Genomic DNA, 143,880 nt, shown 5'->3' on the forward strand with positions numbered 1-143,880 from the left:
CTCGGGCGATTATACGTTGCGCTCGTGCGAACGTAAATACGCCTACGCTCGTCTGCCCGCACCCTGAGGGTGAAGTCACATGAACGTATATCGGCTCGGTTTTCACGCCGAGCCGATATACGTTGTCCTCGTGTGCAGAGGGGGAGGATGGAAGAGCCAAGTGCAGAAACTGAGCTCCCGTCCCCCTCTCTGCCTCCTCTCCGCCTCTCTGCACTATTTGCAATGGGGAGAGGTGGGATGGGGGCGGGGCTAATTCTCGGCACTTAGCCACGCCACGCTCCGCCTCTTCCCATTACAAATAATGCAGAGGGGCGGAGAGGAGGCAGAGAGGGGGGGCGGGAGCTCAGTTTCTGCACTTGGCTCTTCCATCCTCCCCCCCCCCTGCACACGAGGACAACGTATATCGGCTCGGCGTGAAAACCGAGCCGATATACGTTCGTGTGACTTCACCCTGAGGATGTGGTGATGGCAAAATCCATTGAGCAGTTTAAGAGGGGACTAGATGTCTTTCTCGAGCGGAAGGATATTACAGGATATAGCCATTAGGGGACCAGCGGGTTTGTACTTCTGGGTCTTATATATAGGTAGGAACTATCAAAGGATGATCCAGGGATTATTCTGACTGCCATTATGGAGTCGGGAAGGAATTTTCCCCCAAATGGGCTAATTGGCTTCTGCCTCTTGGGGTTTTTGCCTTTCTCTGGATCAACTAGGGGTTGAAACAGGCTGAACTAGATGGACATTGTCTTCATTCAGCCTAACATATTATGTTATTATGTTGCTATGTTATACTACACACCTGAGCTGCTGCCGAACGTCTTACTACACTCATGCAGTGATTACATAAATGGAGGGGTGTGTAGTTGGCTGTAGAGTCACCATATTGGTTCCACAAAAGCTGCGGAGCTCACAGACGTCACTGATATTTCCTTTACGCAGGGGAGGGGCTAATGCGAGAGACCAATCACAGCCTTACTTTCATTTTCCTTCAAAAAGGGCTGCTGCATTCTGTTTGGTTACCATGACAACTGCTGGCCTGAGCTCATATGTTATAGCCCTGTCCCCTTCTGGTGACATAATTCCTGAGAGGTAGTCATAGCTCTGTCCCTTTCTGGTGATATCACTGATGTAATAACCTCTAGTCTAGCGCTGCTGGATGACAAGCATGAGCATTTGGCTCTGTGGTTGCACTGGCATAACTATAGGGGATGAAGAGGATGCGGTTGCACCCGGGCCCAGGAGCCTTAGGGGGCCCATAAGGCTTCTCTCTTCTATATAGGGAGCCCAGTACTATGATAAAGCATTATAGTTGGGGGCCCTGTTACAGGTTATGCATTGGGGTCCAGGAGCTTCAAGTTACGCCTCTGCGTTAAGGGGTTAAGAGAAGTTGGGAGGGTCCTGAAGATAAACTTTTGCACTTGGGTCCATGAGCCTTTAGCTACGTCCTTGGTGGTTGTCACTCAGGATGTTGTACATTGTCAGGACTTCAGTAGTCGGCAAGCTGGTGACAGTGTGGAGACAGGCGCTGTGGTGATAATGATGTGACAGTAAGGTGACAGACTCTGTGGTGATAATGATGTGACAGGCGCTGTGGTGACGGTGAGGTGACAGGGGCTGTGGTGATGGTGAGGTGACAGTAAGGTGACAGACGCTGTGGTGATAATGATGTGACAGGCGCTGTGGTGGCGGTGAGGTGACAGGCGCTGTGGTGATGGTGAGGTGACAGTAAGGTGACAGACTCTGTGGTGATAATGATGTGACAGGCGCTGTGGTGACGGTGAGGTGACAGGCGCTGTGGTGATGGTGAGGTGACAGTAAGGTGACAGACGCTGTGGTGATAATGATGTGACAGGCGCTGTGGTGGCGGTGAGGTGACAGGCGCTGTGGTGATGGTGAGGTGACAGTAAGGTGACAGACTCTGTGGTGATAATGATGTGACAGGCGCTGTGGTGACGGTGAGGTGACAGGCGCTGTGGTGATGGTGAGGTGACAGTAAGGTGACAGACTCTGTGGTGATAATGATGTGACAGGCGCTGTGGTGACGGTGAGGTGACAGTAAGGTGACAGACGCTGTGGTGATAATGATGTGACAGGCGCTGTGGTGGCGGTGAGATGACAGGTGCTTTGCTGACGGTGAGGTGACAGGCGCTGTGGTGATGGTGATGTGACAGGCGCTGTGGTGGCGGTGAGATGACAGGTGCTTTGCTGACGGTGAGGTGACAGGCGCTGTGATGATAATGATGTGACAGGCGCTGTGGTGGCGGTGAGATGACAGGTGCTTTGCTGACGGTGAGGTGACAGGCGCTGTGGTGATGGTGATGTGACAGGCGCTGTGGTGGCGGTGAGGTGACAGGCACTGTGGTGGCAGTGAGGTGATGGTAAGGTGATAGTGAGGTGACAGGCGCTGTGGTGATAGTGAGGTGACAGGCGCTGTGGTAATGGTGATGTGACAGGCGCTGTGGTGGCGGTGAGGTGACAGGTGCTTTGCTGACGGTGAGGTGACAGGCGCTGTGGTGATGGTGATGTGACAGGCGCTGTGGTGGCAGTGAGATGACAGGTGCTTTGCTGACGGTGAGGTGACAGGCGCTGTGGTGGCGGTGAGGTGACAGGCACTGTGGTGGCGGTGAGGTGATGGTAAGGTGATAGTGAGGTGACAGGCGCTGTGGTGATAGTGAGGTGACAGGCGCTGTGGTGGCGGTGAGGTGACAGGCGCTGTGGTGGTGGTGAGGTGACAGGCGCTGTGGTGGCGGTGAGGTGACAGGCGCTGTGGTGATAGTGAGGTGACAGGCGCTGTGGTAATGGTGATGTGACAGGCGCTGTGGTGGTGGTGAGGTGACAGGCACTGTGGTGGCGGTGAGGTGATGGTAAGGTGATAGTGAGGTGACAGGCACTGTGGTGATAGTGAGGCGACAGGCGCTGTGGTGATAGTGAGGTGACAGGCGCTGTGGTGGCGGTGAGGTGACAGGGGCTGTGGTGGCGGTGAGGTGACAGGCACTGTGGTGATAGTGAGGTGACAGGCGCTGTGGTGATAGTGAGGTGACAGGCGCTGTGGTGGCGGTGAGGTGACAGGCGCTGTGGTGGCGGTGAGGTGACAGGCACTGTGGTGATAGTGAGGTGACAGGCGCTGTGGTGATAGTGAGTTGACAGGTGCTGTGCTGACGGTGAGGTTGTTCTGGATTATAGTTTTCTCCAGTAGGTTTTGGGGTATTTTGTAGCTTCCGAATTGTATCGTGTGCACACATCGTGGAGCAAATTAGACACAAGCTATCAGCCTCATATCCAAAATGGCTCTCTGCCCAGAAACAGCCAGACAGGGCCTTTTATTGAGAAGGATAACACCTGCCCTTTATGGGCGTTTAACAGGTTACATCAGTAACATATATGATTCTCATTTGTCGGATCATATAGAATCCCCCCTCCTTCCTGCCCACCTTCTCTCAAGTCCAATGTATAAGCAAGTCTTTGTCTCACAAACGTGCTCAAAACTGAAACTGGAAGTACATATCTCTTTGTTCAAGAAGATTCTGTGTGGGGGATGGGGAGGACTGGGAAAACACTCAAGATGAACACATAAGCAATAACATAACACTGTGATTTAACTCTTTCCTTATGCAGCAGAGTTCCACATTAGGCTGAAGTCACAAAACACACATAATACGTCTAGTGCAAATCGATAGACATTTTACACCAACTAATCATCATGTCTATCACAATCCCCCCTTAAAATGTCTATCCTCTAACTCTCTATCTAATTTTCACAGTTCTCTGCGCGTGAGCCTATAACTGGAGCGCGTTGAAGATTCGTTTTAGAGTCTTCAAGGGGGTGTAGGACTTGTCCACTCCTTCTGGGAATTCATCCAGCAAACTCATGGTGGGAGCGGCTTTTCCAGTATCAGTTTCACAGGTCTCTCTGACACAGAGGATAACACAGCAGACTAGAACAGAAAAGATAACCATCAGTTCACATACAACAGCGACGCCCGTCTGTGCCAGGATCCTTTACCACCCGCTCATCCATGGCGAGTGCTGGTCCCAAAAGTTAGCTCTTTTTAGTTAGTGCGGTCAGCTTCTTAATGGCAACTGCGTCTTTACCTGCGGGTCACGTGTCGTCTAGGATGTAGGTACAACAAGTCTCCCCTATCATCTTACAGACACTCCCCTTTTTAGCTAAAGTCATATCTAAGGTCATTCTATTTTAAAAGTCATAGTCGAGGTAGGTCCTATTGGTCGACTCGTCCCTATAAGGCATCTCTAGTATAATTTAGAAACCACTGCCAATTATAATAAACATAATTAATCCAGTCAACGTTTATTTACCATAATGATCAGGAAAATGGACTCGAATCTAGTTTTAACTTGGTCTCTATTTTTTTTAAACTCGTCAGGTACCCCCCCCTTGGCTATCCTATGACGTCAATGTACACGTGTAGATCAAAACTACCACCAGGGGTCTCTCTTCTCGCTCTAGTATAATGTTACAATACTAGTAGCGTGCACAGGTACGCACGGCGTGGGACTCCCTAAACTTCACCCACACCAATGTCCCTCCAGGAGATAGTCCTAATGGTGAACACGTCCAGGTCGCCTCACCCTGACCCTACACTACCTAGTGACAAGACTGGAAGGAACCGCCGTACCTATGCGGAAAACAAGGATAGACCAACATGACAGGATAACCACAAAACACAGACTGAGTTGGATCGAGATAAAGTAACTATTGGGGGTAACCTCATTATCCTCAATGTTGTCCGAAAGGGTGTGGAGGAGCATAAGGGCTTTACTAAGGCACACTCCCCTGTCCAATTACCCTCCAGGCGAGTCCTCTACCTCATGTCACTACAAAGCCAGTAAACGTCTCCTAAGGACTGAACCTGATTCTGCATCCATTCCCCTCCTATCGTACTGTAGGAGGAGCAATACCCGTTGGTGAGTTTCCCAAAAATCTCCCTCCACCCTGCCTATTTGCCCGGCAGGTGTAGTTTCCAGGGTAGTCAGTAATACTCTCTCCGGTGCAAACACTTAAGTAGTTATAGAGTATTCCTTCTTCCATCTCTCACGGACAGTGTAATTAGTGGAAATGTTCGTGAAGAGACTAATAAACCACTCTTTAGCATCTACAGGGAGATTTAGGGGGACCATCCCCGAGTGTAGTCGGGCACTACCGCACACGCAACAGTTAGACTTGTTGCTCCTGTTAGCATTGTACCTCATCAACTCCAACCAGAGATTCTGGTCAGAGTAGCCAGTCGCTACTGTCAAGGTGTCCTCAAAAGGTAGGGTCGGCTATGATCATCATGTTCGTCAAGATCTTTATCTTACGGCGGAGGGGGTTAATTATGGGCACGGGACTAAGTGAAGGCTTCCATTCGGCTGCATCTACCATACCCCTTATTTTAAACTTCCCTAAGGGATCTGTCCTCCCGTACCGGTATGTCCCCAGACTATAAGTCCCTCCGTCCCCCGGGCTTGGATCTCCCATGGTTAATGTAAAAACCGCATTAAAACCAAGCAACATACTAAGTTCAGCCTTCCAATACCTGCTATCATTATTCTCAAGGAGGGTTATACGACTAATTAGGGATTTCCCGCTCCTATCTTTCTTATTTAAGGCACTTCGCGGTTTATAGGACCAGTCTATTCCTGTGTTACATCCCACTAATCCCCAATAACGGCAGTCTTCTCCCCAGACGTTATCAGTGGCGCAAACATATTGTATCCCCGGGTATGTAAGTCATATAACCAGCTGGACTGAGCTAAATCTGGCCTGCGGTGGGATCTTGCGCCTAGACACGGGACCACAATACAATAGTCGAAGGAATATGCGGCTACTTGAGCATTGGACGAGCTATACTAGAAGGTAACCATACCCTCATATTCTTCCGACTAAGGACTCCAGTTGCCACCCTCCTCTCTCACTAGCCCTAACCAGAATAATGTCCTCGGCACAACTAAGACTGGTCTCCCGGATCTGAAGCTTTCTTACAGTATGAAGCATGGATCCATGTAAGTCTTTCGGCTAGTTTCACAGCTGTGGCAGTAGTCAGAAGCACCTGGTAGGGGCCATCAAATCGGGGCTCAAGAGGGTGCTTCCTGGGGAACTTCTTGACGCACACCCAATCCCCAGGCTGCAAGATATGTGTCCCAGTGTCTGCCTCTGAGTCTGGAAGAGAACACCTGTGCATAGGCTTTGGTTAGTTCTTTAACAACGGAAATCACATACTCAGTCAACACATCAGATTGTAATTGTAACCACTGAGGATAGTAACGACCTAGCCTTGGGGCTAGTCCAAACAATCTCATAGGGAGATAATGTATAATCCCCCCTGGGTTCATATCTAACACTGTATAAGGCTATTGGATGACAGTCTTTCCAAAGTGGCGTCATTTTTAAGTATCTTACTTTTTAGCGTGCCACTAAGTCTCTCCACCTTTCCATTACTCTAAAGATGGTAGAGTATGTAAAAGGCCTGGGATACACCAGAGCAGACATGACATGTTACATTCACCTGCGAAGTTTATACCTCTGTCTGACTCTGAATCACTTCTGGTACCCCATATTCACAGTTTACCTCGTTCATGAGCTTCTTTGCGGTTACCTACTTGTTTGCCTTGGTGACAGGGTCGGCCTCCAACCTGCAAAGACATCAACAACAACAAGCACGTATTCATACTTCCCAACAAGTGGGAGCTGAACGTAGTCAATTTGCAATCCCTGAAATGGGTAGAGTGGTCTAGGCAAGTGTGATGTGGCAAATTTACTTCTGCCCTGTCTCACCCATGGCATAGATCATGCTAAACCGGACAAATGATGCAGCAGCTACAGAGAACCTAGAAGTCGCCCAACCTCTTTCAAGCGTCGTCGTCATTGCTGCTTTACTAGGTGGGTCTTTCCGTCCATCAGCTGGGCCATCATGGGATACAGGAACTGTGGTAGGCAAGTGCTGTTGACTGTTCACCACACACTGTCCTGTTTCTGCTGCTCCCATATTAGTCCATTTATTCTTTTCTTCCTTGCTGGCTTGTAACTGTAAAAGTCTTTAGCATATCAAAGTCCAAATTTTTGTCAATGTCCAAAGTTTTTGCCACTGACTCATGCCGTCAGTATCTTTCTTCTTTCTTCCACAGCTTGAGGGCCGCTGCCTTTGCTATGCTGTCAGCGAGGGTGTCGTCTCTCGCCTCTCCAGTGTAGGAATCGGTGCGAACTCTCAACTTTGTCAGGTAGAAGTAGGGCCTCCATGCGACTCTGTACCGCTGCACCATTCTCAATTGGTTGTCCTGCTAAGGTAAAAAAACTGTCTGGCCTTCCATATTGGGCCGTAATCATGAGCTATGCCAAATGCATACCAGGAGTCAGTGTAAAGGATTGCTGGTCTTACCTCTCGCCACTCTACACGCCTTAGTGATGGCCTTTAATTCCGCTTCTTGTACTGAGACATGCGGAGGCAGAACTTCTGCTTCTTGGACATCTTGTTGTGTGACCACTGCATATCCGATGTGGAGTCATCAATCCTCACCCTGGTACCATCTGCAAAAAGCTCAACATATGCATTATCAACAGAGGTTCTGATAACTGTTTGCATATCTGCAATTTCTTACTGTATTAGTACTAAATAATCGTGTTGATGTTCTATTTCACATGGCTCAGAATCTTGTTATCTTATTCCATTTATTTATTTATTTATTTATTTTTTTTCAAACCCAATCGCTGATCTACAACACCTAGATCATCTATGGCCCAGATCACCTCTGCCTCCCCCCTTTTGAACCGGAATACTCAATGTAAAAAAAAGAGTAATTGCGTTCAAACTAGTAAACCAAGAGGCACAAAAACAAGCACTTTGTAGGTCAAGGTGACATTGTATGCAGCGAAGTCTGAGCGAAAATCTCCTTACAAAAAATTTTTTTTTTTCCTTTCAGGTCGCAGTTAGCATTTTTTAACACAAGGGGGCGCAACACAAGTCAAATTTTACGTCACCCAGTGTAATAGTATTTCAGGGTATGGCCAGCGTTTAGCTTTTACTCTCCTGTCAGAATATAATTATAGCTTCAGTGTAGACTGACACTAGAATATACCAAAGACTTAAAGAAAAACTAAAGAATACGGATGAATTAACATCCTACTCTGGGCAATTCAGTCCCTCTTTCTTCACATAAAAAGTAAAATTACTTCACCAAATTGCATGAAAAAGTTTGCTGGGTGACTATAGGGAAATTATTCCATCTGTAGGAGCCTTCCATAACATCATCTGTCTGAGCATCCATTGGAGAAGCGGGCAGTGGAAAACAGAGCCCCTGGGAACATGAGAGAGCGTCCCCTGTCATGTATTCCTGGCCTCTGTCCCCCATGCATCAACTCCAATCTTCCATACACTATAAACCAGCTTAGTCATCTACTATGTCCCAAGCTGCATCTCCACAAAGGTTTGTTTCCCTGAACGTATCACACATCCAAAGTGGCCACATCTTGGAGTGTAACAAAGTCCGGTCAAACAAAACCTTACTTCAGACAATCATGATGTTAGCACTGGATACAGTGGCATTGGGGAATATAGGCCTCCCAAGTGCAGCAAAATGGCCGCCAGAGGCAGAAAGGGGCGGGGCTACAGATCTCCCAGGTGAGTCAAAATGGCCGCTGGAGGAAGGGGCGGGCCCAGGAGTAGCAGCACTTCCAGGTGAGGCAAGATGGCCGCTGGAGGAGGAAGGGGCGGGGCCAGGTCCTGTCCCGGATGGGGAGGGACCGGAAGTAACATCACACACCCTGAAAGTGAGCACATGGGGGGAAGTAACTTCAGGGTGGGGGCAGGCCTCACTACATTTACTGCAGAGTCACACTATGTTGGATTGTAAACATTGCAAGCACGGCTGCCATTACAGGGAGGGGCTGTAGTCAACACAAAGGCATTACATTGTTCATAAGCAATACACATACCCCCCTACATGCTTTCTCCTCTTCAATCTCTTAACTACGTTATACCTCCTCCTAGCAATCTAAAAACACCTTTCTTTCTGCTGGGCTTCCTGCTCATCTTCTGAAAACTTTCTACAGTCTATCTTACCTATCCATACTCATTTCTGCTTATCTGTCCATGACCTAACATTTCTTTCTGCAACTTTTCCTGGTCCTTTCCCATTATTCAGTAAATTCTGCTTTCTTCAAATCCTTCCAATATAACCTCTCTTTCCCACTCAGATTACAATGCACATTAATTCTACAAGACAAAAGGAACGGAAGGGTTAATTGGAAAAAGCTTTCAGTTCACTCTTATCAGCAGCCCTCCCCCTATAATAAACACTGCACATTCTTTCTATAATACCAAACAGACGGGATTACTGGAGAATACCCACAACGGCTCAGGGTATATATATATCTCATCCACCTTTATATCAACCCAAGGTCTACTAGCAATCCCGAAGAGCACTTCCTGTACACGTCCTAGACAGGACATTTTAGCTATACACAGAGACTGACGATTATTTTCAATGACCAAGAGTTTCTGGAGTCAGCCGTCACACCACGGCCATATTCCCATGTATATATACCTTTCCACATATGAGAACATAACACGCTCAATCATAAAGGTAAATATACGTATCATAAATCTTCCTACTAGTTTTACCTAGGAGTAAGTGTCTGGCGTGTTCCCTCAGACTTAAACAGCCGAGTCCGCCCTCCTGAAACATTAACCCTCACAGAATTTATCTCTTGGTCTTGTATACACAATTTTTAACCGTCTCAGACATAGCAGCCACAGCATACAAAATACCCCTTAAGCAGGTTAAAACGGTGGTCTTCTCCGAGTAAGAAAGAACTATATTACCTGCCTTTCATTGATTTATCACTCTGGATCAGGAACAGGCAGAAAAGCAGTCAGAACCCAGATCACATCGGTAGATTTACATAAAGCAATCTTACCGTGTTCTGTAGATTTTCAGGGCCCCTGAGTTCTGTGTGCCATCCGCCGATCTCTGTATTTTTCCAGAATGAAAGAAATCAAAATCTCTTAACTCGGTCCACCCAGAGACGCCACTGTTCTGGATTATAGTTTTCTCCAGTAGGTTTTGGGGTATTTTGTAGCTTCCGAATTGTATCGTGTGCACACATCGTGGAGCAAATTAGACACAAGCTATCAGCCTCATATCCAAAATGGCTCTCTGCCCAGAAACAGCCAGACAGGGCCTTTTATTGAGAAGGATAACACCTGCCCTTTATGGAAGCTGTATATTATAAAAATAGGACACCGCGCTCCTAGGAATATCCACCCTCCGAACAACCGTCTCTTTCTTTTACTCCGTTTATTAGAACAACGCGTTTCGTCGATTACGACTTCATCAGGTACAAGTTATTGCATAAAATCACCGCTATAGATATAGCGGTGATTTTATGCAATAACTTGTACCTGATGAAGTCGTAATCGACGAAACGCGTTGTTCTAATAAACGGAGTAAAAGAAAGAGACGGTTGTTCGGAGGGTGGATATTCCTAGGAGCGCGGTGTCCTATTTTTATAATATACAGCTTTCAACTTCAGCGGCTCTCGAGGCAGAGAGACGGAGGACCTGCAGATCTCTCCCCTGTCTAGCCCAGAGGGATTTTAAGGGACCCACCGACAACTCATTCTACAGGCTCTCCTGGATTAAGGGGTGTTGGTAAGGATCTTGGATAAGGTCTTTACCAAACACCGGGTGAGTGTGATTAATATATTTTGTTCACACATTGTCAATATATAGCCTATCCACTCAGGAGCGCTAACCTGGTTCATTTACTTTGACCTGCCCTTTATGGGCGTTTAACAGGTTACATCAGTAACATATATGATTCTCATTTGTCGGATCATATAGAATCCCCCCTCCTTCCTGCCCACCTTCTCTCAAGTCCAATGTATAAGCAAGTCTTTGTCTCACAAACGTGCTCAAAACTGAAACTGGAAGTACATATCTCTTTGTTCAAGAAGATTCTGTGTGGGGGATGGGGAGGACTGGGAAAACACTCAAGATGAACACATAAGCAATAACATAACACTGTGATTTAACTCTTTCCTTATGCAGCAGAGTTCCACATTAGGCTGAAGTCACAAAACACACATAATACGTCTAGTGCAAATCGATAGACATTTTACACCAACTAATCATCATGTCTATCACAAGGTGACAAGCGCTGTGGTGATGGTGATGTGACAGGCGCTGTGGTGGCGGTGAGGTGACAGGCACTGTGGTGGCAGTGAGGTGATGGTAAGGTGATAGTGAGGTGACAGGCGCTGTGGTGATAGTGAGGTGACAGGCGCTGTGGTAATGGTGATGTGACAGGCGCTGTGGTGGCGGTGAGGTGACAGGTGCTTTGCTGACGGTGAGGTGACAGGCGCTGTGGTGATGGTGATGTGACAGGCTCTGTGGTGGCGGTGAGATGACAGGTGCTTTGCTGACGGTGAGGTGACAGGCGCTGTGGTGGCGGTGAGGTGACAGGCACTGTGGTGGCGGTGAGGTGATGGTAAGGTGATAGTGAGGTGACAGGCGCTGTGGTGGCCGTGAGGTGACAGGCGCTGTGGTGGCCGTGAGGTGACAGGCGCTGTGGTGGCGGTGAGGGGACAGGCGCTGTGGTGGCGGTGAGGTGACAGGCGCTGTGGTGATAGTGAGGTGACAGGCGCTGTGGTAATGGTGATGTGACAGGCGCTGTGGTGGCGGTGAGGTGACAGGCACTGTGGTGGCGGTGAGGTGATGGTAAGGCGACAGGCGCTGTGGTGATAGTGAGGTGACAGGCGCTGTGGTGGCGGTGAGGTGACAGGCGCTGTGGTGGCGGTGAGGTGACAGGCACTGTGGTGATAGTGAGGTGACAGGCGCTGTGGTGATAGTGAGGTGACAGGCGCTGTGGTGGCGGTGAGGTGACAGGCGCTGTGGTGGCGGTGAGGTGACAGGCACTGTGGTGATAGTGAGGTGACAGGCGCTGTGGTGGCGGTGAGGTGACAGGCACTGTGGTAATGGTGATGTGACAGGCGCTGTGGTGGCGGTGAGGTGACAGGTGCTTTGCTGACGGTGAGGTGACAGGCGCTGTGGTGATGGTGATGTGACAGGCGCTGTGGTGGCGGTGAGATGACAGGTGCTTTGCTGACGGTGAGGTGACAGGCGCTGTGGTGGCGGTGAGGTGACAGGCACTGTGGTGGCGGTGAGGTGATGGTAAGGTGATAGTGAGGTGACAGGCGCTGTGGTGATAGTGAGGTGACAGGCGCTGTGGTGGCAGTGAGGTGACAGGCACTGTGGTGGCGGTGAGGTGATGGTAAGGCGACAGGCGCTGTGGTGATAGTGAGGTGACAGGCGCTGTGGTGGCGGTGAGGTGACAGGCGCTGTGGTGGCGGTGAGGTGACAGGCACTGTGGTGATAGTGAGGTGACAGGCGCTGTGGTGATAGTGAGGTGACAGGCGCTGTGGTGGCGGTGAGGTGACAGGCACTGTGGTGATAGTGAGGTGACAGGCGCTGTGGTGGCGGTGAGGTGACAGGCACTGTGGTGATAGTGAGGTGACAGGCGCTGTGGTGATAGTGAGTTGACAGGTGCTGTGCTGACGGTGAGGTGACAAGCGCTGTGGTGGCGGTGAGGTGACAGGCGCTGTGGTGGCGGTGAGGTGACAGGCACTATGGTGATAGTGAGTTGACAGGCGCTGTGCTGACTTTGAGGTGACAGGCCCTGTGCTGAGGGTGAGGTCTGGCCGGGGTTTCCCTGTGACTAGTACTGACTCCTCCCTCTGGGCGTCTCCCCTGTCAGAAGATGATGAGTCAGGAGTATAAAGGCGAGCCACAAGTGTGAGACAGACACTTTCCTTCAGGGGGACGAGGAGTGAATGCGCTCAGCTCTGCTGTGTCTACCACAGACTCCTCAGGAAGCTGCAGGTAAGGTGCGGGCTGCGAGTGCGCTCACACCAGGTGTGAATACTTCTGCAGCTGTGTGATGTCAGGTGTGCAGCACAGCCTTACTCTGACTGCGGGGCCTAGACTTTTCTTTTTGTACGGGCTCCTTGTAATAGAGGATGTGGAGGGACAGGTGTGTCAGCTAATGGAAGTGCCAAAAATCCAGGGCCTTTGAAAAAGTATTCACACCCTTTATTTATTTCTAATTCTAAGCCTGCATTCCTATGGGGGGCTGTAAATCTGAAACTTCCTCCTGTGATCATTGCTCTTGTCGATGGTGTCCTCTCCGCACATGTTCTGTGGATGGCCGGCGTCCCTCCAAGAACTCAATGACAGCCCCTTGCTGTTGCTTGGTGTCTATTATTCACCTGCAAGGATGAATAAGTAGTGATGGTGGGTAAAAGTATATGCAATAAGTTACTTTGTTTAGAAACCAGCAGCACTTTTGGTTTGCTTTCCATTTGTCACAAAACAGAATGTATAAAATGCAACAACAAAGGGGTGTGAATACTTATTCCTGGTTTTAGTGTTTCTATGACTCAAATCCTTTCTCAGAACAGGAGCGAATGTAGCAATATCTGCACTTCCTGCAAGGTGAAAGGCCGACAGTAACTCCCTCAGTGGCACTTCTTTACCTGACCCCCTCCCCTACCGCGCAGCAGAACTGAGCCTGAGAACAATCCATAACCACAAATATCCAATCTACTGAAGATCAGAATGCACCATCCCTCCTCTAGAAAGAATATATATCTCCGTAACATATCCCCTATAGGAGTACATATATACTCCCTGTCATTAACATCCCTCACATAAAGGTCCTAAGTGATACAGCCTGTTTTACACAGTCCGATCCATTATTCAGTTTTCATCATGTATTCTGGCCCAATGGTCCACAAGCAGATCTTATTTGCAATTTAAGCTGCCCATAAGGATGAACTATAGAACTGCTATTACCCCCCCCCCCCCCCCTCCCTATGTACAAGAATAGAACTACTATAATACTGCCCCCTGTTGGTGAATGATCACCTTTGTTTGGTCTCTCGGCAGCGATGGTGTCTGTGCAGGATGAAGCTCTGGACGAGGTTCCTCTCCAGGATGAGGACAGTATTGAGTTTCGGATGTTGATGGTTTATGCGCAGCGCACTTTGCCTGACAGTAAACTTCGCGACCTGATGAGGCGGACTCCCTTACAGAAGGGAGATGGCGGTGAGGACAGCTTCAGAGTTGTTGAGAGCCCGTCTACCCCCTCAAAAAAAGAGAAAAAGAGTCTACGCATGAGGTTAACCCCGAAGTGTTTGCGGCCTGTGAAAGCAGAGGAGGGAGAAGCTTTATACGCCCCCAAGGAAAGGTCTTCAGAATCCCCCTCCTCCAACCAAGGAGGTCAGTGTGATAGATGATGAATCCATTAGTCATGTGACATCACTGTATGTTGCTCCTGTTTCATTTGCTTGGTGTGGTACAAGAGGGGCGAGCTATGTAACCTGAAGAGGAGGAGCTTAAATCACTGGATTCTAAAAAACTTAATTCTACTGTCTATTTACAGAGGAGGATGATGTGCGGTTCAGAGGATTCGTCAAGAGACTAATGTCCATCGTCCGCAAATTGGAAAAACAAGACCAGGAGAGTGTGCAGTTCAGGGGACTGAAGAGGGAGTACAGCGTCCAGCACGACGCAGACGGTAAGATGAACCGATCACTGGATGTGGCTGGTCAGGCACTTTACTCATATCTAGCATGTCGTTTTCCTGCTGTGATTGAACTACAACTCTTTCTTTAAAGAGTAGGCACACAAGCTGCAAACTGTTACTTGATCTATAGACATGCGTAATTATCATATTATTGCCACTGTGCCTGCTCCATGTATATCCTCTACATGGTGATTAAATATTGCCTTCATAATATTACAGAAGAAAACATGCTACACCAGGGACAATATTATCAATGCTATCACTATAAAACTTCCAAATACCACCACACCATGAGCATTACCGCTACATAGTGACTGAACAAAACCACCATACCATTCTTAAATGGGAGTCGTTCGCTTTTCCATCTGACCCAGATACTATATTTCAGATATGACATAACTACAGCTACACCCCAACCCCTGCAAAAAGTAGCGCTGCACGGATGGTACTCCTAGAATTAATAGGGACAAATATATTGTGCCCCAGAGGTCAATGGTACAGCACAAAAGTGCCATCTTCTGTACCCCAGAGTAATAGTGATCTCAGCACCCCAATGACTGATACTGCCCACTACTGTGCCCTTAGAACATAATGCCCCATGTGCACCCTAAAAGTAAGGGTTCCCTCTAGTAATTAATGCTACTTGAAAGTGATAATGTTCTCTGTACCCGCTTAAAAAGTGATAATGCCTTGTATGCCCATATGAAGGCAATAATGCTGCCTGTGTGGTCCTATTTAGTAATGATACACACTTAATGCCCCTGGCTGCTTATGGTGCCCACTTGGTGTTCTTGAATCAGTGATGGTGACCCTTGCTGCCCTTGGTTAGTAATGCCCCCACACTGTTCTTTTTCAGGAAAAAATGCCCTTAGTGCACTTATTAACTGGGGGCACTAGGACCAAGTGGAAGCACTACTACTAATGGTGCTGTATCAATATTACCCTTAATATCCTTATTAATAGTGCCCCCTGGATAACTGTGAAATACCACTCACCTAGCCCTGTTCCATGATGAACACAGCTTGGCATCTGGTACTTGTAGCCTCTTCATTAATATGGTCATTCATGCCATACAGCAGTCACTGGTCAGCTGCACGTCTCCCTGTTCGCTCCCTGTAAACAGCCCTTAACGTTCCTATTAAACGGCTCGCTACAAGTGCCTTAAGTAAACAAAACTTAAAGGGCCTTCATACATGATAAAGCAGCGTAAAAATGATCCCCCTATATTGTCTGCATTACTAATTGCCCATCCATGTCGACAGCATATTGCTGTTAAGTAGGGAGAGCCGCTGCCAACGACTGACTTCAGGTGCCCCATAAAAGACAGTCACCCCGTAAGAAAGTGCTTGTATGCTGGTTGTCGCCTTGTGTGAGGGTGCCAGCAATCAGGTGGGACGGACATCATTCCCTTCTTAAACTCTTGGCAGGCCATTACCCGAACGCTAATGTTGTGCCATGTATAATAACGGCTGATATCAGGCACCTATGTATGTAAATGTCTCTGCTACATCTTCAATGCTGTGTATTCTAGAGGTGAGATTGTTGTTGAGCACGGCAGATGGTTGGCCTGTGGTCTCATCGCTGATTTTTATTTCAGGTGAAGATGATTTGATAGAAAATATTGTGGCGTTCCTGAGATCAGCAGGCGACAAAGTAAATAACGAGGTGATTATCGCTCCGATATTATATACAATAACCCTAGAAAAAGAAAGGAAATGGCATAATTGGTGAGGGGCAGTAACATCAGGTTGCCTGCAGGTGGTGCTGTCCTATGGTGTTCATATCACTGAGGTGCAGTAACATCAGGTAGCCTTCAGGGGGTGCTGTTATAAAAACCATTTTCTAAACCCTCCCCGCCAATCTCTGGTTTTCTCCGCCCAGATTGTCCAGGAGCAGAGCTTTCTACAGAGACTTCAAGCCTTCTGGTCTTATGGCTTCTATCAGAGACTTACAGAGACGTACGTGGCGCACATGGTCACCGAGTCAGAACCGGAGAACATACAGCAGAGCAGTAAGATCGCGCTGTGTGTCCACGCCACCACCAGACTCGCCACTTTAGACAATCACCCCATGAACAGGATGTTCGGGTTTGGAGCCAAATATCTCAAGGAAAACTACAGTCAGTGGATCAAGGAGCATGGAGGATGGGTGAGATGAATTGGGTCATGCCCTGCTACAGGGGGGATGCTGTGCAATGTCAGCAAATGGAGGCTTTGACTTTTTACATTCTTTGTTGGTCTACAATGCAGCCGGTGTCAGACAGTGCAGCATCTGTAGTCACTAATCATAGCTTTGACCTAGTGGAGCAGAGCTGTAATGTAAAGCATTGGGGAGGGACACAGGGAGTGGATTAAAGACCACTCCAATAGCCAGTGCAGCTGTGAAGGGGGCAGTAATGTGATGTCTCACCTCATGTTAACTCTTCTCCTTCCAGGAAACTGTTCTAGCAGTTGCCAATTCCCAGGAGGAGGAGTCAGGGGAGGACTAAGGTACAGAAGGTGGAGTTGGATACCACACCCACTGCTGCCATCTCAGGGATCAGAGTCCGGACTCTGTGGAATGAACTCATCTGTCACTCAGGCCGACGGCTCTTGTATTTATTTTAATGCCAGCATTTGATAATTGTCATGTTATAATAATATAATAAAGCTGTTTATTACAGAAGAGACTCTTGAAATGGTAGAGTCTGCGGGGTGGAGCTTCATTCAGTGAGGGAGGAGTACGGTCACATTTACAATAGGGTCACATGAGTGGCAAATCCACTATAAGCTAAAGCTGTGTGAGAATGGGGACCATGTCAGACTGGTGTACAGAGGGTCCCAACATGGAGTATAAGAGGGGACTGCTGGAGGGAAGACTGTAGTAGCAAAATATCACCGTAGACTGCAAAGTGCGTGCAAAATATATACTCCCCACCTCTGTAAACAGCAGTTCTTTCCCTCTTCCCCCCCCCCCCCCCCCCCCCCCCCCATTACACACATTTCCTGCAGATGGTACAGGATGGAGGCAGCCTTAAGAGGTTGTGACCATGACCACTGGTCCCAGCAATGTAGTGGGTGAACAGGAGGGTACAGAGCTGTAGAAGGTGGGTAAGAGGACACAAAGCAGTCAGAGGAAGAATAGAAGAGGGCACAGAGAACAGTAGGAGTAATCAGAAGAGTAGAGGGGTGGCAGAGTGGTCAGAGGAATAGTGTGTGGGAGGGGGGCGCAGACAGGAGCGAACAGCCAAGAAGAGGGGGAGGGGAGGCAGAGAGCGTGGTCAAGGGAGTAGTGGGGGAGCAGAGGACTATAGAAAGCAGTCAGTAGAGGGGCAGCAGGGAAAGCAGTCAGGAAGAGTAGGGGGGGGGGGCAGAGGACAGAATGGTAAGGGGAAAAACATGGGCACAAAGCAGTCAGAGGAAGTGGGCGCTGAGGAGAGGGGAAGCACAGGAAAGGTGAGCGTAGTCAGCGGAAGAGTAGAAAGAGGACAGAGGGGGGGGGACAGAGCGGTCAGGGGGAAGAGGAGAGGCAGCAGAGAAAGCAGTCGGGAAGAGTAGAGGGGGGGGGGGGGCGCGATGACAGAACTGTCAGAACAAAAGTAAATGGGGACAGGGAAAGTGTATAAAGTACAAAATGGCAGCATCCACAGCAATAGTTACTCGTAAAATGCCACTTTATTCCACAGGATCCATGTTTCGATCCCAACAGGGATTTTTGTCAAGCCCTGATAAAGGCTTTATAGGTGGATGGTGTCTGGATCCGAACCTAGAGTGTGCGCTACCCAGTGTCTGAGTAAATCTGCTAGGCCCAAGGGGCTTTACAAGCGAGTGCTGCTGGACTAATATTTTGGGGGACAGGAAGTGTTCAGAAGGAGTAGGGGGGCAGAGGACAGGATGGTTTAGTCAAATGAGTAGTAGAGGGGGAAGCAGCAGCCAGAGGAAGAGTACATATGAGAGGGTAGTCTGAGGAAGGGGGGGGGGCGCAGAGGACAGGTGAGTGCAGTCAAATGTGTAGTAGAGGGGGAAGCAGCAGACAGGAGAGCACAGCCAAAGGAAGAGTAGATGGGGATGGAGAGAGGGGGGGGGGGGGGTGGCGGCGGCACTGAGGACAGGAGAAGAGAGCGATTTAGAGTGAGCAGAGGAAAGGAGAGGAGTAGAAAGGGGGCAGCAGAGCGGTCAGGGGAAAGAGTGGAGGGGCAGCAGAGAAAGCAGTCAGGAAGAGTAGAGCGGACAGAATGCTCAGGGGGAAGAATAGAGGGGCAACAGAGAAAGCAGTCAGGAAGAGTAGAGGGTAGAGGGGACAGAACAGTACAGCCAAAGTAAATGGGGACAAAGTGGTCAGAAGAGTAGGGGGACGGGACAGGAGAGCACAGTCAAATGAACAGAGGGGGCAGAAAGAGTAGGAGAGGGGGACAGGAGAGAGCAGGCAGAATAGAAGAGGGTGCAGTGAATAGGAGGAGAGAGTGGTCAGGAAGCGTAGAAGGGAGAGCAGAGGATAGGAGAGCGCAATCAGTAGTGGGGGACAGAGGACAGGAGAAGAATAGAAGTGAATAGGGGAAGAGTACAAGGTGGGGGAGAGGACAGTAGGAGAGCGTGATCAGAGAGTAGAAGGTGCAGTGAACAGGAAGAGGGTAATCAGAGGAAGGCTCCCTGCACACGGGCGAAAATTCCCACAGGATTTCCGCTCCTCGCCCACCTGCATAGGATTGCATTAGATAACGCAATCCTGGGCAGACTGACGTGATTTGTCCGAATGAAAATACACACGGAAAACAAATCGCAGCATGTTCTATTACTGTGTGGGTCTCGCAGAGGCCCGCACAGAAACGTCAGTGCTGACGGGCCGGCTCAGAGAGAAGATGCCGGGAGCACGTAAGCCGCAGGGCTGTGCAGGGGCACAGGACCGCATCCCGCTGCGAGAATTCTTGTAGCCGGATTCAACCCGGTCATCTGCAGGCTGTCGAAGAGTAGGGGAGGCAGAGGACAGGAGCGAGCAGTCAAGGAAAGAGTAGAGGGAGGCAGAGAAAAGGAGAGCAAGGTCAGGAGACGAGGGGAGGGGCAGAGGAAAGGAGTGTGCAGACAAGGGAAAAGTAGATGGGGGACAGAGAGCAATCAGGGGGAAAAGTAGAGGGGGACAGACAGGAGAGAGCAGTCAGGAAAAATGTAGAGCGGGTGAGCCAGAGGAGAGGAGCGCGATCGGGAAGAGTAGAGGGGGCAGAGTACAGGAGCGTGCGGTCAGGAAAAGAGTAGATGGGGGGCCAGGAGGAGAACACAATCAGGGGAAGAGTAGAGGGGGACAAAGGACAGTAGGAGAGAGCGGTCAGAGGAAGAGTAGAAGGGGAGGTGGGAGAGGACAGTCGGAGGACCTGGTATAACACAGAGTTGAAATTCTGCCAGGGAAGCTTTGCGTTTTGGTGCAGTGTGTGGCGTTTTCATAACCTCTGCCATTACTACAGGTCTAGTCCTTAGTTATTATATACAGTCCATATAACTATACTGGCAGCATTCTGATATTCACTGTGGGTTTCCCTGATGGGATATAGAACAGGCCTCCTCCAACCCAGCATCTCTCCTGCAGCACATGCCTCTCTAGTCCTTGGCATGGGCAGGGAATTGTCTAATTCTACCTGGCTCTCCAGCTGAAGTGGCACTATTAGGCTGGGTTCATACAGGGTGGATTTGCTGTGGTTTTGCAGCGATTGCCGTTGCATATCCGCACTGCGGCAAAACCGCTGTGTTTGCAGTGCAATGCAGCACAAATGAGTTTTGCCAAAAAGCTGTTCTTACAGGGCAGATTTTCCCCACACACCTGCAGTGCGGAAATGCAACTGCGGCGCAGTTTTCAAAGATGCAGCATGTTCATTCTTCTGTCTTTTCCGTGGCGGTTTTTGTCCATAGACCTCTATGGATGTGGCAAAAAGTAAAAACGCTACGGAAAAAAAAATCCACAAGCCAAAATTAAAGGAGATGTCCCGCGCCGAAACGGGTTTTTTTTTTTTTTTAAACCCCCCCCCCCGTTCGGCGCGAGACAACCCCGATGCAGGGGTTAAAAAACCCACCCGCACAGCGCTTACCTGAATCCCGGCGGTTCCGGCGTCTTCATACTCACCTGCTGAAGATGGCCGCCGGGATCCTCTGTCTTCATGGACCGCAGGGCTTCTGTGCGGTCCATTGCCGATTCCAGCCTCCTGATTGGCTGGAATCGGCACGTGACGGGGCGGAGCTACACGGAGCCCCATTCAGAAAAGAAGAAGACCCGGACTGCGCAAGCGCGGCTAATTTGGCCATCGGAGGGCGAAAATTAGTCGGCACCATGGAGACGAGGACGCCAGCAACGGAGCAGGTAAGTATAAAACTTTTTATAACTTCTGTATGGCTCATAATTAATGCACAATGTACATTACAAAGTGCATTATTATGGCCATGCAGAAGTGTATAGACCCACTTGCTGCCTCGGGACAACCCCTTTAACCTTTGAAGCAGTTTTGCTGCAGAAGCATTTCTTCTGCGGCAAAACCGCAGCAAATCCGCCCTGTGTGAACCCAGCCTTAATGTGTGGAGCACAAAGTCACTTACATTACTGTTTTGGGAACTGTTACCATCTGGGGTATTAGCAGTTTCGCACTATAATTTTTGGCATAACCACAGCTCTTCCACCACTATTTCTAGAGTAGAGCATTTCAGGTATTTTACTAAATGGCAGGCATCGTCATGAAGAAAGCAGCAGGATGGGAAGTTTGTGTAGAAGTGGGCAGGGTACAAGAAGCCTAAGGAGCCAAATATGTCATCATGGTGCTCTGGATCAGATGGAGAAGCAGTGAAAAAGTGAATTGCAATCAGAACAGACACTGCAAAACATTACCTGCACTAATCAATTACACATCACTCACATGATAACTGCAGCCAATCGCTGGCCTCAGCCCTTGTGTGTTTCTTTAACACTTTAAGACACAATCACACCTGAGCCTTAACTAAGATTTCAAGGACATTACACTCCTCCAAACTCTGATGCCACATTCCTTTTAATAAAGCATTGTTGGCCCCTGTTGACTCAGTACCAGTATAACATGTTCTGCTATGATGCATTGTGGGAGATAAAAAACATATCAGGCACAGTGCAAAAAAAAAAAAATGCACACAAAACTACTACTGAAGAATAAAGGTGGCTGAACACACCGCTCTCTGCGGAACCAGGCTGACTGTCGTATGTGAATTAGGCCTTTTGAATTAGCGCACGTGTTTCTTTCATTCCAGTAGGACAGAGACCAGTGGAAGGGTCAGTCTGGAGCCACTCCACCACGGGTTTAAGGTGCAGCACAGCTGGCACAGTCAGAATCAGATGATGTATTGCACTTTCTTTACTCTCATTCTAGGTGGCGCTGTGATCATCCTCATGTCTCCACCTGGAAAAAGTTGAATGATACTTACTGTAACTATAACCAGATTCACTCCTCCTCATCCAGTTTGTTCTAAGTTTGGCGCTTTAGTAGACAGCGCTGCTTTTTACTCTCCTCGTATTCCAGGAGATATTCTGGGTAAATCTGATGCTTCTCAAATACCACAAAGATGGAGGGACTGGAGACATCATCCACACAGGAGTCGTAGTACTGCGTGCTGCTGCCGGGTCGCTGCGGCGGGCGCTTCATTTTGTAGTTGCCCACCACAAAGTCTCCCACCAGCACGCGAGCTACGAACATCATCCGTGCCCCACTAGGTGTCGGTGTGCAGTAGTCATGGGAGTACGAGGCGTCTCGAGCAAAATAACTTCCTGCGGGATGAATGGCGACAGGTTATAAGCCAATCATTGGCGAAATGTACGGTAAAATGCTAAATCTGATGGAATGCGAGGATGTCAGGCTATGCTGGAAGTTGTAGTTGTTGAACAGCTGGGGATTCACATCTTACAGATCGCTGAAATATGTATCATAACTGCAGCCTGTTACTAACCTGCAGTGTTGTGTGTGCCAATACAATGCATAATGTGATTGTTCTCAGCAAGAGAAACGACGTAATCTTGTAGATATGATACCTTTTAATGGCTAACAAAAATACATGATGTTATAATAGCGAGCTTTCGTACCAACGCAGGGTACTTCTTCCGGCTAAAATGGATTGGATCTGAAGAGGCATGCATATTTATACACACTTATAACATACATACTTATGACAAGGCACAGATATGGATGTGATTGGTTCGCACTTAAAAGGAGTTCTGCAAAACAGAAAACAAACTTTTTTTGTCTTCTGTTTTTGTTTTCTGTTTTGCAGAACTCCTTTTAAGTGCGAACCAATCACATCCATATCTGTGCCTTGTCATAAGTATGTATGTTATAAGTGTGTATAAATATGCATGCCTCTTCAGATCCAATCCATTTTAGCCGGAAGAAGTACCCTGCGTTGGTACGAAAGCTCGCTATTATTACATCATGTATTTTTGTTAGCCATTAAAAGGTATCATATCTACAAGATTACGTCGTTTCTCTTGCTGAGAACAATCACATTTTGCTCTACTGGCTAACACGGTACCAGATCTTTGTTTTCATAATACAATGCATCACATGCTTAAAGGGAACCCGACCCCATTTACATGAGAGCACTGCTATGATGTCAGAAAGCAGCAGATCAGATTAATCCGCTTAATTTTCCCTGAAGTTCCGTCCCGGGAGTCTTCCTATTTCTATGGCACCGCAGCTGTAGGGAGGAACTTGGATCTGTCTCAGCTTTGTGGAAGGGCTCAGATAATAGAGGGACGTGTTATATTTTGGCGATTGCTGTAGTAGGCGTGAGAGCGCCCTCTAGCTGGAGGAGAACGGCATTTAGAAGAGATATATATATATATATATAAATGAGCACTCATGTGACCACTATGCAAGTCACCGCATTCATCCAAGTCTACACCGGCAGCATCTGATTGGCTATGAGAATGAAGGTCACTTAGGGCCATCTACAGCCCACGTGGGAAAACAAAAAAAAACAAAAAGAGCCCTCTGATCAGTGGATGTCACCTCCCACCGAGGGGCTGGGGCTTACCTTGTCCATACACCGTGCCATGTGTGCCACAGATGCGCCAGTCAAAATTCTGATTGCAGATGGCGTCAACATGCAATTTTTCTGTACCGTGAAACAGCTGGACTTCCTTCACGTCTCGTCCCTGATTAGCTTTTTTCATCTGTTCCTTTTGCCTAAAAAAACAACAACAACAAAAAACACATTACAGAAGAGAAGCAGCTTTAAGAGGCCCCACCCATAGTGAGGAGAGATGGGACCACCATAGACTGCAGCGTCCTCTCTCTGTAGGGTCCCACCACCCATAGTAAGGAGGGATGGGGGCCACCATAGGCTGGAGCATCCGCTCTCTGTAGGGTCTGACCACTCATTTTGAGGAGAAATGGGTCAAAGCATCTTCACGCTGTAGGGTCACACAACCCATAGTAAAGAGTCACGGGGCCACCATCGGCTAGAGTGTCCTCTCTCTGTAGAGTCCCACCACCCAAGGTTCATGTGATCACTATGAGCTTGGGCTTCACCTTACAGGCTGCCCTCTTACATCTGCACCTCCTTTAATATGTATCCCATGCAACACCCCACGATGGGATGTTGAGGAGCTAACATACCACTGGAAGACCTGCCACAAGGATGGGTTCTGCAGACGCCACATCCTCTTCACCACGTGCCCGCTGACTGTCTTGGTGAAGCTGCTAACTATTTCGGAAAACTCACTGGAGGTGGCAGAGACCAGAACTTTCTGTGGGGGAAGAAGGGAAGAGAAGAAGAGAAGTTAGCAGCTCCAGTCCCAGCTCCTCTGCCACCTCTTAGGACTGCATGTTACCTGGCAGCCGATCTCCGGCATGGCCTCCGTCTGCCATGTCCTCGGGTAGAGGTCAGTCTTCAGGGGGGACTGCGCAGCCGCTGCTGATTTTGTACTACAAGGATAAAAAAGTAACATAGCGTCACCTTGTAGGAGATACAGCATAACAAAAGAGATGTCTTTACCTTCCTCTCAGACACTTCACATCTTCAAAACTATGAAACTTTGGTCTTCGGCACACATCTTTCTCCGTCTTGAACACGATGTTCTTCTGCTTCATTTCTAAAACAGACAACTGTTAAAAGGGGAAGCCAACATCTTAGAAAGGGTCGCAACAAAAACTTAATCTTCATGTCCCTGTAGGGCATTGAGGGCAAATGCCGAAGATGTTCAGGCCATTTACAGAACGCTAGGGCACCTCATAGACCCCGCATTGGTAGCTGTGGCATTACCGTACCCGTACCTTGGAATTTGATCTCATAGGTCTGCTTGCCAGCGGTGAAAGAAACTGCAGCAGTGGGATCGGAGAGGTAGACGTTCTCGAGGTCTGAAGAGGAGGCAGTGGAGCAAACTTGGGCCACGTTCTAAAAAGGACAGGAAAGAAGGTTTTATGCACCAGGAAGTTCTAGTTTCTGCTGAAACCTCCCAGATGTGACATCTATAACCGGTCCTATGTATCATCCGCCTCTGTGGGCCCCTCAGGCTCTAGGGTCCAGGTGTGACTACAACCTCTGTGCCCCCTATATCTACGCCCACGGAGATCCCCCATTATCAGGTGACCTGCGCTAACTTACAGAGTGTCCGTATTGTGTCCAAGTGCCGTATTCATCCCTCCAGTACCACAGCCACTCCGTGGTCAGAACGTATTCAGACGGCTTCTCTACTGACGACACTGTGGAGAGACGACGAATGCGGTGCGTGCCAGATCTCATAGTCAGAAAGTCAATCAATGGAATTCTGCAACCAAAAAGTGGGCGTGGTTACCTGCTAATTCTCTGCCCCAAAGATACACACTTGCAAAGAATAAGTAACACAGAATCACTTTGGGGTCCCGTTATGGCCACCACATCACTTAGGTGACTTTGAATGTGCCATACCTGTCCACCTTCGGGTCGCAGTATTGTCTCTCGATCTCTTCCATAGTGGAAAGGTCTTCCCATCCCGTCCCTTTGTTAATCTGCCAGCAGTACGGCAGGTAGTAGTGCAGATGTGGGCAAAGCTCTGCGGCAAAAAAGAACCCCAAGTTACCGACACGTCATCTGCTCTCCAAACCCAACCAGGGGGGGGGGGGGGGGGTGGAGTAAGGGCTGCTTCCTACAAACCCTCCCCAGGGGGCACTTACTTCCTAACTTGCAGTGTTTCCAAACATTAGAAAGACAGATCACCGGGGCAATGTCAGGCGTTACTAGAAAAAAAAAACATAAAAATCATCATTAAATTTAAACTTTTTTTCTTATGACGTCATCAACATTTCATATCAGAGATGTATTAAAGGGGTAGGTTCCCTTTAAATCTATTAGGGGGGGAGGGGGATGAAGAGGGTCTACATCAGACCTAACATTGGAAGATGCCCAATTATTTATGGGAGCCCCCTTCAAGTCTGACCCAAGCCTCATGTGCAAACAAATGAGGGGGACCACAACTGAACTGAGCATTAGTCTGATCTCCAGAAGGACGTACTAAACCTGAACTACTTGGCACCATTCTGCATATAAATCCCTTGGTGTACAGGTCTATAGCTTAGGATCAGAAATGACATCCAAAGCTGCAAAGGAGAAAAAAAACAAAAAACTACATCACCCACAATGACTAACACTTATAAGTTCCAAGTAGAGCCCGCTGCAGCCTGAAGGGGGCACAAACAGAGATTCTCTGGCATTGCAAACACAGCTTTGGATGTGACTAGAGTAGTAACACATTTGTCAATTCTCTTCACTGTTCTCTACTTGCAAAATAGTCTTTAATCCCTTAAAAAATGTGGGTAAACTAACAAACAGGGAAAAGTGAACAAAAAGGTTTTCTTCCATTACTATTTTTAAACATTTTATGTACCTATTAGGGGACTTGAACCTGCTTTGCTATAATCGCACTGATAATACACCGCAGTGTATTATCGCTATTCATAGCAACCACAGGCCACAGCAACCAATCAGCTCTTCATGATTACATGGTGGAGGGACAATGACATCATAGAAGAAGCATCTTCCCTCTGTAAACCCTTTACATGCTGCAATCAACTTTTGACATGTCCCTATGCTATGCCGAAAGTTTTTAGAAAGTACAGTTACACTTTAAAGGTGGAGCTACCAGAATTGGACGTACCAGGAATATCATCCACAGGTAGAACTGGTGACTGCAGTGGTTTCTCCTGAGGAACAGATGTACCTTTCATAAAGGAGTCAACCAATCTACCCAGACTTGTTGGTGGAGCAGTGGATGGGTTCCCCTCTGGGTAGAGCACCGGCTTATAAGAGGCAGCAACTGATGGACCTCGTGTAGGACCATTAGCCAATCCTGTGGTGGTCACTGCTGTAGATGTTGGAGAAGAAGCAGATAGATTTGGGGTTGAAGACAAGATGGCGGCTGGGATTTCTGTGGGTGACATCACTGATTTATTATGGGTCAAAAGCATACTTGGGATGAGGGGATACATTATGGGGAGCAGTACCTGGCCAGGCAGGAGGCGCTTTAGAAGAAGCCACCGGTAATGTGTGTTGGATGTTGGATCTATGGTCTTCTGGCACAGAAGACGTGAGCACAGCTGGTAACGCATGGCGCATACTGGATAGCAAGAAGCGATGGAAAGGTCTGTCCAAATACTCATCAACATCATCTTCGCTCTCGGCGCTCTCTGACATTTCTGGCTGAAATCAGACCCTAGAACAAGTAACAGTGCAGCTTATTACGTAAATGGAGTAAGGCGCCCCCCAAAAAGCTGTGCACACCTACATGTAGGGTAACTAATGTGCCCACGCTATGCGCCAATGTGGTACATGGTACCGCTACTAAGACAATTTCTGAGGGACCGGGTCCTGCACGTGCACAAAGCCTGAGACTGAATGCCCCCTTAATCAGTACATAGACATGGGCAGAATTTGGTACAAGCAGCGTGTATTGATGACCTCTTCCTGTCAGCCGGCCACAACATGTCAGCCCCTCCATCTAATCTGCAGCAAATACAAGAAGCTTCCTGTCCACAGGGGCCAATATTCCTGCAGAACGATTTCATCACCGAGTGGAATCTACGCCATGATGAATTACTGCGGTTCTGAAGGTTAAAAGGAATTCAACGCTACTAGATGGGGGCTAATAGGGGGCCATCAGTGTATACACACAAGCACATAACCAACCTCTCCAGTGTGCACCTACCTGCAGTCTTGCTGCAAGGGCTCCCACACGCCTTGTGGGCGGAGGTCCTCAACACCTGATCTTCCAGAGTGGTGGCAGGTGGGTTCTCTGTATGGACTGGAGCAGCGGATGGCGGATCCAGGGAGATGTTTCCTATCCTCTCCAGCTTGTAAGGTAGGCAGAGGGGAACATATGGAGAAAAGGTCGCTCATGTGGCGCCCCCTACATCTCAGATGAGTGCTGCACCCTGCACAGCCCTAAGGTCAGCCATTACAGATATTCTGAAAAAAGTTGTTAGATTGTCAAGACAAGAAGCGAACTGAAAGACACTTGTGAGGCAGAAATGTGCTCACAGCAGTTGTCGCTTACCCTCCCCCACGCCTTCCAGCCGTTGTCGGTTCCCCTCCCCCACGCCTTCCAGCCGTTGTCGGTTCCCCTCCCCCACACCTCCCAGCCGTTGTCGCTTCCCCTCCCCCACACCTCCCAGCCGTTGTCGCTTCCCCTCCCCCACACCTCCCAGCCATTGTCGCTTCCCCTCCCCCACACCTCCCAGCCGTTGTTGCTTCCCCTCCCAGCACCTCCCAGCCCTTGTCACTTCCCCTCCCCCCACACCTCCCAGCCGTTGTCGCTTCCCCTCCCCCACACCTCCCAGCAATTGTCGCTTCCCCTCTCACCCACGCCTCCTAGCAGTTGATGGCAGCACATTAGTCAACAGGAAGGACACATTGGGTACAGATGAGTTATATTGATCGGTTGTGGTGTACCGACCTTCAGCTGTATCTAATCTCATGTATGATACCATCTACTGAGCTGTTATATCTAATCCCATTGCGTGATACTAGCTGCTGGGCCACTGTATCTAATCCCATCATGTGATGCAATATTCTGAACTGGGTATCTAACCTTATCCTGTGTGGTACTATATCTAATTCTATCATGTGTGATACAGCCTGCTGAGCTGTGTATCTAAGCACAGTATGTGAGAGGCTTCGATCCATCCGTTCAGCCTGTCAGGTTGATCCAGAGGAAGCCGCTCATTTTCATTCTGTAAGGATCCCCCTTTCCTTTCCAACTCCTAATTTCGCTCCCTGGCTCTGGGCACCACTGGCAGCACTCTATAATGCCCTCATGGATGGAGACTGCCGGTTACATTCCAGGTTTCCATCTGGATGCCGTTTTCAGATAGTGAGATGGAAGAAACAGTGAAGAAGAAAATGAGATGTGAATAGGCACTTATGACAGTATACAGAGCTATAGGAGACCAGATAGTGCCCCCTTATGTTATATACTGGATCGGTATTTAGCGTTTACTGTATAATCCATCAACAAGGTTACTACATTAAAAAGTAGAGGGCCCAATATCAGCCCCCTGTAGCAACTCCCCCTCCTCGTAACCCCTTCAACACAAAGCTCTATGATGGTCCCCCACTAGTGATCACCTCCAATCCCAATGGCTCCTCACTAGTAACCTGTGACCCATTCTAAGGATGCAGCAGTAGAGGACTACTCTGGCAAGGATACAGTCTCTCTCACAGTCTCTCTCTCTCTCGGAGTGTAGCACCTGTCTGATCCTTAACCGCCATCTTCATGCTCAGCTTTCTCCCTCCTAACACGCACAAGATGCATCAGCACAGAACCAGCTTAAGTCTGTACCATCTGTGCCTGCGCAGGAGGACAGTGCCATTACCTTCTGTATTCACCTAAAGCAGCTACAGACTTGTACTGGGTGACCTTTTGAAAAGTTTGGTCTGTCAACTTTAATCAAAAAGTATAGTCCAAAGAGAACCAGAACTTTACCAAATACCCATAAAGCTGGTGTACAAGCATAAGAGCTGTAACAGCCCTGTATATACACTCAGAGGTCACCTAAGAGGGTAGCGAAGAACTGCTGAGCAGTTTTTAAGGCAAAGTTACTTTCGCAAGAAACTCACACCATTTGAACGCAGCCTTTAAAGGGATGTCCAGGTTTAGAAAAACACGGTTACCCCCTGTGATTAGACCTGTGTGGTGATCATCAGTAACTGGGTAGTAGGGTCCATCACACAGGAACTCTGACTCCTTGAGAACATAAAGCTAAGCAATTCCCAGGTGATTACAATACAATTAGAACCAGTAACGCAGACGACAGTCTCAGATTTGAGCTGGCTTTCACTTTTCTGCTTGATTTTGCCTGGATCGCCATGACTTCCTTCTTCCAGCCACATTACATCTTTGGAAAATTTAACCTACAGATGTATTTGGCTTCTCGCTTTTGCAGGATGAATGGATAGAGTGAGTACAGCTGTCGGGGTCAGGATGGATGGAGTGGAGCTGTGGGGATCAGGATAGATGTAGCGGAGCTGTGTGTGAGATGTCTGGGGTATCAGGATAGATGTAGCGGAGCTGTGTGTGATGTCTGGGGGATCAGTTTGGATGTAGTGGAGCTGTGTGTGATGTGGGGATCAGGATGGAGGAAGCGGAGCTGTGTGTGATATGTGGGGATCAGGATGGATGTAACGGAGCTGTGTGTGATATGTGGGGATCAGGATGGATGTAACGGAGCTGTGTTGATGTCTGGGGATCAGGATGGATGCAGCGCAGTTGTGTTTGCAATGTGTGAGGATCAGGATGGATGTCTGGCCTTGCAGTGACAGTGTCGGGACCCGAGGATGACAGCAGAGGAGCAGTAAACGCAGTACAAGGTTTGTACCATGTACTGCATGTAATCTTGTATGTTTAGGTGGTATACATTACCAGTTGTACATATAATTATGTACAGGACATATCCAGGTTACAACAGCATCACTGTATACAGGGGATATATATCTCCTGAATATAGTGATATGGAACATGCTGGGGAAACCTGGGTATCTCCTGTATATAATTATATATGTACAGCTGGTATAAGCTAGATATCCCCTGTATATAGTGATGCCCAGAGGTCAAATAATGTAATAAACCACGCCCCAAGCCATGCTGTAAAAAGTTTTTCCCAGGGGTGCCCCAAGGCTTAACCCTTTCCGAACCACTGGCTGACGTCTAAAGACATTCGGATTGAAGGCTGTAGAGCTCTGATGTCGACAGATGTCCGGTAGGGTATTCTTACTGTAGATTACTGGCCACTCTGTTATCGGAGGCCTCTCCAGCGTATCACATACTGCAGTACTGGCTCTAGCGAGCAGATGGCGCCATTATATAATGGCAGAAAGAGAAAGGGTTAAAAGGTTGGGAAACACTGAAATAGGGGGCCTAATGAAGTGTCCATTCAGTGTATGTACTGCTCTCGTTCGCAGAAGACAACTGCGGTCCTATTCACGGAGCGTGGAGATATTTTGCCCCTTTTAAATCACCCCATCTTGAAAGAAAAAAAAAAAACACAGACGCCGTTTCAGGTTTTGAGCTTTTGTTTTATTATAAAAATTAACTCTGTTACAGCTCGGTGTACAGTAATGGCGGCTCTTTATACAGGAGATGGTGATGTATTATACACAGCGTACAAACTCAAGCTCATATCTTACAAAAGATTTAAAAAAAAATTTGTATGAGCGCGCGGCGCCGACCAAATGTTGGTCAATATCATAGATCCTTCATACGTCCTTGTGCAGATCTGTCGTACCAGAAAGTAGTGTTATGGCTGGAAGAAGCTAATGTTACGAGGGGTGGGTCCATGGCCAACGACCCTGCACTCCACAGGGGTCACGCCCCTCCTCTTTACTGTCCCTTAGGGACCTTGGTCACTGCAAACCTGATTGCCTTGTGTCAGTATCATTAGGATCAGCTATCAACGTTACCAGGTTGGCAGCCATCACCCACAAGGACAGTTAACGCTTTGGTAAGAGCGCCAATTGCCCGGCTGCACATGTGCTTGCATGTTTAACCTGGTAATTGTTGGGAAACCGAGTGTGCTAATTGCTCATGCAACAGCACCGTAATAGGCTGGCGGCAGTCATATAGGGGGAAGGTCAGGGTTGCTTAGTCCCTCCACCCCCACAATAAAAATGGGTGTTAACATTCCATAGAAGAGATGCGGAAATGGTGCAACTGTCTCTTCAAAAGGGGTGGTCCAAACAAAAACATGACTTTCTAAAACAGCGCCACACCTGTTCACAGGTTGTGTGTGGTACTGCAGCTCAGCACTTCCTTCATCTCAATGGTGCTAAGCTGACACATTGATAGTTGTGGCGCTATAACTGTTAAATCGCAGCCATGTTTTTTCTGATGTTAAGACAACCCCTTCAAGGATTACACCTGCTCAGATCCTACATCGGTCCCTATAACAAGAATGAGTCTCTTCCGTCAGTGACCATCAGTGAACAAAATGTTAACGCTTCATTCCCCTCCACCGTTAGATCCCGTATTGTGCCGCCATATCATGCTCCAGACATGAGGCGAGAGATAACATTTGCTATCCTCCACTCCTGCCAAAGAAAACCATCTTGAAACCCCGCCTATAGTGGTGAGTGGACATCCTGCACGGACATATATTTCTATATACACAGGTAAACGGCATATAAACATGAGTATAAAAATGTTACATAGTTTATAAATACAGTACAGTATCTACATCGTACACGCTATAAAAACAGTTAAACATTCGCAGCTTGTGTAAAATAGAAACAAATACGTCTTGTAAATTCTCCAGCTGCCGGAAGAGGGGGGGGGGGGCATCTGTGACGGATCAGGGAGGGAGACAAACTTTGGCGATACACATTAAAAACAAATTGCAACATAAGCAACAAGTCCCCCCCTCCAAGTGGTTTTACCCAGTGCTCCGCTGTGGTATCAGATTAGTGGTATGGAAGCAACCCTCACAGAGCAGGGGGGCAAGGGGCAACTTGTACACATCCAATAGATACAGGCCAGGAGACAGTAAGATGTGTTATAAGATACTATTACAATTGTATTGATGACTGTACAGGAAATAAGCCCCACCCTCTGCTCTATTCCCTATGTGAGTGGTCTCTAACCTATGACTGTCAGGGAAGGCTAGGAGTTGTAGTTTCTCAACAAGCACAGGCTGGAGACCACTGGATAATTCCTATGTCGAAGAGTCTACAGTGGACACCTGATAGCTTACTTCAACCTTGTAGCCTGAAATGCAGCATAAGTGGTGTTCCCCTTTAAATCTTAAAGGTATAGCACATAAAGTTTTTCAATAAACATGATTAAAATGACTAGAGAGACGCTTCCAATTATACAGTACCCACCCAGTCGCAGTCCATTTAAAGGGTCTCTATAGCTTTAAAAAAAAAAAAACGGAAAAAAAAAAAGTTAGTTGTATGGTGAAGGTTTAGCCCTGCAGTGGCAGGACGTGCATATTTGCACACATAGTGATGCCCGCTGTACCATTGCAGCTCAGGCATTTGTCCTATGAGCAAAAAAATAAAACATTCTATCATGGGGGTTAATTCTTAAAGCGTCCCCAGACCCCGTACAGCACTGGAGGCACCTCCTCTTCGACACTTAGACCAGGTTTTTATTACTGCGCCTTCCTGGCAGCGGTTTAAGGCATCGTGTGTAATCCATTTGCAAAAATAGATAATTTCTATATATTTATATATTTGTACAATATACGGGGCAGAATGGGGATCCTTTATACAAAAGCTTAGACGTCTGATGAAGGGGGAGGAGCGCGCCCCGCGTTTATGAGGAGCGAGCTAAGAAAATATATAAATATCTTTCTGTATGTACAAGTCCGTCCGCGGGATGACTCTGCCTTCCCCCGTTTAATCAAAAAAAAAAAAATCTGTACATAGAATTGACAACATTGAGGCGCAAGAGGTTGTTATATATACAGGGCGGGGGTCTCACGAGGAGTCCGTACATGGGGAGGGGGGAGGCGGGTACAGATGATGAGAGTAGCTGCGCTCTGTGTATGGAGATGGAGGACAACTCTCCTCGGCGGACAGGTACTGGCTCCGCGGTGTCGGGGGAGGCGGCACCGGCTCAGAGTCGTAGTTCAGATCACTGGTGTAACCTTTGGCGTTGGCTGACATGAGGCGGTGGCTTGGAGTATAGTCGCTGTCGCACATGTCTGTGCTGCACGGCGTGGTCGGAGGAGCAAAGTGACGGTAGCTGTACGGCCTGTAACTGAAAGAACAGACACAGTAAATACGTGCAAGTTCTGCAACGCTCTAATAGACAACGCAGGGAATTAAGAGCGCAAGTGCGAGGTTTCTGGCGGCATCAAGAGTCACAAATTGAGTGTAAATGGGTGACCTCTATTGTACAGCATCAGCGATATTTAAAAAGTGGGCAGGTTTAGCAGATGGCACACAAACACGTAGTGAAAACGGTGCATATTTCACAGGGCATAACAGCATACGGCCGTGTGAACGAGGACTTAGACATTATGTGTTGCTTCATTGGCCAGCGTCCCTCATGTGTGCACTGCTGGCCAATCAGAGGAGAGAGTAGAGTCTTGCATTGCTAACGCATCAGTAGTTTATCGAGACATGGCGCGGACATCCTTGTTTGTCCGACACTAAAGGATTATTTTAAAGGGGTTATCCAAGGGTAGAAAACGATGGCTGCTTTCTTCCAGCACCCCCCTTGTTTGTGGTATTCCAGGTCTATTGAAGTAAAGAGCGGAGCTGCAGGGGTGGCATGGTGTTTTAAAGAAAGCAGACATGTTTTTCTGGACAACCGCTTTAATTACTAGGCTTAAAGTGACCCACCGGTCAAACTAAGATGGCAGCACCACTTCTGGCTACCCGATGCACGCTGCGCATTGGCGGTCTAAGGCGTTACAGGCTGCTGGACTGGCCAATCAGTAGTTTGTAGAGTCTTGCATTGGTAGCGCATTAGACGACAGACACGGTGCGGCCATCTTTGTCTAGAACCGGAGGGTCGTTTTAATACATCACACTCCAATGTGCAATTCTTCAGCATTTTCAACATCTCAGCTTGCTGTCTATAAAAGGGAACATTCTAGTTTAAATCTAGAGACAGAACTCATCATACTTCTCACAGTGGAGGATGTGTAGCCAATGTATCCAAGCTCAGCGGCCTGGACTCCAGGATTGTCTACACTGGATACATTGTAACAAAGCTTCAGCTAGGAGAAGCATTACGTTTCTTCACAGTGACTATCAATTTAAATTTTGGTCACTAACAGCAATCAGAGATCTTGATCTGTGCTCCGATATGTGGAACATACGGATACACTGCCATGCCATCACACGGGCCGAGCGCAGCGCTGTTAGGAGATGAGTGGCCTCACCAGACTATCTGATGTCATGTGACCTCCTTACCTGTATGAGCGGTGTGTGGAGGGGCTGTTGGAGGAATAACCGAACTCCATGGTGTAGTGCGAGCGCTCCGTCGCGGGAGAAGGTGGAGGATTCAGAATCTGAAAGGAAAAGACAAAAAGACATGATGACGGAAGACTTCACACGGAAATATGGCGGAAATTGCCAGGCAGATTGCGTCCATTAATTGGGCTAAACCTGTACGCAGACTGTGCCAGTGTTTTATAGTATGAACGTGGCCCAACGCTGCATGGGAAACTGTTGGGTATTGAAGTACTGCAGTGTATTATTAGAGCAATCATAGCATTGCAGGTTTACACAGACATTAAAAGAAAAATAAAACTTTAAAACTTAAACATTTTTTCTTTTTATAAATGTGCAGTTTTTGGCACCATTTTTTTTAACAAGCCAAAACACAGGTTTGATATTGTTGCATCCATACAATAAAGGCCCCTTTAGACAACGATTATCGCTCAAAATTGATTCAAAAGCCGTCTTTTGAGCAATAATCGTAACTGACGTTGTGCAGTTTTCGTTATCCCGTCGCTCATCGTTGTCTTTCAGCGTGCACACGAAAAAAAAAAAAAAAAGGAACAGGTCGACGAAAAAAAAAAAAGTTGTGGCTTTTCAAAAGAGGAGATGAAAATCCCCCCAAAATTGTTGCGTTCTTAGGTCAAAAATTGGTTGCGTCACCAAGATGTTAAATTTGGTGTACCCTGTGTCACCGCCTGCATGCCACTTTCTGAAATCTATGGCAGATAAACCCTGGTGTAAAGGATAAGGAATTGTAAAGCCCCGCCCACTCCCCTACCCCCAAACAAGAGGGGAAGCGAATGTAAAAAGCTGGAAAGTCACAATTTAGCACGCAAAAATGTGGACATTTTTAGTGCCAGAATTCTGGTGTAAAGAGCTTTATGAATTCTCCCTCCAAGTATATCAGAACGTTGTAGAACTTTTCATTACACAGCAGTTATAGGGCGACAAAGGAAGTGCCCCTCTAACCACTTAAATGCCGCGGTCCGTACTGATCATGACATCTAAAGCTTTTAAATGGCCAAGATCAGCCTTATCTCTGAACCCGGCTGTTGCAGCAGCGTCACCTCAAGCCCCGAGCCATCACAGTGCTGAACATCTATGGCGGACTGTGCAAGGCTGGTTTATCTTGCTTTGTGGTATACAAAGTGTTAAACAGAGATCTCCTTTAACAGCAGGACCACCGCAGCGTATTGCAGCCTCAGTCCTGCACAGTGGCAGCACCCGCAGTGTAGGAGCGCCGCTACAGTACACTGCGGACTCCTGAACCATTACGGAAGTACGAGGATGCTGATGACATCACATTTACAGGGAGACTCACCGGTGGGAAATAGGTTCCTTTGGTACTTGATGAGCTGCTGGAGGAGGCTCCGGTCACATGTGCGCGGTCATACGGGGGCCCGCTGCTTCCGCCCATGATGCTCAGGGAACTAATCACAGACTTGCCGCGTGACATCCCTGCAAATGAAAGAAACCATGAAGGGTGCAGGAAGGACACGATGACTGCAGGGGGCGGAGCGCTCGCACGTCTCACAAGGTGCTGCAGTTTCTGAAAGTTGGGCTTTTTACGTACTTGCGCTGCTGTGCACTAATAGCACTGCTCGAAGTGACGGGAACCCCAAAGCATCATAACCCCAAGTCACTAACGCTGCATTAACCCCTTCAAGACCAGAGATTGAACACTTATTTTTGTTTTTTCTCCTCTCCATCCAAGCGCTAACACTTTAATCTTTCCATTGAGATAGCGGTATGAGTGCTTGCTATTTACGGGACAAGTTGTATTTTTTACCTCTATCATTTACCATACTGTAGGATGTACAGAAAAAAAAATTGTACCACCATTTGGGGGTATTTAAGAGTTTAGGTTCTTTTTTTTTAATGGGAGTTTTTTTTTAAACTATTTAACTGTTAAAAAAAACCCAAAGACGTTATGCAATATATTTTGTGTTTTGCAGTATATAGTGATTTTTAATGTTGCTTGCCACAGGCAAGTCTTAATAGGCATCTATGTGTGGCATCCCTGGGAGCCTTTAGTAGCCTCTGGGTTGTCATGCTAACCTATTGGCAGCCGCCAATAGCATTGTGGGAGGGTGCAGAAACAGGTCCTCCCTCCCGCTAACTGAACCAGTTGATTGTCATGGTCAGAGCCAACTCTGATCGCGGCAGTTACTAGCGGCTGCCAGCTGCTGGGTATGGAGAGGACTTGGCTCGCAAAGCTACTCCATACACTCTTGAGGTCGGCAGGACATTTATAGTCCTGAAGTGGTTAAAGAATCAAATACAGCGTCACACTTCAGGGGAAGTCAGTCTGGGAGGAGTTACTGTAGTTTTCTGACTAGAAGATAATTTTCAGCAAGTAAATAAATAATCTAGCTAAAAAGTTCCTGCACTTTCTAATCCAGAGGCAGGTTGGGGGTCTGACAGTTCCAGGGACCCCTGACCCTTGCCTTAATGATCTGGCATTTTGAGGCTGATACACGCTGCGCTATCAGGAGAACTCTGCAGGCAAATATACCGCGCTTGCACAGTCCTCTCTGTGCCGGCCAGTGCATCAGGAGCGAGTCCTGTCCAGCTGATGAGGGCCGAGAAAGACTAAATGCATACATGACTGAATGAGCGAGCGATGAATTAGTTTGTTGGTCAGTTTCTGCATGCGGATCGACTGCTTGTTTACCGGGGAAGGGGAGTCAAATAGTCCAAAAAAAAATCTTGTAGTTCATATGCAGCTTATCACATGAGGTCACCATGATGAGAAGGGAGTGCTGCTGCAATCATGTGACCACAAATACAATCTAAGGACTGCAAACCACCTGGGAGTGAAGAGAGGAAACGGCGAGAGTTAAATAGTTAACACTGAAGAGACTGTTCCGAATTCCTGCGGAGAGTGTGCGTGCAAACACTGGCTGGAGCTACACACGGCCCAGCGATCGGGCAAACAAGTGTTCCTACAAGCGATCTCGTCCAAGCATAAAAGATCCTTTATAGCTGCACATAACCATCAGCGTTGCAGCACTTCCTTTCACAGGACAGTCCCGTCATACGCAGGACGAGCCCAATGGATGCAGTGTAGGAGTTAATACTTTTCAAGATGGCGATGCACCCACCTGGCAGGGAGCTGGTAAGAGAGCTTGGGTGCGGCACGTAGCCCAGGGGTACAGAGGCCGGTCCGTGCACCACATAGTCATTTGCCATAGTCTCGCCATCTCCCTTCATACGGGGGCACAACACCCTCTGGCAGACAAAGTAGACCCCGCCGACCACAAAGACGGTGAGGATGACGCCGATGATGGAGCCGATTGTGTTGGTTGAGGGTGGAGGCGGCTCCTCTGTGGGATCTGAAAGGGACGATATACAATGTTATGTGGGAGGGGGGTCACCATGAATGGGAGTGTGTGCAGCGTTTAGTCACAGACTTACAGCAGCCCAGTTCATCGGAGCTGTCGCTGCAGTCCCTGTTGTGGTCGCAGCGTCGGTGTTTCCCGATGCACTGCCCGCTGCCGCAGTGAAACTGGTCAGCCGTGCACATTTCTGAGGAGAGAGGAGGAACGGTTTAATGAGATCTAAGAAAAACTACAACTCACAGCATGCTCTGTGCATCTGAAAAGATGCCTACCGTTGCAGCTCTTCTCGTCAGACTTGTCCTGACAGTTGGCCTCACCGTTACACCTGAGAGAAGAGTCGATGCACTGCCCGCTGGCACACTGGTACTGAGTGCTGGAGCACTTGGGACAGTTATGTTCGTCGCTGTTGTCAACGCACTCCATGAAGCCATCGCAGCGCCACTCGGCGGGGATACAATCCACCTCCCCAGTGTAACAGGTGAACTGCTGCGGGGAGCAGGTGGGAGGCTCTGCAAAAACCAGAAAATAGGGGGGTTAATGCCCAGTGAAGGCAAGGGACAAGTTTATGCATACCAGGGGACACCCACCTCCGCAGGACAGCTCGTCTTGTAGGAGGACCAGGTGAATTGGGCATGAGCAGCGGGTCGTTCCGTCACCTTTCACAATGCAGATGTGTGAGCAGCCGCCGTTGTCCTGAGCGCATGGGTGCTCTTCTGCAAGAGAGGGAAACAGTCAACCCACACGCATCCGATACCAACAAGCCACCATATTGTCGGCGACTGCTGAACTCACTGTATTCCTTCACACTCAGCTCCGTCACCGCATGGATGTCAGTCAGGAAGGGGATCCGAGCTTGGATCTTTGTGCGCCCCTCACGTCCTGTTTTATCGATGCGTTCAATCATTTGCTGCTGTCGGTCGATCCAATACAGGTGGTTCCCGAAAACCGTGAGACCCACTGGCTGCAGCACGTTGGAATCCTCCAGCACAACGCGATTGCCACCTGTCAGTGAGAGGTCAAATGAAAGAACGAAACTTTACAGGTATGTCGGCAGATTAAATGTCCTCTTAACCCCTTAGTGACCAAGCCTGTTTGCGCCTTAATGACCAGGCCAAATTTTGCAAATCTGACACGTGTCATTTTAGCATGGAAAAACACCAGAAAGGTTTTGCATATCCAAGCGATTCTGGCATTGTTTTTTCGCCACATGTTGTACTTCATTTAGGTGGAAAAAAAGACCGATAGAATTTGTGTTTATTTATTAAAAGCACCAAAATTGGGAAAATTTTGAAAAAAAGCGTCATTTTTTCACATTTCCAACTGCAATATCTCAAATATGTGCAAACTTAATATAAAAATTTTTGCTAAGATTTAGATTTCCATCCGTTTACTTTATTTTGGGCGCACAGTGGAAAAACTTTCGTTTTTTTTTTTTACCATTTAGGAGACGTACAAATGTAACATTACTTTTCAGCATTTTGAGGAACACTTTGTTTTCCTACACCAAGCCAAGATTGGAAAGGCTCATAGGAGTCAAAATGATAGATACCCCCACAAGTGACCCCATTTTAAAAACTACACCCTTTAACGTATTCACTGAGGGGTGTCAGGAGTATTTTAACCCCACAGTTTTTTTTCAGGAGTCAATGCAATTTAGAAGAGAAAAAACTAAAATGTCATATTTTTGCAAATATGTCATTTTGAAGACAGGACTTTTTTCTATAGTACACATGAAAATTAGGATTTGCACCCCAGAATGGATACCCGTTTGTCCCGTGCTCAGAAATATACCCATTGTGGCCCTAATCGTATGTCTGGATGCACAATGGGGCCCAAAATGAAAGGAGCAACCGGTGGCTTTCGGAACAGAAATTTTGCTTGAAGGATATTTAGTCCCCATTGCCCACTTGTAGAGCCCTTGAGTGACCAAAACGATGGAGACCGCCCACAAGTGACCCCATTTTGAAAAGTAGACCCCTTAACGAATTTATCTAGGGGTACGATGACTTTTTTGACTTTGCAGTTTTTGAATGAATCTAAGCCAAGCCGAAAGAAAAAAAATACGATTTTCATTTTTTTGGTAATTCTGTCATTTCAAAAGCAGTTTTTTTTGTACCGCACATATATGAATGAAGACTTGCACCCCAAAATAGATACCCCTGTTTGTCCTGTGCTCAGAAACATACCCATTGTGGCCCTAGTATTACGTCTATATGCACAATGGGGCCCAAAATAAAAGGAGCAACCGGTGGCTTTCGGAACAGAAATTTTGCTTGAAGGAGATTTAGGCCCTATTGCCCACTTGTAGAGCCATTGAGTGACCAAAACGATGGAGAACCCCCACAAGTGACCCCATTTTGAAAAGTAGACCCCCTAACGAATTTATCTAGGGGTATGATGACATTTTTGACTTCACAGTTTTTAAATGAATCTAAGCCAAGCAGAAGGAAAAAATTATGATTTTCATTTTTTTGGCAATTGTGTCAATTTAAAAACTGGTTTTTTTTTTACAGTGTACATAGGAATGAAGACGGTCACCCCAAAATGGATACCCCCGTTTGTCCCGTGTTCAGAAACATACCCATTGTGGCCCTAATCTACTTACAGGACACATGGCTAGGCCCATAATGGAGGGAATGCCTGCTGGATTTCAGGGCAGAACTGAATAAATTCCAGGCCCCATTGCCCACTTATACAGAAAAAAAAAATTGACTTCCTAAAAATAATCCCTCCCCCCCCCCCCCGCCATCCCCATTTTTTTTGGCATTCCCTAAATATTAGATAAAGGTAATAATATAAACTGCGTTTTATGTCCGAAGACAGGGGTAATTACGGAGGCTGGTTGGGTTGGGCACATGGGGCAAGAAAAGCGGGTATCCCCCCCCCCCCCCTCCTTTCATGTATTTTGGGGGGTATTTCGTAACCTCAGCGGCGGGTATGGGGTGTAAAAAGTGGCGCTCTGTAAGGCTTTGTAATTTTGCTGCGGTGCGGCGGTCTCACAGACAAGGCGCACAACAAGCTGCTCTTGGAACTGCAGGAAGGCGAGCGTTCCCGGGGCTTCTTGTAAATTACGGATTACAGGTAGCGGTCTGAATAACGCCGGGCTCACACGGCCGTAGGTGGAATCCGCTTGCGGAGGCCCGCAGCGGATCCCAGCTGTGAGCCCGGCTGTGACCCTGCGTACGGCCGCGTAATGTACTGCGCATAACTGCCTACTCACACAGGCGTTTTTTTGTTTATATTTCCCGTGCCGTCGCTTAGAGATGACCCGGGTACCCGCAGCCCGTACACAATGTGTTTGCATAAGGGCTGCGGGTATATCCGTGGTCATAGAGCACAATGGGCTCTAGGTCGCGGATATCCGCGGTAAAATGTAGCATGTCGTGTTCTGTTTCTGCGAGTGGATTACGTAATTCCGACCCGCTAATTGGGGGGAATTGTGTAATCCAATGCATGCGATTGATCCGTGGATTACCGCTGATCAAGCGCATGCAGAACCCGTAATTCCTCTCCGGTCATGTGTGACCGGCCTAATGTTAGTTCGCTACTTTATCACGTGACCAGGGACCGCTCAACGAGGCCCCCGGTCACTGCTCCAAGCACTCAGCGACCGTTGGTCGCTGGGAGCAAGGAGATTTAAAATTTCCTGGGCTCCCCGGCTCCTGCGAATGTGTCCAGCATTTTGCTGGCGGGCGCATACCCAGAAGCTGGCAGGATCCATGGAGGATAATCGCATCTGGATTCAAATGCGGAAGCCTCCGAGATGTTTCATCTTCCCCCACCGATCGCATCGGTGAGGGGAGATGAAACTGCCACTTTTTAAAGAACTTTTACGTGATCGCCATTATGCATTGGATAACGGCGATCACGTGACCAGTAACCGCATACTGCGGCTCCCCGTGACATCTCCAGGCTCTTGGCGACCTTTGGTAGCCAGCATCAGGGAGATTTTACATTTCTTGGGCAATCTTTCACTTTTGCGCATGCGTCCGCCATCATGCTGACGGGCGCATGCGCAGAAGCTGGGGTAAGGTCCACGGATCAACATCCCACCAGGGAACAAATCCGGGACCTTGGGTACGTAATTTCATCCCCCCTTACGGATACGATCTGTAAGGGGAGATGAAACTTTAACTTTTCAAACTTAACTTTTTTTTTTTTTACTTTTTAACTTTATATGATCACCGTTATCCGATGCATAACGGTGATCATATGACTGGAAACCGCATACAGCGGTCCCCAGTCATATCTCCCTGCACTCGGCTATCTGTGACAGCCGGGTGCAGGGAGATTTTGAATTTGCCAGGCTCGCCGGCTTCTGCGCATGCGCGCCACATCGGCACATCGCAGAAGCCAGCGGGGAGTCCCGACACCGGCCGGAGGACATCGGCGGACCTGAGGTGAGTATTTTCACCTCCCCTCATGGATCCGATCCATGAGGGGAGGTGAAACTTTTCTTTTTTTTACACTTTTTTGCACTTTTCCGCGATCGCCGTTATCCATTGGATAACGACGATCGCGGTACCGGGGACCGCTCACTGCGGTCCCCGCTGACATCTCCTGTAGGTAGCCGGGAGCCACGAGATTTTAAATTTCCCACGTCGCCGGGCCTTCTGCGCATGCGGCTGACGTAATGCCGCCTGGCGCGCATGCGCAGAAGGACGGCTACGGGGCCCGAAGCATCGGGACAGCGGGGAGCCGTGCCGCGGACCTCGGTGAGTAATTTCAGCTGCTCCGATGGATCCGATCCATCAGGAGCAGCTGAATCTTTAACTTTTATTGCAGTTTTTATTTACTTTTTTGCGATCGGCGCTATCGATTGGATAGCGCCGATCGCAATCCCGGGGGAGGGGGGGGTCCGAACAGCCCGGGATGACAGCTCCATGCTGTCAGCTACCTGCGGACACCGACAGCATGGAGCTGTCACGTCCACAGCCCGAGGGGCTTTATTCTCTGCAGGACACGTTTTTACGTCCTCAGAAAATAAAGCCCACTTTGGGAGGACGTAAAAACACTATGGGCTGGTCGTTAAGGGGTTAAAAGGCGTTGTCTCTACGAGCTCCGGCATGTCATACTGCACCGCCAGCGGAGGGCGCTGCAGGAGTGTGTCTATCTGGCCCTTTAACCCCTTCCTGCCACAGAAAGTAAACTAGGGAGGGAAGCAGTACCTGCAAATGAATGCAAGCTGAGCCCAAACCATGCGCAGCAGCAGGGATCAGCAAGAATACAGATCTCCAACATTGATCGAGACATGTAAAGGGTTAATAGCGATCGTGACATGCGGAAGGTTCACAGAGGAAGGGCGCTGTCTCTCTCTGTGACTTCATCGGCCCTCTGCTATGTAATCACGGAAGCTATAGGGTTGCAACCGGATGCCAGACAAGGGTGTTCGGTTCTGGTATAACCTGAGGGCTATGAGAAGTGATAATAGCATCGCAGGTTCAAATCCCCTACAGAGAAGAAAAAAAACAATTTCCCAAAAAGAGGGGTTTTAGGGCGCCCACCCACTGGCGTTTGCGATTTTCGTGCGTGAAAAACGCAGCGTTTTCGCGGCTTTTCCATTAATTTCCATTGACTTTCATGGGTGCATTAGGAGAAAAATAAGGACACATATGCAACTGACAGTTCCTATGTTAAAAAACGCAACGCAAAAAAAAACGCCAGTGGACAGGAGTACATTCAATTCTAATTGCTCTTGAGAAAAAACTCAAAACGCAAAGAAAAAAAAAACAAAAAAAAAAAAATCGCCAGTGGGTGGGCGCCCTTATTGTGCAAAAGTGGAAAAACCTGAAAAATCTAATAAATGTTGGCATTGTTGTAATAGAACCACGGAAAAGAAATGTAATCAGGTTATTTACACCACAAGAAGAAAAAAAAATGGCAGAATTGATGTTTTCTCTTCCTGCCCTCCCAAAGTAAATATCAATTTCTATAATACATTATATGAACCCAAAACATGGTGCCAATAAAAACTACAGCTCGCCGCACAAAGAACAACCCTCATTGGGCCGATGGAAACAAAAAACAAAGTTCTGGCTTTTGAAAAGTGGAGATGAAGATCCCCCCCCCCCCCCCAAATTGCTGCGTCCTTAGGACCAAAACAGGCCGCGTCACTAAGTGGTTAAGGACAGTAAAACACAACGCTGCTCACCAGACAGGTCGCTGCTCTCGATCCGTCTCAAGTCTGAATCGGCCCAGAACAACTTGCCCATTTTATTATCCAGAGCGAGCGCGATGGGTTTACTGAGACCAGTGAAGAAAAGAACCTCACGCTCCGTCCCGTCCAGCGCGGCACGCTCAATTTTGGCGGAACGATCCTGTAAATTGGTGAAATACATATACCTGGAATGGCAAAACAGCAGCAGCGTTAGATCAGCAGAGCAGGACGTCAGAGATTTACCGCTCAGAGCGACCCGCCCACTCACCCCCTCTCTGGGTTCACCAAGATGGCTCTGGGTCGGTCCTGTTCTCCTCTCAGGACTATTCCAATAGCACGGCCGTCCATGCGGGTTACGTTGATGACGTTTGTCGCCTCGCAGGTCCAGTAGATGAAGCGGCTGTAGATGTCGATGCTCATGTCATAGGGCTGCATGTCTAGGTTCTGGTTGGGGTTTGTGTTGGAAACCACAGTCACATTCTGCAATGAAGTGGTTAAACCGGAAACAATGTCAAGACCTGCTGTGTGTCAAATTACGGTGTATTGTATATCATTATAATAATAATAAAAAAATTAACAGCATGACACACACACTAGCTAGGCCAAAAAAAAAAATTGCTGTTTTTCGTCTGTCAGGTTATTGGGGCTACGGATATGTTCGCCGTACAAGCCACAACCTTTTCTGCTGCGCAAACCCAACTTGATGTTGCCAGAATACCGCTTATCAACTATGCACTGGATCAAAAATTGCTAATATACTGCAACACTAGAGTATTGCAGTATATCGTCGCATTAATTTCATTGTTTGAAGTTAAAATCCCCCGTTAAAACTAAATAAGGGGTTATTCAGACGACCGTTTATCGGCCGGGTATTCACGCCGGCCGATATACGGCATTTCTCTCTGCAGGGGGAGGAGGCTGGAAGAGCCGGGAGCAGTGCTCTGAGTTCCGGCCCCCTCTCTGCCTCCTCTCCGCCCCTCTGCATTATTTGCCATGAGGGGAGGTGGGGCTAATTCCCGAACTTAGCCCTGCCTCCTCTCATTGCACATAGTACAGAGGGGCGGAGAGGAGGCAGAGAGGAGGCGGGAGCTCAGCACTGCTCCCGATTCTTCCAGCCTCCTCCCCCTGCAGAGAGAAATGCCGTATATCGGCCGGCGTGAATACCCGGCCGATATATGGTCGCCTGAATAAGCCCTAAGAGTGTAAAGAAATATTTAATAAAGTTTTCTTAATAGTAAAAAACAAAAAAAAAAGTAAAACAAAAAAACAAAAAAAAACCTACTTTTCCCTATTTAAAAAAAAACAAAACAAAAAACTATAAAACCCCACATATTTGGTATTACTATGTACGTAAAATGACATCAGAATTGCTTTTTTTTTTTTCTAGCTCCAAAAATTTTGATAAGTGATAAGAAACGTCAGTTTCCCAATATGGTACTAATAAAAACTAAAGCTCACCCCGCAAAAAAACGAGCCCTCACACCACCCAACTGACAAAAAACAAAAACACAGTTAGACATCAAAATATGGTGATGAGAAAAACACAAAAAAACCCACTTTAAAAATAGAACAAAAAACAAAAAAAAAAAACAAACAAACTACCACCACTTTGGTGTCCCCATGTGAACCCTTTACGTGCCGTGATCAACACTGAAAGTCCGTCGCAGCTTCTGAGCCGCACGTAGGATGCAGACGTATGTCCATTTGTGGGAGTTGCTTCCCAACCAGAAAATACATTTACTTCCTGGGGTGGCAAGTCGTTAAATAAGCGCCAATCAGCGTCCAGCTCATATACAGCGGAGTAATCGTGGTGATTAGCAGTCGGATAATTACTCGTGTACAAAAGATCTGCATCTCACCTGGCTGCCGTCTTCAAGGGCCCTGCGGATGCTCTGCCGGGAATCAATCCAGTACAGGTGCTTCTCCACGGGATCGTAGTCGATGGCGCGCACGTTGCGCAGGTTGTGAATGGGGAGGATGATATCTGGACTCTGCTGCTCGTCAATTACCATGCGGTTGATGGCGTTTTTCTGACTGAAGAGTAGGAAGGCACTGGGAGCTGAGGGGAGACGATCGGACATCATCATATATGGAAACTATACCCCCAATGCCACACATCGCCGCCATGTTCTCCCTGTACTCACCACTACACGTCTTGTTGTCAGTGTTCAGAGAATAGTGCACGGGGCAGCCGCAGGTGTAACCGGTCACCGGAGTGGCCAGGCAGAGGTGGGAGCAGTGGCCATTGCTGGATGCACACTCGTTCCATCCTGACTGACGGGAGGAATGAAACACCAAGATGTCCATGACATAGTCCAGGTGGCCCTGGATGATAGTTCGGTTCTGTCCGCTGGTCTTGTTGGCTCTCTCGATGCTCCGGCGGCTCCAGTCTGTCCAGTAGATGAAGTCCTGGTACTGGGTCAAACCAAAAGGGTGAGGCAAGTCGTCGGCTATGACTTCACGGTCTTGCCCTGTGGAGGAGAAGAATGATCAGGCCAAGGTGTCGGCAGCTATGAACTACAAGCACCAGGGCTGACATAGAAGATGGAGGGACACGTTTGGTCTAGTGATAGATCTGATCTGTAGGGGGCCGCCTGCTAAAACCACCACCGATCGCAAGATTGGAGGTCCTACATACCGTGAATGAATGGAGCAGCAGTCATGCATGTGCATTGATGGAGATGTAGCATTCATTTAGACCTTTAAACCCCCTCTTGGCAATCAACGGGGGTCCCAGAGGTCAGACCACCCACCAGATAGTCAATTCCTATCTTGTGCAGAATACCCCTTCAAGCTTACACTCAAACAGTTCAAATCCTAGCTGGGAAGAAATCAGACCTGGACTTCAACAAAAACTGTGGATCACATTTACAATACTGCAGCTGCACATGTGGAGCGGAGGGGGTTAATATCAGTATGTAAAACCCGGCGCGGAATCCATGCAAAGTAGTGAAGTAAAAAAAAAATCTGTGCTATGTAACCCCTTCCTGACCACCAATACACCTTTTTACCAGCACATGCATATTTTTTCGCAGTGGTTTAGCTGACTAGTGACAGCCAGGCTCCTGCTCTAACCGCCAGAAACCTTGGATCCTGGCAGTTTAACCCCTTACATGCCACAAACAATAGCAACTACAGCATCTAAACGGCTGACAGAGGAAGAGGGCACTTTGAGATCGCATCGCAGAGTGCCGATGGGTGACAAAGGCCTCCATGTCTGCTATGTAGCTCAGACTATTAGGCTGCTGTCATGGAGTTAGTAGAATGCACTACATAAGTAATGCAGTGTACTATCCTAGCGAATGAATGATCTTCAACGCTCCTTCAGGGAATTTAAAAAAAATTTTTAAAAAAAGCTTTTATTGAACTTTTGATGATGTTGTGTTTAACGGAAAGAAAAAATTTTTTTTTGGTGAGGAAAAAAAAAATAAAAGGATTTAAAGAATTGATAATCATTCACCAAATAAAAAAAAACCATATGGGATTACCATAATCATAACGACCCAGACAATGAAAATATTTTATCTCACGAGTGCCGTAAAAATAATTTTAAAAAACGCCAGAACTGCCATTTCCCTTTTGTTCGCCTCCTGAAAAAACGTAATAAATAGCAATCTAAAAGTCACATATACACAAATAAAACTGCAACTCTTCCCGCAAAATACCGCCGACTGAAAAATAAAAAAGCCCTGGATTCTCCGAATGCGGTCATGCAGAATAAACAAAACAAGCCCTCATATGGCTGCCGATGAGTTACAGCTCTTGCAATGAGATGAAAGTTGCTTGGCACAAAGTATGTCGGTCACTAAGGGGTTAATCTGTGGCACAGATTTCCATTCAAATGGATGGAAAACTTGGTGTAGAATCTGCTGCTAATAAATGGCGTGTGAACAGGGCCCAATGGCCCCTCAGCACCCGCTTAGTATCCCGCTGCGATGGAAATAAAAAGCAATTTGGGAAATAATCTGGAAGGAAAGTCCGATCGCTTCTGGCTGCCTGTCCACGGGCGTTTTTGCATTGCGTTCCCAGCAGCCCCCCTGTCCACAAGCAGAGAATAAGAGCAATTCTCAGCTCGCGAGCGGCAAATTACAGCATGCTGCGAATTGCCGCGATTCTCCGCGGTGAGCCCATCTGTCAGATAGGCTCACCGCAGAGATCCGTCTGCAGGCTCCTGCTCCCGGGCGGCGGCATATCGCAACGCCCGTGGACAGGCAGCCTAAGGCAGGGTTTCCTAACTCCGGTCCTCAAGGCATCCCAACAGGTTAGGATATCCTGAAAACATGACCTGTTGGGGTGCCTTGAGGACCGGAGTTGGGGGAACACTGGCTTAAGGTCTTCAGCCCTTCTGCAGAGCTATGCACCTCCACGGTGACAGACGTCCCGCAAGCCTCCTCCCCTTCCATCATTCTCTAATTCTTGTCATCACGTTTGGGCCGCTTTACATGCATAGGGACAATAACATTTTCTACTTTACAACCATCAGTTTCCAACAATGTTTCAACATCTCTGCTTGCCATCAGTAAATGACAGTTCTGTTCTCTGCTTGCTACAATGTATCAATCCTCCGCACCGCTACATTGCATTAAGCTGCCCCCCAAAATTATCAGAACATTCCTCTCCCGAAACTTCAGCAATTGGCCTCCTCACCAAGGGATGCTACAGATGCTACATGATGGTAGACGTGGCCCCACCCCAAATTTTGTGAGATGTGTTGCTGCCATCATTTTCTAAAGGAGTTAATTTCTTTTTGACCCCTTAACGACATGACATACAGTTACATCATGTACGCATGGGGATTTATATGGAACAGAATTGGGAGCCGATCCCGCTCCATACACTGCATGTTTCGGCTGTCTGACAGCTGCCACTCGCCTGCAACAGTCGCAATTAGCATGAATGCTGATCACGGTTGTTAACCCTTTAAATGTTGCCATTAGTTCTGAAAGTGGTATTAAAAATATCCCAATCCCTGTTCAAAGCAACGAATTATTTATCTCCCACATTGAACATCAGAAAATAAAAGCCGTAAAACACAAGAATTGCGCTTTATTGATCGCAGTCTCTAAGAAAAAGAATTGAATAGGAAGTGATCAAAACGTCGTATGAACTCCAAAATGGTACCAATAAAAACTACAGGATGTCCCGCAGAAAACGAGCCAGCGCGAAACTATGCTGACGGAAAAACAAGTTATAGCGGCCAGATTTTTTTTTTTTTTTTTAAATAGTACAAAACAAACAAAAAAACCCCCCACAAACTATATTCTGTGGGTTCCCACAAAAATAGCGCAATTATGTGTTTTTTTCCTTCCCCATCTCTCCATTTAGAAATTTTTAAAATCGTACATTAAAAAAAAAACAAAAAAAAAAAACACAACTCGCCCCACAAAAAGAAAAACAGCCACACCGCTGGAAAAATAAAAGTGTTAGAATTTTTTGAAAGCAAGGGGGGGGGGGGGGGGGGGGGGGGGGAGGGGGCGTGACCTTCAGTGGTTAAATGAAATTGAAGACAGTCTCCCCTCCCCCTCTGATCTCCAGACCATTGGACTTTCTCCACAGACTGTTCTGGTCACAAATTCGCTGCTGATTGCCTCAATTGCCAAAAATTTGAAGACTCCAAAAAAATAGGAATTACAAAATAAACAAAAACGGAATGAAGTACGGCTTCAGCAGGGACACAAAACTGTAACAGCGCGGCTGTCAGGACTCTGCTGGAGGGGAGGATTGTGGGCCGCAGGTTCAGGAAGAGGCTGATAGACGGGGAAGCTTTGTACAAAGAGGATCAGTTACTTAAAACACCGTGTTAAACATTTCCCCCGCAGATAAATCCTTTTTAATGCAAATTAACTTGGTGCATCGAGCGGAGTTTGGCGCCGATCCACCAGCCGCTCGCTTCCTGAAGAGAAACATCCGTGACGCAGGGAACAGACGGCACAGCTGGGAAGCCGTTCATTCACCTGCAAGAGCAGCGCTGGCTGCGGGCCCGGCACACGGCTCAGCGATGGCTGGTGGTATTAAATCTGCATACGTGGCTGAGTGACAATACATTACGTCTCCAGTCACATCAAAAGCGGCAGTTCGTGGATCTCTGACAGCAGGATGCTGCGCCGCACTCAGGACTACTCACCCAGCATGTTGGAGGACTCAATAAGATTGGTGTCGAGATCCGTCCAGTAAAGCCTCCTCTCCGCATAGTCAATAGTCAGCCCATTGGCACGACCCACGTTGGGCACCAGGGTGATGCGCTCACTTCCATCCATAGCTGCCCGGTCAATCTTAGGTTTTCCGCCCCACTCCGTCCAGTACATAAACCTACAGAGACAACACAGAGAGTGTTAGTGTTCACACAGTAGATCACTGCCACCCCCCGACCCTCCAGTCTCGGGCCAGAGCCGCCTTCCGCCTTCCGCCCCCCCCCCCCCCCCCCCCCCCCCCCCCCCACCGAGCCAGAGCCGCCCTACCCTCCAGTCCTGAGCCAGAACCACTGGCCCCCTCTCAACTCTGAACTGCTTCCCACTCCCCTTCAGTCCCAGCCAGGGCTGCATTCCCTATTCTAATTTGTCCGTCATTGAGATTGCAGCTCTGGCCATAACAGGACAGTCAAAACTGTGAATGCAGCTTTGGTTGTAATTGTATAGGCAGGCTAGATTTACATCAGAGCTAAGAATTTTCTGTTTGGCTCCTAGGACGGAGGTAAACAACAGGAAAACATAAGTTTTGGACCAGTCGTAGGATTGACCGACGATGTTGAACGGACGCCGATGATGTCCATCTGGCTTTAAAAATGTCGCCGCAAACTTTCTTGGACGAGATCACTCGCTACGCTACAGTACTCTGTCAAAGGTTTATTGCCCAATTTCTGCTGAAAATTCTGAGGGGGATCAATGGTGGATGAGGTTGAGGGGATCTGCAGAGAATGAGGTGGGCACCCAGACGTAAAGGGATTGGTGACAGATGAGGAGGGGAAGAGGGATTACAGACAGCACTTCTTGAGCCCCTAACTTGAAGGGGTTGTCTCCGGACACGTCGAGTCCAGCCGCAGCTCAGCCCTGAAGCGCATGGCCGTACCATGAGCGCCACCGCTCCGTTCATGTCTATGGGATTGCCGGAAACTCCCATTGATGTGAATGTGTGTACACCTCACGGCTGAGCCACGGCTGGACCCTCTGCATGACAGGACCACCATTTGTGTGACAGCCCCTATTCAGGATGATTTTTGCCCTGTCATGACTCATTCGGTTACAGAGCACCCAAGGCCGGGCTTGGAGTACTGCGTACGCGGCTTCTGTGATAACGCACCCATCTGCTGGGTCAAGGGCAAGTGCCCGGGGGCTGTCTAGGTCCTTCCACACCAGGATCTGCCGATGCAGCCCGTCCAGCTTAGACACTTCAATCCGATTAGTGCCGGTGTCTGCCCAGTAGAGGTTCTTCCCCAACCAGTCCACCGCCATGCCTTCTGGGTAATCCAACCCAAACTGAACCACATGCTCCAGAGCGCTGCCATTCATGAACGCGCGACTAATTGTCTGCAAGGAAAGAGGAGAAAAAAAACAAAAAAACATTACAAAAAAATATATGAGAGCGCTGCCTGTAACAAATCCCTGCTGATATTTATGTCTTACACTCCAGTCAGCTCCAGAGCTGCATTCATAATAATGAACGTCTGTTGGTTATTACCTGTACGGAGCAGCTCTACATCTCTCAGAACGCACTACAGCAGAGCTGCCGAAGAGTTTAGCCCATGTTTCCACCAGTACAGAGATGGAAATCTAGTGAATGCAGCTCAGGATGTGACTGGAGTACAAGACATTGTGTTACCCTTTACGTTCTACTTTTGGCCTTCAGGATCTCACATCCATGGAGGGTTGGGGGGTGGGGGGTGGGAAGTCCCGCACCTTTAAACTTATGTCCGTCCAATAAATCCGGTTGTCCGTGACATCGAAGTCCAGCGCGGACGCTTCCTTCACGCCGGTCAGCGGTATGGCCACGTTGTTATTGTTTGTCTCTAGGGAAATTCGCCGGATGTCCGCCCGGCGAGAGAAGAGAAGGAACGCCTCAGGCACAATGCAGGTCCTCATATCGCTGATGAGCTCCAGGCCGATGGGACAGGCGCAGCGTGGCCCCTGTGGGCGGTAGAGGCACAGGTGACTGCAGCCGCCATTGCTCTCCGCGCACGCGTTGGTCCCTTTAAGAAAGACATTGAAAGTCCATAGAAGGTAAAACAGGAACACCTAGCTATCCGGCGGTCGCAGTGTTTCCAGCTCACCTGATATCTGGTTAATGTTGGTGGCTTTCAGTCCCATCAGGTCAGGAAGCTGGTCTATGATGACCTCCCGCTCCCCCGTGTGCTTGTGAACCCGCTCGATGCTGCGCCGCTGCCAGTCTGTCCAGTAGACGTAATCGCCCAGCAGCGTGAAGCCGAAGATGTGCGGCAGCTTGTCCTCCACCAGCACCCGCCGACCGGTGCCATTCGTAGTCATAACCTGCAACAGATGCAAATGAGTATTACTTAACACCAACAAGCCGGCAAATGTACAAGGTGGTACACGAGCAGCAGACACCGCGATCAGAGGAGCGCAGGTTTACATCCTTGGCTGGGAAGGGGCTCCCACAAACGGCCGTAAACTTACGTCCTATGGATGGTGCGGGCTAAGGTTGGGACATCGAAAACCAATATAATCGCTAATGCTTTGGCGATACTAGTCATCGATATTGTTATGTCCGATATATCGGTAACATCGATCGTTTAAGGCGATAGAATATCGATTTTTGTAAAGAAGAGACGTGTCTTGTGGTCCAGTGACTATATATTCTCTCTTTACATTCCGCCCTTTCCTTTGTGTTGTACAGGATGTAGTTTTGCTCCTGGCACTAATGAGCTTATAAACAAGTTCTAGAAACTTTTGGAAAGTGTGGGCCGACTATCACCAATAAGGTTTGCTCCAGGTAAAACAACCCTCAGAAAAAGTGGGATCTTCGGCCCCTTTTCACACGCGTTTGTTCATGGCGTTAGATGCAGGCTCTGAGCGCTTGCGTCTAACGCGATGGCTGTGGGCAATGCTTTCTAAATGAAAGATGGAGGGCTGCGCTGAATGCACGAAGGTCGCGTCCAGAAAAGGAGACGCGACACGTTGTGCGTTTAGTGTCTAAAGTGAACGCAGTGCCCATAAAAAAGATAGAATACCCATCTAACGCAATTACAATTGCGTTCGGGGCACGGTGTTCGCGTTACCAGGCCCTGCATTGTTTACAGGTTGCCATGGAGACCGTTGGTCCCTCAGCGGCAACTTGAAAAAAATGCGGGGCACGCAGCCCGACAAACACACAGCATGCGAGCAAATTAATATTTCTTGGCTCATTAGACAACGATTATTGGGGCCAATGATAATAGTTGGAAGTTAATAAATTTAAGTTTAAAGTTTTTAAAGAAAACTATAATTTTTCGTTAATTGTGTTGCTTTATTAACCCTAGACCTGTTTTATTTTTATACAGCATTTTAAAAAGTCGATATATTGATCGTTTTCCACCGATATTTTACAATAATCGATAGTATCGACTATCGCTGAACAAACTATCGACTATCGATATTTTTGTGTTGATGTCCCAACCTTAGTGGGGGCTCAGAAGCCAAGCTCACATCATCCGCAGCGGGAGCTGGCTGTGGCTGACAAATGCCTCCTGTTCTAACAGCGGGTGTCCGTGAGAACACAGATCCCCGTTAACCCCTTACATACTGCAATCAATGTAGACTGTGGCATATAAAGGGCTTGAGGGAGTTCCCTCTATTATGTCATTGGCCCACTGCTATGTACTTGCGGAAGGCCGATGGGTTGACATGGCAATCGGACGCCAGACAATGGTGCCTGGGTCTGTAATGGCCTAAGATTAATGATAATGCATTGCAGTACAAGTATTGCAATGAATTACTAAAGCGATCTTAGCATTGCAGGTTCAAGTTCCCTACAGGGGCAAGCAAAAAATAAGAAATACAAATAGTCCCCAAAAAATTATGGAATAAACAAAAAAATATATAATTTTTTAAAAATTTTTTTACAGCTTTTCAAAAGTGGAAATAAAAATCTACTGAAGATTGTTGCATCTGTTGATCCAAAATAGGCCACATCGGTAAGGGGTTAACAAGCAGTATTCTGACCGCGACAAATGTTTAATCTATGGCACATATGCTCTGTATAAGATCAGGAGAAGCTGGACTGTATCCAAGAGGTGAGGATTTCGTCTGGTGTTCGCTCTCCACTCTGGCTGGCTGTCGCAGCACCAGGCGTTGCCGTCTGACCCTTGGAAACCGTGGAGGAATAACCGCCCAATAAAAAAAAACAACAACAAAAAAAAAAAAAACACAACACACAAGGCTCGATCCCACCGGTGGAGCCTGCCAAGAGCGCTGATTGGAAACAGATTGAGACGAGTTACTTCATATCACCCGGGACGCTATCGGCACTGAAACGCCGACTACAGGGCATCCGGCGCAAAAGACGGGAGCGAAGCTTCTGTAATGAGCCACGAGAGATGCGACATAAATCCTAAGTACGCGCACAGAAACACGTTAAGAAAACTCCCCCGCTGAGTCGCCACTGCTGCATCAGAGGTTAAGCATTTGACAAACCCCGTTTTTCGCCTCAGCGCAGGAAGTGAGATGTGTGGCGGCTGCAGGGAGGCGCGGAGCAGTGTGGAGTTTCACGTTATGGGTCAGAGTCTAAATATTAGGAGACCGCAGAGGGGAGAAAGTCGTCTACAGGAAACATATGAGGCTGCGACCGCATCAACCTAACTCCTCCGGGGGTGCGACCATCTGTGGAGCAAAGCGGATCTGCGGCTGCTCAGCCGGCCTCCTGTGCGTAAAGAGTAAAGTTATATAAATCAACAGATGTCTCAGTTCTCCCGTGTTCAAGATCTCTGCTTGCAGTCAGTGAAAGGGAACATTTCTCTGCATCCAGAGCCGAAAACAGCTTCTGGCCTCAAACGACTCCCAGCTGAGGGTTTGTTACAGTTTTATCTGGTCTAGATAACACGGATATCCAGGGAATACATGTTACCTGCACTGATACATTGTAACAAACTCGCAGGAGAGGAGATACATTGTGAGCAGCAGTGTGAATAAGTCCATTCACAAGAACGGATTTCATATTTGCGCAGGTTTTGTGCATCTCGCACCACATGGCGGAATCTGCCGCAGAGTCTTCTGCTTAAACTCTGCCTCTAAAAATCATGACAAAAGCCACGCCATTCGGCCACAGATCCGCATTCAGAATGCTCCTCCAACCAATACTGGAGAGCCTGAACCCAATGGCACGGAGCATTATCCTGCTGAAATATCCCATCATTGTGGGGGACAAAGTCCATCCAGGGCAGCGGTCACAGATGTGGCGGAGTGCCATGAGAACCCACCCCACACCAGTATGGAGTCCCCACTAGCCTGCTCTGTGCCTTTTTTGACCACTAGGGTCCGTGGCTTCATGGGATCTGTGTCACACACCAACCCTCCCATCAGCCCGAAACGTCACCAGACCAGGAGAGGCGCTGTGCCCCGTGCTGTGGCAAGAACCAAGACACTCTAGAGGGGAGTGGCGTCACCTGCTTCCAAGGAAGCTTAAGAACGCCGTACTGACCCACAGGATGTACGTGGCTCCTCTGGTGTCAATGTGGAGGAGATTTCTAGCCGGTCGCTGGGTGTCCAGCCAAAACGTTGTCTATGGAATATAATAAAGAGGCATCCTCTGTGCTCTTGAGGATGTGAATTTCTACTTCTGCACCAGTCCGCTGCTCCTTCTACTTTCTTTGGAAGTGTTTGAAGATTGGATCCATGGTGGGGATCTACTGGGAGCGTGCATCAGCTGTTCGCTTCCCACCAAGGTTGTGGTAAAAGTGTGTTATTGGGCATTCCTGGCACACACGTGGGGCTGTGGATGGAAAAATGTAAGACGCCCGGACAACTTTAGGAATAGTACAACCCGTCCGTCTGACACCCACTAACACGCTTCATCCGACAATTCATATCGCCTCACCGTCAGCACGCCGGTCAGTTTCAGCCTCACTCACAAGTTCTACGGGCGTGGGCGCTGCCAAGGCGGTGCGGAGGTAATGCCACCTCATCATCCCAGGACCTCCTAGCACTGGAGAAGGGGCCAAGCCCACTGCATACACTGTGCCAACCATCTCACAGCCACCTGCAGCAGCCACCATCAGTGTGAACACGGCTGTTAGAATTGACGGCTTTATTGCCAAGGTTAACAGCAGCATTTAAACACCCTGCAGTGCAATGGAAGACCCCAGTGAACGGAGTGGCAATCAAGTCTGTGCACCACCACTCCATGTACAGGGCGTTCAGGTTGGACCCCCAGTGATAACTTATCCCCCATTTTATGGACTAGGAATAAACACTTCTGATTATAAAACCTCTTTAAAGCGGTTGTTTTATCTCCGGATTTCTCCCCTGCTGCAGCGTGGGCCTCGCATGCGTGTCGCCGCTCTATGCATATTAATGGGACCACCAGAGATAGTTGAGCTCATGAACTTTGCTATTGCGGGGGTCCCATGAAGTGAATGGAGCAGCGTCGGCATGCAGCCATCTTTGCCAGAACTCCCTGAGGGTCCCAGCAGTCGGACCACCAGTGATTAGGCATGTAGCCCCCATCCTGTGTATGTAAGGGATAAATATATCTTTAATGGTAAAACCTCTTTAAGCCTTCAGTCCAGACTGATGAGATTGTAACAGACCCTCAGCTGTGAGAAGCATCAGGTCAGTAAGTCTTCAGTCAAGAATGTCTTTGTTCACCGACAGCAAGCATGGTTACTACTGGTTATACACTTCCAGGGATAAAAGTAGGAAGAGTAAAGAGACATGACAGGTGCTCAGCAGCCACAGGGTTAATCACGGTGTGCTTAAGATGCCCCTCCCACACCCCGCTGCTGCACTAAAATGAGCGGCGGCCATCTTTTCTGGGAGATTAATGTCACTGCTGTAGAGTCTCTGCTGCGAGCTGCCAGATAAAACGGCGAACAAAAGCTTTTCTTCTGAGCCCCCTGCTGGGATCTATTAACCGCTGCGCTCGGCTTATCGGCGTCTCGGGGACTGGCGGAGAACCCACAAAGCGACGGCAACGCTTAGAAGCTGAGGGGGAGAAAAAAATTAAAATGTATAGATACGTTGCGACTGACGAACGCAATTAACACACAGCAACCCGAAGGTCCCGCCCTCGCCATTATCACAGCGAGCACCTGAAGACGGGAAGGAGGAGACGGACGTTCGCTCTTCAGAACGGCGCAAACATGCACGACGGGGGAAGGGAAAGCCTCGTATTAATCCCTTAATGATTTTGCGCTCGTGGTGGTTTAACAACTCAACAGTTTGATTTGTGGGGCTGCCAGAGTTATTTTTGCGCAATTTTATTTTCGTATTTCCACTTGATAGTTCTTTATTAGTAAAGGAAGGGGTCAAACTAAAGAAGTTCATCGCTCACCCACAGGACAGAAGAGAAGTGTCTGACCACTAGGGATTCGGCTAACCCTCACGATGCCCCCCGAACGCACCATGTGAATGCAGCAGCGGCGGCAGGACGTGTGGCCACTGCGCTAATCCCTTCCGTCGAAGGGAGGAAGATTCTCAAGTGCATCGAACTCAACCTGTCCGATAAGAGAGAGAGTGGGGTACCACAGCGCCATTCACAAGGGGGCATTGCAGTTGCTCCAGCCTCATTGGGGGTGTCAGCAGCTGGACTGATAGAAACTTGTGCATTATCCTGCGGAGAGGGAATGAAGTGTCTTTAATGGCAGACAACCCCTTTAAGTTAGCAATTAAGTGTTAGGAAATGTTCACAGGGCGGATTATTGACCCCCGGCGATGGTATCTTACGCAGCTGTGGGGGTCGCAGATCCGCATATGGATTTCAAGAGTCGTCATGGCGTCATGCCGCATTTTGATGTGGGTTCTGCGCGGGTAAGTCAGCTAAACCTGCCTGCAGATCCCGGCCCTGCATTCTCATACCTGCGGCAGGAACCCGCAGCGCCGTCGTTTTAAGGGTATGTTCACATGTAACAGAAATTATTCAGATTTTCTGCTGCAAAACCTGTAGCATTTCCGCTACGTCTGCGCTTACCCTTAGAGTCGACATCCACATAGAAAAACCTGCGCCAGATTCCAACACCTCAACGCGCACTTAGGATGCCATTCCCATTTCCTTTTGGTTGTTGGGAGAAGTATAGTCTTGGGTGACCGGGTGGCGTTTGTGGCTTGGGTTGGCATGCATGCTGAGCCCTCTCTCCAACATATATACAGATGATATCAGTGGGAAGACTGGGACCCCAATGCAGACTGACTACAAGGCCTCGTTCACACAGATTAACCACCCCCAGCAGTTTAGGACAAGCTGGTGGAAGCGGAGCTGCAGGCGCTTAAAGTGGGTCAGAAATAGTGAATTTACAGCTTGTGGCCTTCAGTCAATGTGTGCAGAGGAGATCAGCGATTGTCCCAGGGGGAAGGGTAACATGGACTTTACTTAATGCCATCACCTCCCATCAGAGAGCAAATTTGCTCTCCGATTGTCACATACGGGAGGAGTTTGTTTTTCTCCCAAAAAAGGAGTGAAATAATGAGCTCTCGCATCTAAATCACTTTTCCAAACCGTTTAACCCGACAGATGCTGCAGTCATTGCTGACTGTGGCATCTAAACGTTTATACAGAAAACTAAATATTTTTCCCACTATACAAGGCTGTAAAATACTGAAAAAAATACAAATAAAACTACATACAGTTCTATTACATCCATAACAACCCACAGCATTAAAAAAAGTTACATTTATCCGGCACACAACAATTTGTTTAAAATATATAAAAAATAAAATAAACACAAATCAACACATAAAACAAACAAAGAAACACTTCCTGATCAGCTCGCCCCCGAAATAGCAATACAAAAAATAAATTTAGAAGGCCGCCTGCACACGGGCGGAAATCCCGCGGCGGGATTATCCGCAGGATTTCCGCCACTAAAAGCCTGCATAGGAGTGCATTACAATACGCACTCCTATGCAGACGGCCGCGCGAAATGTCGCGCGGCAAACAAACCGCGGCATGTCCTATTTCTGTGCGGGGCTCGCAGAGCCTCGCACAAAAACGTCACTCACCCGGCCGCCGGCTCCAGTCTGCGCATGCGTCGCCTGCCCGGCAGCCGGCACATGAAAGAGCCGGGGCCGCCAGGCGCGGGTGAGTACGCGCTGCTCCCTGCAGGCGCTGGGGTCGGGTCCCGCGGCGAGAATTCTTGCCGCCGGATCCGACCCGCCCGTCTGCAGACGGCCGAAGTCATATATCCTCCAAAAAAATGGTACCAACAACAACTACAAAGGAAATAAGCCCTCGTACGGCGATGGAAAAATACAAAGGTTCTGGTCCTGGAAGGGGTTTTTTAAAGCGCAAAAGAACATCTCTCTAAATTCGAGTGATCAAGAATACAAAAATTGGGAAACTCAGGATTTGACCCAGAAGCGGATATCCAGCATGCCGGGGAGGGGGGTGGCGGGGCAGGAACTGCAGAAGTCTTTAAATTAAAAAAAAAAAAAAAAGGTCAACACTAAATACGGCATCTTTGCCTAAACTTTATGTATTTGTCAATAAAGGTGTAACAACTTCAGGAACTCTTCTAATTGTACTTCAGACTGACAGAGCTGAGGCAGCAAAAACTGGGAAAACCAAAATTTAGTTCAGTCGAGCTTTTGGCCACAACTATAAACAATATCTCCATTCACTGAAGGCAAGCAGAGATCTTATGCAGAATGCCAAGAAAACAACAACATGCATTAAGAATGTAACTGCGGAGCCGCACCTCTATTTTATCCGTCTTGGCATCTCCCCAGTATATTTTCCCTTCTGTGTAATCCAGTGCCAGACCGTTCGGCCAGCCGAGAGACGTGTTCACCAACACAACCCGCTCGCATCCGTCCATCGCTGCTCGCTCAATTTTTGGCGTCTCTCCCCAGTCCGTCCAATACATATAACTGCGGGAATAAAGACATCAGAAGGTAAGTCACAAGATGGCACCATTTGATCCATTTACTCAAAACGGGGTGAGGCAGCAGCTGCAGGAAACTCCCGACACCCCTAGCAGATCTCCTGTGTTAGAAGCCCCTGGCAATGGATTTAGCTCTTTTGATCTACAGAGACGGAGAAGTCTGAGCAGATCCGTTTCTTTATAGAGCCCCAAGCCCGCAGCACAGAGCAAGTTGTACAGTAACATTCTGTCTGCAGTCACCACTAGAGGGAGCTCACTGCATTATTTATACACCGAGCCTGGTAACCATAGAAAGGAGGGCGTCCCAACTGGAGGATGGCGGTCCGGCTGCAGACCAGGGATGCCGCCGTCCGGACCCCGCTGATACCATTTTGGAGTCTATACGAATTTTTTTGGAAACTAAAAAGGTGCAATTCTAGCACGGCGTATATTTATTCTGACAGCATTCACTGCTTGAGATTAATAACTTGCAATTTATTAAACTAATAATAATCTATATTTGTATAGCGCCAACTTACTTCGCAGCGCTTTAACTGGACTTTTATGGAAGCAGTGATACCACTCTTTAACGTGATGACTGTGAATGGAGGATTTACACTTTCATATTTTTCTTTACTCCCCATAGGGACCTTGAGATTATGTGATCACTCACACAGTACAATGCAATACTATAGTATTGCATTATACTTTATGAGCGATACTTCCCCCCCCCCCCCCATTGGTGGCTGCAGGCACTATAATATTGTATTATGCTGTATGCTGTACAGCAATTTATCAAGCATGTCTTGAAAGGGAATCAAGGCATTTCCGAGAGCCTTGCAAAGGCCTTGGCTGCCATCACACTCAGACAACACCCCACGATTTCATTGCAGGGGTTCGTTTGCAACTCCTGAATGCAGATCGGGACATTTAAGAGTGTTAACAGATGCAAACAGCGTTAGTCCTGATCGCAGCTGTTGCAGCTCGATTTCAGCTCCAAACACTACTAACACTAGCTCAGCCCTCCAGCACACAGCCGACACCCTCTAAGGGTGGCCACGCGGCACCCAGAGACCAGCTTCCCCTAAGGGTAACCGCACAGCACCCAGAGCAGGCTTTGCAAGACGTTTGGTGCTCCGCCCCCATATTGAGGACGGCGGCTGTAGCAACTCCTCCCCTCATCCTTAGGTAAATAACGCACCCGTGAGTCGGATCCAGCACGATAGCTCTGGGCTCATCCAGGTCCTCCGATATCAGAATCTTACGCATGGTTCCGTTCAGCCGCGTCACCTCGATGCGGTCCGTTCCAGTGTCCGTCCAGTACAAGTTCCGCGCCACCCAGTCTACGGCGATGCCATCGGGATGAGACACTTGAGATACGACGATGAACTGGCTGGACGAGCCGTCTATCTGCGCCCGGCGGATGGCCCGCACCTCGTCATCCGTCCAGTAGATGTAGCCATCCACCGGGTCGTAATCTATAGCGATGGCGTGGCGGATGTCGTCCAGCGAAAGAACGATGTCTGTAAAGTCGGGGGTGTCCAGAGAGATTCTCCGAAGATCCGTCCGCCGAGCGAGAAGCAGCAGCTCTGTCGCGCCTGCAGAGAGTTAAGAGGGGGAAAGTAATACCACTGCAGGAAGTCCTCGTCACATTCAGTGAGGCGCAGGGATGGAGGGGGTGGGTCATCCAGCTTTCCCAAACTGCTGAATGGTACAGCTGGGGATGCATCAGTGCAGGACTAACAAGGTTAGCATTCAGGATTCCGGAAAAGCTGAGTGACAAGACCAAGTAATGCAGCAGTAGCCATATTACCATCATTCAGCTTTACTAAAGACCAAAACGGCACAACAGACTGGTAATACAAGAACTAAGGATGTATTACCAACTAAAGATATGCCATTCATAACTCTGGTAAAGCTGAGTAAAAAGGTTAAAAGGTTGGTGTAATAGGAGTCATCATTCGGTCACTCAGCTTTCCCAAACTGCTGATACAAAGACTGAGGATATATAATTATGTGGACTAGGGAAAGTTCTGTGACAAGACTAAAAAGCATGTAAAAAGCAGCCATATTTGTCACTCAGCTTTTCCAAACCCCAGAACAAGGGCCGGGGATGCATCGCTGCAGGACTAACAACATTTGCAATGCAGGATCCGAAGAAAGCAGAGTAACAAGACCAAAAGTAATTCGGTCATAGCCATCATATTTCTGTCACTCAGCTTTTACAAACTCCAGAATGGCAGAATAGACTAGCGATGAGGGCTGGAGATGTATCATTGCACAATTAGGCTGGGTTCTCACAGGGCGGATTCTCGGCGGAAATCTCGCGGTTTGGCCACAATGAAAAAACGTGAGATTTTCGCCAGGAGAACCGCTGCTGCAAAACCCGCGGCTGCTTTGAAGCGGCCGCAGCGGGGGGGGGGGGGGGGGGCTTCTGCCGGCTTAGCCGCAGCGGATTTGCCGTCCCGTGTGGACGAGATTTCTGGGAAATCTCGTCCACATGGCTGGCTAATGCACGGAATTTCCGCGGCAAATCCGCCCCGTGTGAACCCAGTCTTAAAATCTACCATTCAGTGTCATGGAAAAGCTGAGTAACAAAACAAATAAAGCTGTAAGAGCTATATGCCTTACTGAGCTTGTTGAAACTCCAACAAGGCTACACAACCCTGTTATATGAGGGTCGGGATGTGTCATCGCAAGATTAAGGCCTCATGTCCACGGGGAAAATCAGGCCCGCTACAGATTCTCCATGGAGAATCTGCAGCGGGTCCCTCCTGCCCCGCGGACATGAGCGCTTAAAATAGGAATTTAAAAGAATTAACTCACCTGCAGCGGGCCGGGAAGGTCTTCTCTTCCTCACGGCCGGATCTTCTTTTTCGGCCGGCGGATGAACTCGGCACGTCGCCGGCGTGCCGCGCGCATGCGCTGGGCACATCCGCCGAGCCGAAGCAAGAAAGATCCGGCCGTGAGTAAGAGAAGACCCTCCCGGCCCGCTGCGGGTGAGTTAATTCTTATTTTAGGTCTCCCGCACGAAAATGGAGCATGGCCCAGATTTTTTCATGCTCCATTTTTCTTAAAATCACTTTTATTGGCCATCCGCGGGTATTTATCTACCCCGCGGGTGGTCAATGCATCCCTATGGGGTGCGGATCCGCGTGCGGGAGAAGAGTTAAAATCCGCTGCGGATTTTAATTCTTCTTTTGCCCGTGGACATGAGGCCTTAGGCCTCATGTCCACGGGGAAAATCAGATCCGTTGCGGATTTGGGCTGCGGATGCACTGTAATTGTCTTTTATTTTTCATGCAGGAGATCAATTGAGCTATGTGCTCTATGAGCTCCCGCACGTGTGATCCGCACTAAAATGGAGCATGTCCATTTTTTTTTTCATGCTCCAGAAATTTTTTAATTACCATCCGCAGGTATTTATCTACCCCCAGGTGGTCAATGCATTCCTATGGGGCGCGGATCTGCGTGCGGGAAAAACGCTGCGGATTTTAACTCTTCTCCTGCCCGCGGATCCGCATCCCATAGGAATGCATTGACCACCCGTGGATAGATAAATACCCGCGGATGGTCAATAAAAGTGATTTTTTTTTTTTTTAAATGGAGCATGAAAAAATCTGGACCTCATAGAGCACATAGCTCAATTGATCTCCCGCACGAAAAATATAAGACAATTACAGTGCATCCGCAGCCCAAATTCGCGTTACAAATCCGCAGCGGATCTGATTTTCCCCGTGGATATGAGGCCTTAGAGTTGCCTTTCAGGATCCCAGATGACAAGACCAAAGGATGCTGTAATGCTGGCAACCATATTTCTGTCATTCAGCAAAGCACAAAATATCAGAGACCATCAGTGACTACTGATGCGAGAGCCGCACAGCTACGGCCTGCCCTCCAGGACCCTGGAAAAGCTGGGCAACTGTAAAAGTTACCATAACTGTCCTTAAGAACTTTTACTGCAGACAATCTGGACTTTCAACGCTCCAAAGACAGCGTAAAGCAATAAACTTCAGCTGCTGCAAAATTACAACTGACAGGCTGTCTGTGAATGATGGGAGTTGTAGTTCTGCAACAGCTGGAGTCTTGGGGTTTAAGGGTCAGCACCAAGTAAGATGTGTTTAGTCTGGTGACTCCGATGCAGCGGACGCCCCTCCCCCACAACACAAACACAAGACTAGCAGAATTCCTCAGTGTTGACTTAAGGGCCGGACCACATTCCAGACAAAGGAGGGAGTCAGCGCAGCGCCAACATACCGAAACCTGCGCCCGCTACCCCACAGGAACCTGCCGCTCTGATGGGTGTTCTGCTAACAGCGCCAGGAGATGGACAGTAGCCAGCTAGAATTCTGGTACCGATCCCTAGTTACATCCTGTATTATACTCCAGAGCTGCACTCACTATTCTGGTGGTGGAGTCACTGTATACATACATTACTTATCCTGTACTGATCCTGAGTTACATCCTGTATTATACTGCAGAGCTGCACTCACTATTCTGCTGGTGGAGTCACTGTGTACATACATTACTTATCCTGTACTGATCCTGAGTTACATCCTGTATTATACTCCAGAGCTGCACTCACCATTCTGCTGCAGTTGGAGACTCACCGTGTAAGCACGTTCTCCCATCATCCTGGAGTCGCACTCCGGTCGGACACGCACACTGGTAATACGGCTTGACTGGAGACATGAGGCACAGATGAGAGCAGCCACCATTGTGTCCGGCACAAGGATTTGTAGCTGTCCGGGGAAACAGAACAAAGCAAATGAACAGAGCTGAGCAGCATCAGAGATCCACTTCCTGCCCCATCACGAGCTCCGTCTACTGCTCCACTATTCACCCATGCTTTACACTGCATTTTTTCTCCATATTTAGTTGCATTGACTATAGAAATTGTATACTGCCTGAAATTGACTTCCCAAGTCAAAAGCTCAGTCTGCTGCTTAGCCTCTTCCCCATGCTTTATACTGCAGCCTTGCTAGTTCAGACAACAGAAGGAACTAAGCTGAAGCCCCTACTGACCGTTCGGCTGCCTCTGCTGGCTGAATGCGTGGATATCCATGGGGGAGAAGATGTTGCTGTCCACTTCTCTTCTGTCTTCCCCGGTGTATTTGTTGCATGCCAGTATGGATCGCGTGTTCCAGTCCGTCCAGTAGATGGTGTCCCCGAACAGCGTAAGGGCGAAGGGGTGCGGCAGTGAGCCCTTCACCACCGTTTGTCTGGAAGAGCAATGGAGCGGTCAGAGCGGTACAGAATACGGCGAAAACTTAAAACGCTGCACCATCGCCGTTTACGCTCTACAAGTAGGAACATCCCACAGGAAACGCAGACCCCTAAACATGAGGATACATACATAGGGCCACAAACCCGCAGGGGGCTCCTCTATTCACGGATGTTACAGAAGCATCATGGCGGCCACCACAGATCCCACGGGGGTTATCCAAGGTAGGTTTGCCATTTAGGAGTCGAGGGCTTGGATCTTACGGGGTTGGGTCTTAATCGTATGGCCCTCGGGTCTGAATAGAAAGGATCTTAGCCCTAGGGGTGTGGGGGGGATCCAAACTTCATGGGAGCCCATGGTCTCTATTTTAGAGGCTAGAACTTTAGGGGTCCCGAGTTTGAATTTTAGGGGGATAAAGAGCCTGTATCTAAAAGGTGCAAAATTTCAGGAGGTCCCGGGTGCAGATTCTAAAAGGCCTGAATTTCAGAGGTTGGGAGGGGTGTGGGGGATTTTAAAGGGTCCTAATCTTAAGAGATCTAGGATCCAAAAGATAGAAAGTTTGAATTTCAGGGGGTTCAAGGTATAAATAGAAAGGGTCCGGATTTTAAAGGACCCCGGATCTGAATTTAAAGGGTTTCAGGTTTAAGGAGTCTAGATTTTAGGCGTTCAAGTTTTAGAGGTTTGGGGATCTGAATTTTTAAGGGCGAACACAAGTGATAGATCCCCTCCCCTTACACACCGCCATCTTTGCCCCGGCAGTACTAGGCGGTGCCTTCTGTCCGTCACTCAGCCTTCCCAAAAAGCGATATAGGATCCAGCTGCATATTATTCTCGCCGTCCAAGAACTAATGGGCACTGCTGAGCCCTGGCAGACGTTATACCTCAACAATTGAGGGCCGGCGATTCCGTGTCGTGTCCTCAGTCACAAGGACCTCTTTATGCAATCAGCCAGCGAAAACAAAGGAGACTCTATGGAAAAAAATCATGGAAAGTACAAGTGCCACCCGCCGCCACTTCCTGACGGGGGAGGGGGGATTATCACCGGAGTAATCAGACACAGGGAGCAATGAGAAACACATCCACAGAGGTGAGCAGGCGGCTAAAGTAAACAGGTCGCCCCTCCGCTGCCACAGCTGGAACCGTTTGCTTCTTACAAATAGAACAAATTAAGGTTCAGCAACCCCCCCAGAAGAACAAAGAGGAGGACCGGACCTCGTTAACCGCTGCTGTGCTGGAAGACTCAGCAAGAAGTCCTAAAGAAATATGGCAGGTTTCATATGGCTGGGTCTCCAGCGCAGCAATAAGGGAGATTTCTGCTGCAGCAAGCCACCTCCCAGCCAGCTCTGCCCTAGGAATAGCAGCAGTGTTGATGAAGTGATTAACCATCAGGACCGTGAGGGCCAGAGAAGGATATAACGCACTACGGTGTCCAGCCTCTAGGGAGGAGCGCGAAAACCAGCAACATGGAGGAACGTGCCATTTTAATGGTTGCAACAAGCAGCGCGGTCCTCACAACTTACCAGTTGTACTCCGAATAAGGCAGCAGTTGCCCCCCACACTTTTGCGTTCTTCGTCCCCACGTTACAGGGTGTCGGAGGTACAGAAAATGGTTTCTCGTGCACGTCTACACCCTACGCACGTGACTATATAGGCCGCTTGCAATGCCGCCGACCGCTTCATACTTAGCAGCCCCAGAAAAGACATCCTGCAGTTTGCAAGCAGAGATCTAAAATAAGGCTTAATTTTTACAGTCAGTGAACACAAACATCCGGAGGCAGAAAACCTCCCCTGCTCCGGGGTGCAAGTGTACATCCAGGGTGGGATGGGGTTCCTGCGAACGGGCATATATGCACGCTGTATGGATGGTGCAGGCTCAGGAGCCGAGCCAGTGCCATCCGCAGCGACTGTGACCAAGGGTCCGTGTCACATTCGTTGTACAAGCGAGAAGGACTGAACGATCCATATTTAAGCGACAATTTAACGTTGGTCGCGTTTACACTGACTGATTAGTCTTCACTTTTGCTTGTTTGAATAGTAAATTGTTCTGTGTTAAAAGAGTGCTCCTACTGCAGCACTGATCCCCGCTGTTAAAGGGGTTGTCCTGCGCCGAAACGGGTTTGTTTTTTTTTTCCAATAGCCCCCCGTTCGGCGCGAGACAAACCCAATGCAGGGGTTTAAAAAAAACAAACGGATAGTACTTACCCGAATCCCCGCGCTCCAGTGACTTCTTACTTACCTTGCGAAGATGGCCGCCGGGATCTTCACCCTCGGTGGACCGCAGGTCTTCTGTGCGGTCCATTGCCGATTCCAGCCTCCTGATTGGCTGGAATCGGCACACGTGACGGGGCGGAGCTACGAGGAGCAGCTCTCTGGCACGAGCGGCCCCATTCAGAAGGGAGAAGACCGGACTGCGCAAGCGCGTCTAATCGGGCGATTAGACGCTGAAAATTAGACGGCACCATGGAGACGAGGACGCCAGCAACGGAACAGGTAAGTGAATAACTTCTGTATGGCTCATAATTAATGCACAATGTACATTACAAAGTGCATTAATATGGCCATACAGAAGTGTATACCCCAACTTTGTTTCGCGGGACAACCCCTTTAACCTCTTACATTGTGTGATCAATGTTCATAGATTGTTTGCATCGACCATGGCCGGTGATCGCGATGATAAGCGATAATGCACTGCAGTACAGAAGTACTGCAGTGTATTACCCGAGTGATCATAGCAATAACAGGGACATTAAAGCAAAAAAAAAAAAGCCAAGGTTTTTATTGCGCTAAAGTGGAAAAATAAAATCAAATAAATATAAGAAAAAAAAAATAAAAAATGATATATATATCTATGAAAGTTTGGGTATTGTCGTAAAGCGCACCACCCCGCAGAAGAAGAAAAAAAACAAACAAAACACTAGAACAAGCCACGTAAAATATGAGCTTTTCCTCCGTCCTCCAAAAAGGAAATAAAACGAAGTTATTTGTACACCAAAAAACCAGTGCAGACTCCAGCCCTCATGCGGCTAAGTCAACAGAAAAGTTTAGGGTATTTAGGAGACCCGGATTTATCACAGACTTGGGGAATGCACGGCAGATTGACAAAATTCATCGCCGGCGCAAGTCTCCTGACACAACAGTTTGTAACAAAGTAACATAGTATGTAAGGCCGAATGAAGACAATGTCCATCTAGTTCAGCCTATATGGCCATGGACTGATACATTGTAACAAACCCTCAGAAGGTATCCGGTTAGGACCAGTTTTCAAATATTGGATGTGAATATGATCACAGATCATGAAAACTGTTGAATTTAAGCAAAAAGTTGGTTAGAAAGTTGCCGAACTTAATGGAAAGCCTGCCAAAGAGTTAAGTTTCCGCCGCTAAGTGGTGGCGACGACGTGACGCACGGACCACGTGTGCGGCTGCCGAGCTGTCACTGCTCCACACATTGCGTTTCTATTAACTGGAGAGAAAACTGACACCCACGGGCGGCCGGACAGATGGCGAGCAGCCGCCGACACATTTGCTTTTGGTTACGTCTTGGAAGCTCCTCCTGGCGTTTAGCTGGCGAGGGAACTCATCATGCCAATGGAAAGTTCAAGAAAGCTGGCAGCGCTCGACACGCTGGCACGGCCCCCGCAGTGAGATGAGGCCGCTAGTGATGGGCTTGTAAAAGTCTCCGCTGGCACTGAGCCTCCAAAGTCACTTCACGCTGCCGGACACTAGCAGCACAGCTAAAGACGAGAGATGCCATACGCCCGGAGAGCAGTCGCGTAATCCGGCGGCGAAGGATTATCAGGAGGTTCATCATATAGAGGAACGCTCTGCTTTCAATGCACTTCGTGTTGCAGTTTCTCACCATTGCCAAGACCTCGGCTTGCTGGTCTGCACCGATACACTGTAACAAATCCTCAACTATACGGGAAGGACAAGGTGAGGTAAGGGATGCAATATCCAAGCAGCGTTATCTAACCTTGTCCTGCTCATAGAGCTGAGGGTTTGTCACAGTGCATCAGTACAGACCTTCCTCTGAGGACGCAGCAGCACAGGTCTCTGTACTGGACGCCACACTGATAAAAAGCGTGTTGCAGTGTATCAGTGTGGCGTCCAGGACAGAGACCTGTGCTGTTGCGTTATCACAGAGGAAGGTCTGTACTGATACACTGTGACAAACCCTCAGCTGTATGAAGGAGTCCGAGTTTAAGCCTCAGCACACTTGAGGACATTGAGAAGCAGCGGACTACAAAAGGCTCTATCAAGTCAACTCTACACACTTTTAGCGAATGTCTGACAATCCAGACGGTTTGATAATCCAGCATCTCTTACTGCCAAGGCCGGATGTGCGTTACAGATCAGCTGCAGCCACCCATTCACGTGACAACTGCAGCAGCGAAGAAACTTTGGACCGTGTGGTTGTACTCGATCCGTATTTTCATCTATGACTGAGAACGAGCCATGAATAGTTAAATTGTTCTGACAGGAAGGGAGAAACAAAAAAGCGCGATGCCGATAGCGGTGAGATATCCTGCAGCTGCATCAACACCGGCGGCACTTACTGCCCCGCTGATTCGTCACCCAGCGTCCCTCTGGACGCTGCGGGTTTACTGTGAACCGTCAGCCATCAGGCGGGATGCTGTGCAGCAGTGACCACCGACCACTGCAAGGATTAACCCCTTTGCTGCAGTTTTGGTATAGACTTACTGTTAACAGGATATACAGGGCAGGTAGTAGGCTCTGCTGCCCCTACAGCTAGGAGGCCGGTACTGCACTTACCTGAAGCTGCCATCCAGGTTGGACTTGTGGATGAAGTTGAGTTTGGCGTCCGCCCAATAAAGCTTCTGCTCCTCGTAATCCAACGTCAGCCCGTTCGGCCAGTAGATCTCAGAGTCGATGATGACGGAACGCAGCGAGCCGTCCATCCCGGCCCGTTCGATCTTCGGCACCTCGCCCCAGTCAGTCCAGTACATGTAACTAAAAAGAGAGGAGACAAGACTGTAAGCTCTAGGCGCCCACGAACCCATCAGTGTGACGCAGCGGACCGGCGCAATGCAATGGACTGAACGCCGCACAGACGTTATGTAGATAGATAAACGGCAACAACCCCTCAGCTGCAGGAAGCAGTAGGCCGTGTCCGCTCATCAGGAATACGGAATCTGCATGAGAGCTACGTAGATTCCTCATCCGCAGCTCACTGGACCAGGAATCCGGACTGCAGTCTATACGCCGTGGGACTTCTTGACACGGAACCCGCGCCTGGTTTACCGCGTGCAGAGGAGCCCCATTGAATAAAGCCAAGCAGTCCGTTCCTGGTGCCAATTCTGTTCCAAATTAGTGAGCAGATATACCATTTAACAAGGGCCAAATCCACCGGCAGATCTGCGGGACAATGGGGGGGCCAAACCGCGGTAGAAATATGAAATATAGCTACAGATATTTGCTGCAGAGGCGGAACGTGAGCGCAAAAATCCAGAGCGGTTTCCTCCGTGTTAACAAAGAAGCTCTCCATGGGACTTTAACCTCTTTCCACCCCAGAGTGTAAACGTACCCCCACCTGGCCGGGAAGCGGTTCCCATGAACGACCTACGAAGGAGTCCCCCTTATTCACGTCGGGAGCCGCTGTGACTGACCCCCACTGTTAACCCCTTACATAGTGCTAGGAATGCTCCCTCTGGAATATCATCAGCCCTCCACCAGGTAATTGTGGAGGACTGATGGATTCCCATGGCAACCGGACATCAGACAATTGTGTCCAGGTCCACCATGACCTATGGTTGCCATCAATAGCAATAATGCATTGCAGCACACAGGTACTGCAGTGTATTATCAATGTGATTATAGCATTGAAGGTTTGAGTACCCTACAAGGACATGAAAAAAAAATAAAATAAAAGTTTTGTATTTTGAAAAGTGGAGAATCCTCCACCCCCTCAATAATCACATCCTTATGTTAAAAATAGGCCGCCTCACTAAGGGGTTAAACTGTGGATGTACCCAAAAACATTCACAGCAAGCAGAGATCTTGAGAAAGTAAACAAAGTTTATTTAAGAATGATAGAATAGAAAGGCAAAAGGAGATTAAGCCGGGACCCCCAAAGTCACCGTCGGGGGTTCCTCCAAGACGCAAGACTGCAGCGAGCAGAAGAAGCGGATTATCGATCGTCCACACATCCTGCTTCACTCTGATGATAGATGGGGGTCCCAGCGATCAGACCCCCATCAATCTAGCAGTGGATAGGTGACTGGAGAACTGCTTTTTGCTATCAGCCAGGACACGCTGTGATAAACCGCCAACCGGTGCGCTATATTACAAGCCAGGCAGTGTAAGGGTTAACAGCCCAGGTACGAGGATTACATGGCAGACAATTAACCTTTGTAGTTGACACAGTTCAGCCAAGGAGACAAGTTTGAACAGACGATCGTGTCGCCGCCAATTAGTCAGTCATTATACGAAACCAGCGCAATTGTACTGCAAACCGCAAAACGTGTTTTCTGAAGGAAAATGCCACATGAAGCCTTTTTCTCACCCCGGGGTCCGACCACCTTGTACCGGGAGAACGGGCACTGCTCCCTCCCAATATGGGCACCATTACAGCCTCCTCAGGGACTGGCACAGGGGCAAATACCAAATATTGTGGGACCCAGTCCAGACATGCCCCATCCTGAACGCCCCTCCGGAAGGTGGGCAGCAAGGCACAGATGGATGGTAAGGGAAGGTAACTAAGTGCCATGCCTTAGTGATCTGAGATGGATTACAGGAGCCCACTGTTGCATTTACTCCTCTCCTCCATACCCACTAGGTTGGCACTGGATGCCTGCTCCTGCAGGACCAGCAGAGTCTGGCTATGAGCCCTGTGGACGTAGTAATGAGCAATTAGCGGTCACCCAGCTATCCCAGTCATTTCAATGACCCTTCTGTGCCCTGTGTGGGCATGAGATCAGAGAAGAAAAGATAAGGAATGCCCGCTCTCCTCTATACCGTGGCGATCACTATTTCACTTCTGGTACTGCTGCAACGCATTCCGACGAGAGACTTCTGCGCTTCATGTGGCTGTGTGATCAGCGGCCCGATGTCACAGGGGTACGCACAGAGCGGCGCAAGGAAGACAGAACAATAACGATGCGTAATCAATTAGACGCTTTAGGTTTTATTAACCCCTTAGATTGCGTAAAACGATGAGCAATTGGTGCAGATTCTGGAGACGGCGCCAAAGTGCTAAGCAGTTCCCGTTATTTTTCAGAAGAATACAGTAATACTGCAGCCACAAAATGTATGCTGCGATAAATCAGTGGTGAACGTACAGCGCATATTCGTAACAGTGGAGAAAAAAAATGCAAGCATGTATACAGGTTAACCCCCATTACGGTACATTCACAGGGAAATTTTCTGTATATTCTTGTACATAGGGGGCAGTATTATAGTAGGTATATTCTTGTACATAGGGGGCAGTATTATAGTAGTTATATTCTTGCACATAGGGGGCAGTATTATAGTAGTTATATTCTGGTACATAGGGGCAGTATTATAGTAGTTATATTCTTGTACATAGGGGGCAGTATTATAGTAGTTATATTCTTGTACATAGGGGGCAGTATTATAGTAGTTATATTCTTGTACATAGGGGGCAGTATTATAGTAGTTATATTCTTGTACATAGGGGGCAGTATTATAGTAGTTATATTCTTGTACATAGGGGGCAGTATTATAGTAGTTATATTCTTGTACATAGGGGGCAGTATTATAGTAGTTATATTCTTGTACATAGGGAGTAGTATTATAGTAGTTATATTCTTGTACATAGGGGGGCAGTATTATAGTAGTTATATTCTTGTACATAGGGGGAAGTATTATAGTAGTTATATTCTTGTACATAGGGGGAAGTATTATAGTAGTTATATTCTTGTACATAGGGGGAAGTATTATAGTAGTTATATTCTGGTACATAGGGGCAGTATTATAGTAGTTATATTCTTGTACATAGGGGGAAGTATTATAGTAGTTATATTCTTGTACATAGGGGGGCAGTATTATAGTAGTTATATTCTTGTACATAGGGGGAAGTATTATAGTAGTTATATTCTTGTACATAGGGGGAAGTATTATAGTAGTTATATTCTTGCACATAGGGGGGCAGTATTATAGTAGTTATATTCTTGTACATAGGGGGAAGTATTATAGTAGTTATATTCTTGTACATAGGGGGAAGTATTATAGTAGTTATATTCTTGTACATGGGGCAGTATTATAGTAGTTATATTCTTGTACATAGGGGGAAGTATTATAGTAGTTATATTCTTGTACATGGGGCAGTATTATAGTAGTTATATTCTTGTACATAGGGGGAAGTATTATAGTAGTTATATTCTTGTACATAGGGGGCAGTATTATAGTAGTTATATTATTGTACAAAGGGGGCAGTATTATAGTAGTTATATTATTGTACATAGGGGGCAGTATTATAGTAGTTATATTCTTGTACATAGGGGGAAGTATTATAGTAGGTATATTCTTGTACATAGGAAGGCAGTATTATAGTAGTTATATTCTTGTACATAGGGGGCAGTATTATAGTAGTTATATTCTTGTACATAGGGGGAAGTATTATAGTAGTTATATTCTTGTACATATGGGGCAGTATTATAGCAGTTATATTCTTGTACATATGGGGCAGTATTATAGTAGTTATATTCTTGTACATAGGGGGCAGTATTATAGTAGTTATATTCTTGTACATAGGGGGAAGTATTATAGTAGTTATATTCTTGTACATATGGGGCAGTATTATAGTAGTTATATTCTTGTACATATGGGGCAGTATTATAGTAGTTATATTCTTGTACATAGGGGACAGTATTATAGTAGTTATATTCTTGTACATAGGGGGCAGTATTATAGTAGTTATATTCTTGTACATAGGGGGAAGTATTATAGTAGTTATATTCTTGTACATAGGGGGAAGTATTATAGTAGTTATATTCTTGTACATATGGGGCAGTATTATAGCAGTTATATTCTTGTACATATGGGGCAGTATTATAGCAGTTATATTCTTGTACATAGGGGACAGTATTATAGTAGTTATATTCTTGTACATAGGGGGCAGTATTATAGTAGTTATATTCTTGTACATAGGGGGCAGTATTATAGTAGTTATATTCTTGTACATAGGGGGCAGTATTATAGCAGCTCTCCTTTGTAACATTGCATGATATGGATAATTCCGGATATTACATCCGCTCATCCCACAGTAGCAGAAGAAATAATATGGCACGTATTTATAGCTGATCTCGGACCAGGTGCCAGCAGTGTTTGTTAGTTGTAATTAAAACATGTCCCATTACAACCACATTTTAGAAGCACTTTACAGCTCAGCGGCTTCCCAGGGTCTGATGAGGAGATTCTCATTGACTTGCATGGGGTGGGGGAGGGGAGCATGCATTCAGGGAGACCACATGCAAGCAGCTGTGAGCGCAGACACGGAGACCCCCGACATACAGGCTTCTAATCAGTCCACTTCAGTAATTAGGGAGAGGTCCCACGGTCACCCTAACTCCCTCCGAACTTAAATAAGTTCCGCTTTGAAAAAGAACATTGCAGCTAGAGGGGTCCTCTGGAGAGACCCCCGTCCTCTGGTTCTACCTACAGGAGGAGCTTCTTATGCAGTTCATTAACTGCCTGCTGAGCTCACAGCATGGAACAGGAGCAATCAGCACAAATGGAGCCGCCCCCCCCCCTACAGCTGGGGAGCAACTGCAGTATGTGTGCAGGGCCAGGGAGCACGCTGCCGCCATAGGTAGCTGCGGGCGGCCAACCCGCCCCTCTCAGAGCTGCGCCACCACCTAGGATGCTGCATGCAGGAAGGGGAAGACAAAGCATCTAACCACCAACTTCCCTGGAGGCCGTGGGGGGGAGGGGACCCAATTAGTTAGTCAGTGGCTGATGAGGCTCGGAGGCGCTGGCATTTGATTGCCTGCTGCTGTGATCACATGGCCGCGCATCAAAGACAACAAATCAGCGAGTAAATAGAAAGCAGACCTCCGGGATCGGATGCCAACAATCTCCACTGCGCCGGAAGTTGACCGCAAATACAACGATCCCCCCGGAGCGCCGCTAACGTCAGAGCGGAGCGATCATTTTGTGTTAGGGAATAAACACATAGCAGCATTCAAAGAACGCACCCAGTGGCTCAGACGCCATTTTTGTACGCCGCTACGAGCCCTTGCCTTAACGTGCATGCGGGTTGGATACGATGCTGTAGCGTACTCGAGTAGCGGCGAGCAGCGATGGAAACAGTCTGCGAAGAATCCATGTGGAAATTGACGCGTGGAGCAAAGTTTTAATCCGCCAGTTTAAAGGCTCATTCACACAGGCGCAGAAGACAGCAGATAACCCCCCACCCCTCCCCCAGTTGGACAGGAGGGTCACTAACTCCCTTCCGCCCAAGTATGTAGGTTTACGTGTTGCCTGTGAAGGGGTTCCCGCCGATGGGCATAAAGGTCCGTCCTATGGATTGTGTGCGCTCAGAATCTGAGACAGCGCCATCTGCAGCCGGCTGAGAATAATAGTCCCTGCTGTTAAGCAGGAGAGCGCTCAGCCATGTAATCACAATAGCACTTGGGTCCGCTTTGGCCTGTGATTGTTATGAATAGTGATAATGTAGTGCAGTGCAGAAGTACTGCAGTTTATAATCGGTGTGATCACAGCATCGCAGGTTCAAGTCCCCTACAGGAACATTAAAAATATAGATACATATTTTAACAATAACTTTTCCCCTCTTTGTTTACTGACCAGACTATTTGGAATCAGCTTAAAAGTCTGAGAAAGAATAGCGAGCGATTTCTGCGTATTTACACGGCACAATTGTCGCTCAAATTGATTCATTTTAATGAATTTTGAGCGATAATCGTCCCGTGTAAATGGGCCATTAAGGACAAGTGATTTTCATTGTCGCATTGCAGGATTCATAACTCACCGACAGCCGTACGAGGGCTTGTCGTTTGTAGGAGGTCTTGTAATTTATACTAGTACTATTTGCAGCACATGTGACTTTTGGATTGTTTTTGTCAAACTTTTTTTTGGAGGCGAACAAAAAGGAAAAAAAAAAAAAAAAGCATCCGTTTAAAAAATTTTGTACAGTGTTCACGAAGCGAGTTAAAACATTCCTCATCGTGCAGCTCGTTATGAACGTGGTAATAGCTGTTACGTGCTGGTTTTTTTTGGACTTTCCCATTTTAAAAAGAGGTTTTTGCAGAGAAAAGGAGTATTTTTTTTTATTCCCCCCCCCCCAATAAGTTAAAGGGGTTTTCTGTGGAAATACTACTGATGACCTAGTCTCAGGATAGGTGATCAATAGTTGATCGGTCGTGGTCTTCTGCTCAGGCCTCGACCGATCAGCTGTGCGGGCGCATGCTCTGAGCACCGTAACAGAGGTCGGAGTGGAAGTCTCTGGCCGGCCGCCATGAAATCAATGAGAGCCGTGCCTGCAGTTACAAGCGCCAGCCACTACATGGGAGGTTGGCGCGGAGGCTTCCACTCCGACCTCTGGCATTACGGTGCTGAGAGCATGCGCCCGCACAGCTGATCGGTTGGGGGCCCGAACAGCAGACCCTGTCCGATCAACTATTGATAACCTATCCTGAGTTTAGGTCATCAGTAGTATTTCCACAAAAGACCTTTAAACCATTAAGGTGTTTTGTTTTTTTTTTACACGACCCTATCTTTGAGAGGACTTGACAACGTGATCATTAGAGCGCTAAGATAGTACACTGCATTACTTATGTAGTGCATTCTACTAAGCCTATGATAGCAGCCTATAAGGTTCAGCGGGAGGCGGGGCCCAATAGGCCGATTTACACCATTGTTACACGAGCAGATTCTCGTTTCGACAAGCGAATGATGTTACCGCTAGTTTGTTCAGACAGCAGATCATCACTGAGAACTGCTCACTTCTCGTTCAGTGCTTCACATTCCTATGTATACACGGGGAGGAGAGCGTTTACACGTAGCAAGTAGTGAGCGAACCACCGATGATGCTTATGCTAGGTGAAACTAAGCGCCAGATGAAAAGTGCACGATGACTCGCGTTTAGACGTAATAACTGTCGCGCACTTTTGTTCAATTGAGCGACAATTGTCACGTGTAAACGGGCCTTAACACAGCAGACATGGAGGCCTTCGTCCGGCTTCCATGGGAACTCATTGGTACCGTGTAATGGCATTACAGGGTGTCAATGTGCAACAGGAGGAGCCCCAGCCCCTGGCCTACTGTATTGACTGTGGCATGTCAGGGGTTAATCTGCCAGGATTTGAGGGTTCTAAATTCCCGGCGGTTAGAGCAGAAGCCGGGCTGTCCGTAACAGACTGCAGGACAAAAGAAACCAGTCAGCCACTACCCATCCCGTATGGGCCGATCACAGGGAGCAATAGATGGCAATCAAGCACACATTACATGACACTGAAGCCAGCAGGTGGCGCTGTGGACACGAACACTCACCCTCTGGCAGGATCCAGGGCGATCGCTCGAGGCTGATCCAGTTCTTGCCAGAATATGACTTTCCGTAAAGTCCCGTCCAGGTTAGAAACTTCTATTCTGTTGGTCTCGGAGTCAGTCCAGTAGAGCTTCTCTCCCAACCAATCACAGGCCAGTCCGTCTGGCGACACCAACCCAGCGATGACCACATCCTGCGAGTTTCCCGTCTTGTTGAAGTTTATCCGTTTAATGGATTCCTCGCTGACATCGCTCCAGTAAATATATCCATGGAAAAACACAAAGTCCACTGCGGCCGCGTCCTCCAGGCCCGTGACAAGGACGGTGGAGTTCCCCTTTACCCCGGCGCCATCCACCAGCCGCAGGTCTCGCCGGTTGGCGTAAAGCAGTAAGGGCGATGCTGCAAGGAAAAACAAGACAGAGAATGAGAGAGCATTGCAGAGGGCAGGGGTCACCGGAGGGGGAGGGGTGATGTACAAGAGGGGGGTAAATATATACTGATGGTAAAAAGTCACTTTGATATAAAGTTTGTTTCAATTTTACTTTTTTTTCTAGATGCAGCCTGCAGTGTAAAGCATGGGAGCTTTCATTCTGGCTGCTAGGGCTACTTCCAGGGTGATCCGTGTATCCACGTCTATACGACAGATGTATATATATCTCTACATAACGTTTAATAATCTGTATGTTACAGATTTATATGTAACCTCCATGCTTTACAGTGCAGGAAGAGAACCAGTGAGTGCAGCAAAACAAACAGATTAGAGACGGGAGCCAACAATCGTCGGCTACAACTCCTCCAAGCGGCAGCGGTGTAAGGAGAGGTCAGCACCAACTAAAGCAAAGGTAGCTAATCTGCAGCTACTGCAAAACTACAACTCCCAGCATGCACCAAGATCAGATGCTGCAACTTTACGTCTGTTAAGCCACAACTCCCAGCATGCCCCGAGCGGCGACCCTCTTCTGGTGGCTCTCCAGCACACCTGAGAAGCCATCCAAAACTTTAGAAAGTCACAATTCCCACTGTTCACAGAGCAGCGATCCCCAACCTGTAACTTGGCATGCTGGGAGTTGTAGTTTTGTAATAGTCCCTTTGCAGTGATCCTTAAAGGGGTTGTCCCGCGCCGAAACGTTTTTTTGGTTTTTTTTCAATAGCCCCCCCGTTCGGCGCGAGACAAACCCGATGCAGGGGTTAAAAAAAAAACAAAAACCCGGATAGTGCTTACCTGAATCCCCGCGCTCCGGTGACTTCTTACTTACCTTGCGAAGATGGCCGCCGGGATCTTCACCCTCGGTGGACCGCAGGTCTTCTGTGCGGTCCATTGCCGATTCCAGCCTCCTGATTGGCTGGAATCGGCACGTGACGGGGCGGAGCTACGAGGAGCCGCTCTCCGGCACGAGCGGCCCCATTCAGAAAAGAAGACCGGACTGCGCAAGCGCGTCTAATCGGGCGATTAGACGCTGAAAATTAGACGGCACCATGGAGACGAGGACGCTAGCAACGGAACAGGTAAGTGAATAACTTCTGATAACTTCTGTATGGCTCATAATTAATGCCCAATGTACATTACAAAGTGCATTAATATGGCCATACAGAAGTGTATAACCCCACTTTGTTTCGCGGGACAACCCCTTTAACTTGTGATTCTCTGGTCATTGCAACCACAACTCCCAGCATGCTCTGAGCAGCAGTGATCAACCTGCAGACCTCCAGCTACTGTAACATTACAACTGAGCCCAGCAGCGGTCCTTAACCTGGGATTTTGCACGCTGAGAGTTCTAGTTTTGCAACAGATGGAGTCATAGATTGAGGATCAGTGCCTGGTGCATGCTGGGAGTTGTAGTTTTGCAGTGATCCTCCCAGCATGCACCAGGCACTGATCCTCAATCTATGACTCCATTTGTTGCAAAACTACAACTCCCAGCATGCCCTTTGCAGTGGTCCTGTGACTCTTGGGTTGTTAAACTACAACTCCCAAAAACTGTACATTAGCATTAGTGTAGCAGACAGTCACTGCCGCTCTGAGCCCAAGAGCTTACAATCTGCAGGCCGGGGAGCTGCCGAGAATAAGGACTTCCAGGTGGAGCATCAGCTGCGGAAACCATATGGAGGAATCTCGGCTGTCCCAGGATGACCCCCGGCCGCCGGACCCCCAACTACTACAAACCCACAGCCATAGGCCCAGGATGGTTAGCGGGGACCACAAAGTGGCCGCCCAGGAGCATCGCGTTGGAGAGCAGCGGCGCCACCGAGAAGCACTCTCCTCCCTACAGGAATGCGGGAAGCTTTTATCGGTGGACTTAACCCCTCACTTGCTGCAGGGGCGGACAAAGGACAGGCGCTGGTCACATGACCACGGCCAAATGTTTCTGCCCCTCTCAAAAACGTCGCTTCAGTTTTTCTCTACTGTTAAAGACTCCGGCTGTCAGCGAATGGAAGCGTTTTCACGTCCTCAACTGCGGGCTTGTTCAGTCTACAGCGGAGATTGCCCACAACGATACATTGTAACAAGCCCTCAGCTGTGAGCAGGACGGGTTTATAAGCTTCAGCTGGGAAACATGGAGTGTTCTCACTCACTGACAGCAAGCAGAGGACTGGTACCGTCTACTAGCAGTCTCCAGCGAGTGACGGGGCTCCGGCCCTTTAAAGATCAGCGGCGCCTGCTAGGAAACGGTTTGGGGGGATTGATGGTTAGTTTGGAGGAAGGCACCCATTTCAGGGATTGGGGGGGCAGGGATCCATTACGACTAGTGGCGGGCACCGGATCAGGATCACCTGTTACCCAGCGCCAGCGGGCGGCTCTTCATGGACGTTGTCATGGCAGCTGATGTGAGTGGTCACCCAGGTGGGGGGGATAGGTGCACGGACCCCCTGCACCCGGGTGGACAAGTCATTAGCATCAAAATCTAAGAGGGGCGATTACACCGCCGTCCGATCACGGAGCCGAAAGGCGATACGACAGTCATGGCGGCTCCGGGACCCCAAAAGCGCAAATCCTGGAAGAAAACAGACACAAAACAACCACAGAAAGACGGCGGCAGACTACAACCCCCAGCATGTGCAGCAGGGGCCACCAGCACCCGTTTCCTGCTGGCCCGACCCCCCCTCCAGTCCTCAGGGCCCCCGTCAGCCCGGCTCTCACCCCTCAGCAGGCAGCCCAGGCTGCACACCAGCAGGCTCCTCAGCACGGCGCCCATGTCTGCGGCTGTCCGCTGCTCATCGCGGGGCCCCGGTCACGGCTCAGCTCTCCTCCCGCAGCCGCTTCCCCGCTCCGGACCCTCCATGCTGCGTGTGAAGCCGCCGCCGATTTTCTCCTCCCCCTCCTGCTCCGGCGGCGGATTGATCCCTCTCCGGTCACCGAGCTCCTCACTGCTTCCCCGGTGAGCCGGTAGCTGCCTGCCGCGTATTATCCCGGTGCTCGTCGCTCTGTGCCCGGGTCCCGAAAACGTCCGTTCAGCTGAGCTCACAGGCGAGCACGACGCGGAATTCCGCAGGGACTACTTCCTCTCCTCCCTTCCCCCTGCTCTGCCGCCGGAACTACATTGCCGGGGCCTGTGAGGGGAGACTGAGACCTCGGGCTGGAGTGAGGGGGCGGCCGGCGGGCGGTGTGTGCGGGACACCGAGGAATACATCGGAGACGTTACAATGTATACACTGTACACATTATATACACTCTGCAAATACCTTATATCACACGGTGTACATATTATATATACACTAAATGTACATATCACAAACTGTACACATATACACTGTATATATATATATATATATATATATATATATATATACACACACACACATCATATCACACGGTGTACATATTATATTATCACTAAATATACATATCACACACTATAAACATACACTATATATATATATATCATATCACATGGTGTACATATTATATATACACTAAATATACCGGTACATATCACACACTATAAACATATACACTATATATATATATATATATATATATATATACACTATATATACATCATATCACACGGTGTACATATTATATATACACTAAATATACATATCACACACTATAAACATATACACTATATATACACATCATACCACAAAGTGTACATATTATACTAGCTGATATACCCGGCTTCGCCCGAGTTATTTTGGTACTGGTGTTTATGTGGTGTTCACATGGAAAATCTTATGAAGTCGTGGTTACTTTAGAGATACTGAGGAAAAACATATGTTCACCATTTTGCATAGTTCTCTGCGTTACCCAGGAAACACCACGTGGAGGCAACCATGCGACGTTCCTTTATATAAAATGACATCAGGAAGTGAGAGAATTAGATTACATACATAAAATTTGGACACTAATTCTTTTGCGCTTAGAATTGAATAATCAAGTTGGGACCCATTAGCTTTTCATATTTATGACACAATCAATGCCCGTGCCAAATTTAAAGTTTCTATGGCATCGAAAAGTGAGAGATTTAGATTATGTACGCAAAATTTCGATGCCAATTCTTTTGCGCTAGAATTGAATAATCGAGTTGGGACCCAATTTATTTTCCTATTTTGGAGATAATCTATGCTTGCGCCAAAATTCATGTTTCTACGACATCGGGAAGTTGGAGAACTTTTGGCGAGTCAGTCAGTGAGTGAGTCAGTCAGTGAGTGAGTCAGTGAGGGCTTTCGTCTTTATATATATAGATATACACTAAATATACATATCACACACTATACACATATACACTGTATATACCCCGTTTTCCTGAAAATAAGACCTAGCATGATTTTTCTGGATTTTTGAGGATGCAAAATGCTTTTTCAGGATTTTTGAGGATGCTTGAAGTATCAGCCCTACTCCAAAATTGAGCCCTAAGTACAGTTAATAAAAAAGACAATATACATAGTGTCTACGCAGCTATACATGAAAAAAAAATCTATTGGAGCAAAAATTAATATAAGACACTGTCTTATTTTCGGGGAAACATATATACACTAAATATACATATCACACACTATACACATATACACTGTATATATACATCATAGCACATGGTGTACATATTATATATACACTAAATATACATATTACACACTGTACATATATACACTGAGGCCTCATGTCCACTCAAAAAATACAATACGTGCAGAATCTGCTGCGGATTCCGCGCGGATTTGCTTTAAATGGCATTTTTTTGCATGCAGATATCCGCGCACATTGCTATCAATGTGATAGCAATGTTGCTGATCCGCGCGGAATCCACAGCAAATGGAGCATGCCGCGTTTTTTCTCCCGCGCATGAAAAACGCAATTCTTTTAAAATGCCATCCGCGGGTGCAAAAATCAATTTAATGGACCGCGGATGGCAATGATTCCCTATGGGCAAAATCCGCGGCTGAAATCCGCAGCGGAATCCGCAATTCCATTTACCCAGTGGACTTGTGGCCTGAATATATACATCATATCACACAGTGTACATATTATATAATATGTACACTGTATATAAGTGATATCACACAGCATACACATATAATATATGCACTCTTAATATACACTGTAAATACCTCATATCTCATAGTGTACATATATAATATATACACTGTATATACATAATATCACACACTGTACACATATATACACTGTAAATATACATCATCACACACAACACATATGCTATATATACATCATATCACGTGCTGTATACATATAATATAAACACTAAATATACATCATATCACACACTGTATACATATAATATATGCACTGTAAATATCACGAACTATACTATATATACATCATCACACGCTGTACACATACAATATATATATATTTACCTGTATGTATCATATCACACACTACAAATATATATATATATATATATATATATATATATATATATATATATATATATACATACACGTCATATCACATACTGTACAAATATATATATTAAATATATAATATATATATAGGCGCTATACAAATAAAGATGTATATGTGTCATAACATACTACATATATGATATATGCACTGTAAATATTCCTGGTGGAGTCAAGATTGACAGGGGAGGTCACGCTAACCCACTAACATACACCATACAGCTGCATTAATGTAACGTAGAGCCAGCGGCCGCAGGTGTGGCTGTAACGGCCCATCTGCCGGTTCAAGCGCCCTGTCCGCCACCGCTGGCCCACAATCTGGCACCCCCCATTTGTCTTTTTGTGCAGAGTGTGGTTGGCAGCAGGGAGGCCACAGCGGCTGTTAAGCGCGTTTGGTGGTGGTGCCGCCCGACAAGCGTCCCCCCTCCCCACATGGAACAGAAAACTCGACGGCAGCAGGGGGGACATAAAGTGACAGGCCGCGGCCCCAGACTGCAGCCAGTCACTGCGGGGAGACAACAGCGCCACGGGACAATGACTGATATGCCTCCCCCGCACACAGGTGTAGGACATCACAGAGGCAACTGCGGCGGGGGCCTGTCAGTGATACGCAGCAGACAAAAACAGCATGAGGAGGACAGAAGGGAGGGCGGCGGGCCAAGCGCCGGGGCCAGGGGGTTGAAAGGGGGAGCCGGGTACCTGATGTCACAGCGCTACAGCTCAGCGACGGGCCCTTTACACAGACATGCACTGTAGGTCCTTCTAGCACCTTCAGCTCTTGAGCCAATTGGGAGTTAGGGGTGTGACAGGGGATGGTCCTCATGGAAGTCCTGTCAAACTTGCTTCTGGTGGCGTCAAGATACACTAATACCCCTTCAACCCTCATGTGGTGAAGAATGGAAGCTGAGGAGAGGTATGACTGATGTTCCCATCCCAGGACCCCTACCTTGAGTGAGTGGAAGTAAGGAGCCTATCTAGTGTTCTATCTACTGAGTACAATTGACTGTCAGCGAAGTGTTCTTCCCACCTCCGGTGTGTCTGTCCAGGAGCAAAGCCTTGCAGATAACTCAGCCTGTAGGCCCGGTGTCATCCTGTGTCCCGTACTACGTCTGTCCAGGAGCAAAGTCATACAGATAACTAGGACTATAGCCCCGGTGTTATCCTGTGTCCCAGAGTGTGTGTGTCCAGGAGCGGAGGCATAAAGATAACTAGGACTGTAGGCCCGGTGTCATCCTGTGTCCCGGAGTGTGTCGGTCCAGGAGCGGAGTCATGCAGATAACTAGGACTGTAGGCCGGTGTTATCCTGTGTCCCAGAGTGTGTGTGTCCAGGAGCGGAGTCATACAGATAACTAGGAATGTAGGCCCAGTGTCCTGTGTTCTCCTCCCTGACCTTGCTGAAATTGTTTCTTTTTGCAATGGTGTGTAAAGTTGCCTTAAAGAAGTAAAGTTCCAGTCACTGCCCGTTCCCAGTGATTGAGGCATTCGACTATAGTCGGGTGTGGACTCTTAGTATTTTCCTGCAGGACAACCAACTGTGTGAAGGAACGGTGGCATCCACTACACGTCTATACAGGTAACCGCTGTCCCAGCGTTGCCTGGAAGAGGCCTAGCAGTGCCTTGGCTCAGGCTGTACGCGTCCCTCTGGGGATGAGTTTGGTAGACCCACCGTGACAAGTGCCATCTCTACCCCTGCAAGCTCCTCAGTGTCGTGCCTCGGTTGCTGCGGGATGTTACACTAGTACCCTGTTGTACCGCCTCTAGCTTGGATGCAAGATGTGAAACGGGTGGGCATGGAGACACAGTTTATGCATGGTATCGTGCAGCATAACGTGCAAACTGGTAGGCTGTAGAAGTTGGCATCCCAGATGATTCCATACGTGTTCTATTGGTGATAAATCAGGCGGCCACGGAAGTAACAATGTTGTGGGGGCTCCTGTGACCCCCTTGTGTGTGTGGCTGAGCATTATCCTGCTGCCTCTTGGAAGCCGCCATGAGAGAAACACTTGTGGCTGCAGGATGTCCTGAACATATCGCTGAGCTGTCATTGTCCCTCGAACCAATACTAGGGGGAACCGACTGTCATATGCGGTGGCCCCCCAGACCATCACACCAGCTGTGGGCAGGATTCAGGGGCTCACCTCGAAGTCTCCAGACACGAACACGGCCACCATCAGCTCCCAAACTAAACCTGGATTCATTGCTGAAGACAACTAGGTTCCCTTCCATAGCGTCCTGTTTCATTGTTCATGACACCACTGCAAAGACCAAATGTCCTTTCCTGAAGTGCCTTGAAATGGTTCGAACAGACACAGGGGTGTAATGATGGCACCCCCTGACTCTGGATGGGGGGACAACGGAAAAGTTGAAGCTGCTGGAGCTTGTCGGACGATCAGACGCTCCCCTCTACTGGTAGTCTGTAGGGGGCGTCCTGAGCCCGGTCACCTTCTGTGCCCTCACCCCCCAAGAGTCTGGTCAAAACAGCCCGGTGGGGGACAAGTCATCGATACGACCATCCAGTTTCTCACATTCCAATAATGCGCCCCTCTCAGACTCTGGTAATGGGGTGACATCTCTTCTTCGCATTGTAGAGGTGTCTAGTGGTCAACAAGCTCTGCACAAGCTCCTATATACAAGGAGCCTCCAAGAGCCTTTTATAGGCCAAGGTGGGAACCACTTTTAGGGCCTCCGGTGACAAGAACGTTCATCTAATCACCACAACTTTCATCATTTACAGATCTGCCTGAGATGGAACTGCATGTCGGGTTCTGCAGCAAAATGACCCAGGACCCACCATACCAGTGAAGGGTCTGAGGATTTCATCCCAGCAGTCAGGGTACCCTTGGCTATCATGTCGAGGTTTGTGCAGTAAATATGTATGTTACACGTGTAACTGCTGCGTAGTGCATATTACGCAAACATTACAAGCGTAATATGCAGACAGAATACGCCCATGCGAGTGAGCCCTAAGGGTGACTATCCACTAGCATTTGCGAATTTGCTTTGTTTTTTTCCCCGGTGTCTATAGGGCTTTCTAATGTTAAAAATGCATTGCGGCAAAAATCACAATTTACCGCGAATTCGCGATTTTGCGCGATGCGATTTTAACATTACAAGTCCCATAGACTCCAGGAGAAAAAAAAAACGCTGCGGATTTCGCAGTGAAAAAGAACTGTAGTGGGTTGTCACCCTAAGGGTGCTATTAAGTGATAGCGCCAGCCGCTAGCGCTCGTGTTTTCTCGACAATTGCTGCCCAGCAATTAGTGTCATTAACGCGCTATTATTGCTGGACGGCATCTACGCTCACAGGTGACCGCCTGACAATTGTTGAGAAAATACGAGCGCCAGTGGCTTCGTGATCGTGTGATTGCAACCCAACATCTGCACTCCTCTTACACCCGGACCCCTAACTTAGATATTTTGGAAAAGTGAAGTTAGAGGTGGAACATCTGTTCATTTTTGGCGCAAATCAATAGAAAATTTGCATAACTGGATTTGCACCAAAAAAAAGGGCAACTAACGATGTAACTCTGGCGCAAGAAAGTTAATACATTTTGGGGACTAGGAACAGCGAGGAACTGTAAGGATGACTTCAGACTTGTGATTGCAATATCACTGCGGTTTTTTTTATTGCTAATATCCATAGGACTTTCTAAACTCATTGCACAAAAATTGCAAGTTTAAGCTTTGCGATTTTTGTGCGATGCATTTTTAACATTAGAAAGTCCCATTGACATTTATGTTAAAAAAAAACGCAGCGATATCGCGATGCAAATGTGAAAGCACCCTAAGACCGTGACCGTTGCTAAATATCGCTTCAACCTGCACATACTTCTTCGCGCTTTCCATCGTCGCAGTTATGGGGTGCACTTCCATATTTCCATTAATGATTGCAGAGAGGAGATGTCTGCATTTATTGCACTTTTGCTCCAGTTGCACCAATGTTAATTGTGAAGATTGCTGAGATTATTCCAGCTAATATTATGTCGTGGATGAACCAATATGGAAACTCGCCACTAAGCTTGTGCACATTGTGTGATAGCGCTGCCGGATTGTGCTACGTTGTAAGCTGCGGCCTCCCCGGCTGGGCCCCAAAAGATATCCGTCCACAGTCAGAACTCTGGTCACATGAGAAAAGAGGAATGCGGAGGGAAGACAGAGAATAGGGACAAACACCCCCATTATCCGGGAGCCGCAGAACCTGTGAAGAGAGGACGCAACATTCCCAGAACCCAGGTACCACCAGAAGGGTCATCACAGATGTATCTAATACTACCCTGTGTGATACTGTCTGCTGAGCCGTGTATCTAATCCTATCCTGTGTGATACTGTATGCTGAGTAGTGTATCTAATCCTATCCTGTGTGATACTGTCTGCTCAGCCTCTGTATCTAATTCTATCATGTGATGCTGTCTACTGAGCTGTGTATCTAATTGTATCCTTGTACTCGATGCTGAGCCGTGTATCTAATCCTGTCCTGTGTGATACTGTCTGCTGAGCTGTGTATCTAATCCTATCTTGTGATAATGTCTGCTGAGCCGTGTATCTAGTTATATCATGTGGGATACTATCTATTCAACCGCAGTATCTAATCCTGTCATATATGATACTGCCTGTTGAGCTGTGTATCTAATTCTATCATGTGTGATACTGTCTATTGAGCCATATATGTAAACCTCCTGTGTGGACTGTAGACGTCCATCCTTGCGGGGATAAATCATGGTGAGCACATGTATGATGGCGGCAGATGACGTCTATAACCGCCGCCATGCAGAGACAATGAGCCCCCTGTCAACATCAGGGCGTCCCCTAATTAGGCGGCTGCTCCAAGGCTGGAAAACCATAATGAAGCCATAAAACGTCTCCTAATTGCTGCATTCGCTATACGACAGCATTGTCCTATAATGACTCTTAATAGCGGGAAACACCAGGGGGCACTAAGAGCAGAAAATCCCCCCAGGGGCAAATCGCTTCTGTTCAGATGACAGGCTGTCACTCACAGTCATTACCGTGGAGAAAAGACAGCAGCAACACACGAGGAAGGCAGCCAAGAGCGCCATTCTCATCTACAGGAGTCGTCCTATGAAGTGTGTGATCAGTTGTAATTACAACAGTGATGTCATCACCGGAGGGTGGGGCTATGACTACCTCTCAGACATGATGAGGATATTCAGCTTCCTGTAATGAAATTATTTTTAAAAAGTGCCTCAAAAGTTTCCATGCAACAAGATCGCCCCCTGCTGATAATCCGGACATGTGTTCATCTTTCCTCTAAAGTCCATTTGTACTCTTTCAGAATCTAAAGGAAAAGTAAGCCTTTAGTCTGACATAACTTGTGTGTACTGAAACTTTGATCTCTTGTTCCCTGTTATCAGCTATTCCCACTGGTAAAAGGCTGTAGGCTGTGTTTACCCTCAATAGAATGAGTAACAGGAAGTCTAGAATCCCCCCACTGATCAATAACAAAATTGCCTGAAGGACAAGAACCCCCACCCGCTTGAAGACCCTCATTAAAATCAAACTCTCCTTGAACTAAATTAAAATATTAAGAGGCATAGATATTCAAATACAAACATCTGCCCAGGACAGCAGGGAGCGCTGAGCCACCTCCAAACCCCTGCCACGACAGTGGGGAGCGCTAAGCCACCTCTAAACACCTGCCCAAGACAGCAGGGAATGTTGAGCCCCCTCTAAACACCTGCCCAGGACAGCCGGGAGCACTGAGCCCCCTCTAAAAACTTGCCTAGGACAGCTGTTCTTGCCCTTTGGACAATTTTGGGGTTAATTCTTGTTTATAAGTCCAGTGTACACCCCGAGGCACTTTTTGGATACTTGATATTAATATATGTCACATATCTCCAGTGCTGGGAGCCTCCAGAGACATAATATATGTGATTGATATCAGCTGCTGCTCTTATAATGCCCCCATGAGGTTTTATAAGCTGGCAACAGGGGTGATGTGACTACACATCTGAAAACACACATGCATTTTGTTATGGATTTGCACTAGAATCCACTGAGGAAGATGCCTGCAGCGCGGACATGACAACTGAGGGCTCTAACAGTAGAAGAGTGATAGATACAGCAAGATCATAGCAGCGGTGTTACATGAGCGCCCTCTAGTGCTAATACTGAGATTGACACAAACCAACAGAAGTGCAGCTGCAAGATTTTCTGCATTTAGATCTTCCAACTGTCGCTTGTTGGGCTTCACTACTATTTTTTTTCATAACTCTTAGCCTTTTTCAGCTTCATGAGTCTCGAGAATTCCTCTTCTTAGAGTTGCTCCCAATTAGGTGCAGATTGCCAATCACTGAGAAGAACGGATCTGACGGTTTTGTCTTGAAGACGTCATTAACACGAAGTTCACTTATTTTTGCTCCCTGCACTGGGGATGATGAGCAGTACAGCTATCTGTGTGTTATTAGATACATTGTGCCTATAATTGTCATTTGGATACAATCAGATACATTGTTTTAATGATCAGTGCAGAAGTGCAGGAAATTCCAGAGGGATACTTTTTTTTCCAATTGTATGCTCATCTGAAACCATTCAGGAGCTTCTATACAGAAATCATCTACTAAGAGTCAGGTATATACACAGCAAAATAGTGAGCGCAGCTCTGGAGTATAATACAGGATATAGCTTAGGAACAGTACAGGATAAGTAATGTATGTACACAAAGACACCAGAAGCAGAAAAATGAGTGCAGCTCTGCACTATAATACCAGATGTAACTCAGGATCAGTACAGGATAAGTAACGTATGTACACAGTGACTCCACCAGCAGAATAGTGAGCGCAGCTCTGTGGTATAATACAGGATGTAATTCAGGATCAGTACAGGATAAGTAATGTACGTACACAGTGACTCCACCAGCAGAATAGTGAGCGCAGCTCTGTGGTATAATACAGGATATAACTTAGGAACAGTACAGGATAAGTAATGTACACAGTGACTCCACCAGCAGAATAGTGAGCGCAGCTCTGTGGTATAATACAGGATGTAACTCTGGATCAGTACAGGATAAGTAATGTATGTACACAGTGACTCCACCAGCAGAATAGTGAGTGCAGCTCTGGAGTATAATACAGGATGTAACTCAGGATTAGTACATGATGAAGGTACATTTACACTGAAAGATGATTGCTTAAAAGACAGTTTTGAGCGATCATCTTTGCATAACTTTTAAATAGCTGATTAGCTACTTAAGAGTTAAATGCAGGCGTAGTGGGACACCGCTGATTACTTCAAGAACAGCAGTTTATGCACTACAACAGTGGGCCCCGGCTCCAAGCAAGAGAATTTTTACAAGGCCCGGCAGGGTGGGGCGGGACATGGGCGGGGCTTTGGTTATATGGGGCAGGGTTATGAAGGGGGTTGGAGTTTAGTGCATACTTATTTAATTAGGACATTTAGAATGTCCCTGGCAGTACACACATAGGGCAGTATATAATCTATTTCCCCGACCCAGCACACACACAGGGCAGCATATAATTTATCTCTCCCCCCCCCCAGTAATTAGCAGCCCTCCTCCACAGCAATTAGCAGCCCCACCTCCCCCCCCCAGTAATAGGCAGCCACCAACTCTCAGAAATAAACAGCCCCTCCCATATACTTACCTCCTCCCTGCTGACAGCGTCGCTCTTTCTCTGCTTGCCCTGAGCCCGGCGCACACTAGTCAGTATGTAGCCCGACACGCTTCCTCCCGAGTCCTCTCCTGCGGAACTAATGAGCAGGGGACTTGGGGAGGTGGATCTTGGCTGCACCCTGACGTCAGTGTGCGCCGGGATCAGTGGCAGCAGCACGATTATCAGCGGGGAGCCGCGGCACCCCAGCTGGTAATCGCTTCAGTGGTGAGCGGGCCACATAACAGGAGGCAGCAGGCTGGATTCGGCCCACGGGCCTTGTGTTTAGAACAAGAGTTCCCGGCGGTGCCGCGGACCGGCGCTAAACACCTAACGGCCCGGCCCCGGTGGTTGGGGACTCCTGCACTACAAGATAAGTAATAAATGTACACAGTGACTCTCCCAGCAGAATAGTGAGTGCAGCTCTGTAGTATAATACAGGGATGTAACTCAGGATCAGTACAGGATAGGTAATGTATGTACACAGAGACTCCACCAGCAGAATAGTGAGCGCAGCTCTGGAGTATAATACAGGATGAAACTCAGGAGCAGTACAGGATAAGTAATGTATGTACACAGTGACTCCACCAGCAGAATGCTGGTAGATTGTATTAGGTGACTAGAGAGAAAGTGATGTCAGACAGGACAACTCAGGTTGGACCCAACATTAACCTCACATAAAAATATATCCCTGTCAGCGCCTTATGAACGAGCACTGTTAAAGACTATGTAAAATAGCAGAACCTGGCATACACTTTGGTGCAAATATGTAGCCAGATTGTAGCCAAACCTAATATTCCGCAGTTAATGACCAGCAATGCATCTTTTTACCACGAGCGCTTAAGGTGCTCAAGCTGGACCACTGTCCCTTCATTTGTATGAGAAAGGCGGCGATCGATGTGCTTGGCGACCCCTAGTGATCTTGGGGGATCACTAGGGGTCCCAGCAGTTAGACCTCTAGATATCAGACATTTATCCCCCATCCTGTGGCTAAATCCATGTATTTAAGAGATTATTGTGCCTCCCGGTCCTAATAATTTGGCGCCTCCTTGAGGATCCCACGTTGTGGTGATCAGTGGTGGCCAAAACTCCACCCACACATGGTGGCTAATGGCAGGAAAATTTAGCCCTTAAAAGGGTGGTATCACCAGCAAAAACACGAGGTTGTTCTTCCCCGTGGGTGGGCAGAGTTTCAGCTGCATGCAGTTACCACAGCGCAGGGCCCTCCCCTTTGCTCATTGGTCGGTTGCAACTGTGTTGTGTGGATATTTACAACATATAAGCCTATGCATCATCACATGACCAGATTGTCCCATGCAGGAGCGCAAGAAAATTGGTTGACAATCGCCATTATCGAGTTCTTCCGGAATAAAAAACCCAAAAACTGGATAATAGAATTTTCTAGAATAGAAGACGCATCCAGGAATGATTTTAATTTGCTGATTTTTGCAAAATCATTTATTGTATCTCCACATCCAGGAGAGAAATGTGCTGCTACCCCACATCAATATGGTCTGTGTTCTAACTGGGGGCACTGCAGCTGGGGTGCAACCTGCGGTCGCCCGCCTCAAGTATCCACGTACATCCCATTGATCAGATAGTCTAGCTTGGTGTAGCGATGCCTGCGCCGTGCCTCCGACACTTTGCGGCTGACTAGACCAATCACCACCATGAGAAATAACACCCCGAAAACCAGTGCCGCCACCAGACCGCTCTTATCCTCGAGCGAGGGTAGGGTGCTCCCAGTCCAGGCACTGTCAGCTATCCTGGGAGGTCCTTGCTGCGTAGGGGGAGGGGTTAAAGGCGTCTTGTCCTTGTCACCGGCGGGGGGTTGATGGTTAGTCTTCATGCTGGGTTTCATGCCCTTCCAGGCTGAAGTCTGTAAGGGCGCGGGATGAGTCACCATTTGGGGGTGTTTGGTTGGGACAGTAGCAATTGCCTGGACCTCTGTGAGGGGCAGGGGGTGATCGGCCGCTTTTGGTGTGACACTGTTGGTAGCATTCTCACTCCTGGGCATCTTGGTGGACTTAACATCAGCGCCAAGCACTTTTTTGACTCCACCTACATCCTGGGGAGCAGCGGGAGGCAGGATGGCACTGACCTTTGTGTGGGGCACAGGCTGAGGGGCAGCGGTGCCAAGTCTGAGGGAAGCTTTGCTGGATGCGGCGCCTGCTAACGTAGTGGCTACGGTAGGAAAATAGATTTTTAAGTCTTCAGGTTTTCTATAGGCAACTCTGTCAGGTTTCACCAACTTGGCGGGAACGTTCTTCACCTCTCCACGGATGGGGAGGGCTGTTGTCTGGGTAGCGGGGATGGGATGGTGAACTCGGACGTTGTCCTCGGATTCCATCCTCTCCAGGTGCTGGTCAATTCGATCTGCCAGGCGGAGGAGCTGCGATGTGATGCTTCTGGAAGAGTCGGCTGGTTGCTCCTTAGCATAGTGATTCGCCAATCCCTGCGAGGCGATAGCGGCACTGTCCTTTTTCAAGTTTGGGTAAAGTTGACCAGATTCCGCCGAGACGGATATTTTCCTGGGAGGAGTCTGCACCTTATTGCGGTCGCTAGTCTTCGGATTGTGCGGTTCCCTGTCAGGGACGGGATTCTCCGGGTGAGAAGGTTCTAGAAGAAAAGAGGAAATTATAATCAACAGGAAATCAGCCAAATCGGTGCTCAGAAAGAGGGTGAGAACTAGAAGATAACTTTTAGAAACAGCCATCAAGAACATAGGTGTGCGCGAAACACTGCAAAAGATCTTTTGCATGTAGGTCACACCCCTTTCCACAGACCACACCCCCTATTTTACATACCACATCTCTTAATACAGTTGACATTCCCTGAAGCAAGAGCACTGAAAAAGTAAGGGGTGTCTAAATTTTCTCCATCCTGCTGCTACTGCAGTCTCTCAGTACACCCTTTATTGCGCTCCCCAAGGTTATCATGAGGCAAACAAGGTAGAATTGCCGCCTTTATAGCCCCCCTCCCCTTACAAGGTCATTGTGCCCCCTCCATGGCCTCCTATAAGGTAACCATCCCTTCTACCGGGTAAAATGTGATTGCTCCCAGCAAGAGAAACCACGTAATCTTGTAGATATGATACCTTTTAATGGCTAACAAAAATACATGATGTAATAATAGCGAGTTCCGAACCAACGCAGGGGTACTTCTTCAGGCTTATGGATTGGATCTGAAGAGGCATGGATATTTATACACACTTATAACATACATACTTATGACAAGGCACAGATATGGATGTGATTGGTTCGCACTTAAAAGGAATTCTGCAAAAGCAAACAAACTTTTTTTGTGTAGGCACTGATAGAGTGAGAGTTTTATGGTCCCTAAATTACTGTTTGGGGGGGGGGGGGGCGGAGGTCGTCAGGCTAGAATTGCTACAAGAGGTACACTGACATTTTTAGCTAAACACTGATAAGGGAGTGAAAGTTTATGGTCCCTGAATCACTGTTGATGGGGGGGGTCTTATCTGTATAATAAATGTCTCACACTTCCCATTCACGCATAAATCCTGGGGAATAATTTAACCCCGTATTCAGCATGTCAAAGGTTGTTATCAATTGATATTCCCAAATTCTTCTGTGGTTTTGTGACTTGAAACCATCCTTCAATATCAAAACTCTCATATCTCCTATGTCATGTCCATGGTTAGAGAAGTGCTCGGCCACAGGTAATTCTCTTTTTCTCTGTTCAATCGTGGGGCGATGGGATCTCATCCTGGCTTTCAGTTTTGTCCTGTTTTCCCGATATAAAGCCCCCAAACAGGACATTTACTGCACAGGATCAGGTACACAACATTGGACAAGGAACATGTGAATGTCCCTGGGATCTTATAGTCCTGCTGTGTGTTGGGGATCCGTATCCTGTCCGCAGTCAGTATATGTGAGCAGGTCTTACAACTCCTTACATTACAGGGATAAGTTCCTTTTTGTGTGTCAGAGGGTAATGCACTCCTGATTATAAAGTTCCTCAAGTTAGGAGGTTGCCTGTAACACAGAAGCGGAGGGTCCGAAAACCCTGCGTTGGTTCGGAAGCTCGCTATTATTACATCATGTGTTTTTGTTAGCCATTAAAAGCTATCATATCTACAAGAGTACGTGGTTTCTCTTGCTGGGAACAATCACATTTTGCTCTACTGGCTAACACCGTACTAAACCTTTGTTTTCATTCTACCGGGTAATTATACCTTCACACGATGAGCTCCAGTGCAGATGTTACTAAGAAAGGTCAGGAAGGGTCAGAGGGAAGCAACAAAAACACCCAAGTATCTAGAATTCCCTTCCACCCCTCAATGTAGTGATTTCTATTATTCTAACCACAAGGGGGCACAAATGAACACCACTGGTATAAACCACAAAATGGCAATGGGTGTCTGTGCTTTATATGGTGGATGGCAGTGAAAGTTAAGGTAAGGGGTTGGGTTTCACTAACCTGACCACAGACTGTAACTGAGCACCCCCAGACTGGGCACCAGGGGGCATGAGTCCTGCGTGGGGCAGTGGAAGATGTAGCAGTTCTGCAGTCCGCGGCCCTTTCTGGCATCAAAGACGAGAAAGTTACAGTCGAGATCACCTGGAGTGTAGAAAAAAAAAAATTCACTGACATCAAAGCAGTCATTGGTGACAACTGGTGGCCAACCGCAAATGTGTCCCAGGTTATAGACAAGCAGAACATTGCGGCTTCTTACCTCCCATGTCCAGTTGCATGCAGCATGCAGACAGGCACTCCTCCACACTCATTACGCTTAACGGTTCGGTGAAACGGGCGCCACTTGCCACTGCCTGGTTGATATCGATGACCATATCTGGCATGTCCTGAGGGACACATTTCTGTGTGGAGGAGACAGTTAAGACAAACAGCGCAGAGATGAGGAGCAGAAAGCAGGGGAGGCCGAGCGTACAGACATCCATGACAGCGAAACATGAGGGGAGGAGTCTGAGGATCCAGAGTGCAGTCACATGTCATTGAGCGCTAAACAGCCCTGAAAGGAAAAGAAAAAAAAAGGTTGAAAAAAAAATAAAAATTAAAACATTTTGAAAATACAGAACTATATAGTAGCTCCATTCTTGTACATAGGGAACAGTATTCTAGTAGTTCCATTCTTGTACATAGGGGGCAGTATTCTAGTAGTTCCATTCTTGTACATAGGGGGCAGTATTCTAGTAGTTCCATTCTTGTACATAGGGGGCAGTATTCTAGTAGTTCCATTCTTGTACATAGGGGGCAGTATTCTAGTAGTTCCATTCTTGTACATAGGGGGCAGTATTCTAGTAGTTCCATTCTTGTACATAGGAGGCAGTATTCTAGTAGTTCCATTCTTGTACATAGGGGGCAGTATTCTAGTAGTTCCATTCTTGTACATAGGAGGCAGTATTCTAGTAGTTCCATTCTTGTACATAGGGGGCAGTATTCTAGTAGTTCCATTCTTGTACATAGGGGGCAGTATTCTAGTAGTTCCATTCTTGTACATAGGGGGCAGTATTCTAGTAGTTCCATTCTTGTACATAGGGGGCAGTATTCTAGTAGTTCCATTCTTGTACATAGGGGGCAGTATTCTAGTAGTTCCATTCTTGTACATAGGGGGCAGTATTCTAGTAGTTCCATTCTTGTACATAGGGGGCAGTATTCTAGTAGTTCCATTCTTGTACATAGGGGGGGGGGGGGCAGTATTCTAGTAGTTCCATTCTTGCACATAGGGGGGGGGGGCAGTATTTTAGTAGTTATATTCCTGCACATAGGAGCAGGATTACTTTTACCATTGATGGGGTTCCCTCTACATTCTGAGGTTTCCTGCAGGTTGGTATATTTCTCAGGTGAAGCCTGTGTGAGGAGTGCAGATTAGGGTTGGGGTACCTTATGACTTAGGCTTGCTGGGTTTGTGATCAGGTTGAGCTTTATCTGGGGTGACTATTCCCTTTAGCGGGGGAGGGTAGTTGTATTATTGAGATGCTAATCAGCTTGCTGCAGTCATTAGCGTGCTGCTGGGGTAAAGACGACTCCGGACCCCCAGAGACTCTGTTGCTAGGATCGGTCACTGACAATATGAACAGAGCATCTCGTGTCCTGCGCAGTTCAGGCGCCTTACATTATAATTAGAGTGGTTCCAGTGACGGTTCTCGATTATAAGCGAGGACGTTCTAGTACTGCACCAAAGTACTGACGCTCTAATCAGTGGTTCTATATACAGGATCACTGGGTGACAGAAGATCAATGATCACACCTGATCACCCAGAAAGGCAACAAATCACTACACATGCAGGAAGATCCGCCATTGTTGACTCGGGGAAACCTGGGTATCACCACCACAAGCGGTGCCCCCTCCCCCACTTTCCTGAGAAAACTTTCAGGAAGAAGAAAACCTTAAGAACGTGCAGATCCGGAGAAGGATGTGACAGAAGTCATGGGATGAGCCTCCTCCAGGCGCGGGCGACAACCAGCTACACCAGAAGTTGTCAGGCAGGAAAGACTTGACTATCAAGAAAAGAGAGAATAATGCACGCTGAGGCGACGTACGCGTCCGCAAACCAGCGATTATCTATGTGCGACTGTCCTGCGTTCTCACGATAACGGCGAAGTACAATTCTGCGAACATGTAAATAGTTACATCTCAGTTTTACCTTCCTCTTGAATAAATGCGCGGCCTCTGAAGGGTTAATCACCTCCGGCGTCTGCAAATATTTAGCAAGGAGATAATCCTCAGAAAACAAGTAGCGCCATTGTGTACGATCAAAGACGCAGCGGCAAGCAGAAAGATAACATTACCGCAATAGTTTGAAAAGCATTGCATTTTACTTTTCAGGATCTCGGCTTGCTGTCAGTGAATGGGAACAGCCTTCTTTATATGCAGCGGCGGAATCCCTGTCCTGGACTGGTACTTCTCACAGCTGAGGTTTTGTTACAATGTATCTGGTCTAGGAAATAAGGTTCTGGGGCCTCGAACAGGGACGCGTCCTAAAATCCAAGAAAAATAGCACGGCGTTCATCCGGGAAAATGTTGTATGCTTGTTCCGTGAAATAAGCGAATGGCATATGGACCACACAGCAACCTATTAGAGCCAATAGCCTATACAGACACAGGCGAATCATGAACGGACTCGGACATGCAACGTCCGCTGCCCGTGGATCTCCACAGCGCCGATGTACTGCAAGGTGCCAACCGAGAATCAGGCGCAGCTCGTGAACGAACGGGCTCTATTCACTGCGGTCTGCAAAAAAACGTCCGTGTTACAGTGCCTGAATTTTAATGCAAAAGTTGCATCATGTGATTGGGGCCGTGCGGAGGATCTGCTGTGCCGGAGTGTAGGGCCGATTTGGTAACGTAGGCTGCGCAATGTTTTTTCCACCATAGACAATGGAAATGTTCCGCTACAGTCAGTTCTACAGAATGATTTGCGCTAAAAATGCAGGTGGCGTTCGTGATGTCATTTAGGATAGCGGCTCCGGTGGGAATAAATTAACATCCGCTTTCTGAGACGCTGTAGCGATAACCGAGCGGGATATTGTATACAGAGAACACTGATCGCACCCTCATGCTGGGACTTGTAGTGCACACTGCTGGTCTACATGGATTACTCATCACAGCCCGCACCCAGACAGCCTATAATCCGGCACCGCGGACAGTGGACTAAGATTCGTCCCTGGCAATGAACGCAAACCTTCATACCGAACACCCGGCGGGCGACATCACTTCTGCTCGTCTCCGTAGCGGTGTTTCTCACTTGCCAGCCTGGTTACATTTCTACGCAACACCTGTCCGTGGCTTCCTGCCAACGAGTAAATATTTGCAGCTTGCCCGCTGCCAGGAGCGGCATGCGCTGAATAAGTCTTCAAGATTTCTCCAGAAACTGATGCGTCATGTGACCAGAGAACCAGCTGCAGGGGGGCGCAGGGTTCCCAGCTCGGGGTCCGTGGATGCAGCAAACGCTTTTTTACACGTGTGTGTACAGGGAATCCGTAGTGTCATCGCCATACGTGGGGATCAATCCCACTGAACACAGCCCGGACCCCCAGACTGCACATATGTAGGCACCTGGGGGACATCACACGTGCAGGGGGGCTAATGCCTATGCAAGCGTGCAGCATACCTGCCTGTCATCCGCTCCCGGGGCCGCTGCTCCCGCACAGCCAGCCGGTCACCGACTCCACAGCAAGGGATGATGTCAATGGTTAGGCGGGGCCTCCCGGGGGGAGAAGGAAGCGTCAGCGGAGCTCATCTACATGAGATGACAGAGGAGCAGCGGGCGTGGCTTACATGGGACTTCACAATGGAGCTGCTGAAATAAGTCGAGTCTTACATGGGGCTGCCGCACCCCGGGCTATAGACACGTCGCCACGCCCCATACTGATTGGTCACGCCCACTCGCCTCACAGCGCGTTCTATAAATACGCCCCCTCATCGCACATGCCCTCTGCTGTGATCGGCCACGCCTACTCGCCATACTGCGGGTTCTATAAACACGCCCCTTTAGCGCCCACGCCCTCTGCTGTGATTGACCACGCCTATACCACGCAGAGCACGTTCTGTAGATACGCCCTCTGTTGCTAGATAACCACGCCTAATCCCTTCCACGCCCTGTACATTATAAGCAGGTTAGGCGACTATAAAGTTCGGAGACGCTGATCTCGCTTCCTGTAGCCATTTACACGCCTCTAAGAACATGTCCGGAGCTCCAGCGCAGCTGGCCAGATGCTTCCTTTAAGAGGTGACTGCAGGTCAATGATAATGTCAGATGTCGCCCCCCTGGAGCCCGCTTAGACCCCAGAAATCATGACTCCCATGTAATGCTGAGACGGTGGTCGTCTTCATGTCTCAGATGCATTCAGCGTTCTGTCAGGTCGCCGTTACTATATTTGTAATGCTGCTAAGCAACCAATGGAGATGCTGTGCGTCAGGCGTAAATATCTTGGTGTGAAAACGTGATTTTCCCTGTCAGAATTCCCCTCACGAAAACATGGATTTTGATGAGGTTTTTAGAGTCGGAGTCACAGTGGAAAGTTCTGCAACTAATTCCACCATGTGCGCGTGAACAGCCTCGACGCGTCACTTCTTGATTTCGGAAACACAATTTTCCGCCCCAGAAATTCCACATGCAGATTTTGGAAGTTGCTAAAACTAAATCCAGCAAAAATGCGAAGCAAAAAGACCTGCATGTCGCCGTAGAATAATCCCGCGTGATGGAAATAATTGCTGTGTAATCTAAAGCTCTGCGACTTTAATAGGCTGGACAAGAATGTGCCAATTCACAGACAGCAAGCAGAAGGTCTGAGAATGACAAGGAGTTCCGGTGCGGAACTTTGCATATTACCAAGAGGAGCATGAATGGCCTTATAAGTCTCCTCACTCGCTCATCGTCTCAGTGGTCTCCCTAAGGAGAAAAGATAGCGTTCCGAACACAGGACTGCGCCTTTACGTTTTTTATGGTACTTATGGCTATTTGTGCCTTGTATCCGGATACTCAGACATAGGTGAATCGGTGCTCGCTCTGTGCAGGTGGCAGGCAGATGCTGTGGAAACAGATCAGTAAGTTCGGATATATGACGGTGGGGGCACCATATATTGTTGAATATATGTAATACTGGGTGCTGCCTCTTTATAAATATACCATGGAGGCAGGTCATGTGGCTATGTGGCCCCTGGAGAGGGGGGGGCCCTGTAGTGAGGAGTGCGGCGGGTCTCGTATTCTATTTATCTGGTGTCTCCATGTGCGTGGCGCGTGCGGTGCGGAGCCGAGTGTGTGGTGTATGCAGAGCTGTGTACGGTATGTAATGTGTTGACTTTTTTTCTGGAGATATATATATATTTATTTAATGAATTCCTAACCCCCGTCACTCCTAAGATATTTTTTTGGGGGGTTTTGTCCCCTGTCCCCAAAACCTTTTTTTTTTTTTATTTTCTTAAGGGACAAGTTGGACTTTTTAATGTTCTGAATGGCATAAAAAATTAGGGCAGGTGAAATCTATATATATAAAAATGCGTGTCTGTTTGTCCTTTATGCATTACTAGCTGATATACCCGGCTTCGCCCGAGTTAATTTGGTACTGGTGTTTATCTGGTGTTCACACGGAAAATCTTATGAAGTCGTGGTTACTTTAGAGATACCGATGAAAAAAATATGTTCACCATTTTGCATGATTCTTTGCGTTACCCAGGAAACACCACGTGGAGGCAACCATGCAACGTGTCCTTTATATAAAATGACATCAGGAAGTGAGAGAATTAGATTCCGTACGTAAAATTTGGCCGCTAATTCTTTGGCGCTTAGAATTGAATAATCGAGTTGGGACCCATTAGCTTTTCCTATTTATGACATAATCTATGCTTGTGCCCAATTTCAAGTTTCTGACATCTGGAAGTTGGAGAATTAGTGGCGAATCAGTGAGTGAGGGCTTTCGTTTTTATATATAGATATATATACTACACCATTCATCCAATTGCCATGAAACTTTGGGAAGTTGTTGAGTACACTCCTGTGAAGGTTTCTGGCATAGTACATCTATCCTACGGTAGGTGGCGCGCTTGTCGAAGGTTTTATTTTTTCAGCATCGTCGACAGTTACCGCGTGCAAAACGTGGAATAATTTGTATTGTGAACATCCAATCGCCGCTCTCACTCAATACATTTACACACTTCTTTTTTCATCATGAGTTTAATCGATTTCAATTCTCATAATATTTTGAATACTGCATTTTTCCATTTATTTATTTTTCCAGCGAATTTGCGAGCATCGTCGACAGTTATGCCCCCCAAATGGAAATCGATTGGTTGATCTACATCTCAAGCACAAAAGAAAAAGGCATTACAAGCTTCAGAAACAGACGAGCAACGGGAAGCAAGATTAGAAGCTGTTCGAATACAAACTGCTCAAGCCCGTTCTTCTCAAACTAACGAGCAACGAGAACCAAGATTGGAAGCCGATCGAGTCCGCAATTCCGGAATGGGCAAAGTTCTCCAAACACGTGAACTTATCATATGGAATGAATGCACAATGGCTCACAAAAAAGCATTGGAAGCGCTTGATCGTACATTGCAAGATTTGAGGGGAAATGCACAGCCCTTCGGTGGAGCACTCGTTTTATTGTCTGGTAATTTTCAACAAATTCTACCAGTTATACCACGTTCAACACCCGCCGATGAACTTAATGCATGTCTCAAATCATCAGTTCTATGCTGACATGTAAAGAAATTAACTTTTTTTTAGTTTTATTTTTTTTATTAACAATTCTTTTGTTTTTGGAAACTTTTTTCAAAAGCATTAGCAGAAGTTGGTAATAACAAGTCTGAGTAAAGACCAGCAAAACGGATAACATTGAGTAGACAATGGGTGTCGGCAGTATGGTGCAGAACACATGGCAGTCTTGCGGTCTGTAAACATGTTATATGTGAGATGTTTGGACCTTTCACACAGGTCAGAATATTCTGCTACAGTGTTACAGATTATTCTGCTATTTTCAATGCTGCACTAAAATCCGCACATTAGCCGTACAAATTGTGGGGCCGAATATTCTACAGGAGGGCGGACTCTGTCTTGTGTGGCAGGCCCCTTAAGCATCCGCCACTGCTGCCGACCTCGTTACTTAACTGTATTCATATACTTGCATTGTTATACTTAAGACATTTATTCCACTGACATCACTTCTGGGGGCAGAGCCTTTACTATGTGGAGCGTCCGAAGTATCACTTCCTCCTCTTTTAAGCCATTGGAGCTCAAGCTTTGTTATTGGCTAAAAATGTATCTGAGCATTTCTTGGCCAGTTGTAGTATTGTCCCGGTTTGTACGGCACCATCCTTTTGGGTAGTTTTGTATTATGTTTTAAGAATATTATATTCTTTTATAGACCTGTCTAATTCGGGTTCCAGTAAGTGTGAAAACAGCAGCAGGAAGGCTACCTCTATGACAGGGGTGTTTATACTCCTTATTGCCAAGTGCCACATCAACCTTATGGCTGCCTTCAAAGGGCCAATTGTAAGACTGTATAGTAATAGTGCCCCCCATAGTGGCCTCAGTAGGAAGTATCCCTATATTGGTGGTCCCAGTATAATAGTACACCCTATATGGGTCGCAGTAGTGTAAAGTGACCCCTAAAGCAGTTCCAGTAATAGTAGCAACCTACCCCCCATTGGCCCCTGGCCGGTCAGCATCCCTACAGGCATTGCACTCACCCAGGTTACAATTCAGCTGGGAGTCTGTGACCACTGACCCCTCCTCTCAGCGTCTGCGCTGTGCACATAAAAAAGCCGCGAGGAATATGTCAGTAGTCAAACTTTGCACGGTCGCTGTTGGACCAGAGCTGCAAGTTGGGTGAGTGGAATGCCTATTAGTTTACTGCACACCCAGGAGGCTACATGGAATGATGTGGTGGGCCCGATTCGGTTAGCGGACCTTGTGTTTGATATGTGTGCTCTAAGAAGGAAATATTTGAGCTGCTGAGATTGTGATACACCGCTTCCAGATGGCTAGGAATGCTTGTAGTATCGAAGATGCCGCGCACAAGAGCCTGCCAGAGAACCAACCATCCAGGACGTAGTTGTCTGGGTGAAGGACGATGTCAAAGATTTCTTCACCCACTTTCCAAAGAACTCTAGAGTGCGCCAAAGAAGACCTGTGTCAGGATCCTCTTCAGATGAAGAATTTCAGGTCCTATATGAGTCCTATCTATCCTTCTACTCTGTAGATAATGATTTAGAGGGGAAATTATATGCCCCAGTGGAGAAGATTAATAAACTGCTTAGGTCCATCAGGTTAAGGGACCATCATGTTGATCATGGGGAAGCCTCTGGATCCAGTGCAGTTAAGCTATTTCAAGAGCATGCATCCCATCAAAGAGAAGCAATTGGACATTTGGGGACCACCACCCAAAGGTGGATATAGATATTTGGAAGTTATCCCGATGCAAGATAGTACTGGCAGAAGATAGGTCCAGTATTTAAGATCCTATGGTTTAGAGGGCAAATTGCTCCCATAGATAAACCTACTCAGCCGCCTCTATACAATGCTCAGTAGCTGTAGCCTCTAAATGAAGTTATTAATGTCTTAAGAAAGGGTCTGCCACAGATCTGTTAGGGTATTAATGATAGGATACTAAGATATGGCATCTATTTTCATTTTAGGATGCAAAAGACCGGTCTCACACGACTGGGTTTGAATTGCGGAATCTGCGATTGTCACCCACACAGACGATCTGTGGTATTCCGCACACATTCAAAAAATATAACATTCACATATCAAATTAAATCGTAGCATGTTCTATTTTTGTGCGCATTCCGCATGAATGGCTTTCATTGAAGTCAATGGAAGCTGTCCGACACGCGGCCCATCTGTAATTGACATTGTAGATACGTCACAGGTGCCCATGTCATCGCCTGGCGACGGTGTGGAAAAAACTGATTAAAAAAAAAAAAAATGTTTGTACAGCGTATGTCCAATGGCGGTTCGACGTGACCAACCGAAATACAGGATTTGAAAGGTACATGCGGACACAGGCCGGGGACAGGCTCCTGCATGCGGAATCTGACCCGTCTGTGAGACTGGCCTAAGTAACAGGAAGCTGATTTTTCTCTGTAATGCCTCAACACAACAGACTAAATTAGCTACCAAGGGTATAGCCTTAGCAACCCCAGCCAGGCATACTTCATGGCTCAGGCCTTGGGCTGCTGAGAAGTCCTTAAAAGACACCTCTATTGTTTACAATTTGAGCCAGGCTGGTTGTTTGGCTCAGAGCTCAATGAGATTATGGAGCGTCTAGCAGATAAAAGAGGCATATCTTTGCCATCCTTTTTGGATAGAAGAAGCTAATCTCAATTACATAGCGATGACTTAGAAGAAATCCCTGCCCTTGAAAAAAGGTGTAGGGGGTTTGCATCTGAATATTTTTTTATCGAAAGATGTTCAATTGGATTCAGAATGATCATAGATCTTAGTAATCTAGACTGTTATAGCATTAAAAACAGGTTTTGCATGGAAACAATCACATCACTGTTGAACATTCTACAGCCCGGAGAATAAAGGCCTATTTACACACGATTATCGCTCAAGTGACTCTTGAACGATAATCGTTGTGTCACTCACAGCGCAAGATGATCACTCAAGATGAACGATCACCTTGCGCTGCCAGCGGAGGATGCAGAAGACAAGCGGGGTGTCACCGCTTGTCTTCTGCATCCAGCTGTTCCCCGCTCCAAGCGCCCGGCTGTTAAACAGCCGAGCACTCGAAGCGGAGGATGCAGAAGTCAAGCGGGTACAGCCGAGCGCTCCGAGCGAAGGATGCAAAAGACAAGCGGGATGTCCCTGCTTGTCTTCTGCATACAGATGTTTTCTGCATGGAGAGCTCGACTGTTATACATCCGAATGCTCTGTTCTTCATACCCAGCCTGTCATCAGGGAGCGGGATACAGCTGAAACAAGCAGGGGGTGGGGTTAGTACATTTAGAACTGTCAGATCAGCCAATAGTACCATTAGTAGCAAAATGAATTTAAAGAACAAAAACAACCGTATAAATTGTACGAATGCAAGAAGTCTGATCGGTAAAGTGGGTGAGCTTGAAGCGAGAATGACTGACAAAAACTATGATCTAGTCGGAATAACGGAAACATGACTTGATGATAACTGCGATTGGGCGATGAATTTACAAGGTTACAGTCTCGTCAGAAGAGACCGTGGAAACCAGAAAGGGGGAGGGGTATGTCTGTATGTTAAATTCTACTTAATGCTGAGGCTATGGGAAGATATAGGAGCAGGAGAGAAACACGTGGAATCTCTGAGTAGAAATACAGGGAGAAAAAAATAACAAAATCCTGATAGGGGATTTCTATAGACCACCAAAAGCAACAGAAGAAACTGAAAACCTACTATTAAGGCAGATAGAGGTGTCAAACCGCAACAAAGTAATTATCATGGGGGACTTTAATTATCCAGATATAATATGGGAAAACGAAACCTGCAAATCTCATAGGGGTGATAAGTTCTTGAGAACAATTAAAGATAACCACCTTACCCAACTTGTGCGGGAGCCAACTAGAGGGAGGGCCATTCTGGACTTAGTATTAACTAACAAACCGGACCGAATAAAGGAGGTACAGGTTGAGGGGCACTTGGGGAACAGTGACCACAATATAATCAACTTCCAGCTGTCATTCAATAAGAAGCCTTATCAGGGAATGACAAATAAACTAAACTTTAGTAAAGCACAATTTGATCAGCTTAGAACTACTATCGGTAACATTAATTGGGACAACATCCTCAAAGATATCAGTACAGACGACAAATGGGAGATGTTTAAAAAGATCCTAATCACCTCGTGAGCAGTACATTCCCTTTAAAAATAAAAGAACTTCAAGTAAAAGGAAACCAATGTGGCTCGAAAAGACGGTAAGGGGGGCAATAAAGGGAAAAAAGAAAGCGTTTAAACTACTAAAGCAAGAAGGCAGCGAATCTTACAGGGAAAAAAAACTAAATATGCAAAGCAAAGATCAATATTGCTAAGGAGGAGGCAGAAAGACTGTTTGCCAAAGAGAGCAAAAATAACCCTAAAAACTATTCTATTCTTCAATTACATTAACGGTAAAAGGATTTGCACTGAGAGCACTGGCCCTTTAACGAATAATGCAGGAAAAATCATAGAAGACGATGAGGGGAAGGCAAACCAATGAAATAGTTTCTTTTCAAGTGTATTCACGAATGAAAAGAAATGCCACATGAGATTAAAATCGATAAATCTCCAGGCCCAGATGGAATACACCCAAGGGTTCTAAGGGGACTAAGTGATGTGATACCGGTAGCTAGGCCGCTATTTCTAATATTTATGGATGCTATCAAGACCGGGGTTGTACCACTGGATTGGTGCATTGCCAATATAGTTCCAATATACAAAAAGGGGTCTAAAAGAGAGCCTGGTAACTACAGGCCAGTAAGTCTCACTTCAGTAACTGGAAAAATATTCGAGGGGTTTCTGAGAGACGCCATCGAAGAATACCTCAAAGAGAACAACGGAATAACTCCTCACCAGCATGGGTTCATGAAGGGTCGATCATGTCAGACCAATCTGATCAGCTTCTACGATGAAGTAAGTTCTAGGCTGGACCTGGGAGAGTCTATTGATCTTGTATATCTGGACTTCTCTAAAGCATTTGACACCGTGCCGCATAATATATAAAATGAGGCAGCTCAGATTGGGTGAAAAGGTGTGTATCTGGGTAAAGAATTGGCTCAGAGATAGAAAGCAGAGGATGATAATAAACGGTTCATACTCAGATTGGGCCACCGTCGCTAGTGGGGTGCCATAGGGCTCAGTACTAGGCCCCATTCTGTCCAATATATTTATCAACGACTTGATAGAGGGGCTGCACGGTAAAATATCAATATTTGCAGATGATACAAAATTATACAATATAATCAATGCAACGGAGGACAATGTATGACTAAAAATGGACCTAGATAAACTGGGGGCTTGGGCAGAAAAATGGCAAATGACGTTCAGTGTTGATAAATGTAAGGTTATGCACATGGGCAGGAGAAACGGATGTCACCAATATACACTGAATGGGGTACTGCTAGGGAAAAGTGATATGGAAAAAGACCTGGGGGTACTAGTGAATTGTAAATTAAACTGGAGTAGCCAATGCCGTCAGCTGCTAATAAAGTCTTGGGGTGCATTTAAAGAGGTATAGGGGCAAAGGATGAGAACATTATCCTTCCACTATATAAGGCACTTGTCAGGCCCCACATGGAATACTGCGTACAGTTCTGGTCACCGGTGCAGTGCTTGAGGGGGTTCAAAGAAGGGCGACTAAACTAATACATGGAATGAAGGGACTGGAATACCCAGAGAGGCTATCCAAATTGGGATTATTTACTGTAGAAAAAAGACAGCTAATGGGTGACCAAATAACTATGTATAAATACATGAGGGGACAATACAGGGATCTCTCCCTTGATCTGTTTATACCCAGGAATGCGACTGTAACAAGAGGGCATCCGCTACGTTTAGAGGAAAGCAGGTTTCATCGCCAACACAGAAAAGGGTTCTTTACCGTAAGAGCAGTGAGACTGTGGAAGTCTCTGCCTGAGGACGTAGTGATGGCAAAATCTATAGAGGAGTTTAAGAGGGGACTAGATGTCTTTCTAGAGTGGAAGGATATTACAAGATATAAATTTTAGGTGACCAGTGGGTTGTTGATCCGGGTCTTACAGACAGGTAGTAACTATTAGAGGTTGATCCAGGGATTAGTCTGACTGCCATTAGGGAGTCGGGAAGGAATTTTTCCCCCAAAATGGCTAATTGGCTTCTGCCTCTTGGGGTTTTTTGCCTTCCTCTGGATCAACTAGGAGGTTAAACAGGCCTAACTAGATGGACATTTGTCTTCATTCGGCCTTACATACTATGTTATAATATGTAATATGTAATTACATAATATGTAATGGTATCAATGGCACTCCCCTAAAGTATTTCGTCTGCACCTCATATTCTCACAAAGGTTATTTCAGCGATTGGGGCAGATTCCTGGGTCCAAGGTCTATTGATCATTCCTCATTTAGATGACTGGCTATTGAAGGCAGCCCTTTGGAGATTCTGTAAGCTCATATTCTGAAAGCAACAGTTTTTCTCCAACAATTGGGTTGGATCATACATCGACAGAAGTCCAACATCATTACTTCCACATAGAAGAGATTATTTGGGTTAGTTATCAACTCCACCAAGATGATGGTCACCATAATGCCTTCAAGGAAGGCAAGGATCATAACTGCTATGAGATTTCTGACAGCCCTGAGAGTGACATCTACCAGGACCCTTATGAGAGCGCTTGGCCTCATGATGGCAGCCGTAGAGGCAGTGCCTTGGACCCTTTGCATTTGCGATCTCTGCAGCTAGAGGTCTTGTATCATTGGAATTGCTGTGGGGTTGAACAAAAGCTGCTCCCTGTCCCAAGATACCCTTCGATCCCTCCACTGGAAGTCCAACCAGTTTGGACCTTATTGACAACAGATGTGTCCCAGCTAGGATAAGCAATCAATGCTCTGTCTAACCTATGGAGGTTAAGACTAGCTTATATATTCTCTCCAATTTCCATATCATCAAGGGTATTGATGAAAATCGGACAAAACCAGGCCATGGTGATTGCCAGCCATATTTTTTGGCCCGGAAAGTCTTGGTTCTCCCAACTCCTGCTCAAGAGTTGGGGATGTTATTGGAGACTCCCCCCCCCCCCCCCCCCCCTAAGTGTGGTCACCCTGAAGGATCAAGTGTTGGCAGTCTCTGAGGAGCAACTGGTGAAAAGATTTCTGTGAGGTACAGCAAGGATAGGGCCATTGGTGTTCAAGCGTATTCCACAATGGGATCTATCTGTGGTCCACAGTGTGTTGTGTCTCCTGCTTTTTGAACCATTGCAAGAAGCAAAAACAAGTTTCTCCCCATTTCTTCTGACAATGTCAGCCAAGAGGATTGGAGAGCTGCCAGCTTTCTTAGATGTTTAGCCCTATACAACCTTTTTTCCAGATAAGGTGTTGCTCAGGCTATTGCCTTCATTTATGCCCAAGGTTTCTGTCTTCTGCCAACAGGAACCACATAATTACACTGTCCGTCTTCACTCCTGATCCTTTTTGGAAGAGGGAGGTAATTTGCATTTTTATATATTAGCAGAATTTTCAAGCTCTACTTTGATTACATGAGTTCAGGTTGGATGACACCTTGTTGACCCCTTTTCTCTACAAAAAATAAAGGCCGTAAAGCTTCAAAGTCTATGTTGAGTAGATGGATCAAGGACACAATACGAGTAACGTATTTATCACAAGGTCTGGAGACACCAGTTTTTATTAAGGCACATTCCACTTGAGCATTGGCTACCTCGTGTGAAAAGATCGCTAATTCCCCTAGATCTTGTTTGTTCTTTGCAACTTGGAGTTCATTTACTCTATAATGATTGATAAAGGTGAAATATGAATGTTTATCAGATGGAGCGGTCTTTGGTTGCTCAGCTCTGAATGCAGTTTTTCAGGAGGACCCTCCCAGGGTGGTTACTACTTGTTAGATCCCCATCCTTGTGCTGCTGTGGGACATAAGGGAAGTATTGTTTATTAATCTTGATTCCTTTATAGCAGCACAAGCTGCCCACCACTTTCTTTTGTCATGTTCTTTATAATTACAGATATCACTAGGGGATCGCTGCCCCTATATGGAAAATGTAAGTTAGTTACCTCGCTTGGATGGCGAAGGTCCGTAGTGCCGATCTAGAATGACCACGACAAAGAGCATTGTTCCATTCGGTGTTGATGTCGGAGGAGGTACCGTTGCCTATTTGTTGCACCCACGAGTGCCGCGGATGACCAGGGGGCCTCCACCATCCGGCAGGGGGTCTTCTCTCTATTTCCTAGCAATTGCTGTGGTTAGAGCACCGTGGGCCGGGAGAGTTTCTGTTAAGCGTGCAACATGACCAAAAAGTGCAAGTAGTCTCCTTGTTATTGTTTTTGTGATTGACTCAAGCCCTGTGCAAGCCTGTATCTCGCTGTTTCTGATGAAGTCAAACCAACGGACACGGAGAATCTGGCGTTGGCATCGCATGTGAAAGGACTCCAGACGCTCAGTGGTTTGCAACAGCAAGGTCCAAGTCTCTGAGCCGTACAATAATATTGGCATGACTGGTAGAATCGAATCTTAGTCCTGAGTGTTATGTTCTGCCTCTGCCAGAGTTTATCCAGGGACCTCATCGCTGAGGCTGCCAGCGCTATTCTCCACAGGATGTCTGGAAGCGCCCTCCCATCTGTGGGCTGAACGCTGCCGAGGTACACAAACTCACTGACTGCGTCAACTCTCTGTCCATTTATGTCTAGGTCCGGAGAGATTGCACCAGCTCCCAGATTCTGCAGCTTGTTTTTTTTTTGCCAGGAGATGTGAAGCCCAAGACAGGATGCCTAAAAATCGAACTGTTCCAATAAGTGTCTCAGATTATTGGATTCGACATCCAAAAGTGCAACATCGTCAGAGTAGTCCAGGTCGGTAAATGGTACTTCGGAAGAGTGACCCCATTACGGACAATACGCTGAAGAATCCAGTCCATGGCCCTGCAGAAGAGTTCAGGAGCCAAGACGCAACTTTTTCGAACACCAGAAGAGGTCTCAAAACTAGCAGAGGTTTAACCGTTCATACGGACTTTGGCGGATGTGCCCTGATGCATGTCTTTTAGTAGGTTTAGAAGGGATGTGGGGATGCCAATGCCACGCAAGGCCTTCCAGGGGGCTTCTCTGTCGACCGAGTCGAATGCCGCCTTGAGATCGACATACGCGACGAGGAGCGGTTTGTTAAATTCTCTATGTATCTCTGAGAAGAGCCTAAGAGCGAGTATGGCATCCATGGTGGAGCGGCCAGCCATGAAGCCTGACTGCTGGGGTCTCCGCTTGGAGATCAGGAGTGGTTGTACCCCTGAGAGTAGACCATGTGCAAAAACCTTGCCGGAAACAGAGGGAAGACTAGCCTGTAGCTACTGCATGTTATTTTTGGGCCCTTTCCCTTGTACAGGGCGAGGATGATGCCCTCCTTCCATTCGACGAACACTTTCCCACAACCCCAGATGTGCAGAAATAGTTGATGTAAAGCAGTGCTTATCGGTTCAATTGCACATTTCAACAGTTTAGGTGGAATGCCATCTGAACCAGCGGCGTGTCACCATCACTGTCAAAGTTTTTTTCTAATATCTAATTTGTCTTCTCCCTTTCAGTTTCATCCCATTGCTTCTAGTCTTTCCTTGTGCAAATGAGAATAGGGCATTGTGACAACCCTTCAGATATTTGTAGAACGCTATTAAGTCTCCGATCCTTTAACTGTTCTTCATAGGACATGATTTGCAGGGCGCTCACCATCTTGGTAACTCTTCTCTGAACTTGCTCCAATTTGTCTGTCATTTTAAAATGGGGTGCCTAGAACTAGACACAGTGTTCCAGATGAGGTCTGACTAAGGAAGAGTAGAGGGGGATAATGACCTCACATGATCTATACTCTATGCTTCTCTTAATACATCCCAGAATTGTGTTTGCCTTTTTGGCTGCTGCATCACGCTGTTGACTCATGTTCAGTGTATGATCTATTAGTATACCCAAGTCTTTTTCACATGTGCTGCTGCCTAGCTCAAATCCTCCCATTCTGTATGTGCTTTTTTCATTTTTCTTGCCCAGATGTAGGACTTTGCATTTCTCCTTGGTAAATACCATTCTGTTAGTTGCTGCCTACTGTGCAAGCTTTTCTAGATCTTTTTGAATACACTCTCTCTCTCTTCCCTAGTGTTAGCTATCCCTCCTGGCTTTGTGTCATCAGCAAATTTGATCAGTTTCCCATCAATTCCCTTCTCCAGATCGTTCAACATTTTTATAAATAACACTGGGTCTAGGATAGAGCCTTGTGGTACCCCACTTGATACAGTCTTCCACTTGGATGTGCAGCCATTTATGACCACTCTTTTGAGTACGATCACTCAGCCAGTTCTGAATCCACCTAATAGTTGCCTTGTCAATCCCATATTTGGTAATTTTTTTCAATAAGTGTAGTATGAGATACTTTGTCAAATGCTTTACTAAGGTCAAGAAAAACAATATCCACTGCATTTGCCTGATCAAGCCAGTCCCGTTAAGAGTAAGGACATTCCATGTGGCAAAGCGGGTGACTGAACGCAGGTCAGTTTTGGGACCCCGTGATCCACCTTCATCCAGAAAGAGCCGTCCCGAACAGGGCTTTTGGCTCTTTCCTTCATGCATGCACTGTGAGGTACTGGTTGGCAATAGGAACTCTGGTTGTCAGGGGCTCTAACCCTGGTGCTTGAAGCGCTAGCCATTGTTGTTAGATTGGGAGTCCCTGGATACTTTGTTGCCTTAGGAGGGGGGGGCGTGACGGGAAGCGCAGTAATTAGGCCCATTTCACAAGTGTATTGGTACTAGGCTATTCACTGTTGCATGCTGTTGCCGTTCGCCTCAACTAGGAGGTGTATCCGCCTTCAGCAAGGAAGGAACCGCTGCTGCCCAGCCTTCACCAGAGCCTCGTTAGCCAGCCGTATTTGAGGTTCCTGACAGGCCTTCACGGCTACTGTAGCGGCCACTGTACTTCGCCTCGTCAGGCAGTCCCCTACTTGACTGTTGCCCGTCTCCCACGACGGCGACGTGAGGTTGGACGTTTGGGAGACAAAAGATATGGGAAATATAAGGGGAAGGGTTAATTATTAGAGATGAGCGAACGTACTCGGTAAGGGCGATTTCGCAATCAAGCACTGCGATTTTCGAGTACTTCACTACTCGGGTGAAAAGTACTCGAGTGCGCTGTGGGGCGGGGGGTTGCAGCGGGGAGTGGGGGGGTAGCAGCGGGGAACAGGCAGGGGGGAGCCCTCTCTCTCTCCCTCTTCCCCTCACTCCCCGCTGCAACCCCCCGCTCACCCACAGCGCACCCGAGTACTTTTCACCCGAGTAGTGAAGTACTCGAAAATCGCGGTACTCGATTGCGAAATCACCCTTACCGAGTACATTCGCCCATCTCTATTAATTGTTATTTACTTGATTTAATTAAAATTCCATCTGTCCTGCCAGTCCAGAGGGGCTGAATATCCCAACATTTGTGCTGCAACAAGTTTAACAACCATAATCACTTCTTCTATCCAAGGTGTCCAGGAAGAGCATGTATCGGAAACTTATGTTTAGCAATAGACATCTTCTAGCTAGCATGCGAGGGTAATGGAATTAATGACTTTAGTAAGATGTCGGGGATGAGTTGGTGAATCTTGCACTGAGCAAGGGGTTGGACCAGATGATGCTGGAGGTCCCTTCCAACTCTACCATTCTATGATTCTATGAAGAGTAGGTGCACATGGGTTACCAAACAAATGAAAACAAAGATTGTGGCCTAAAAAGATGACTGGGCAGGACCATTGTAGTGGCACGGTACAACGGGGCTTCTCCATAACTGTATGCATGCATTTGTCGATGTAATGTCAGTGTCTTCTGAGTTGCATGATTGAAGTGTATTGCATAGCTGCAGTATGGAAAGGGTTAAGTGTCTTGTATGTAATCTGACTGTCTGGAAAATGTATTGGTTGGTTTGTCATGTGACCTTGTAATACTCGTGTATATATGTGAAAGTGCAGTGTCCCGTAGGGTGACCCCGGACACAGAGCATACATTGAGGAGCTGAGAGGGCAAGATGGCGGCTTGTCATGGCGGCACTTACCACGCTCCCGCCCGCAGGGATGCATGTAGCCTCAGCCAGGGCATCGCTGGGCCTCTACGGGACACCCTTTGGAGAGGGATGCCCAATAAACTTGTGAACAGGTATAGGGGTTGCCACGGATGACTCCACCATTCCGTTACTCACTGGAAAGACCTCTGCAGTAAATAAACAAAAGGCAGACTTGTATAATGTACCTCAGATCCCTGGGAACGGTCAGGGACTGGCAAAACTTTAAGTCTCATCAAACACTGTGTGAAAGGCACAAATTACACAGGACAGATGTGCAGGACAGCAAAAATCTTCTTTAGTACCTCTACACTGTGATCCCAGGGCACAGGACGGCTATGTAGGACAGCAGAATTTTAGTACCTCTACGTAGTGATCCCAGAGTACAGGACAGCCACGTAGGAAAGCAGCACAAGAGTACCACTGCACAGGGGCTGGGCCTTCACTCACCATTAGCACGCTCATGCTCTCTTTTGGGACTCTCACTCCTCCATGGTCACTGGCATACAGAAGATCCGGAACTGCTTTTCCTCCTCCATTCTGGAACTCTCTCACATTAACCCAGAAGAATAGACTCTTTACCAAACCCAAAATACTCATATTTATAGCCAACATGGATCACGTGACAGGACATAACTGATACATTGCAAACATCTCCCAGGCTCATGCAACCACTTAACTCCTCACTTGCTGCAGCTGTGCAATACACATAACAGAATGACTGGACAATTGGCACAGCACCCTACAAAATACACGACATGTAGGACATTATGGAGGGCGGCCAGAAATAGATATACGGGGCCACTACAAATGCAAGGTGTGTGCAAGGGAGTTCTGAGTTGAGAGTTCTGTTCTAGAGAGTGCAAGAGGACCAGGCAGGCAGCTTCAGCCTGTGCGGCCCAGAATGGAAGAGGCGGAAAAGAGTCTACCGCCTGCCCTGGGACTGCCGTACCCAGGAGATATGGATGGACCCTTCCCGTGCTGGGAGAGAAAGAGTGAGGAACTGCCATGCAGTGCACCCTTGTTTATCAAATGTGAGTGTTGACCGGTAGAGTGTTGTATTGAAGAGAGGGTGTTGCCAGGATCAGGACCTACAGATAACAAGACTGTGGTTTCTCCTGGTCACCCGTGTGTCCTCCCTGTCACACCACTTTGATCTTTTATACAGTTTTCCTGCTGGTGTGCATTTCAAAGTTGTAATTAAGTTACTTCAAGTAAAGTGACCAGTCCATTTCAGGAGGCTGTCTTTTAAAAGAATGTGTAGATTTACTCCGACAACCAGGAATTCCCCCACGGAGGCCGCACGAGGGTGAGTTTACTCCGCTATCCAAGAATTCCCCCGCGGCAGAAAAAATGGTGGAGTCATACGTCACATAAAAGACTAATCCATTATTGGGTTTCCCGTTTATTATCTGCCCTTGGCCCTTGGATATACCAGTTACCCTTTGGGTGGAAAACAGTAGAGCCACTGTGACAAGGCCCAAACTCTTCCCTCCTGTATCCTAGGCCATGTCCCGCTCCTGAGACGCTACACCACAAAAGGTGTTGGTAGGTATCTTTAACCCCTTAGTGACGAAGCCTGTTTGCACCTTAGTGACGGAGCCAAATTTTGGAAATCTGACATGCGTCGTTCAACGTAGCATAACTCCGTAAAGGCTTTACATATCCAAGTGATTCTGACACTGTTTTTTCGCCACATGTTGTACTTCATTTAGGTTGTAAAAAGAGACCGATATAATTTGTGTATATTTATTAAAAGTACCAATATTGGAAAAATTTTCAACCGTAATATGTCCAAACATACTCTACAAATTTTTCATAAGATATGTATTTCCATCTGTTTACTTTATTCTGAATGCACACTTGAAAAACTTTTTTTTTATATTAACCATTTAGAGGACGTACAAATTTAACATTACTTTTCAGCATTTTGAGGAATGCTTTGTTTTCCTGCACCAAGCCAAGTTTGCAAAGGCTCATAAGTGTCAGAATAATAGATACCCCCTTTTAAAAACTACACCCCTTTAATGTATTCACTGAGGGGTGTCATGAGTATTTTGACCCCACCAGTTTTTTTCAGGAATTAGTTCAATTTAGGGGAGAAAAAATAAAATTTCATATTTTTGCAAATATGTCATTTTAAAGACATATTTTTTTCCTATAAAACCCATGAAAATGAGGATTTACACCCCAAAATGGATACCCCCGTTTCTCCCGTGTTCAGAAACATACCCATTGTGGCCCTTATCTTATGTCTGGATGCACAACGGGACCCAAAATGAAAGGAGCAGTCGGTGGTCTTTCAGAACATAAATTTTGCTTGAAGGCGTTTTAGGCCCCATAGCACTTTTGTAGAGCTCTTGAGTGGCCAAAACCAAAAAGAACCCCCACAAGTGACCCCATTTTGAAAACTAGACCCCTTAACGAATTTATCTAGGGGTGTACTGCCCATTTTGACCCCACCGTTTTTTAATTAATTCAAGCCAAGCAAAATTTTGTCATTTAAAAAAAGCTTTTTTTGTACAGTACACACATGAATGAAGCCTTTCACCCCAAAATGGATACCCCTGTTTCTCCCGTGTTCAGAGACATACCCATTGTGGCCCTAATCTTATGTCTGGATGCACAACGGGGCCCAAAATGAAAGGAGTAGTCGGTGGCTTTCAGAACATAGATTTTCCTTGAAGGCGGTTTAGGCCCCATAGCACATTTGTAGAGCTCCTGAGCGGCCAAAAATCAAAGAGAACCCCCACCAGTGACCCCATTTTGAAAACTAGACCCCTTAACGAATTTATCTAGGGGTGTACTGCCCATTTTGACCCCACAGTTTTTGAATGAATTAAAGCAAAAGGAAAAAATTGTGATTTTCGTTTTTTTGGCAATTCTGTCATTTTAAAAATGTTTTTTTTGTACAGCACACAAATGAATGAAGACGTGCGCCCTAAAATGGATAGCCCTGTTTCTCCCGTGTTCAGAGACATACCCATTGTGGCCCTAATCTTTTGTCTGGATGCACAACGGGGCCCAAAATGAAAGAAGTAGTCGGTGGCTTTCAGAACAGAAATTTAGCATGAAGGTGATTTAGGCCCCATTGCCCACTTGTAGAGCCCTTGAGCGGCCAAAACGACAGAGAACCCCCACAAATGATCCCATTTTGAAAACTAGACCCCCTAACGAATTTATCTAGAGGTGTACTGTGTATTTTTACACTACAATTTTTGAATAAATCTAAGCAAAGCAGTAGGAAAAAAATTACAATTTTCATTTTTTTGGCAGTTGTATAAATTTAAAAACTGTTTTTTTTTGTACAGCACACATAGGAATGAAGACTTTCACCCCAAAATTGATACCCCTGTTTGTCCCATGTTCAGAACCATACCCCTTGTGGCCCTAATCTACTTAAAGGACACATGGCTAGGCCTATAATGGAAGGAGCATCCGTTGGATTTTAGGGTACAACGGAATAAATTCCAGGCCCCATTGCCCACTTATAGAGCCATTGAGCAGCTAAAACGATAAAGAACCCCCACAAATGACCCCATTTTAAAAACTAGAACCCTTAACAAATTCATCTAGGGGTCTACTGCGTATTTTGACCCCACAGTATATGAATAAATTTTAGCAAAGCAGAAGGAAAAAATTACGATTTTCATTTTTTTGGCAATTTTGTCAATTTAAAAACTGTTTTTTTTGTACAGTGTACATAGGAATGAAGACGTTCACCCCAAAATGCATACCCCCGTTTGTCCCGTGTTCAGAAACATACCCATTGTGGCCCTAATCTACTTACAGGAAACATGGCAAGGCCTGTAATGGAGGAAACACCCGTTGGATTGCAGGGCACAACTGAATAAATTCTAGGCCCCATTGCTCATTTATACGGAATAAAAATTGACTCCCTAAAAATATCACCCCCCCCCTCCGCGCGTTCCCCAAATCTAAGATAAAAGTAATAATGTGAACTGTGTCGTATTTCCGAAGACAGGGGTAATTACAGAGGCTGGTTGGGATGGGTACATGGGGCAATAAAACAGTGTATCCCCCCTACTCTCATGCTTTTTTGGGGGTATTTCTTGACCTCAGTGACGGGTATGGGGTGTAAAAAGTGGCGCTCTGTGAGTCTCGTAAGCTTGATGAGGTGCGGCGGTCTCACACAGAAGGCGCTCAAGCTGCTCCTGGAACTGCAGGAAGGCGAGTGTTCCCGGGGCTTCTTGTAAATTGCGTATTACAGGTAGCGGTCTGAATAACGCCGGTCTCACGCAGCCGTAGGCGGAATCCGCTTGCGGAGGCCCGCAGCGGATCCCAGCTGTGTTGCCCGGCTGTGACCCTGCGTACAGCCGCGTAATGTACTGCGCATAACTGCCTACTCACACAGGCGGTCATGCGCAGTACACTTTTTTTTTTTTTTGTTTGTATTTCCCGCACCGTCGCCTAGCGATGACGCAGGTACCCGCAGCCCGTATACAACGTAGTTGCGTATGGGCTGCAGGTATATCCGCGACCACGGAGCACAATGGGCTCTATGTTGCGGATATCCGCGGTAAAATAGAACCTGCTGCGTTCTCTTTTCTGCGAGTGGATTACGCAATTCCAACCCGCTAATGTGAGCGGAATTGTGTAATTCAATGCGATTGATCTGCGTAATACCGCGGATCAGATGCATGCCGAATCTGTAATTCCTATCCGGTCATGTGAGACCGGCCAAAGGTAGATTGCTACCTTTTTTTCACGTGACCGGGGACCGCTCAATGAGGCCACCCGTCACTGTACCAGGCTCTCGGCGACCGATGGTCGCTGAGAGCAAGGAGATTTTAAGTTTCCTGGGCTCCCCGACTCCTGCGCATGTGTCCGGTGTTTTGCCGGCGGTCGCATGTGCAGAATACGGGAAAGTTCACGGAAGAAGATTGCGTCGGGGTGCAAATACGGAGGCCTCCGGTAAAAAGTTTCATCTCCTCTCACCGATCGCATCGGTGAGGGGAGATGAACCTTCACCTTTTTTTAACTTTTACGTGATCGCCATTATTCATTGGATAACGGCGAACACGTGACCAGGAACCGCTCACCGCGGCCCCCCGTGAAATCTCCAGGCTCTCGGCTAAGTTTTGTAGCCAGGAGCAGGGAGATTTTAAATTACCACGGCTTTTGCGCATGCGCCTGCCATATTGGCGACGGCGGCGTGCGCAGAAGCTGGGGTAAGGCCCGCGGATAAATCCGTGGGCTTTAGGTACGTCATTTCATCCTCCTGCACGGATATGATCCGTGGGGGGGGGGGGGAGATGAAACGCAAGCTTTTTTTAAACTTTTTAAAACATTTTTAAAGTTTTTTTTTTTTTTTACTTTTTGCACTTTTTTTTTTACTTTACATGATCACTGTCATCCGTTGGATGACAGTGATCATGTCCCTTGTGACATCCCTCTGCTCATGGCTACACATGGCAGCCAGGAGCAGAGGAATTTAGAATTTCCCGGGGCTCGAGCCCCTCTGTGCACGCGCCCGATGTCAATCATCGGGCGCGCATGCGCAGACGGGGATTTCGGGTCCCGGGACATCGCAGAGGACCGGGGGTGAGTATTTTCACCTCCCCTCATGGATCCGATCCAGGGGAGGTGAATCTTCACTTTTCTTTTGCTTTTTCAACTTTTTCGCGATCGCCGCTATCCAATGGATAGCGGCGATCGCGGGCCCGGGGACCGCTCACAGCGGTCCCTGGTAACACCTCCTGGTTCCCGGCTACCTTCAGGAGCCGGGAGCCAGGAGATTTTAAATTTGCCGGGGACACACGGGCTTCTGCGCGTGACGTCATCGCCTGGCGCGCATGCGCAGAAGGCCGCCGGCGGGTCCGGGAGGACCAGATCTCCGGGGGACACCGCCGACAAGCCGTGTAAGTATTTTTAGCTGCCCTGATGGATCCGATCCATCAGAGCAGCTGAATTACTACTTTTTTTACACAGTTTTGTTCACTTTTTTCCGATCGGCGCTATACCGGGGGTACTGCCCGCATCCTGGGATGACAGCTCCATGCTGTCCGCTACCTGCGGGCACCGACAGCATGGAGCTGTCACGTCCTCAGGCCAGTGGGCATTAATCCAAAGAGGATGCATAAAACTACGTCCTCTAGGATTAAAGCCCACTTTCTGAGGACATAGTTTCCCGATGGGGCAGTCGTTAAGGGGTTAAAGCCGTATCCCTGGCTTTACAAGCCCAATATAGTGGCCGGGGCTTGTAACTGCTGGCACGGCTCCCATTGATTTTAGTTTGAGATATTGCAGTTGAAAGTGTGAAAAAATTAGATTTTTTTTTTTCCAAATGTTTCCAATTTTGGCGCTTTTAATAAATATACACATTATATTTGTTTTTTACTACGTAAATGAAGTACAAGTACACAATGTGGCGAAAGAAACAATATCAGAATCACTTGGATATGCAAAACCTTTATGGACTTCTTTTCTGTTAAAATGGCACATAGCAGATTTCCAAAATTTGGCCTGGTCATTAAGGCACATACAGGCTTGCTCACTAAGGGGTTAAACTAAGGCCTGCCAGTTAAAATACATGAGCTTGAATTGACAGAAGAGGAACTTTATATATATATATATATATATATAATCTCTCAGCCAGTTGCAGATAAGTTATTGGATAACACATGTATTATTTTCGGACTGTGTGCGGCGACCGCTGTTGCTGGGGTGAAGCATTGGGTGGTTCTACAGGTGAAGTGTGTTGCTGATCTCTGGGATATATAACAGACTGTTACCATTCCCCACTCACGGTAGTTAGACTACCTTCACACGGACGAACGTGATATTAGGCAAAGAAGCCTGTCCCATGTCACGCTTGTCAATGTGTGTTTTACCCACGAATGCAAGGCAAAAACGCCTCACACCCCTTTTTTGGAATTCCGATCCTCCGGCACTTGTTTCACGAGCGTCAGAGGTTAGCAAGTGTTTCCCATGAATTTCAATGGGAAACAACACATCGCACTCGTGCACATCACACAGCATGCGATGTGTTTGACTAATACAATCCAAGGGGCATGAAAAAATAGGACATGCAGCAATTTTTTTTACCTCGCAGCATCGCTCATGCGTATGGCTCCATTCAAAAGAACAGAGTACATATTTGCGCGAGTTTCGTGTGTCTCGCAATGCAGAAAACTCATGTGGCGGCCCTGGGTATTTATAAGGAGAGATTAGGGGTCGATCCTGCTCCATGCAATGAAGGTGCTAGCTGTTTCTACAGCTGACACCCGCCCACAGAAGCTGTGAGTACCACTCCTAAAGATCGCAGCTATTAACCCCTTAAATGCCAATTCTGACAGCAACATTTAAGTGCCCCAATTGGGCGTTCAGAGTAACGTTTAGTTGCCATGGCAGCCGGGGGTCTTTTGAAAACCCCCTCAGGCCTGCCCTTGCAGTTTGGCTTGATAGACTGCCTGTCAAATGGCAGTATGATATAATACTATGTCATTACATCACACTGCAAGAGAGAGAAAACCATCGTAGGTTCATGTCCTCTATGGGGACTAAAAAAATGTAAAAATTTATTTTTAAAAGTTTTATTAATTATTAAAAGGTTATAAAAGTTTAAAAAAAATAACTTTTCCCAAATTTATAATAATAAAAAAAAAACAATAAAAACAAATAACATATTTGGTATCGCTGCATCCATAAAAGTCTGATCTATAGAAAGTAACATATTCATATAACCTCGTCAGAAAAAAATACACAACGCCAAAATTGCGCTTTTTTGGTCAAACCATCTTCAAGAAAAGAATGTATAGAAAGCGATCAAAAAGTGTATATATACATATGAATAACTTGTTAAACATCTGTTCTTGATTACAGCAACATTGGTCAAGCACTGCTAACTAACTCTCTGTAGTCATTAATTGGTAATCTATAAGTATTTCTGAGCTTAGTTAAAGGGGTTGTCTCGCGCCGAAACGGGTTTTTTTTTTTCCATAGGCCCCCCGTTCGGCGCAGGACAACCCCCAAAGGATGTGTTAAAAAAAAATAAAATTATTACTTACCCGAATCCCCGCTCTGCGACGTCTTCCTTCTTCCTTCACCAAGATGGCCGCCTAATCTTCACCCACGATGCACCGCGGGTCTTCTCCCATGGTGCACCGTGGGCTCTGTGCGGTCCATTGCCGATTCCAGCCTCCTGATTGGCTGGAATCGGCACACGTGACGGGGCGGAGCTACGAGGACCAGCTCTCCGGCACGAGCGCCCCATTCACCAGGAAGAAGACCGCACAGCGCAAGCGCGTCTAAAAAAGCAAGAAGACATCAAAATTAGACGGATCCATGGCGACGGGGACGCTAGCAACGGAGCAGGTAAGTGAATAACTTCTGTATGGCTCATATTTAATGCACGATGTATATTACAAAGTGCATTAATATGGCCATACAGAAGTGTATAATCCCACTTGCTGCCGCGAGACAACCCCTTTAAGGTGTGTATGTATGTATGTATGTATGTGTATGTATATATATGTATATGTGTGTGTGTGAGATGCTCCAGGGGGTTTAAACACGAGGCAAACAACAAAAGTCCGTTAGTGTTTGTTTATTCACAGGAGAGGTTACAACATAAACAGCTGGTATCCCAGTAAAAGTGGAAGAAAGCGAAAGTCCTTCAAGTTCAATGCAGTAAGTAGTATGAACATCTGAATGTCCTTTTTATCCATAGCAATAAACCATATCACAGTGGTAGTTCTGGTTCAGGCAGCTTTTACCAGCTTGAAGTGGAGCCTCCTTGGTAGCAACTAAGGATGAGTGAGTATACTCGCTAAGGCACTACTCGTCCGAGTAATGTGCTTTAGACGAGTATCTCTCTGCTCGTACATAAAGATTCAGGGACCGCTGTAGCTGACAGGTGAGTCGCGGCGGGGAGCAGGGGAGGGCGGGCGAGAGGGAGAGAGAGATCTCCCCTCCGGTCCTCCCCCGCAGCGGTCCCCGAATCTTTAACCCCTTAGTGACCAGGCTTTTTTGCTTTTTTCCATTTTTGTTTTTTCCTACTCCCATTTAAAAAATCGTAGCTCCTTTATTTATCCATCGACGTCGCTGTATGGGGGCTTGTTTTTTGCGGGACGAGTTGTATTTTTCAATGGCACTATTTATTGTACCATATAATGTACTGAAAAACTTTTAAAAATTCTTAGCGGAGAGAAATAGAAAAAAAAACCACATTCCACCATCTTTCGGTGCGTCCTGTTTCTACGGCGCACAAACTGCAACAAAAACGGCCTGATATTTTTATTCTATGGGTCAGTATGATTACTATGATACCAAACTTATATAGTTTTTTTTTTTTGCTGTAGTACTTGTATTTTTTTTAAGATATTTAATTTTTTTCAATTATTTTCTGCGGTCATTTTGTGCGCGCAATAACTTTTTTATTTTTCTGTCGACGTAGTTGTGCAAGGGCTCAATTTTTGCGGGATATCCTGTAGTTTCCGATAGTATCAATTTGGAATACATACTACTTTTTGATCGCTTTTTATTGCATTTTTTCTGGAAGACAGGGTAACTAAAAAAGTGTATTTCTGGCATTCTTTATTTTTTTTTTCGGACGACGTTCACCGTGCAGGAAAAATAATGCACTACTTTGATAGATCGGACTTTTATGGACGCGGCGATACCAAATACATAATTTGATTTTATGATTTAGATTTTTTTAGTAATTGATATGGCAAAAGGGGGGTGATTTTAAAATTTTATAACTTTTTTTTTTTTTTTTTTTTTACACTTTAAAAAACTTTATTGATCTTTTTTTTTACTTTACTTTGAAGTCCCCCTAGGGGACTTTAACATGCGATGCTTTGATCGCTCCTGCAGTATGACGTAATGCTATAGCATTACGTCATACTGCTCTTTTACAGGCAGTCTATTAAGCCACCCCGTGTGGATAGCTTGATAGGCAGCCTGCTAAGGCAGCCCTGGGGCCATTCATTAGGCCCCTGGCTGCCAAGACACCTACACGGATCCCCCGATCTCACCGCGCGCGCGGGGGGGGGGGGGGGGGGGGGGTGCGGAACCCCCAAACAGCATTTGGGGAATTTAAATGCCGCTGTCAGAATTGACAACAGTGGCACTTAAAGTGTTAAAGGCCGATAGTGGCTATTGCCCGGGGGTGTCAGCTGTTATAAAGAGCTGACGCCCGCACTGTATGAAGAGAGGTTGCCACGCAACCGCTCTTCATACATACCCCGCCGCTCCATGACGTACCGGTACGTCATGGAGCGGGAAGGGGTTAATGACATTGGATGTTTGGCTGACGCCCGCGCTGTATGGAGGGAGATAGCGGCGCTACCTCCCTCCATACACGTCCTGCAGCTGCAGGACGTAAAAACACTATAGGGTGGTCACTAAGGGGTTAAGGACGAGCAGAGAGATACTCGTCTAAAGCACATTACTCGGACGAGTAGTGCTTTAGCAAGTATACTCGCTCATCCTTAGTAGCAACCTCTTAGCAGACTTGTCCGTAGCTTCCTCTAGTCAGTAGTAGCAGGGACAGGGATCTCATCAGCCTCCTGGGAAGACAGACTCCTATTTTAGTCTTCCACAGTGCACATGTCTGAAGCTCTCAGACACACACACATACACCCACCCTGCTCTGCAGACTGACTCCTTTTATATCTAGCAGGTGCCTGAGCTCCACCTGGTTCCCTGGCTCAGGTGAAAACCTGTACTGGAGAGAGGATGCGAGGCCTACATCACCGAGTTGAGCAACCTCTGCGACACATCTTCCATCCCTGACTTCTCTCACCCTGCTACAAATATATATATAAACGTCTAATCAGGATGTACTAGAAGTGGTCCCCCAAGCAGTTCCCGGGCTATGTTTACACAGTGGAACAAAGAACATAAATCACTACAAGAACCATGTGGAATAACAGATGGAGAGAAGAACTTTCTCTATATGACTCAGAATAAGAGACCGTACCTGCCTATAGTGGATGTCCCATCCTGATAAAAACACGCCCAACCCACATTCCTCGGCTACTGACTGTCCCTACCTGGAACAGAAATCAAGAAATAAGAATACAAGTACCATCAATAGTCACAGAACTTAGCTTAAGATGAGCAGGAAAAAACAGGAGACAAAGGTCCAGCTCTGACTCCAACAACCATCAGATGAAGACTGAGAATAATCAGCTGTAGGGAGGGGCAGGGGACATATTGTGGGAATGGGGGACTAGATCAGGTGGTTTGGTATTCCTCTATAAAGAGGTGTTTCTTTAAAAATTAGTATTTTTGACTAATTCTAGTAGAATTCTCCCTCCTTTTATCTTAATTATTTCCTTTGCAATTTAATCTGATCAGTGTAATTAATTGCGACATTGTTTCAATCTCGCCATGATTCCATTGTTGTTGAAAAGAAATGTAACATTTTATCATCTCTATATGCAGTGGAGTTTGTGTATTGTTCATTGAATTATTTTTAATTTCTTTGGATATGTAAATGTTGACCATAAGGCCTCATGTCCACGGCATAAATAGATTTACAAAATTTGCGCAGGTCTCCCACGCATGCGATCCGCGCCCATAGGGAACCATTGGGCACCCGCGGGCAATTAAATACCTGCGGATGTCATTTTTCCCCAGCATGTGGATCACAGGCCCGGGAAAACAACTGCAGCATGCTCCATTTTTATGCGGTTTTCCCACATGAACTGCTTCTGCGGCTTCCATTGAAGCCAATGGAAGCCGTCCAGAGCCGCAGCACATACGCAACTGTCACTGCATCCATGACGCAGATCGCAGGAAAGCAGGAGTTAAAAAAAAAATAAAACTGCACAGCGCATGCGCGCGGCATGGCACCGGCGTCCAGAGTGCATCCGCCATGCAGAAGAAAGAAGATCCGGCCGCCACAGAGGGGAGCCTTGCAGCGTCCGGACAGGTGAGTATAATGTATTTTCTGGCCTTATGTCTGCGGACTGGGTGAAATCCGCTGCAGGATTCTGCACGGACATTGATCCCCCCCCCCCCCCCCAATGTAGGTGACAATCCCATTTGACATGTAATTGACATGCTTCTATATAGATTGATTGCCTTATACTGTACCCCATGAGCTTGGGAATTATTTATCCTCTAATCGGCCAAACCGTATCAGCATTGTCATAGATCAGACCCAAGGCACAAAAAATGATTCAGAAGATAAAGCCTCAAAAATGGGTGTTAAGGAAATGGCCCAGACTCTGAGGGTCTTCATGCAATCTGGAAATAACCATCCTGACCCTCTGAGACTCGCCTCCTGAGGATATAGGGGTGCAATTTAAAATATAATTTACTGGACTCTCTAAATGACACAAACTCCTGCCAGGTTCCAGAAACTTGAATTTAGTTTTTTTTATTGATCCCATTTGGAGCGGATGCTGCTGCTTGACCTCAGCGACCTCAATAGCCAGTGCTCTAAGCTGGTTCGATAATATCTCCATGGGATCCATAGAAAAAATAAAATAATATCCTACAGAGAAAACGCATAGGCTGATTATGTCACTTCTGATCAGGATGTACTGAAACCGGTCCCCCAAATTGTTCCTGGGCTATGTTCACACAGTGAACCAAAGAACGTAAACCACCACTGGTGATGTGTACATTAACAGCGGGAGAGGGGAACTTTTCCTATAAAAATATACCATACCTGCCTACAGCGGATGTCCCATCCTGATAAGAACCTAGAGCACCTGACCCACAATCCTTGGCCACTCCCTGTCCCCACCTGCAACAGAAGTAACCACAAATAAATAAGAATAGCACTACTAACCATGGTGCTTAGCTTAAGATCAGCAGCTTTGATTCCAACAACCATCAGATGACTACTGAGAATAATCAGCACAGGTCCACAGCCAAGACAGGAGTAAAAGCCCTTCTTAATTGCTAGGCAGGTGCACCAGGTAGCAAAAAAACTCCCATAGACACTCCCAGCAGTGCTAGAGAAAGCTGACAGGAAAATTCGAAATAGCACTAGCATAAACCAGACCTCCATGAGCGAAAACCCAAACCTGTGTAGCAATATATGTATAGGAGACCAAATAAAAAACTCCTTATCTGTTTAACTTACTTTGTTTTAGAAATGTATTCTGCTTAGCAAAGTCCATCTTTAGTCAGCTGCCTTCCCCTAAGCAGACTTTTGCGTGAGCGAAGGTCAAGTGCGGCTTTTCTTCTTCAGGCCCTGTAATCTTCTGATTGTCCTATGCTGAACAAAATATCTCAATACTTGAGTCAAGTAAGTTACAAGATGGAGTGGAGAACAGGATGATGTTCAAACACTGTTTACTTTCACAGCACTAACCCATAGAGTAAAGTTATCACGTCATTTTTGTGTAAGCCAAAGAAACAAGCCCCCCCCCCCCCCCCAAGAAAAAAAGATGGCAGAATTTAGTTTCTTCGTCCATTTCACTCCGCTTGGATGTTTTAAAAGGTTTCTCAGTACATTATATGGTATGCTAGAAAACAACAAGCTCTGACATCTACGTTGATGGATAAATAAAAGAATTATGATTTTTCAAAAGTGGGAAGGAAACAGAAATGGAAAAAAAGCTGTTAAAAGAAGTACAGCAAAAAAAAACCACAAAACTATATAAAACTATTTGGAATTATAGTAATTGTACTGACTCCTAGAATAAAGTCAGGCCATTGTTGCTGCAGTGTGTACACTGTAGAAATCAGACACTTCCCCCCCCCCCCCCCCTCCTTCCCCAAAGATGGAGTTGCGCTTCCCCCCCCCCCCCCCCCCCATTTCACGCCACTTTAAACTTCTTTAAAAAGCTTTTCGGTACATTAAAAAAGTACCATTGAAAAATACAACTTTTCCTGCAAAAAAACAAGTTCTCAGACAGCTACGTTGGTGAATAAATAAAAGCGTTAGCATTTTTCAAAAGTGCGGAGGAAAAAAACTAAAATGAGAAAAAAAAAGAGCCACATTCTAAAGGGGTTAACAGAAGCTTCCGGAGCCAACTTCATCTCCAGGTTTATTTGTTAAAATTAAAAAAAAAAATTCTATAGAATTTTTTTTATGGGGTTTTTTTTGTAAGCCAGGTGTCCACAACGTACCCCACCCCTTCCCCTACTGTGACAACGGCAGGCTGCAGGGAATGTAAGTGTCCACCAGATGGCACTAGAGGCCTGGTATTGTACAGATAAGGAAGAACAGGATTAACTGGATTTGAAATAAACCAAATATCTAAATGTAGAGAGAGAAATTATAGCCTGATATTAAAGCACTGGTAAGAAAATGCTTTAAATCTGAAGTTTGAAGCAAGTCGGCTACGCAACTATATAATGCAACAGCAATTGTAGTTTCTGCTGAAAGGCAGCCTGCGGATTGGGATGCAGAATTGAAAATGGCTGAAAAATCCTACCGGCAATTCCATATCAAAATCCACAGCTAGATCTCTGGAATTTGGTGTGGAATTCCACAGCTGTGGATTTGGCTGTTTCCTGCGGTGTGAAAGGTCCGTCAGCCTCTGTCACAGAGGGAGTCTGCTAAAACCACCCTATTCTCTGAGAGCTGCGGACCCGCGTCTGTTAGATGCCGCATCTGCAGGGTGCTGCCGTCCTACCGCTCCAGCTGTGTGCGCCTCTAGACATGGGTTGCCACAGAGAAACCCCTCAAAATGTTCGGGAAGGTAAATGGTACTTAAATAAATGTAGCCAACCCACAGAATAAAGTTATGATGTCATTTTTATTGCAGTGTGTAACACCATAAAAGCAAAACCCATGCCCAAAAATGACAATTTTTTTTCCTGCACATTTCACTCCACTTAGACATTTTAAAAAGTTTTTCAGTAGAGATGAGCGAGCACCCAAATGCTCGGGTCCGCATTATTCTCTATCTCTATCTCTATCGACATTCTACGGTACATTAAATAGCACTATTGAAAAATACAACTCATCCCCAGACAGCGATGTCAGGAGAAAAATAAGGGTGAGATCGTGCTGAGAACTTGGAGTGATATCATACTTGCTGCCATGCGTTTTTCATAGCGATCGCCTGTATTCTGTGATCCTCGCATGCATGATAGGATCGCAAGTGTTTCCCATTGACTTTAATAGGAAACGCTTCATCACACTCGCATGCATTGGCTATTAACGTCCCAATGAAAACAATGGACAAGGTGTTCCAAGGGAACGCCCAAAGACAGAACATGCTCATCTGAATGAATGGATTTCATATGTGCTTGAGTTTTATTTGCATCACATTGCACAAAGCTTACATGAGAAGATCACTCATGTGAATAAGCCCTAAAAGAGTTATGAGTTTTTGAAAGTTTAGAGGAATAAAAAACAAAAAAACGCTGCATCAGAACTTTTCACATTGTAACATTGATGTGCTCTCCTCAGGACAGACCGCCAGAATATGATCGGTAGGGTCTGCCACTCAGGATCCCTGCCCGTCGGCTGAATGGTGAGGCTGTGGCGCTGGCGTGAGCTCTGCAGCCTCTTCCATGTTACATCTGCGCACACGTATTTATAGCAGAGTACTTCAGGTGTGCTCCCCTCCATAGAGTTATTTCTAGGTCCACTGTTTATTATGCTGAGGCGATTATAAGATAGCAACAAGCCAAAGCTGCTGCAGAACATCTCCATGATCTACAGGGAAAAGTTCACTATGTGAGATTGCATCATAGGCAGATCTGCTCCCATCTGAACACTCCTATTATTCACCTCTCGCACCCTCTGCTGCCTCACCGATTGTTACAATTCTTACGTCATTTTATCCTTTTTTATAGGAGGAAAAATATTCTCAAAAAAGAAAGCAACACGGGTGCATTTACGCGGGCGAGTTTATCATACGGGTGCCATCCAATAGTGATATGGACGGAATTTGTGCATTGACTTAAATGTGTTTATTCACATCATTAATGTTACTCTCATGGCTTATTCAGACGACCATATATCCGCCGGGTATTCACGCCAGCCGATATACGGCGTCTCTCTCTGCAGGGGGAGGAGGCTGGAAGAGCCGGAAGCAGTGCTCTGAGCTCCCGCCCCCTCTCTGCCTCCTCTCCACCCTTCTGCACTATTTCCAATGAGAAGAGGTGGGTTGGGGGCGGAGCTATTTCCCGGAACTTAGCCCCGCCCCACCCCGCCTCCTCTCATTGCAAATAGTGCAGAGGGGCGGAGAGGAGGCAGAGAGGGGGCGGGAGCTCAGAGCACTGCTTCCGACTCTTCCAGCCTCCTCCCCCTGCAGAGAGTGATGCCGTATATCGGCTGGCGTGAATACCCAGCCGATATACGGTCATCTGAATGCACCCTTATAGCGATTCTGCGAGATTGAAAAGTTGCTGCGTGCCCTATTTGTGTGTGATTTATCACAAGAAATTATGCAGAATGTCCTATGGGATCTTAAAAAAAAAATAAAAAATTATGTAATTCATCACACTTGAATGCCATGAACTTTGCACATGAGTGCAATGGAACTTTCACCATTAAACACTATTGGAAGCACTTGGAAGTACACAGATGCAATTCGGTTTTTAACCCCTTAAGGACCAGACACTTTTTAGGGATTTTACCCATGTGGCGGTTTTGCTGCCCTATTTTTTTTCCTTTTAGCTACCAAAATTATTTTTTACTGTTTTTTTTTTTTCATGACATATAGGACTTTTTTTCTTGCTTTTTTTCCCCATTTTTTAGTTTTATTGGAGGTAAAATGCTAAAAAAAAATAGTTTATTTATTTTTTTTTTAACATTTATAGTTATTTTTTATTTATTACATTTATGCTAAAGTAAAGTATGGGAACCGGTTTCTTTATTTGTTTCGGACATTTTGATATATAATATGTATGGTTTTGGTTTACAGGGCGCATACAGAGACGGTTTAGGTTGGCATTGGTTTGGGGTTATTTTCTTTCTTATGTATATATTGTTTTTTTATTCTGTAATTTTGTTTTATATGTGTATGTAATTATATTTTTTTACTATCTGTCCCCCATGATGTCATATAAGACCTCTGGGGGCCATTCACGTTTTTTAATTTTTTTTTATTTGACACTTTCCCACTGTAGCTGGGGCTTCCATAGGAGCCCTAGTTACAGGGAAAGCAACCCCTGTAGTGAGATTAGTCACCGGCAGAGCTGGCCAGGGTCTAGCATGACACTCCAGCTCTGCTGTAGCAGGGAACCCCGGCGATCACATGCCCCCCGACTCCCATAGTGAAAGTTACATGTTACTTTCACTTTCTAGTACACAGTGCTCATTGAGCGCTGTGTACTCGGGAAGCAGAAGGCAGAAAGGGTTAAATACCCCTCCTGCCTTCTCCTCCGGGTTATCAGCTCTCACTAACAGCTGATAACCCGTCCCTGCCTTTGATTGCTTGCAGAGGAAGGAGGCTTAAAGCGCCTCCGTAATTTTACATACAGCGGTGCTTTAAGCTCAGGACGAGGCGCCGTAAATTTACTGTACCTGGTCCTTAATAGGTTAAGCAAAAACACATTTGCTTCCATCCAGACTCACTATTTTACAGACATGATATTTGTCTGAGTTTCTTGGGACTATACTGCATTCGCTCGTGTTCCACATACAAGTGATTATGGCGAATGGTTCAGCAATTACCTCCGCTGCTTCTTTTAGTTTCCTAGGATGTAATTCATCTGGACCTGAAGACTTGAATTCATGTAAGTTAGCTAAGTGTTCCCTCACCATCCCTCTTCTTATAGTTAGCCTGCATTATCAGCTTTAGCTTTTCTGACACTTGCCCTACAGTTTTTGCAGACCGCGTATATTCTTCATTAGATATTCTCCCCTCTTTCCATTTGATAAACATGTTTTTCCATTTTTTTTTTATTTGTTTTTATAAGTTAAATCAGGACATACCTTATCATTACAGTGGTTTTTGCTGCTTTAGCATCATGGGTATATAAGTCATCCTGATTCACAATTTGCATAACACTTTTATATAACTGGGGGGTTGGTGGAGGGGAAAAGGGGGGAAGGGAAATTAGGCGAAAATAGAGAGAGAAAAAAAAAAGGGGGGGAGTGTCGGCAAGGCGGGAAGGGGTCGGGGAGGAAGGGGGGGGGGGACATATGCATTAAACCAAACTCTTGACCCGTTTTGGTATTAACATATTTGGTCTGTTGACCTTCATACTGGAGATCTTCAGAAAGTGTGGAGGCCACGGCACGACCAATGTTTCACCCTACACAGGCATATCCCCCACCGCTGCTCGTTCCTGGAACCAATAGGTGTGGTGAAAGCAATTTTTTAGTTTTTCTTTTACTCTCTGTGGCATTAGTTGGATAAAGCTTCCCCATGTTTCGAAGAAAGCCTGTACCATTTTCTCCTTGAATAGTGATGTTTCCGCCCAGTCCATTTGAAACAAGAATGCAAGTTTCTCCAGGTACAATCTAAATGGGGGGCCTGTTGGTTGCACCCATGTCTGTAAAATGGCTTTTAATCCTGCTGCTGCTATGAAGTGTAGTAACTTTCTTACTCCTCTGGCGCAGTGGTATGTCTTGGGGTCTAGGTACCCAAATATTGCCCAGGCTGGTTCTTGTGGGCAAAAGTTTGTCAAGTGTGATATAGTATATTCGCGTATTTGGGCCCAAAATTTTTTTATCAGGGGGCATGTCCACAGACTATGATATAGGTTAGTGTTTGGTTCCTGGCATTTGAAGCAGTTTGGGGTATCGTAGATTCCCATGTAAAATCCCTTGATTGGGGTGAGGTATGACCTGTGGACTATCTGCAGCCTCATCTCCAGAAATCTGGCCGATGGCAGATATTTATGGGCTGACGACAAGGATTCCCTAATTAGTATATGTGTAAGGTCTGGGTTGTCCAGAGACCACCTCCCAACCCCTGGGTCAATGTCCTCTTCCTCCCTCATGTTCCTAATTGCTCTGTATAGTTTAGATATCATTCCCCGTGTTCCGGTTTTCTTAGAGATCCAGGTGTCTCCTGTCTGTGTCCAGTCAGGTTCTTGGAGCTGTGGTATGAGTCCCGTGATGTAGTGTCTGGCCTGCAGACATGAGAATAGTGGGATCAGGAGCTCAGAGTATTTTTGTTTTATTTCTGTATGGTTTAGAATTCGTCTTTCCCTTTTGTGTAGTAATTTGTCTATTGCATCCAACCCATGTGTCCTCCATTCAAAAAAAAAAAGTTACGAGGATTTCCGTCCTGGAAGTTAGGGTTGTTTATAAGTGACAGGTGTGGGGATATGTGTGGTGATGTTTGACTGTCTCTGCGTAGTTTCTTCCATGCTTTCCATGCTGGTAGTATCAGAGGGTTGTGTTTGATTTTTCCTGGCAATTCTGAGTGTGGGTGGTGAAGTATGTTTTGTAGTTGTGTTGGGTTAGCCATTATTTGTTCGAGTGGTGCATTTGTGAAGTGTGACTTAGAGTAAATCCAGTCATGCATAATTTGTGCTTGTGCTGCTAAATTGTAGTCCCGTAAATTTGGTAGATTAACGCCGGCATTATCTTTGTGTTTGTGTAGGGTTTTGAGAGCAATGCGTGGTCCCCCCCCCCCCCCCCCCTCCCAATGAAGTTTCTATATAGATAGTTGATCTTCTTTATGTCTTTTAATTTTAAGAATATGGGTAGTGAGTGTAGGATATATAGAATTCCCACGATTGCTATCATCTTTAGGAGGTTAATTCTCCCCAAAAAAGAGACCGTGAAGTTCTTCCATATACTTAGGGTCATTTCTAGTTTTTTGACGTATGGTTCAATGTTTGTGTTGTAAAGTGCAGAAGGGTTTTTGTGATTTGAATTCCCAGGTATTGTATGGAGTGTTTTTCCCATCTAAATGGATATTGATTTGTCTATGGAGGTTTAGCTGGTCCTCTAAGTAGCAATACTTCTGTTTTGTCCAGGTTCAGGGTGTAGCCCGAGAATTTGCCTATTTTCTCTATTTCTTGTAGTAGGGGTGTTAGTGTTTCCCTAGGGTTGTTAACTATGAGTAAGAGGTCATCAGCAAATGCTTTTACCTTTATCTTTATTTCTCCATAGCACGCCCATGCAAAGAGCGTTGTGTGCATTAGGAATCTAAGTAACAGATCTATTGATATGTTAAAGAGTAATGGCGATAGAGGGCAGCCCCGTCGAGCTCCTCTGAATAAGTCGATGTCGGAGGTATTAAGGCCGTTGACTGTTAGGCTGGGTTCACACAGGGCGGATTTGCCGTGGAAATTCCGTGCGGAATTTCGCCTGCGGCAAATCCGCCTGCGGCCGCTAATCTCGGGATTAGCCAGCCATGTGGACGAGATTTCTCAGAAATCTCGTCCACACGGGGGACGGCCAATCTGCTGCGGTAAGTCAGGCTGGAACCGCGGCTGAGGCGGCCGCAGACGCGGTTTCAGAATATGCAGCATGTCTATTTATTTTTTATTTCCGCCGCGGCCGCGCTCTCCTCTATGGGAGCGCCGGCCGGGCCGCTTCAAAGCCGCAGCGGGTTTTTCTGCGGCGGTTCTCCCGGCAGAAATCTCACGGTTTTTGCTGCGGCCAAACCGCGGGATTTCCGGCGGGAATATGCCCAGTGTAAACCCAGCCTTAGAATTGTGGTGGCGTTTGTTTGTATTGTGTTAATATAATTTGTGAAGGTCTGTCCAAACCCTCGTCTTCTCAGTAGTATGTTTAAAAATGGCCAGGCGATTTATCAAATGCTTTCTCAGCGTCTAAACTTAGAAGCATCATTATGGGATTCTCAGGGTTTTGTGCTACGACAGTCACCGCTATGGCAGCTCTGATGTTTTTTAGAGCGCTGCGCCCTTGTGTGAAGCCTTTTTGCGATGGGTCCAGTATGGACGGTAGGATGGTTTGAAGTATGTCAGCTAGTATTTTGGACAAAAATTTGTAATCGCAATTTAGTAGTGCGATCGGTCTGTATGATCGCGGATCTGTCAGGTCTTTGTTTTGTTTGGGGAGCAAGATTGTTCTGGAGGTTCCAAAGTCCTCTATTTGGGTGTCTTCCATGTATATTGTGTTGTATAATTGGGTCAGCACTGGTACTATGTCCGTTGTTAGTATTTTGTAATATTCCGTCGAGAAACCGTCTGGCCCCGGCGATTTCCCCCCCCCCCCCCCGCTGCTGTCGCAATTACTCCCCGAACCTCCTCCTCTCGTATGTCGGCGTTCAGTAATGTTCTTTGTTCCTCTGAGAGTTTCGGCAAACTCATTGTTTCTGAGAAATGTCTTGTATATTGGCAGGCTCTGCCCGGTATAGGTTTTCAAAGTATTCGTATAGTATTTGAGTCATCTCTTCCTGTTTTGTTGTAAGGGTGTTGTCATTAGTGTGCCTTAGGGTTAGTATTGGTTTGTGTGGCTGTCTTTGTTTAGCTAGATTTGCTAACAAACGTCCTGTCTTGTTGTCCCACCTGTAAAATTAGCTTTTTGTTAATTGTGTTTGCCAGTGTGCATGTGTGTGTACGAATTCGTTCAGCAGATGTTTTGCTGTGAGAAATATTTGATATGAGTTATCATTTTGGGAGTCTGTGTTCTTTTTGTGCTGCCAAAAGGGAGTTATGTAAGGCCTCAAATTCTGTTTGAAATTTTTTCCTTTTGTGGGACACGTAGCTTATGATATGGCCTCTCATCACTGCCTTTGAGGCTTGCCAAAATAGTGTTATGTTGTCTATGTGTTCTCTGTTATCGTCTGCGTAATTGTTCCAGTGTAGTTTTAAGTACTCTCCGAAGTCTTCCGATTCCCATAAATATGAGGGGAAACACCATAGCCGTGACAATTTCCGGGAAGGGATCATTTGTAATCTTGTTGCGATCGGTGCGTGGTCGCTTAGGGATATCGGATGAATTATGGATTGCTGGTGGCAATCAACGATTTTGTTTGATATTAGGAAGAAGTCAATTCGAGAAAACGAGTGATGGGCGTTGGAGCAGCATGTGTATTCTCTGCTAGTGGGGTTCGAGAGTCGCCACGGGTCACACACGTGGAGTTGGTCTATTAGTGTGATTAATGCGTGCGTGGTTTGTTGAGTGGAAGGTCCCGTTCTGTCTAGTGAGTCGTCTTGTACGCCATTAAAGTCTCCCCCCCAGGATTATATGTGGTCATTTAAATAAGTTTGTAATTGTTCTATTAGTGTGGCATAGAATTTTGGTTGGTCTGTGTTGGGGGCAGTATGTTTGTGAGCCTATGCTGACCCTCAGCACCAGGTATCTTCCTTGCGGATCTGCTACGGTTTGCTTCGTTGTGTATGATATGTTTTTCCTAATTAAGATGGCTACACCTCGGGATGCTGATGTGTGTGAAGCTGTGTAACATGCATCTATCCACGGTGCCCTCAGCTCACCCTTCCCCTCTTTTTTTTTTTTTTTTTCCAGTGTGTTTCCTGCAGAAACACAATGTCTGGCTTGTGTCGCTTCAGGTGTGTTATTACTTTTTTTCGTTTAATAGGTGTGTTAGGTCCATCTATGTTCCATGATAGAATTTGTAGTGTTTTGGGTGTTTGGTATTCTATTGTCTGAGTCTATGGGCATATTCATGTGTGTGTGTGTGTGTGTGTGTGTGTGTGTGTGTGTGTGTGTGTGTGTGATTAGATTTACCGTTGTGTTTGCCTCTTTGTTGTTGTCGCGTCCCCAGTCCCAGCGAGCTGTGGGTGCAACTGAATGGTGGTCGTGCCGTGTCGGCGGGGTCCTCCGATCTCCTTGTTAGGCTTTTTCCTAGGAATCAAACGGGTCATAATGAAAAACATGGAAAAAAAACATGTAAACATTAAACATGAATATAGTCTTTTCTTTTGCATTAGTGTTGCTACATCCACGTTATTTGGAACAGGGTCGTGTTGGGGATTAGGGACCTAGTTCCCTCTTCTTTTCTGTCTCATCCTTGTTCGTCATCTTCTTCCAGGCGTAGGTGTCTTCTTGCGTCTTCTGGAGTGTTGAACATTAGGGTTCTGTTGCCTTCTTGGATCTGGAGTTTTGCTGGGTATAGCAATTGGAAACGGGTGTTTCGCTCGTGCAGGGCTTGACAGATTGGAGTAAATAATTTATGTTTTTGTGATACTGCTACTGAAAAGTCCTGGAATATAAGAATTTTTGTTCCTTGGATTATTAGTTCTTCTCGTCGTCTGTAAGCCTGCAGGATGCTTTCTTTCGTTGCCCAATGCATGTATTTGGCTATCACTGGGCGAGGTCAGGTTCTGTTGTTGCATCCGTCTCCTGGTGGGCCAATTCCGTGGTCCCTTTCAATTGTTAAGGGGTCATTTGGCACGTTGAGTTAAAGAGCCTGTGGCAGATCTGTGGTTAGGCATTTTAGGAGTTGGGCGTTGGTTATTGATTCCGGTATTCCCACAAAGCGTAGGTTATTGCGTTGGTGTCTGTTCTCTAGGTCGTCTATTTTTTCCCGGAGTGTTTCGGTTTCTAATCGGCTTCTTTGTAACGAGGCTTCTAGAGTTGCAATGGAGTGTTCCGTATTTTGGGTCTTTGCTTCTAGATCCGTCAGTCTTTGGGTGTTGTCCATGATGTGTGACAGCGCTGAGTTTATGGATTTGTACAGTGTCTCTAGTCTGCTGTCAAATAGTGGAAGTAGTATTTTTGAGACCTCTTGCACCACCATTGTGGCCTGTGTCATTTCTGCGCTGTTGTCCATCGATGTTTTAGTGGTTTGCAGAGAGGGGGGTTCAGGATTATGGTCAGATGTTGTAGCTCGGGGTGGGGTATTTTTTGGAGAGGGTGTGGATTGTTGTGTGTTCTTGCACTCTTTTTCTTTGGTACTTTTGATAGGTCTGCTTTTCTGCTTTCCTCCTATATTTGCTTTGTCTGTATCTATCTGGCGCGTTGCTTGTGTTGAGGTGCTTGCGTTACGTTCGTTTAGATATTTGTCCATATTTTGGTTTTTCCAGTTCTGATGAGTATGTAGGTTATGCGCATAAGGATCTGCTTTTTCCCTGTATCCAAAATCACTTTTGCTTTGTTGCAGGTTTTTTAGTGTGGATGTGGCTTCTCATTTAGTTACTATTCTTTCATTTTTGCTTGTGGGATTTTGTTGGGTTTTTCTAGCAGTTGTTGTTTCTGTTAAGTTTGCTTTTGTCCCCCTTTCTCACCTCCACTCTATCCCGGGGGGTCGGGGGCTTATGTTGTTGTATGGGTGTCTTCCCCCTCCAATTTGTTTTTTTCCTTTTTTTTGCAGGGTACTTTTGTTTTTAAATGTGTTGTCTTTCTGTGTTCCTCTTTCCTTTCTTTCCCCCCTTCCCATCGCCCCCTCTAGGCTATGTTAATGTCTATATTGTTTTGCTGGGGCCCTGCCCAAGACTGTGGCCAGGTGGGGTTTGTTTACCGTCTTTTGTTTTGCTGTGAGGGCTTTTGTGTGGGGTATCTGACTTTTCACAGCTTTTTCCTGTGGCCTCCTCCTGGAGTGGTGTACGGGTAGGGGCTTCCTGATTGTCTGGGGAGATTTCTGTGCCCTTCCCCTTACTCACAGGATCACGCTGAGGGTCCTACCAGCGTCACAGCCAAGAATTCGGGCCGCAGCTTCAGGCTTTGTCGGGCCGCGGTTTGTTGGCAGTCTCCCGTCTGTTGGGACTGGCGTTCCGGGCACCGCTGGGCCGCGGTGTGTTAGCGGCCTCCCGATGGGGAAGTCGCCCTCTGAGGAGTCGCTCCGGCGGCTATTATGGTGGGCGGGGCTTGTCGCGGGTGTCACGGTCGGGAATTTAGGCCGTGGCTTCTGGCACCGCTAGGCCGCAGCGTTCTAGCTGTTTCTCGCGCGCGGGGGGGGGGGGGGGGGGGTGTTTCGCTGCTCTGGAGAGGTCCCTCGGGTCGTCCAGATGTCCTCCGGGGCTTCTCGTGCTGTGTCGTGTGGGGGCTGTCGCAGCCAGGAGGTTGAATCGCGGTTCCCACCGCTGTTTGGCCTCCGTGTTCCGGCTGTCTCCAGGCGGGTTCGCGGCTCTCGGCGGGTCTCCCGGGCCTCTCTGCAGCTTCTCGGGGTCTTCCCCTCTCGCGGCTCCGATCGAGAGTTGTCGCGGCCTTCGCGGCTGGAAATCTAGGCCGCGGCTTCGGGCGTCACTGAGGCCGCAGTGCCTCAGGGGTCCCCGGCATGTCTCGGGCGGAGGCCTGCGGCCCAGCAGGTCCTGCCAGGGGGCTTCGAGAAGGTAAGGCCCCGGTATGTTGTGGGCTCCGCATCCTCTTTCTCCCCTTGTCTGTGGCCCGGTTCTGCGTCTCCGCGGGTCGTGTCGGGGGGTTTACCGGAGGCTTCCCGGGTGTCTTTTGGGTATGGGGGGCTTCTGCCAAGCAAGCGGGGGAGATGTCCGTTTCCCACAGCTGCTTTTGTGAGGCACTAGAGGGTCCCGGTGTCTCTGGGAGGTAGCGTTAGCAGGAGCTCTGAAAAGCACGTCCTGCTCCCTCTGTGTCTTGGGAGGAAGTCCTTTTTCTTTGTTTTTAACGTGTGTGTAAGTTCTGTGTTCATCCATCCAGGTCTCTTTAAATGCTTCCCATTCTTCTTTCCTTTATGATTGTGCTTTGAGAATCTCCTTTCACAATATCTCCCAACCTTCCTGGACATTTGTGTACTTAAGAACATCCAGCCATTAGGTTCTTCCTATCCTCTTTCTGAGTTCCTTAAAATCTGCCTTTCTGAAATTCAACCTTGGTCTGCGTTTTCTCAGGTCTTCCTCCCCTTTTCATCCAAAATTCAAGGATAGCATAATCACTCCCTTCTAAGGTCCCAGCCACCCTTACTTCCTCAAGCATTTCCTCCCTGTTGGTAAGAATTAGGGCCATGATAGCAGATCCCCTTGTTTTATCTTCTACCTTTTGGAAGATAAATTCAGCAAGAGAGAATAAGAATTTGTTGGATCCATTACTTTTACCCGAGATTCCCAACAAATGTCTGAATAGTTAAAATCTCCCATGATCACTAAAGCCTGGTTTAGACACAACAATTATCGCTCAAAAGATGTCTTTTGAGTGATCACTTTGTGCTCTGAGCAGGGTATGCAGAAGACAAGCGGGGCCGGCTTGTTTTCTGCATCCAGCTGTTCTATACTCGGAGTGCTCAGCTGGTATACAGCTGAGCGCTCCAAACGGGGCCGCTTGTCTTCTGCATCCAGCTGTTCTCTGCTTTAAGCACTCAGCTGTTATACAGCTAAGCGCTCCAAGAGCAGTATGCAGAACTCAGCTGGACCGCTGTGTTTTTCATATCCCGGCTGTGTTCACGGAGCGGGATACAGCTGAAACAATAGTATCAACTGATGTGGCTGATCGTTCTCTTTCAGCATGCTAACTCCGACTTGTTGCCGGGGGTGGGGGTGCTGTCACATAGACTTTTCGCCGGGGGATTGGGGTGCTGTCACATAGACTTGACGCTGGGTTGGGTGCTGTCACATAGACTTGACGCTGGGTTGGGTGCTGTCACATAGACTTGTCGCCGGGGGATGGGGGTGCTGTCACATAGACTTGTCGCCGGGGGTGGGGATGCTGTTACATAGACTTGTTGTCGGGGGGTTCTGTCACATAGACTTGTCACCGGGAGGGGGGGGGTGTTTCTGTCACATAGACTTGTCGCTGGGTTGGGTGCTGTCACATAGACTTGTCACCGGGGGGGATGCTGTCACATAGACTTGTCACGGGGGGGGGGATGCTGTTACATAGACGCGTCACCGGGGGGGGGGGATGCTGTCACATAGACTTGTCACGGGGGGGGATGCTGTCACATAGACTTGTCACGGGGGGGGGATGCTGTTACATAGACGTGTCACCGGGGGGGGGGATGCTGTCACATAGACTTGTCACCGGGGGGGGGATGCTGTCACATAGACTTTCACCGGGGGGTGCTGTCACATAGACTTGCCACCGGGGGGGGGGGATGCTGTCACATAGACTTGTCACCGGGGGGTGCTGTCACATAGACTTGTCGCTGTGGGGTGCTGTCACATAGACTTGTTAGCGTGGGGTGCTGTTGCGTAGACTTGTCGCCAGGGGTGTGGATGCTGTCACATAGACTTGTTACCAGTGGGGGTGCTGTCACATAGACTTGTCACTGGGGGGTGCTGTTGCATAGACTTGTCGCTGGGGGAGGGGTGTGCTGTCACATAGGCTTCTCGCCAGGAGGGGTGTGCAGTCACATTGGGGGAGTGTGTGTGCCTGTCGCTGTGGGGTGCTGTTACATAGACTTATCGCCTGGGGGGTTGCTGTCACATAGACTTGTCACCGGGGGGTTGCTGTCACATAGACTTGTCACCAGGGGGTGCTGTCACATAGACTTGTCACCAGGGGGTGCTGTCACATAGACTTGTCACCGTGGGGTGCTGTCACAGACTTGTTGCCAGGGAGGGGGTGTGCGGTCACATTGTGTGTGTGTGTGCCTGTCGCTGTGGGGTGCTGTCACATAGACTTGTCACCGTGGGGTGCTGTCACGTAGACTTGTCATCGGGAAGGGTGCTGTCACATAGACTTGTCACCGGGGGTATGGGTGCTGTCACATAGACTTGTCGCTGGGGGGTGCTGTTGCATAGACTTGTCGCTGGGGGAGGGGTGTGCTTTTACATAGGCTTCTCGCCAGGAGGTGTGTGCAGTCACATTGGGGAGTGTGTGTGCCTGTCGCTGTGGAGTGCTGTCACATAGACTTATCGCCTGGGGGGTTCTGTGACATAGACTTGTTGCTGAGGGCGAATTCTGTCATATAGAGTTGTCGCCGGGTGTGTGTGTGTGTGCTGTCACATAGGGGATGTGTGTGCTTATCACTGTGGGGTGCTGTCACATAAACTTGTCACTGTGGGGTGCTGTCACATAGACTTGTCACCGGGGGGGGGATGCTGTCACATAGACTTGTCACCGGGGGGGGGGATGCTGTCACATAGACTTGTCACCGGGGGGGGGGATGCTGTCACATAGACTTGTCACCGGGGGGGGGATGCTGTCACATAGACTTGTCACCGGGGGGGGGGGTTTGCTGTCACATAGACTTGTTGCTGTGGGGTGCTGTCACATAGACTTGTTACCGTGGGGTGCTGTTGCGTAGACTTGTTGCCAGGGTTGTGGATTCTGTCACATAGACTTGTTACCAGTGGGGGTGCTGTCACATAGACTTGTCGCTGGGGGGTGCTGTTGCATAGACTTGTCGCTGGGGGAGGGTGTGCTGTCACATAGGCTTCTCGCCAGGAGGGGTGTGCAGTCACATTGGGGGAGTGTGTGTGCCTGTCGCTGTGGAGTGCTGTCACATAGACTTATCGCCTGGGGGGTTCTGTGACATAGACTTGTCGCTGAGGGCGAATTCTGTCATATAGAGTTGTCGCCGGGTGTGTGTGTGCTGTCACATAGGGGATGTGTGTGCTTATCACTGTGGGGTGCTGTCACATAGACTTGTCAACGGGAAGGGTTTTGTCACATAGACTTTTCGCCGGGGGTGTGTGCTGTCACAGACTTGACGCTGTGGGGTTCTGTCACATAGACTTGTCTCTGAGGGCCGTGCTGTCACATAGACTTGTCTCTGAGCGGCGTGCTGTCATAGACATGTCGCCGGGGGTGGGGGTGCTGTCAGATAGACTTGTCGCCGGGGGAAGAGGGTGGGGGGTTGTTGTCACAGTAATTTGTCAAGTGGGGTAGGTTCTGTCACATAGACTTGTCGCCAGGGGGAGAGGGGAGGTTGTTGTCACAGTAATTTGTCTCGTGGGGTAGGAGGGGGGCTGTGACAGTAATTTGTCGTGCGGGGGGCTGTCACAGTAATTTATCACACACAGTGTCACATAGACGTGTCGCCGGGGGATTGGGGTGCTGTCACATAGACTTGACGCTGGGTTGGGTGCTGTCACATAGACTTGACACTGGGTTGGGTGCTGTCACATAGACTTGTCGCCGGGGGATGGGGGTGCTGTCACATAGACTTGTTGCCGGGGGTGGGGATGCTGTCACATAGACTTGTCGCCGGGGATGGGGTGTGCTGTCAGACTTGTTGTCGCGGGGTTCTGTCACATAGACTTGTCACCGGGAGGGGGGTGGTTTCTGTTACATAGACTTGTCGCCGGGGGGGATGCTGTCACATAGACTTGTCACCGGGGGGGATGCTGTCACATAGACTTGTCACCGGGGGGGGGGGGGGGATGCT

General features: G+C 47.2%; 4 protein-coding genes and 1 long non-coding RNA gene across 6 annotated transcripts; 1 reads left to right on the plus strand and 4 right to left on the minus strand.

The window, feature by feature from the left end:
• Window positions 1-10,138: 10,138 nt before the first annotated feature.
• On the minus strand, window positions 10,139-11,120 carry LOC136610519 (uncharacterized). The gene is made up of 2 exons (XR_010790094.1): window positions 10,770-11,120; window positions 10,139-10,199 (listed from the first exon to the last, which is right to left on the minus strand). It is a non-coding gene; the product is annotated as an uncharacterized lncRNA (long non-coding RNA).
• Window positions 11,121-12,748: 1,628 nt separating this feature from the next.
• BCL2L14 (BCL2 like 14) lies at window positions 12,749-17,246 on the plus strand. The gene is made up of 6 exons (XM_066590819.1): window positions 12,749-12,875; window positions 13,941-14,273; window positions 14,437-14,571; window positions 16,178-16,245; window positions 16,462-16,728; window positions 17,015-17,246. The coding sequence occupies exons 1-6, from the start codon at window positions 12,827-12,829 to the stop codon at window positions 17,066-17,068; spliced, it is 906 nt and encodes a 301-aa protein (XP_066446916.1). The 5' UTR covers window positions 12,749-12,826; the 3' UTR covers window positions 17,069-17,246.
• A 4,450-nt stretch (window positions 17,247-21,696) lies between these two features.
• LOC136609970 (protein mono-ADP-ribosyltransferase PARP12-like) lies at window positions 21,697-27,224 on the minus strand. The gene is made up of 11 exons (XM_066589248.1): window positions 27,035-27,224; window positions 26,689-26,958; window positions 25,709-25,771; window positions 25,464-25,587; window positions 25,161-25,323; window positions 24,830-24,950; window positions 24,552-24,648; window positions 24,388-24,481; window positions 24,173-24,303; window positions 23,589-23,740; window positions 21,697-22,326 (listed from the first exon to the last, which is right to left on the minus strand). The coding sequence occupies exons 1-11, from the start codon at window positions 27,222-27,224 to the stop codon at window positions 22,028-22,030; spliced, it is 1,704 nt and encodes a 567-aa protein (XP_066445345.1). The 3' UTR covers window positions 21,697-22,027.
• A 3,855-nt stretch (window positions 27,225-31,079) lies between these two features.
• On the minus strand, window positions 31,080-81,633 carry LRP6 (LDL receptor related protein 6). The gene is made up of 23 exons (XM_066590820.1): window positions 81,321-81,633; window positions 78,187-78,580; window positions 70,471-70,668; window positions 65,500-65,696; window positions 65,085-65,216; window positions 61,676-62,072; window positions 60,310-60,481; window positions 52,738-52,954; window positions 52,367-52,656; window positions 51,771-51,997; window positions 50,599-50,783; window positions 46,619-46,945; window positions 46,334-46,533; window positions 44,743-44,954; window positions 44,469-44,659; window positions 39,110-39,319; window positions 38,905-39,030; window positions 38,590-38,826; window positions 38,394-38,504; window positions 38,081-38,311; window positions 36,298-36,434; window positions 34,947-35,044; window positions 31,080-33,783 (listed from the first exon to the last, which is right to left on the minus strand). Exons 1-23 carry the CDS (start codon window positions 81,373-81,375, stop codon window positions 33,501-33,503), a joined length of 4,827 nt encoding a protein of 1,608 aa, XP_066446917.1. The 5' UTR covers window positions 81,376-81,633; the 3' UTR covers window positions 31,080-33,500.
• An 11,461-nt stretch (window positions 81,634-93,094) lies between these two features.
• On the minus strand, window positions 93,095-99,982 carry MANSC1 (MANSC domain containing 1). 2 transcript variants are annotated; one of them, XM_066590822.1, is made up of 4 exons: window positions 99,769-99,982; window positions 96,368-96,661; window positions 96,112-96,252; window positions 93,095-94,287 (listed from the first exon to the last, which is right to left on the minus strand). In XM_066590822.1, exons 2-4 carry the CDS (start codon window positions 96,588-96,590, stop codon window positions 93,236-93,238), a joined length of 1,416 nt encoding a protein of 471 aa, XP_066446919.1. In that variant the 5' UTR covers window positions 96,591-96,661; window positions 99,769-99,982; the 3' UTR covers window positions 93,095-93,235. The 2 variants fall into 2 exon arrangements, with proteins under 2 accessions (XP_066446919.1, XP_066446918.1); XM_066590821.1 differs by having other exon boundaries at window positions 99,765-99,981.
• Window positions 99,983-143,880: the final 43,898 nt, after the last annotated feature.

The sequence above is a fragment of the Eleutherodactylus coqui genome, chromosome 2 (assembly GCF_035609145.1).
Source record: "Eleutherodactylus coqui strain aEleCoq1 chromosome 2, aEleCoq1.hap1, whole genome shotgun sequence".
In the NCBI taxonomy this organism is placed as follows: Eukaryota; Metazoa; Chordata; class Amphibia; order Anura; family Eleutherodactylidae; genus Eleutherodactylus; species Eleutherodactylus coqui.

Coding starts and splice junctions, on each gene's coding strand:
- LRP6 (XM_066590820.1), bottom strand. CDS start 81,375: ATGGGCGCCGTGCTGAGGAGCCTGCTGGTGTGCAGCCTGGGCTGCCTG. Junction 51,998..52,366: donor GGACGGACATAAGTTTAAAG/GTGCGGGACTTC, acceptor CTTTCCTTGCAG/ACAATTAGTCGCGCGTTCAT. Junction 44,660..44,742: donor TTGGTGAACCCAGAGAGGGG/GTGAGTGGGCGG, acceptor TTGCCATTCCAG/GTATATGTATTTCACCAATT.
- BCL2L14 (XM_066590819.1), top strand. CDS start 12,827: ATGCGCTCAGCTCTGCTGTGTCTACCACAGACTCCTCAGGAAGCTGCA. Junction 12,876..13,940: donor GACTCCTCAGGAAGCTGCAG/GTAAGGTGCGGG, acceptor GTCTCTCGGCAG/CGATGGTGTCTGTGCAGGAT. Junction 16,729..17,014: donor TCAAGGAGCATGGAGGATGG/GTGAGATGAATT, acceptor TTCTCCTTCCAG/GAAACTGTTCTAGCAGTTGC.
- MANSC1 (XM_066590822.1), bottom strand. CDS start 96,590: ATGGATGTCTGTACGCTCGGCCTCCCCTGCTTTCTGCTCCTCATCTCT. Junction 96,253..96,367: donor CATGCAACTGGACATGGGAG/GTAAGAAGCCGC, acceptor TCTACACTCCAG/GTGATCTCGACTGTAACTTT. Junction 94,288..96,111: donor CAGTTACAGTCTGTGGTCAG/GTTAGTGAAACC, acceptor CTTTTCTTCTAG/AACCTTCTCACCCGGAGAAT.
- LOC136609970 (XM_066589248.1), bottom strand. CDS start 27,224: ATGTCAGAGAGCGCCGAGAGCGAAGATGATGTTGATGAGTATTTGGAC. Junction 25,324..25,463: donor TGCGACCCGAAGGTGGACAG/GTATGGCACATT, acceptor TTTTGGTTGCAG/AATTCCATTGATTGACTTTC. Junction 24,482..24,551: donor GTGAAGTGTCTGAGAGGAAG/GTAAAGACATCT, acceptor TTATCCTTGTAG/TACAAAATCAGCAGCGGCTG.